The 138,880-nt window shown below is 53.3% G+C and overlaps 25 protein-coding genes across 26 annotated transcripts; 10 read left to right on the top strand and 15 right to left on the bottom strand.

Annotated features, from left to right (window-relative positions):
- Positions 1 to 21,248: 21,248 nt before the first annotated feature.
- On the bottom strand, positions 21,249 to 21,843 carry IUM83_06757 (uncharacterized protein; the record flags this gene model as incomplete). Its single annotated transcript, XM_067930988.1, has 2 exons — positions 21,249 to 21,255; positions 21,317 to 21,843. 2 exons carry the CDS (start codon positions 21,841 to 21,843, stop codon positions 21,249 to 21,251), a joined length of 534 nt encoding a protein of 177 aa, XP_067789765.1.
- A 17,709-nt stretch (positions 21,844 to 39,552) lies between these two features.
- IUM83_06756 (uncharacterized protein) lies at positions 39,553 to 41,286 on the top strand (the record flags this gene model as incomplete). The annotated part of the gene is made up of 2 exons (XM_067930987.1): positions 39,553 to 40,146; positions 40,246 to 41,286. 2 exons carry the CDS (start codon positions 39,553 to 39,555, stop codon positions 41,284 to 41,286), a joined length of 1,635 nt encoding a protein of 544 aa, XP_067789756.1.
- Positions 41,287 to 42,443: 1,157 nt separating this feature from the next.
- On the bottom strand, positions 42,444 to 42,941 carry IUM83_06755 (uncharacterized protein; the record flags this gene model as incomplete). The annotated part of the gene is made up of 1 exon (XM_067930986.1): positions 42,444 to 42,941. One exon carries the CDS (start codon positions 42,939 to 42,941, stop codon positions 42,444 to 42,446), a length of 498 nt encoding a protein of 165 aa, XP_067789625.1.
- Positions 42,942 to 45,425: 2,484 nt separating this feature from the next.
- On the top strand, positions 45,426 to 46,088 carry IUM83_06754 (ribonucleoside-diphosphate reductase small chain; the record flags this gene model as incomplete). Its single annotated transcript, XM_067930985.1, has 1 exon — positions 45,426 to 46,088. The coding sequence occupies one exon, from the start codon at positions 45,426 to 45,428 to the stop codon at positions 46,086 to 46,088; it is 663 nt and encodes a 220-aa protein (XP_067789755.1).
- A 25,928-nt stretch (positions 46,089 to 72,016) lies between these two features.
- Positions 72,017 to 72,725, bottom strand: IUM83_06753 (rab family protein; the record flags this gene model as incomplete). The annotated part of the gene is made up of 3 exons (XM_067930984.1): positions 72,017 to 72,166; positions 72,248 to 72,409; positions 72,474 to 72,725. 3 exons carry the CDS (start codon positions 72,723 to 72,725, stop codon positions 72,017 to 72,019), a joined length of 564 nt encoding a protein of 187 aa, XP_067789823.1.
- A 314-nt stretch (positions 72,726 to 73,039) lies between these two features.
- On the bottom strand, positions 73,040 to 73,399 carry IUM83_06752 (putative secreted RxLR effector protein; the record flags this gene model as incomplete). The annotated part of the gene is made up of 1 exon (XM_067930983.1): positions 73,040 to 73,399. One exon carries the CDS (start codon positions 73,397 to 73,399, stop codon positions 73,040 to 73,042), a length of 360 nt encoding a protein of 119 aa, XP_067789627.1.
- Positions 73,400 to 78,755: 5,356 nt separating this feature from the next.
- On the top strand, positions 78,756 to 79,463 carry IUM83_06751 (Ras-related protein RABB1b; the record flags this gene model as incomplete). Its single annotated transcript, XM_067930982.1, has 2 exons — positions 78,756 to 79,232; positions 79,314 to 79,463. The coding sequence occupies 2 exons, from the start codon at positions 78,756 to 78,758 to the stop codon at positions 79,461 to 79,463; spliced, it is 627 nt and encodes a 208-aa protein (XP_067789831.1).
- A 212-nt stretch (positions 79,464 to 79,675) lies between these two features.
- IUM83_06750 (DUF501 domain-containing protein) lies at positions 79,676 to 80,421 on the bottom strand (the record flags this gene model as incomplete). Its single annotated transcript, XM_067930981.1, has 2 exons — positions 79,676 to 79,933; positions 80,044 to 80,421. The coding sequence occupies 2 exons, from the start codon at positions 80,419 to 80,421 to the stop codon at positions 79,676 to 79,678; spliced, it is 636 nt and encodes a 211-aa protein (XP_067789626.1).
- A 333-nt stretch (positions 80,422 to 80,754) lies between these two features.
- Positions 80,755 to 83,678, top strand: IUM83_06749 (uncharacterized protein; the record flags this gene model as incomplete). The annotated part of the gene is made up of 5 exons (XM_067930980.1): positions 80,755 to 80,841; positions 80,898 to 80,954; positions 81,037 to 81,496; positions 81,562 to 82,328; positions 83,304 to 83,678. 5 exons carry the CDS (start codon positions 80,755 to 80,757, stop codon positions 83,676 to 83,678), a joined length of 1,746 nt encoding a protein of 581 aa, XP_067789721.1.
- Positions 83,679 to 83,769: 91 nt separating this feature from the next.
- IUM83_06748 (uncharacterized protein) lies at positions 83,770 to 85,271 on the bottom strand (the record flags this gene model as incomplete). Its single annotated transcript, XM_067930979.1, has 9 exons — positions 83,770 to 83,812; positions 83,894 to 83,952; positions 84,025 to 84,099; positions 84,163 to 84,240; positions 84,298 to 84,478; positions 84,564 to 84,679; positions 84,741 to 84,842; positions 84,908 to 85,166; positions 85,234 to 85,271. 9 exons carry the CDS (start codon positions 85,269 to 85,271, stop codon positions 83,770 to 83,772), a joined length of 951 nt encoding a protein of 316 aa, XP_067789795.1.
- A 439-nt stretch (positions 85,272 to 85,710) lies between these two features.
- Positions 85,711 to 87,354, top strand: IUM83_06747 (Tyrosine kinase; the record flags this gene model as incomplete). Its single annotated transcript, XM_067930978.1, has 1 exon — positions 85,711 to 87,354. The coding sequence occupies one exon, from the start codon at positions 85,711 to 85,713 to the stop codon at positions 87,352 to 87,354; it is 1,644 nt and encodes a 547-aa protein (XP_067789642.1).
- A 130-nt stretch (positions 87,355 to 87,484) lies between these two features.
- IUM83_06746 (60S ribosomal protein L22 1) lies at positions 87,485 to 88,503 on the bottom strand (the record flags this gene model as incomplete). The annotated part of the gene is made up of 2 exons (XM_067930977.1): positions 87,485 to 87,587; positions 87,683 to 88,503. The coding sequence occupies 2 exons, from the start codon at positions 88,501 to 88,503 to the stop codon at positions 87,485 to 87,487; spliced, it is 924 nt and encodes a 307-aa protein (XP_067789789.1).
- A 163-nt stretch (positions 88,504 to 88,666) lies between these two features.
- IUM83_06745 (WD repeat-containing protein 65) lies at positions 88,667 to 92,814 on the top strand (the record flags this gene model as incomplete). The annotated part of the gene is made up of 2 exons (XM_067930976.1): positions 88,667 to 89,670; positions 89,754 to 92,814. The coding sequence occupies 2 exons, from the start codon at positions 88,667 to 88,669 to the stop codon at positions 92,812 to 92,814; spliced, it is 4,065 nt and encodes a 1,354-aa protein (XP_067789790.1).
- A 217-nt stretch (positions 92,815 to 93,031) lies between these two features.
- IUM83_06744 (sporangia induced parkin coregulated protein) lies at positions 93,032 to 94,361 on the bottom strand (the record flags this gene model as incomplete). 2 transcript variants are annotated; one of them, XM_067930975.1, is made up of 7 exons in its annotated part: positions 93,032 to 93,192; positions 93,260 to 93,436; positions 93,504 to 93,660; positions 93,727 to 93,811; positions 93,879 to 93,973; positions 94,048 to 94,191; positions 94,260 to 94,361. In XM_067930975.1, the coding sequence occupies 7 exons, from the start codon at positions 94,359 to 94,361 to the stop codon at positions 93,032 to 93,034; spliced, it is 921 nt and encodes a 306-aa protein (XP_067789792.1). The 2 variants fall into 2 exon arrangements, with proteins under 2 accessions (XP_067789792.1, XP_067789791.1); XM_067930974.1 differs by lacking the exon at positions 93,879 to 93,973 and having other exon boundaries at positions 93,727 to 93,780; positions 94,024 to 94,191.
- A 268-nt stretch (positions 94,362 to 94,629) lies between these two features.
- IUM83_06743 (uncharacterized protein) lies at positions 94,630 to 96,181 on the bottom strand (the record flags this gene model as incomplete). The annotated part of the gene is made up of 3 exons (XM_067930973.1): positions 94,630 to 95,349; positions 95,413 to 95,940; positions 96,014 to 96,181. The coding sequence occupies 3 exons, from the start codon at positions 96,179 to 96,181 to the stop codon at positions 94,630 to 94,632; spliced, it is 1,416 nt and encodes a 471-aa protein (XP_067789719.1).
- A 119-nt stretch (positions 96,182 to 96,300) lies between these two features.
- Positions 96,301 to 97,485, top strand: IUM83_06742 (uncharacterized protein; the record flags this gene model as incomplete). The annotated part of the gene is made up of 1 exon (XM_067930972.1): positions 96,301 to 97,485. The coding sequence occupies one exon, from the start codon at positions 96,301 to 96,303 to the stop codon at positions 97,483 to 97,485; it is 1,185 nt and encodes a 394-aa protein (XP_067789694.1).
- A 103-nt stretch (positions 97,486 to 97,588) lies between these two features.
- On the bottom strand, positions 97,589 to 98,185 carry IUM83_06741 (FKBP-type peptidyl-prolyl cis-trans isomerase; the record flags this gene model as incomplete). Its single annotated transcript, XM_067930971.1, has 1 exon — positions 97,589 to 98,185. The coding sequence occupies one exon, from the start codon at positions 98,183 to 98,185 to the stop codon at positions 97,589 to 97,591; it is 597 nt and encodes a 198-aa protein (XP_067789793.1).
- Positions 98,186 to 101,425: 3,240 nt separating this feature from the next.
- On the top strand, positions 101,426 to 102,596 carry IUM83_06740 (Mitochondrial Carrier (MC) Family; the record flags this gene model as incomplete). Its single annotated transcript, XM_067930970.1, has 3 exons — positions 101,426 to 102,101; positions 102,205 to 102,380; positions 102,483 to 102,596. 3 exons carry the CDS (start codon positions 101,426 to 101,428, stop codon positions 102,594 to 102,596), a joined length of 966 nt encoding a protein of 321 aa, XP_067789794.1.
- Positions 102,597 to 102,815: 219 nt separating this feature from the next.
- IUM83_06739 (Regulator of nonsense transcripts 2) lies at positions 102,816 to 106,634 on the top strand (the record flags this gene model as incomplete). Its single annotated transcript, XM_067930969.1, has 1 exon — positions 102,816 to 106,634. One exon carries the CDS (start codon positions 102,816 to 102,818, stop codon positions 106,632 to 106,634), a length of 3,819 nt encoding a protein of 1,272 aa, XP_067789621.1.
- A 1,013-nt stretch (positions 106,635 to 107,647) lies between these two features.
- On the bottom strand, positions 107,648 to 108,193 carry IUM83_06738 (Elicitin-like protein; the record flags this gene model as incomplete). The annotated part of the gene is made up of 1 exon (XM_067930968.1): positions 107,648 to 108,193. The coding sequence occupies one exon, from the start codon at positions 108,191 to 108,193 to the stop codon at positions 107,648 to 107,650; it is 546 nt and encodes a 181-aa protein (XP_067789680.1).
- Positions 108,194 to 123,593: 15,400 nt separating this feature from the next.
- On the top strand, positions 123,594 to 124,799 carry IUM83_06737 (uncharacterized protein; the record flags this gene model as incomplete). The annotated part of the gene is made up of 1 exon (XM_067930967.1): positions 123,594 to 124,799. The coding sequence occupies one exon, from the start codon at positions 123,594 to 123,596 to the stop codon at positions 124,797 to 124,799; it is 1,206 nt and encodes a 401-aa protein (XP_067789620.1).
- A 112-nt stretch (positions 124,800 to 124,911) lies between these two features.
- Positions 124,912 to 126,321, bottom strand: IUM83_06736 (phosphatidylinositol glycan, class A; the record flags this gene model as incomplete). The annotated part of the gene is made up of 1 exon (XM_067930966.1): positions 124,912 to 126,321. One exon carries the CDS (start codon positions 126,319 to 126,321, stop codon positions 124,912 to 124,914), a length of 1,410 nt encoding a protein of 469 aa, XP_067789619.1.
- Positions 126,322 to 126,583: 262 nt separating this feature from the next.
- IUM83_06735 (uncharacterized protein) lies at positions 126,584 to 128,008 on the bottom strand (the record flags this gene model as incomplete). Its single annotated transcript, XM_067930965.1, has 1 exon — positions 126,584 to 128,008. The coding sequence occupies one exon, from the start codon at positions 128,006 to 128,008 to the stop codon at positions 126,584 to 126,586; it is 1,425 nt and encodes a 474-aa protein (XP_067789679.1).
- Positions 128,009 to 135,688: 7,680 nt separating this feature from the next.
- Positions 135,689 to 136,045, bottom strand: IUM83_06734 (elicitin; the record flags this gene model as incomplete). Its single annotated transcript, XM_067930964.1, has 1 exon — positions 135,689 to 136,045. One exon carries the CDS (start codon positions 136,043 to 136,045, stop codon positions 135,689 to 135,691), a length of 357 nt encoding a protein of 118 aa, XP_067789622.1.
- A 2,062-nt stretch (positions 136,046 to 138,107) lies between these two features.
- On the bottom strand, positions 138,108 to 138,461 carry IUM83_06733 (highly acidic elicitin; the record flags this gene model as incomplete). Its single annotated transcript, XM_067930963.1, has 1 exon — positions 138,108 to 138,461. One exon carries the CDS (start codon positions 138,459 to 138,461, stop codon positions 138,108 to 138,110), a length of 354 nt encoding a protein of 117 aa, XP_067789848.1.
- Between the last annotated feature and the right edge of the window lie 419 nt (positions 138,462 to 138,880).

The raw sequence follows: 138,880 nt of genomic DNA, 5'->3' as shown, positions 1-138,880 counted from the left end.
AGGAAGAGACACTCGGCAGACCAAGCTCTTGGGTAACTTCGTCGAACAAGGCAACAGCCTCCTCGTGCCCAGGCTCGCCAGGAAGGGGACAGACGTAAGGCTGAGGAGGCGGTACGTGCTCTTTCCGCCGGGGCCCCGCAGCAGTCAGCGACTTGGGATTCGCGAGTCTGCGAAGCCGCTCAGCTGGCGTCAAAGTGTCCAGCCGAGCTCGATGAAGCTGATCCACCGACTTACTCCGCCGGTGCCTCGGCGAGCGGGTAGACTGAGCTGACCCTGGGACCGACGCAGATGCAGGCGCCACGGAGAAACTCGGCGGACACACTGGTGAAGATGGACGAGTCGAGACGCCAAGAAACGACGAGCTCGACGAAACCACCGAAGTCGGCGGAGTCGCTGACGACCCATATTGGCGAGGATGAATGATCAACTCGACCGATCGAGTGTCTCCGGCGGGGATGTCCGTCACCTCCGGGAACCTCGCCGCCAACACCATACACAAGCGCGCATTCAGCTGCAGCTCGGCGGGGTCGAGCCCTGGTACATCCAGACCGGCACCAGCAGCTGCAGCCATGGGAGGGGCGTGCATGGGCAGAAACCCCTGGCGGGCGATGATCCTCTTCTGGTTCAGGATGACCCGGCGCTGGTCGGCGATGGTGGCCTGAGCGTGACGGAGAGGCTGAGAGTCCCCAGACGAGAGGAGCCGGGCTGACTCGGTGAGCTGCTCGAAGTGTTTTGCCGCCACCCCTTGCAAGGCAGCGTACTCAGCGTCCCGCGCCGAGATGGCGTTAACGAGACGCGCGACCTCGGCGTCGCGCTCCCAGACTTGTGACCGGAAGGCCTCGGCGTGGGCAAAAGCAGCAGCCACCTTCTTTGACTGGTCCTCGCGGGCAGTTTTGAGGGAGGCCTCGGTCGCATCCAGAGACTCACGGAGGGAAATCATAAATGGAGCCAACTTCTTAGCTTCCCGCTCCCAAAGAGCACGTTCGCGCTCGGCGACCTCCAGCTTGTCCCGGAGCTCGGCGTTCTCCACAGCCAGTGAGTCTAAACGCCGAGATAAATGGGTGTTGACGGACTCGGCGATGCTCAGCTCGACCCGGAGAGCGGCCACGTTCGCGGAACTCGGCGTAGGTTGCTGGCCCTGAAGAACGTTCGTGACCTCGGCAAGAGAAGAAGCGGAGAGGAGAACACGTCGCCCTGCCGGGTCTATGGCAGGAGGAGGATGAACGCCAGGAGTCGAGCGAGAGCAGCGTTCTCCTCCTGACGGTTAGCCGACTCGACCCGCACCAGCGCCTCAAGGGAGCTTAGGCTCGCTTGCTCCGCCGAGTTCGACCGGCCAACACCGGCGGCGCCCGAAGTAGTGTCGCCATGCGAACTCGGCGGACGAGGGGGAGAGGTGCGAGAAGCCTGACCAGACTCCCGGTCGAACTCCAGGGAGTTGGTCAGATCGATGAGCGAGCCATCTCGCTCACCGCTGACCCCTGAAGCCCGGGACGGCCGACCAAGCGACTCGGCGGACCTCACCACACCTAGAGGCGGCTGTGGATTTGGAACACTTGGTGATGAAGCCTGGGGAAAGAGGGAGCAAGCTGGTCAGTACCTGAGAACCGCCAAGTATTAAACGAGGAAGCAACTTACCGAGAAGGCAGTGGGCCCGTCGCGACTCGGCATGACGATGGAAGAATGACGAGGCCGTGGGGTTTGGAGCCGAAAAGAAAGGTTGACCCAGAGTGATGATCAAGTCCCTCACCACCTCGGCTCGGAACGTGACCACGGCAGTTGTGGTGTAGGGAACACCAGATTTCGTGGAGCACTCGAATTTAAGGCGGAAAAAGGTACCAGGACGGCCTGGAAAGCGGCGCCGACGGTATTACTCGGCTGGATGGTACACTGTGCCAGTCCGCCGAGCTCGCAGGCTTCACGAGCGCACCGCGGCCGACTGAGTGGGAATCAAGAGCACCGGAGATCAAGGACGGGTGGCGCTACGCAAGGAAAAGATGCACGTACGGCGGGCCGAGTGCGGGGACGCTTGGAGACGCTCAGCCGAGTTCAAGGCAGTTTCCAGGCCTTGAGCCCGGCTAAACAGAGCCGCCGTTCGCCCAGACGGCACGGTGCATGGCCAGAAGGCGCACAACAGGACCAAGCGTGAGCCCGGCGAGCTCAGCAGCACTCAGCCGAGTCGGCGAGACCTCCCCGTCGAGCTCGCCGGGTTATCCGGACAACTTATCAGGCTCCGCCGAGCTCGAAGCGTCGCTGAGAAGGTGAAGGGTCGGCCGAGATCCGAAACCACTCCATTTCACTTGATATTTGTATAGGACCTTAGGAATAGTGGAGGCGCCTTTTCAGGGCGCCCAGGAGACTTAATAACAAACAGAACAGAATTTTCTAGGCCCACAACACGTGCACACTTTCCGGTAAGTCCCTGCACGGGGTCGGATTATGCCTGCGGTCGGTACCCGAGAGGCATAGCTTGTAAGGTACTCGACTGGCAGCAACAAGAGATTAGGTCGGCCCGGGATTGGGCGTTGGGTGCTCGCCAAGTGCGAAGGACAAGTCTCGCTAACTCAGCGAGCCGGTACGCCGGACAGCCCGGGTGCCGTTACTCTTCAAGTCGGGTTGCTTCTGCCCCGGCGGCCTGTAAAAGCGCTAGCGCGCCGCCGTCCATCCTTTGGTGGAGGGCACAGGAGTTTGTGAACGGAGTCCGCTAGCTCGGCGGATCTCCGGAAGAGTGGACCCTGGTTGGCAGGTGTCGGCGAGAGGCGAGACACCCGCTGTCCCGGTTGGGCCGAACCGCGAGGGGACAACTCCTGCGCAGGCCAACAAGCGCCGACCTAACTCGGCGATTGTTGTGGTTTGTGCTGGAGACCCACATCTGACGATATTTGTGTTCTGCAACACCTCATTTGCTTAATACGATCACGGTAAGCACTCGGCCTCTTGTTGAAGTTTTCAACAAAGGCGTTCCAGCTTTGACAAAGTGCCTGCCATTCGGGCACTTTGCTGCGAGAAGAGGTCTTCTTGCTTTGAAACCATCGGAGCTCATGAAAGAGTCCGATGTAGTAATCGCGCCTTTGATGCGTTTCCGCATCAAAGTGCAGCTCGGCAGCCACAGCGTCATCTTTGATGGCGCTGCATACGTACAGCGGCACCTCATTCGGAGGTACCGAGTTCCCAAACCGGTCCGCGATCTCGAACGCGGACGGCATCCACGGATCGCGCGCAGCAGGCACAGCGCGCGGAGAGCCTTGAGCTTTAACATCACGCGCTGCAGCAGCAGCGCGCGGAGTACTGAGAGCCCCAGCGGAAGCGAGTGGGGTATCGCTCTCAGTACGCGAACGCTTCGAACTCGAAGCGTGCGATTCGTCCCCTTCACGCGGACGAACGATCTTGGCATGAGGGTCGAGCGATTCGCTCGACACTGAGTCTTTACGCTTTGAGGGCGAGTCCTCCTCGCCCTCCATGTCTTCATCGTCGTCGTCGAAGTCGACGACGTCGCCGTACTTCGCCTTCTGGCGTTCGAAGTAGTCGTCGATGGAGAGATGACTCCCCACCGACTTAGAAGACTTCTTCTGAGGCGCGCTCATCGTTGAATGAGCGCGGATTTCTCCTCCAAACGCGGAGAATTGACGAATGGTCAATTCCAAAAGATTGACGTGCGGGGACCCTGCGCGTCTAACCTTAAGGAGGGGGGGGTAACGGGGTTACACGCACAAGTGGCTGCAAGCCACTTGTGAATTTAACAGATAGGTTATCTGTTAAAAGTTTTAGATACTTCCTCACCTTGGTGTAAGACACACCAATGGATACATTGAAGTGGGCCACCACAATGAGTGGTCCACACATACCCAAAGATCCTATTGGTAGAAAGCAGCATCTTTCTACCAATCAGAGACGTGCATATTAGCGGGGCTCTGACAGCCAGCCGCTGCCAACCCTTTCATAGATGATAAACAGTTTTAGCAGATTTTAGAGGAAGATCAATTTACACACGATACAGTTCTGATTTTAGTTCTGATTTTACCTAATCCAAGTCACTTGGAATCCTTTCTTACTTAACTTATATTTGTGTATTCAAATATAATTAACCTAAGTAATTACTAAGTACTTACGCTTCCTCATACACGTTGCGCAACGTGTAAGCTAAAGTAGTGAGTCAAGTTAGACCCACTACACATAGAGAAGCGCTCTACAATTCAACTGAGACACGGGGAGCCATTCTAGCTCAGAGTAGCCCTTCCACTTTACCGGGTACTCCCGCACCCGTCTAGAGTCCCGGGTTCGTTTCACCCAGCGAACATCTCGGATGTTCTCAACTTCGTATTCATTCTGAGCCTCATCTGGACCATCCTCATCTTCAGGTAGGATTGCAGCGTCAAAATCATCTTCCTCAGCGACTTCCACATCTTCGGTCGGACGATCGGGGAACAGCGCTCTAGGCTTTAACCGGCTTATATGAACCCGGGAGTACAACTTGTAGCCTGAGCCCTCGATCTTAAGCTTGCAACGGAAGTCGTCCGAGGTCTCCACGATTCTGAACGGACCATGCCACAGATGAGCGAATTTCTTCGTCAATCCAGGTTGGACTCGGGCCTGGTATAACCAAACCGCGTCCCCGACCTCAAATCCTCTCTTGAGCCTCTCGGACAATTCCCGCCAAACTTTCGTTTGAGCTTCTGAGCGTTTCGGCTTAGTCTGAGCTTGGAGATCCTTAGCCCAAGTCTGAGCGTACTCGTACTGCCTCTGAACACCTCGACGCCACTCGTAAGCAGTTATCTGGTCAAGCCCGACTGGCTGAGGTCCAAGCATGGCGGATACTGTACTCTGAGGGTCCCAGCCATGCACCAAATAGAACGGAGTGTCCGGACGAGTAGCATCAAAGGATGTGTTCAAAGCCCACATCAACTTCTCAACTTGGTCGTCCCAGTCACTCTGATCTGGCTCAGCCACGTAAGCTCGGACAGCTCGGATCACAGTCTGAACGGATCGTTCCTGTTGGCCGTTAGCCTGAGGCCTGTACGCCAGCGTAGCTCTCTGTCGGCTTCCCAACATGTCTCTGAACCTTGCAAAAACCTCGCCCATGAATCTAGGGTCTCGGTCATGGCGTATCATCTCACTTGCGCCAAACCGCTGAAACACCCGATCCATGTAGGCTTCAGCCACTTCTTGAGCTGTGGTAGAACCCATCGGCTTACAGATCACATAACCCGAGAACAGACACTGGAATAGCAATAAAAACGTATTACCGCGATCAGACCTTGGTAGATTCGTAACAAAGTCCATGGAGACCATCTCAAACGGCTGAGTCGCCAGGATATTTCCTGGTGACGGCCCAGGGTTGGGTGGAGCTCCTTTGGCTGTGACGCAATCCACGCATTCTTTGACAAAGCGCTCTACATCAGCGTACATTCCAGGCCAGTAATACTCTTGGCGCAACCGCTCATACGTCCGGGTGATTCCCTGATGAGCACCCTGAAAGTCTTCATGACTCAGGTGTAGCAGGTCAGTCCGCAGCGAACTTGGCACCACTAGTCTCAGGTTATTCACCGGATTCCGTGGGCGTCTTGGCGTAGCTCTGCTCAGGTAATACAAGGCTCCACGAGAGTCCAGCACAAATTGATTAGCAATTTTGGCCACATCTTCAGCTTCAGCGGAGGACAGTTCCGTCAGATCCCCACTCAAGTAGTTTCGGAGCCTGTTGATCCACGGCTCAGCTTCCTGCTGGGCTAATATTCGTCGCGACGTCTCGGCAATCGCTAAAGTTGGTGTCGTAGCCTCGGGCGAAAAGCGATTAGAAGATTCCTCGGTTCCCATCCGTGAATTGCCTTCGGCATTTGAGTCCGGATCACCCCTTTTGGCTTCAGCTGAAGTTTCTTCAGCCCGGGCACGGCTTCTTGTGACAACAAATATCCTAGCTTCAGGCGACAAAGGTTCAGTTGCTTCAGCCAGCGTCGTAGGCTCCACTACCATATCCACCTTGACTCCGGATCCTTGCTCGAGATCTGGCTCGAGTTGTTCAGCCTCAGACCTCTGTTCTTTGACCAACTTCTCAGGAATACGATTCAGCTGTTTCAGCTGAGCCAATTCGACCGAGGCATCAATTGTTACAGAGTGTTGATGTAGTGGGTCTAACTTGACTCACTACTTTAACTTACACGTTGCGCAACGTGTATGAGGAAGCGTAAGTACTTAGTATTTACTTAGGTTAATTATATTTGAATACACAAATATAAGTTAACTTAGACAAGACTCCAAGTAGCTAGTTTAAGGTAAAATGAGAACTGTATCGTGTGTAAATTGATCTTCCTCTAAAATCTGCTAAAACTGTTTACCATCTATGAAAGGGTTGGCAGCGGCTGGCTGTCAGAGCCCCGCTAATATGCACGTCTCTGATTGGTAGAAAGATGCTGCTTTCTACCAATAGGATCTTTGGGTATGTGTGGACCACTCACTGTGGTGGTCCACTTCAATGTATCCATTGGTGTGTCTTACACCAAGGTGAGGAAGTATCCAAAACGTTTAACAGATAACCTATCTGTTAAATTCACAAGTGGCTTGCAGCCACTTGTGCGTGTAACCCCGTTACCCCCCCCCCCCCCTTAAGGTTAGACGCGCGGGGTCCCCGCACGTCAATCTTTTGGAATTGAGCATTCGTCAATTCTCCGCGTTTGGAGGAGAAATCCGCGCTCATTCAACGATGAGCGCGCCTCAGAAGAATTCTTCTAAGTCGATGGGGAGTCATCTCTCCATCGACGACTACTTCGAACGCCAGAAGGCGAAGTACGGCGACGTCGTCGACTTCGACGACGACGATGAAGACATGGAGGGCGAGGAGGACTCGCCCTCAAAGCGTAAAGACTCAGTGTCGAGCGAATCGCTCGACCCTGACGCCAAGATCGTTCGCCCGCGTGAAGGGGACGAATCGCACGCTTCGAGTTCGAAGCGTTCGCGTACTGAGAGTGATACCCCACTCGCTTCCGCTGGGGCTCTCAGTACTCCGCGCGCTGCTGCTGCAGCGCGTGATGTTAAAGCTCAAGGCTCTCCGCGCGCTGCGCCTGCAGCGCGCGATCTATGGATGCCGTCCGCGTCCGAGATCGCGGACCGGTTTGGGAACTCGGTACCTCCGAATGAGGTGCCGCTGTACGTATGCAGCGCCATCAAAGATGACGCTGTGGCTGCCGAGCTGCACTTTGATGCGGAAACGCATCAAAGGCGCGATTACTACATCGGACTCTTTCATGAGCTCCGATGGTTTCAAAGCAAGAAGACCTCTTCTCGCAGCAAAGTGCCCGAATGGCAGGCACTTTGTCAAAGCTGGAACGCCTTTGTTGAAAACTTCAACAAGAGGCCGAGTGCTTACCGTGATCGGATTAAGCAAGCGCGTGATCGCTTCGAGACGTACTCGAAGCGTGGAAAGCTGGAGCAACTTCATGTTGCTGCGGAGGGGGCTAAAGTGCCGTGCGCTGTGCCCGAGGGCTTACAGTGCACGAAGTGCTTTCCAGGCGCGGTCCGCTTGAGCGACCGCGATCTGAACGGGTACACGTCATTCCGTGTGCCCGAGAGTCTCAAAGGGCTCCGTGCTAAGTTCTTAGCACATGAGGGTTCGGGCGCTAGCGATGATCGCAGCGCTCGTGTTACTTCCGCTGCGCCAGCGCGTACTGCTCCTCGTGCGCCCTCACCATTTCCGGAACGTCCTCCAGCAAGACGTTCCGCGGCTCCCATGTATCTCGATGGGGAGGAAATCCTCTCCAACGAATACGAAAACGAGCACCTTGAGGGTTCGTTTTCGGGATACTATGGTCAACAATCCGCTCAACAATCCAGCGGGTTGAGCCGCGGGCGTCACGGATCGGCGGTGGCGGGGATAGGAACACGCCCCGGGTATGATCAGCCCCGGGCTGATCAGTATGCGCCTCTCCACGACCGGGTGACCGCCGTGGAGCGTCTGCTGGGCGCTGAGTTCGCCGCCCTGAAGCAGGACCTGGGGAACCATAAGGCTCAAGTCGCGGCGGTCTCGCAGACCGCCTCGAATATCCAGGTCGAGCTGGGGACCCGGATGAAGGAGGAGAGGCTGCTCGTCGCCGAGGCCAAGTCCTCCGCTTCTGCCTCGGCTCCTGCCGAGGCTTCGGGTCAGCCGAGCTAGATGGCTCGTGCTGCAGGTATGGCTTCAGCCGTCCGACGTAAAAGGTCGGATGGAGGCGCATGCTAGACGGTATGTCTAGCGTGTATGCGTTGCCGTGCCGTGCCAACACAGTGAACGGCCCGATGAAGCGCGGAGCAAGCTTCCTTGCTCCGAAATCCGAAACGGCATGTCTAGGCAGGTTTTGTGTAGCTAACAAAACTAATGAACCAACTTTAAATTCATTTGTGTTGCCTCTGCCCGCATTGTCTGCGTTCAGCTTCTGTTGATCAACAGAAGCTGCTATTGTGTCTTGGGCAAACCGAATTACGGCTTGGCTTTTGGTGGTGAAACCGATTGCATCCGAGCTGAAGTCATTCAGCTCGCTCTCCGCTAGAGGCCCCGCCTCTGCGTGGTTCTTTGCGGTGTCTGCGCCCTGCGCAGACCCGTGGTCGTTGTTCTTGTCGGTGGAGGAGTCTGCGCCCTGCGCAGACTCATGTGGTTTGTCCATTGTTGCAGCTGACAGTGTGCAAGCGTCAGCGGTTTGCTGCGGCTGCTGTATTGCAGTCGCAGATCCTCCCCCACTTAAAGTGGGAGCCATCACTCCGAGTAAACTCGGTAGACGTGGATGCCGCATGGCATTCATGTAGAACGGTGTATGCCCGGTCGAGGCATGCACTGAGTTGTTGATGACAAACTCTGCCATCGATAAGCACTCGCTCCAGTATTGGAACGAGTGAGCGTAGCTCTTCAACATATCGACGAGCACGCGATTCACGCGCTCGGTTTGACCGTCCGTCTGCGGATGATCCGCAGTCGACATGGAAAGCTGGCTCCCAAGAAGTGTAAACACTTCTTGCCACAGGTGCGCTGTGAAGCGCGGGTCTCTGTCCGACACGATGTCGGACGGCATGCCATGGTGTTTGAACACCATGTCGACGAGCAGACGGGCCGTCTGCTTCGCGGTCACCTCTGCTGGCACCGCAGCAAGATGCACCATCTTGCTGAAGCGGTCTACAAAGACCACAACACCGGTGTTCCCTCCGCTAGCCGGGGGAAGACCAAAGATGAAGTCCAAAGACATGGACTTCCAACACTCCGACGGAGTCGGTAGTGATTGCAGTGGAGCCTGCGCGAATGGCGCAGGCTTTACGCGTTGGCATACCTCGCAAGCACGGATGTACTTGCGCACCCACTTATACTGGTGGTGCCAGTAGAAATCGCGCGTGAGAAGGACGTATGTCTTCTCACGTCCGAGATGTCCCGCAGTCGGGGCATCATGATACTCGTACATGATCCTGAGTCGCAGGTCATGGTCATTTGGCACGACAACGCGATCCGCGTTGTCGTCGACTGCATTGTAAAGCAGTAGTCCGTTGTGCACACGGAAGCGGTGTGCACGCGCTCGAAGGTGCTTGGGCAGCTTCTGACGGGACTTGTCAGAAGGCGCTGTGCCATAGGCCAGCAAGAGCTTCGCGTCCGCGTCGTGCGCGGACGCGGCCTTCACATCATCCAACAGAGATGATGTGGGTTTGCTCGATCGCATGGCATCAATGGCATTGACGTCAACAGCTTCTGCATAGTCCGGCCGACGTAACGCGTCGGCCACCACGTTCAATCTTCCGGGTTTGTATTCGACCCGGAAGTTATACTCCACAAAGAATGAGAGCCATCTCGCCATTCTTTGTGATATGTGTGGCGACTTCACTGCGGTGCGCAGTGAAGCATGGTCGGTGTAGACCACAAATGGTCTACTCCCAAGCAAATACACTCGGAACTTTGCGAGTGCGTATTTCATGGCAAGGAGTTCCTTGTCATGTACCGGATAGTTGCGCTCAGCTGGCTTCAGCTGACGCGATTGGTAGTAGACGACACGATCACGGCCCTCGTGATCGGGCTGCATCAACGCGCATCCGATCGCGAAGTCGGATGCGTCACACACTACGAGAATTGGGTGATCTTGGTCAGCCACTGCCAATATCGGCGCCTCAGCCAAGCCCCGCTTGACTGCATCGAATGCCTTTTGACAATCGAGTGTCCAATTCCACACAGCTTCTTTCTTAAGAAGCTGTGACAGCGGGCGGATCTTGCCCGCGTAATCCTCCACGTACTTGCACAAGTACGTGGCCAAGCCAAGGAACTGCCTCAGTTCCTTGACACTTGAAGGCGTTGACCATTCATTGACCACTCTGGCATTTTCCCGGTCAGGGCGAACACCATTCTTTCCTACGAGACACCCGAGGACGGGTATCTCGCTTGCCCCGAAGATACACTTCTTTAGGTTCGCGTAGAGCTTATGTTTTCGCACAAGCTCAAGTAGCTTCCGGAGATGCACCCTGTGCATTTCCACATCGGTCTTCCCGTCCACAGCTCGGCTGTGGATGAATACATCATCGAAATAGCTCGGTGCGAAGTCGCGCACCGAGCGCAACAAGTGCGTCACGCACCTGTTGAAAGTCGCAGGGGCATTCTTAAGCCCCTGTGGCATTACTAGCCATTCCCAGAGCATGCCGCTTGGCGTGCTCACTGCCGTGAGAGCGATATCGCTCTCACGCATTAGGATTTGATAAAATCCATCTCGCAAGTCGAGAGCACTGTAAACGGTGCTCCCGGCCATCGAACCGATGATAACATCTTTTCGCGGTATCGGCGTCTGCGCCGGTACCGTCGCATCGTTCAGCTTGTTGTAGACATGAACGATGCGCCATCCGCCCTGTGGCTTTTTGACACAGAACGTCGGAGCACTGTGTGGGGACTTTGATTCCCGCACTTGTCCTCCTTTGCGACGACTTTCAAAGAAGTCGTCGATTGCTTTTACTTGCTCTCGCGGCAGTGGCCACTGCCGCGTGACACAGTACTTCGTGCCCGGCACGAGATCAATCTCGTGCTGAATGCCCTTATCCTGCGGAAGCTCCGCAGGAATCTCTTCCGGGAGTACGTCTTTGTACTCCCTCAACAGTTCGTAATAGGGACTCGATTTTAACGAGTCCCAACCTTGTTCCTCGAAGCGCTCTCGCTTCGTCTTCGCGCTGAGAGTGTCTTCACACTCAGTGGTACTTCCCATGAAGAGCTGCCTCAGCTCTTCGCTCTCGCTCTTTCGCTGTTCGAAAGAACGCAGACCTGCTCGATGCGTCCATCGTGCAAGTCGCGTGTGAAGCGCTTCCAGCTCATGACTGGAAGCGATGTCAACTCCGACGCCGTCGTCGGAGGACTAGCGAGTTCCATCTCACGATACTGGAATCCAGTATCGGTGCGCGTCAAGACGCTTAGCGTCTCGACATCCGGCGCCACCGCCCCAGTCTGCCCAGCAGACTGCTCTTGTTGCGTCTTGGTCCCGGACCGAGACTTGCGCAGCGTTCTCCGCTTGCGCCGTCTTCTTGTTGTGCGGAGTCCGGCTCCGCACAGTTGTTCGTCTGGTCCAGGCCCGGCCGTGGACAGTTGTTCGCCGGCGGACCCTGTCCGCGGGCGCGCGGTATCAAGCCCGGCTGCACGGTAATGTGTCCCTTCGCCGGCAGACCCTGTCTGCGGGCGCTTCGTCGTGCAGCCCGGCTGCACGACAGCATGCAAATTGCGTCAGTGCGGTACGTTTGCAACCGTCCGCACTGTTTGCAGCGTCAACTCCCGGAGTTGATACGCCTTCGTCACCTCGACGCCACTCATTGGCGGAGCCCCTCATGACCGAGGGTGCGTCGGCTCCCGGAGCCGACGCGTCGTTGTCGACCTGACCTTTTCGGGTCAGGGACTGTCCCTTACACGCTTGACCGTGGGTGTTGGTTCCCGGAACCAACACATCTTTTTCTTTCGACGTCGGCAGCATTGCCGACGTGGGTCTCACTTGTGCGCGCCGTCGCGCACGTCTTGGGCACTCCGGGACAGCAGCATTAAGCGCTGTCTCGACTGGTGAGCCGCGCGCACCTGCTGGTGCGTGCGCTGCGATAACAGGGCCATCGCTCTCTGTTCCGCTGTCGCGGCCGAAGCGCACGAGCGTGCGCCTCTTCCAGTCTATCACCAGATCATGCCGTGCAAGCCACGGCATGCCCATTACTACGTCGAACTTATCGTCCAGGTCCAGGACGATAAAGCGTTCGACAAACACTCGTTGTTTGTACGAGAAGCGCACGTTCACGACGCGCTTCTCGGTCTTCACGATGGCACCTGTTGCCAGTCGTACCTCCAGAAGACTTCGAGGTACATTTACTTCCTCGAAGTCAAGTCTCGACAGGCTTCGTAGTCGAACAAAGTTGTTCGACGCGCCTGAATCTACCAAAGCTCGAAGAGAGTCACTCGCTCTCTTCGAGTAAACCTTCAAGATGACTAGGTTCGACCTGTCATCTTGTTTCTTGCAGTGAGAGCTGGTCTCACTGGGGGCTGCAGTCCTTAGTGTCGCGTGCCCGATGTCGGCACGCGCGACTGCATTACCAGTAGGGCGCCCCGCGCCTACTGGATGTTCGCGTTTTTTGTTGGTCCGCGGCGATGCGTAGCATCGCCACGACGGCCACCTCCAGGGGGCATGGGAGCTGTGCACTCCCGTGCAAAGTGACCGATCCTTCCACAACAGAAGCATCGCACATTGCCTCCCTGCTGTTGGTAACCAGCAGTTGTTGCGTTCGAGAGGTCCATTGGCTCCGGACCTCCCGTCCTCGCTACCGGGCGCGGTTGCGGCCTTGGTACGTTTACATGGAGTTTAGCCTGCCGCAGGCTAAACTCTTCTTGCATGGCAAGGGTGATTGCAGCTTCGAGAGTACTCGGGTACTCTCGGAAGAGATAGATCTTCACGGGCCCATCTCTAAGTCCTTTCATGAACGTGACGACCTTGGTCGCCTCGTCAATCGGGTTAGTCACGATATTTGATACCAAATATCGTGCGCGCTGCGCGTAAGCATTGACGTCATGCTTACCCTGCTGAAGGTCGAGGAACTCCGTCCTCGACCGGAACACTCGTTTTGCGGGGGCTCAAACGCTTGTTTGAGCTCCTCTTTGAACACTTCGTACGTGCTGAAGCACGTAGGATCGGAGAGTCGGAGTCCATACGCCCAACTCCTTGCGCGTCCGCCAAGGCAGGACATGGCGAACGCGACCTTCGACAGCGGGTCGACGATGCGTCGAGCCGCTATGGCTGTGTCGAGCTCGACAAGCCATCGGAGGAGAGGCTCGCCCTCTCTTCCCACGTAATTGCTTACGCTCAACTTTAATGGTTGAGCACGCGGTGTCGTCCCTGACGACGCCGTCACTGAGGAAGCAGCATCACGCTGCTCCTTCATGATGAAGCCCAGAGCAACACCATGTTGCTCCGTCGGCGATAGCGTACGCAGCATCGTGGCTATCGCCGCTTCTCCAATGACTGTTGACAGTCGTTGGAGGGCCTCCCACTCTGGGTCAGACAGGTGGGGGCAGTCAGCGCGTGCAACATGCGTTGCAGGCGTGTTGGATCTCTCCATGGGCACCTCCGTGCTCATGTGGTTCTCGGCTCCGCGTTCGTACACCGCGTACGAACGTCAAGCAGTCGGTCGTTGGACGGACTATAAAGTGCTACCAGGTGTAGTGGATCTAACTTGACTCACTACTTTAGCTTACACGTTGCGCAACGTGTATGAAGAAGCGTAAGTACTTAGTAATTACTTAGGTTAATTATATTTGAATACACAAATATAAGTTAAGTAAGAAAGGATTCCAAGTGACTTGGATTAGGTAAAATCAGAACTGTATTGTTTGTAAATTGATCTTCCTCTAAAATCTGCTAAAAACTGTTTATCATCTATGAAAGGGTTGGCAGCGGCTGGCTGTCAGAGCCCCGCTAATATGCAAGTCTCTGATTGGTAGAAAGATGCTGCTTTCTACCAATAGGATCTTTGGGTATGTGTGGACCACTCATTGTGGTGGCCCACTTCAATGTATCCATTGGTGTGTCTTACACCAAGGTGAGGAAGCATCCAAAACTTTTAACAGATAACCTATCTGTTAAATTCACAAGTGGCTTGCAGCCACTTGTGCGTGTAACCCCGTTACAGTCGAGCAGCTAAAGTCTTCGTCGTCAGGTAATCTGCTGCCGCATTGAACTCGCGCTTGACATGAACCAGCTTGACTGATCTGAACTTTGGGCGCAGATTCTCAAATTCGTTGAGCAACATCTGAAGTCTCGGATTCAGACACTGGATGAGACCCTGAACCTGCTGTATTGCAATCCGAGAATCACGAACAATGACCTACTCTGAGATCCCTCTAACCAATGCCATCTTCACGCCTTCGATCAAGTCATGGTACTCAGCCTCATTCACCGTAGCATCCTCAAAATGAAAACCGCAAGGTTCGACCACATCCCAAGACGGTAATTTCCAGATAATACATCCTGCTGAGCCTCGACGATCTGATAGCTTAGCCGCTCCATCAAGCTGAGCAACCAGCCTTCAAAATCAGCTTCGAGCATCTCAAGACTAATAGGAGGAGCTCGGATGACTCGTCCCTTGGCCGGGATAAGGTTATCAGCTATTCGATCCAGCTGATCACTGGGGGTAATCCCAGCTCCCATAATCGCTACCAAGCCGTCCTCATCTCGTTGGATCTTGTGGATTTCCAAAGGCCAAGGTGCTAAGCGGGTCGCCCATTGCTCGCAGCGTCCCTCAAGTGATCGTGACGTGAATATCCACTTCAACACCGAATGTCGGGTATAGACTTTGATCAGTTTCGTCCCAGCCAGCATAGTGTAGAAAACGCTGAGAACTCTGATCAGCGCCACCACCTCCTTCTCAGCCGGATGGTATCTGAGCTCTTGGTCATGCAAGACACGTCCAGTGAAACGAACCGGAAGTATAACTCCATCATATTCTTGGCCCAGCACAGCGCAAGCTGCCCATGGGTTGGCATGCACGATGATCGCAAATGGTTTCTGAGAGTCCGGATACCTGAGCAGAGGTGTCGACACAATCTTATGCTTGAGAACCTCGAAAGCCTCTTTGGCTCGGCTGAGGACTCGGCCCGCTTGGATCTGCTCGTCCGTCAGCTCATACAGTACAGATGCTATAACCGGGAGGTCTTCAATAAACTTGTTGTAGTAATTGAGACTTCCCAGAAAAGATTGAGCACCTTTCAGAGTCGACGGGAACGGGAGATCCAGCACACCCTTGGCAATTTTCGGCTTGGCTCGAATTCCTTCGGCTCCAATTTCATGAGACAAATACGAAATCGTCATCTTGCCAAATTCGCTCTTGGGTAGGCTTACTGAGATCCCCCAATACCTCAGCCGGTACAGTAATCGGTCCAGATCCTCGCACATCTGCTCCCAGGTCTCGGCTCCATAAGCAATATCGTCAATGTATGAACTTCGGCCCAAAACAGGGTTCAGCTGAGGTGGCGCGGGGATGTTCCTTTGGAATACAGTCATATTCTCAGCCATATCGGTTAAGTCATGCCCAGCTGAGCTTTCGACATTAATTCCCAGAAACTCCAAGACTTCAGCGTCCACCTGAGACTCTTCTGAGGCCGGAAGACGTACGAAACCCCACAGACAATTGTCTAGCATCTGCTGGTAGATCAATGGAGCGTTTTTCAGGCCAAACGGCATCCTCGTCCACTGAAACTTCCCCAGCGGACAGATAAAAGCTGAGATGTGCTTCGCTCTGAAAGTCATCGGCACCGCCCAGAACCCGCTAGCCATGTCCAAGCTCAGGAACCACATTGCACTCTCGAACCCAATCAACAGATCGTCGATCAAAGGTAGAGGGTAATGCATGAGCTTGATTAGCTGGTTCACCAGTCGGTAATCGATACAGAGTCTGATATCGACTCCGTTCTTTTTCATCACGATGACAATTGGCGATGCCCACTCTGAGTCCGAATACTCGATCAGCTTAGTTTCCAAGAGCTTCTTGAGCAAATCATACACTTTCTGAAGGTGTTCCGGCCGAATTGGCCTGGACCGCTGAGCTACCGGATTAGCGTTACACACATCCAAGTCGCAGACTACGCCCCTGGCTGGAGTCGGCACAGCGTTTCCGTCCCCTAGAAAACTTGAGTGATGTCTTTCCAACATAGTTCTGACTTGGGATTCCATCTCAGCAGTCATTATCCCGGGTTCTCCAATATTTGCCGTGCTCAGATCCGCATTGGGGCTGAGATCTTTGAGTTCAGGAAGAGCAGCCAGCTGATTCCTCAGGTCACTCAAAAGCTCAGTGCCTTCATGAAAATACACAGTCGCTTCTTCTTCATCCGAGAAATCAATCTCCAACCGCATACACTGAGCCAAAGCATCATGCAGTCGCAGCGTCGGATCAGCAACAAAGCCCACCGGCCGCTCCTGAAATACGCCTTCCAGTTCCTGCTGACCCTGCTGAGACGATTTTTCACCTCCGTTCATCCTGATAGACTCCATATCGGGTTCGGAACCTTCGCCAACTGAGACACCTTCAGTCCGGCCGACCTCAGACCGAGAACCTTGAGCTTCCTCGGCATTTACTGACAGACTGGGTGACATTGTTGATGGGTCATTCGAGGGCGGTCGTGGTGGCTTTGACAACATACGTCCCTACCTCGGCTGAACTAGCGGGTTGGTATTTACCATGAACACCCCAGCGTCAAGCTCAGACTTGGCGGTACATGTGTGACGAGGTCCGAGCCAATTCTTGGCCAGGACCCATCAGTCAGAAGTCCAAACCCTACCACGTACCGGCCACATGTCACTTGAAACGTGGATATGTCTTGACCCAAGTCTGGTTTTTGTATATACTTCAAGTTGTGCTGGCTACATCTGGAAACTGAGCTCGGCGAACGTCGAGTTGCGGCGACCCCAGATCCCCAGGTCTGAGATTTGAATTCGGTCTGGAGTCTGAGGTCTGAGAATCGCTCTAGAGGCCACAGATCTGAGGTTCCACGCCTTGAATCGGACTCTGGGCGAAGAGCTGAGCCCTGGCCTTCTGGGTCTGCGATTTGAAGTCCCATGGTTGCTTAAGTCTCAGACCCCAGGTCTCAGATTGGTGACCTCACGGTTTGGAATGCCCGGAGTTCTGAGACCTGAGAGTGGTGACAAAAGTCTGAGACTTGGTGATTTGGAGTTCGGTCTGAGGTTTGCCTGTGGACCAAACCCTGAGATGTGCAGTCTGGGGTCTGGGAAGAAGGCGTGGCGTGCGGCGTCTGATTTCATCTCGGCTCTGGGGTGCCACAGCTGAGATATGGAGTCAACATCGTAATTTTGCCCCCAGCTCAGATTCCCAGCCTCAGAGTCCCAGAATTCGAGCCAGAATTGAGACATGTCAAATCGGTTGGACGGCCGGGATACGGAATCAACATCGTATTTTTGCTCCCAGCTCAGGTTTTCAGCCCGGCAGTCCCTCAACTTGTGCCAAAACTGAGACACGATGATTGTGGGCGCAAGTTGGTGTCTGGATGCACGATGTTCGTGAGGATAAGTGGAAACTGGTAAAAGACAGCTGACGCTCCGAGCCTAGGACGTGACTAAAAGCCTACGACGTGCCTGCACGGCCCGAAGTGCGGCTTCGTGGTCTCACATATGAAGTGGATACACAAGCGATGGCTACATTGCCGGTCTGGGAGCTGCGGTAGTTGCTCTTTGAAGTTGGCGGTTGCCGCTTGGAGGGTCACTCTGAAGGGTCGCCCCGTTGTGGCTTTTCGGCCCTTGGTGTCAGGCACACAAGATTCGGCCTGACCAGTCGCCTATGGATCTGGGCCAACGGGAGCCACAGGATTTGGGCGTCATCCTGATTACACCTGATTTGTACCCAGAGTAATCAGTGTAATCAGGTGATGACAGACCAAGTCCGGCCACAAGATCATGGCGTAATCAGGATATCACTGATTTGCACCCAGGTGTAATCAGTGTAATCAAGTGATGACTGACACAGACAGGCCAATGGAAGGGCCGACGCGCATTCACGGGCGCCGCCAAGCCAGTAGTTTAGTGGGTGTATCACCCTTGTTCAAGGTGTACCCAGGAGATGTTTGCACCCTTACTTGATAGGCACTTTGTATGTGCATGTGCATGATAATAATCAGAGTTTGTTTTGCCCCAAAGACCGCAAGCTGCGGAGTTCGTCTTGCGCCGACGGGCGTGTTGCTACACAGGGACCAAGTCCCTGCCCCCGGCGGCGCGCGCAAGGTCAAGTGGAGTCGCTACGAGTGTTCTACGGTCAAGCTCAGCTAACTCCAAATAAATTCAAGTTCAACAACCAAGCCTTTTCGTGTTTCGGCCCGGTTTGCCTTCGTTGTTGTATTTCCACACGCGGGACAGTGGTTTTGCTGGTTTTTCGTACTGGTTGGCTGGTTTCCTGGCGGTGCTTCATATTTGATAATAATCAGAGTTTGTTTTGCCCCAAAGACCGCAAGCTGCGGAGTTCGTCTTGCGCCGACGGGCGTGTTGTTCGGGCGGAAGGTGTTCCGCTCTGAGGTTTCGGCAGAGCAACACCTGGGATAGTGATTTCTGGGGTTGCTAGTGGTATCCGTGGGCGCGAATAGTCTGGGATAGTGGTTCCCAGCTTCGCTGTGTCGCCTACATCAAGGCGTGGTGCGCGGAAGTCCCAGGGTGCAGACCGAGAACCCTGGGTCAAGGCAGGCTCAGACCGAGCCAACTCTCGGGGCCACTCTGGTCTGAGGGGCGAGTGAAGACCATTGTGCGGCTCTCAGTCTGAGCCGCCGGAGGAAGTGTCGTGACTGGAAGCGACTCGAAGCCGGAGTCGCTGAGCAAGGAGGAGGCTTTTAAGGCCCAGCGTCCAAGGGCCTGAGAAGAGAAGTGGACTAAGTGCGTGTGGAGTGAACGTGTTTACATTCAAGAAAACGGGGCACAGCGAACTCAGCACGTGCGTACAAGGGCATTCCAAGCAAGGAGCAAGCTTCGTCTGGGGGCATCTGGGAACTGTCGAGCTCGGAGGCAGCTGGTGTGGCCGACGCAAGTCTGGGCCCACAGCGTAGCCATAGGAAGAACCAAGTCAAGGGATTGCAAGAGTGAGGAACACACGCCTCACCCAGCTTGGGATCTGGGATCTAATCTCAGATTCTGAGTTGAGTGGTCTGAGATCGAGGTCTGGCCGGGAGGCTATTCCCTGATTTTGGAGCCCGCATCGCCACACATGTGTTGTTCTGATCTGAGGGCTTCTTCCTCAGGAGTAGCTTCTTCGGCCATTGGTAAGTTGGCTTCTCGACGGCAGGAGGTCCAACAAGCTCAGCCTGCCTCGCAACCATTTCTTCCAGCTTTAGATATTCCGGGAAGAGCTCAGCTTCAGAAATCATTGCGCTCCATTCCCGGTACTTCTGAGCCTTGGGCCGGACAAAACGATCTCCCCGAGGTAAATGTCCCTTCTCAACCAGACATGCAACCACAGTGTGCTGAGTAATGCGCGCCACCTGGTCTGAGATGTTCACCACCTTGAGAGCCTTGGGTCTCCTGTCAGCGCCATAGATGAACTGAGTCACCCATTGATCACCACGCCCAGCCACTCAGTAACCTTGTCGGGCTCAGCTTGGTGATATTTGACCGGAAGAACCATGGACCGTCCCGGCTGAAGTCGTACAGTCTCAGCTAAGGATACACCGACCTCAAGCCCAACGTGATCGAACTCAGGTCCACCAACCAAGTACAAAGACTCTTCATCTGGGAGTCGGACAACACCTTCGCGAGGACAAAGTCGAACACCGGCAGCAATCATGAAGTCCATCCCTAAGAGACAGTCTATGCCTGCGCCGATATTCCCAACCCAGATATCCATAACGTAAACAACCCGTACACCGAGCGTCAGCTTAATCTTAGCCTGAGCTGTAGCATATGTCGGAACATCTCCAAACCCGGTAACCCGGAGCCTGTAACCACGTCTGAGCTTCAGCCTCAACCTGCGTGCAAGGTCTAAGCTCATAATACTCGTTGTGGCTCCAGTATCCATCAGTATTTGTATCCGACGGTTGAAAATTGCTCCATGCACCATAGTCATATCACGTCTGTCACCAACCAAGACATGGTCACTCCACCAGCCATATCGTTCTCCATAAGACAGAACGAACTCGAGGTGGTTCTCAAACTCAAGCTCAGAGCTCGGATCATCGATCTCAGCTAAACCAGAATAAACTCGGGCTTGGTCAGATGAATTTGTGCATTTGGGGTTATTACTGCGCCAACATGGAAGGGATGGACCCACATATGCAAATGCGCAGTATGCGTGGGACTTAGGCTCGTCACGCACTGGTTCCCGAACCAGCGAGCCTAGTGGGTTAACGGCGTCTCAGGGTCTGAGCTATCCAGCAATAGCTGAACAGTCTCAGGGCCAAGGCCCTCAACTGAGCCTCTGGTTCTGAGCTGGGCGTCTCTTTTGCTGATAGTCTCGATCCCTCCGATGATCTTCCTGCTGCAAAGCTTCGATACGCTTCAGAATTTCCTCCAATTCGCTCAGAGTATCAAACCGCTGACCTTGTAAAGTGGTCCGCAGCCGAAAATCTCCTAGCGCCTTGATGAACCGGCGAATATGGGCTTCGCGATCAGTTGTCGGCTTCTCAAAAGCAATCCCAGCCTTTTTGGCAGCTCGGTTGAGTCGATACAAAAACATCCGAGTGGTCTCAGAGTCACGCATCTCCATAGCGTAATACCGCTCAGCCCTACAACCAATACTGCGGCACCACTCCTTCTTGAATACGTGAGACAACCTCTTCCAGTCTGAGCGGGTCGAGTCCGGGAGCTGAGTGCACCAATCCTTCAGAGAACCTGAGAGTCGCATCCTCAGCTGAACTATCCGAGTCTTCTCATCCCATGGCGCCATAATCGCATAGTACATAAAACGTTCCCACCAATTGACGCGATCATCCAAAGATGCACGTTCATCAAACTTCTCCAGTGCGTCGTGGGGGACCAATGCTTGCACTACCACTCGGGTCTCAGACCCAGTACCAGCACTCTTAGCTTGGGCGGCGGCTCCGAACTGACCTTCGAGTTCATCTTGCGACGAATCGCTGGAACTCGAATCATCTGAGCCCCAGTCATCATCACCAGGCACCTTGGACTTGGATGCACGGGCTTTCCCGCTTGGCTTCGACGCTGAGGTCGATGTTCGGGATATTGACTTGGTCCGCGCACCTTGAGTTGAACTCTGAGACTTTTCTGTCGTACTACCCGCCGTCGTCGGCTCCGACTTAGCTTGGTTCGCCCGGACTAGTTGCTGCATAACATCCGTTAGCCGAGCGAGCTGAGCTAGGACTGGATCGCTTGGCGGAGGAGACCTTGGCGTCCCAGCTGAGACGCGGGTCTGAGCTGAGGGTAGAGCTGAGCCGGTCACTCTAGCGTTTGAATTAGCATGAGTGTTCAACTGCTCCTGAGCCATCTGGAACCTTTGGATCTTCTCCTCTTGTTCATCAATTGCTCGTTTGTGCTCAGCTTGGGCATGCTTCTCCTTCAGTTTCAGCAATTCCACTTCATACTCAGCTCGGATCTTCGAGGCACGGTCTTCATGAGCCTTCTGCAGTTCAGCTTGCCTGGCTCTGGCTTCAGCTTCTTGAAGTTCCTTCTGCACACCCAGGAGATACTGAGCCCGAGCTTCGTCTGCCTTGCGCCTCTCAGCTTCTTCGGCAGCACGTTGCTCAGCTAATTTCGCCAAGGCTTCCAACTGCCTCCGCTGTTCTATTTGAGCCCTTTGCTGAGTCTCGGACATCTGGGCATTTGCAACTTGCAACTTCTGATACTCCTCACGAAGTCTCAGCTGCTCAGCTTGGTTATCAGCTAAAGCAACGTTCAGCCGAGCTTCTAGCATGCGTCTCTGATCCCGCTCAACATTAATGCGAGTCCACGCATCAGCGTCGTGCTTAGCTAAGTCCCGCTGAAACTGTTCCTTCACCATCAATGCTTCCACTGAGACTCTCGTATCCTTGGACGGGGGTCCAAAGTTAAAGGCGGCAGGTCCAGGGACCCGCTGATCACCAAAACCAGTATGTCTCGCGTGAGTCAGTCTCCTCGACTCGGGAGTGCCAGGTAATGGTATCTGGGCTGGGTTCTCAGGTCTGAGCGTCCCAGTCTCAGTTCCAGCCGAAGCTGAGATAGCTCGGGGAGGTTGAGACGTGACCGATATCACCATCCCAGGGTAGGAACTTCTCGGCATTGCCGTTGTTGATCCTCGCATCACCGTAGCACTTGACATTGACATATGTGCCCCAGTCCCAACCATATAGTCAGTCACAGACATTAGGGACGACCCTGAGGAACTTAATCCAGACAGGTTCGCACCATCATCCGTGGCCATCATAGATAGGTCGGAACCAGCACCTGCACCGACCATGCTAGGCACGGGATCATTTCTGGCACCACGAGTCGCTCCAGAAGTGGCTTCACTTGAACTATGCCAGCTCGGAATCGAAATCCCAGCCTCAGACCTTGTCAGCAATGGTCGCTTTCGCGACGGCTCACCTTCATCACTTGAAACAGGGCTCCTAGGCCTGAGGCCAGTCAGCTGAAGTCGCATAACCACCTCAGGACCCAAGAACAGCTGGGTGTCTTCATCCATAATAGCGTCGCCGTCCCTGTCCAGCTGGGCACCAACTTGAGCTTCAGCAGTCTGGGCTGAAGCCAATAGCAGCGAATCTGAGACCGGTCGAACATAGTATGGGGTAGACCCAACTGCAATCTTCCAGGCGGTCAGCTCAGCTCCAATAAATCGTCCAATTCGCTCGATCTCAAGTCGGGTCTGTGACTCCGGCACTCCAGCCACCTCAGGTAGAGTGTGCCACACAGGGACTTGGTTCAGAAATTCATAACCAGCCTCATGCAGCATAGTCTGAAGTAAGGCGACACATGCGATAGGCGGCATCACTCTCAGCGAGACTTGGATGGCTTTCAGATCAGACACCACAGGGATCCGTCGACGCTCAGCGTGGAAAACATTCAGTCATCTCGCCGAGGGTGACCGAGTCACCGACATTAGGTGTCTGGCCGTAGCACTTGCAGCTCGGATGAACCCCCAAAGGTCATAACCATTATGACGCGGTGTATACGCCACATCAACAGAGTGCACGACTCCAGCAGGCACCGACATCCACATCTCCAGCTGAGATCGGCCATACGCGATCATCTCAGCCTCAGTCATCTCAGGTAGCTGAGCCAAGCTCAGCGTTCCAGCTTCCACACCTTCGGGGACTCCGCTCAGCCGTTGAAAGGGGCGTTGCTCCGGCCAAAGAGAACTTGACCAAGCTCCACCACCTCCTGAGCCAAAGGAACCAGTTCCAGGCGCATAACTGAACCGAGGTGGTCCCGTCCCAGCCTCCGCTGAGCCTTGCGTCCTCAAAGACATTTCACGACTTCAGTAGTTGAATTATACCACAAATGACCGCCCGTTTTTTTTCCAACGAATATATTACCACCTACAGGTAATATAACCGTCGAATACCAAAAGTAGTCAAAAAATGGGCAAGACCTCTCGATATCTTCTGATGCAAAGGAGCATTCTCTTATTTTTCAGACGCTACAATACTTCTAAATATTGTTTCAGCTAATGCACAAATGACTGCCAGTTTTTCAAATATAAAGAACGATCCATCCTGATAGATAAAATATAAAGATATAAATAATCATATATACGATCCAACGATCCAACCAACCATAACCATGAAAGGATACTTATATAAGATTTCGAATACCGACGATTCTATTGTCTTTATTGGAAGTTCAATTAAATCACAAGCATCCTATTGGAAGGAGGTTAAAAACCATTACAAATCCTGGCTGAAATCAAAAACATCTTTTAGAGAAATCTATGATTATTTCAAAAGGGATGGGATCGATAGCTTCGATATCAAACTGCTAAGTGAGCATGCGCTAACTAATAGTACTGATATATATGAACACAAGCAAGAGGCGATCAATAATACCGAATGCATCAACAACAGCAGCTTTAAAATAGGCATTGAAAAGATTTCAACCATAAATCCCAAGTTTGATCCGAAGAGGAAGCTTCTATGTGATTGTGGCTCAACATTTGCACGTTATAACGAAGGCAAACACCTTTCGACGAAGAAGCATCAGAAATGGTTAGCAAATCAATAAATTGTAAATATTTTTTTCATCGAACCTGATATAAAGTATTCAATAATATATAGATAATCATAGATAGAATGACTTATACTCCGGAATTCTACCAAGCTAACAAGGATCGCCTCAAAGAGAATATGAGGCGCTCATATCTAAAGAATAAGGAAGCTCGCGTCGCCAAGCAGAAGGAATATGATACTGCTAACAAAGACAAAATCAATGCTCGACGTCGTGAGAGGCGTAGAGCACTCAAGGAAGCGCAAACAGCAAACGAAACCAAGGAATCGAATTAATTAGTTTCATTTTTTTGTCATCAATCAGATATAAAGGTCTATCTTAAGCGAAGATCAAACTAATATAAAGACATTTTTACGCGACGAAATATAGCCACCCATATATAGCTATGTTTGGATACGAACTCGAAGGACTACGCCGACTCGATATTAAGCCCATCAAATGGGGAACCTCTTACCGTTTGAAGGTGCGTGGACGCACTGGTAGAATGGTTTTCATTGGAAAACCAAGCCTACCCAAGAATATGAAGCTCATTGCCAAGCAATACAATGTCTCGATCGATGAGCTCACGAAACAACTTTCACCCGACTACAAACTCGACACGCAATACATTTTCAAGAAGGAGAAATATGGTGAGAGACACTTCTATGAATACATCCCAACGAGTGAATTCTATGATAAACTCGAAAACGTGCTTCTAAATCAGCCTAAGGCTTATAAGATCAACATCGCACTGGGTTATACGCTTTATGACCCAGTCAATGATGAAGAATTTTACTTCTATCCAAACATTGCTAACACGGCGGTGTATGACAGGCCATTCACCGTCAATAGCCGTGCTGATGCTAGAAAAATTGTTTCGGATATTAGAACCCGTGAGCTGGCCGACGGACTTAAATATCCGAAGTCAGGTGTCAAGCTCAAAGCTATCTCGGGCTTTCTGATTCAAATCGATTACCGCGATCATGCTCTTGGAGACAGCGATGCTCTCGTACCTGAATTCATTAAGAAACATAAATATATCGTTAATTTCACGAAGACTAACAACAAGTGCGTATTCCATTGCCTTGCATATCATTTCTCGGATAAGAAGGACTCAAGAAAAATTCAGACCCAGGTCAAAGCTGCCTTCAAGAAATACTGTGAGTTCAAGGGTTTTGAATACTCTCTCAGTCTCTATAAGAACTTTAAGCCTATCGACCTCCTTGAGTTTGATAACCTTGAGAAGTGCTTCAATCTCAACATTAATGTGTATACATACGATGAAGAGACAGGAGCTGTTGAGAACTTTCGCCCTACTGACGGTAAGTTCGAAGATACGATCAATATCTTATCTCACGCTAATCACGCACACTATATTACAAGCCCAGACAAGGTCCAGTCTCGATATGTTTGTCCCGATTGTAAGATGACGTTTGATAACTGCATCAGATTGAGGGAGCACAGCAAGTGTAAGTGTGATAAGATCAATATCGGATCATTTGTTAAGGCTCCTAAGATCTATCAACCTAACGCTAACACCATTAAATCGATTCTGAAGTCTTATAACGTGAAGAATGTAGATCATTACATTGATCATTTCATCGTATTCGATCTTGAAGCCATTTTAGCACCTCAAGACTTCGATAAGGAAGCTAAAACTCAATTCTTCAATGAACACGTTCCTGTTTCAGCAAGCGTTTGCGACAGCTTGACACGGGAGGTTAAGTGCTTTGTCAATTCTGACCCGAAGCAGCTTGTTATTGATATGATGTGCTACATCAAAGTGGTTAGGGACAAAATATTTGCTTACAACGTCAGCAAGTATGAGAAACTGATTATCACTCTAATGGATTCGCTTGGCATGACTATGATTCCAGGCGAAGAACTTACCGACACATTCTTCAGTAAGGATCTGCACCGTTGGATCAAACCCGGAATGTTTTCGAATTTGGCCGAATTCGTTGATTGTTCCTGCGACTGCTTCATCAATAAGAAAGCTAAGCATCTATTGGGTATTCTTAAGAAAGTTCCAGTTCTCGGTTTCAACAGTGGGAGCTATGATATCAATATGATCAAAACCGATTTGTTTGAAGTCTTAGGCCGTATCGATAAGGTCATCAAAAATGGTGGCTACATGGCCATATCGACTGACGATTATAAGTTTCTCGATATCATCAACTATGTTCCAGCAGGAACATCTCTTGATAAGTATCTCACAACTTATCTCGGTAGCTGTAAATGTGTTGATAGCATTCGTTGTGTCTGTGGTATGACTAAAGGTGTTTTCCCATACGAATACATCACCAGTTATGATGTTCTCAATGAGACTGAGCTTCCACCTAAATCAGCTTTCTACAGCAAATTGCGCAAGATCAATATCAAGGATAAGGACTATGCCCGCCTACAGTTCGTTTGGAGGCATTATGGAATGAAGACCATCAAGGACCTTCTCATCTGGTATAACAACCTCGACGTTGCCCCATTCGTGATGGCAATCGAAAAGCATCGTGAGTTGTTCAAGCGTTTCGATTTGGATATGTTCTGTGATGGTGTCTCTCTGCCAGGCTTGAGCGAAAAGGTCATGTATCAGACTACAATGAGTGAGCTCAAATTTCCGCCTAAGAAGCCGGCTGAATCATTCGTCTTCCCTGCGAAGCGTTTCCGAGGCTATATCGCTCAAGACAAGGAAGCTAAACGTGAATTCGATATGACGAAAGATCACATCGCTAAGCTAATGAAGAAGCAGAGGTATCTCTGTGCCCTATGCTATTGCAAGCTAAATGAAGAGATTGTTTCAGTCGATCGTATCAATAATAAGCTCGGGCATATCGATGACAATGTCATGATTACTTGCATTGAATGCAACGTCGCACGCAAGGACATGGATATTAGGGCTTTCAGATACAAGAAGCTACTCGATTACAATGCCAATCGATTGGTATTCTCTATCGATAAGGAAGAGTCAGACATCTATTACAAAATGAAGGCCAATATCGCCGGCGGACCATCAATCATCTTCAATCGCTATGCAAAGCGTAATGAGACGAAACTTCGTGGTCCTGGTGGTAAAAAGTGTACGAAGGTTATTGGATACGACGCTAACGCTCTATACCTGTGGTGTCTAGGCAATGAGATGCCTTGCGGACGATTGACTACTATTGACGCCTACGAAACGATCATTGACGATATCAAAGACGATAAGATTTTTGGTTTTCTTGAATGCGATATAGAAACTCCAGACCACTTAAAAGACTATTTTAGTGAGATGACCCCCATTTTCAAAAATATTGAGATCGTGCCGACAGCTGAAGTCATTGGTCAGCATATGTTTGACTACAATCAGACTCGAGGTAAGCACATGGCTAAAGCAGGGCGCAAGCTTGTTGGGAGCTACTTTGGCAAGCAAATCCTCATCTATACACCTCTTCTCAAGTGGTATCTGGAGCATGGATTAGTTATTACTAAGACGTATAGCTTCATCAAGGCTCACAGTCATCGACCTTTCAAGTCATTCATGGAGCAGGTGTCTGCTGCACGGCGAGAAGGTGATGTTGATGATAGCAAAGCTATGATTGCTGATATGATGAAGCTTGTCGGTAATGCCGCTTTCGGTCGCTCTGGCATGGATATGAGCAAGCACAAGGAAATTAAATTCTTGAATGATGAGAAGCAAATTAAGCAGTCTATCGAGCATTTCACACACCTATCAAGAACGGAGTTTTCCAATGGGACTGTTGAGTTAGTTAAGCATAAACGACGAATCAAGCTTACCAATCCTATCCATATTTCTATTGCCATATATCAGTTAGCTAAGCTACGTATGCTACAATTTTACTACGATTGCATTGACTTTTACTTCGATAGATTTGACTTCCAGTATCAGGAGATGGATACCGATAGTGGATATATTGCCTTTAGTAATGATAATCCTTTCCCAAATCTCATCAAGCCTGAGCTTCTTGACCATTTCAACAAACATAAGTATGAATGGTTCCCAAGAGACGATACCAAGGAGAATGCTGCTTTCGATCGAAGAACGCCAGGTCTTTTCAAGGAGGAATTTCGTTGCAATGCTATGGTCAGTCTATCGTCCAAAACTACATCTGCTACCTGAGTGGACAAATCGATGATAAGACTGGTAAGGAGAAGATCAAGCTATCAGCTAAGGGTGTGCAAAAATCGAAGAATGCTAATGTTCTGTGCTCTGACAACTTTGAAGCCGTTGTCAAGGGACAACAATTCACTTTCGAGGGAAATAACACTGGATTCCGCATTCGCAAAGAGACTAATTCAATCATTACCTACTCTCAGACAAAGACAGCCCTTTCTTACTACTACGACAAGCGACAAGTACTGTCGGATGGTATTTCTACCGTTCCTTTAAATATCTAAGGGGAAACATTTGCCATTTTTTTAATCATATAATATAAAGCTATGGATGATCTACTTGAGGGGTTATACTATGATCCAGCCACTGGTTTCATATCGGCAAAAGCCTTATTTAGGAAAGCTAAGGAAAGAGATTCATCTATCCGCTTAAAAGATGTTGAGGAGTGGTATAAGGGCAAGCTCGACATCCAAAGACATGTATCGCAGAAGGATACCTACGACAAGTTTAGAATCACCTCTCACGACCCGAATTCATGGCAAATGGATCTTGCGTTTTGGCACAAGATTCCAATATTAGCAGCTATCAATATCAACTCTCGACTGGGTTTCGCGAAGATCCTCAAAAACAAAGGAGCAATCGCAGTATTAGGTGGAATCAAGCAATTTGTTAAGGAAGAGAGGGTTCATGTATTAACGTCGGATAATGGTAAGGAGTTCCTCAATCGTAAGCTTCAGGCATTCCTCAAAGAGCGAAAGATCACACACTACAATAACGATGCTGGCGATCACGCTAAAATGGGTAAGATTGAACGTTTCAATCGAACGTTGAAGATGCGATTACTTAAAATTAATCAGCCTATCACTGAGAAACTACTTAGCGACGTTGTAAGTGGATATAATAACACTTGGCATAGTTCTATCAAAATGACCCCAAATCAAGCCAAAGGCTCAACCATAGAAAAAGATCTTGATCATAATCGTGAGTTAATTGAAAAGGTAGAAGGAAATCTACCAATCAAATCTACAGTACTCTATCGTCTATCTAAAGGTGTATTTGATAAGGAAAACGCTCGATGGAGCAATACCATCTATGAGATCGTTGGTATCGATGGATATCGTGTTCAGATTCGATCCAAAAATGGGCATACCCTCTATAAGAGTCCCAATGATATCAAACTATTCAATTCAAAACCTACTGACGCACCATTCGAAAACGGACAGATCTATGAAGCTGAGCGACTATTGAAGCATAAAAAAATGCCATCTGGCAAGCTCAAGTACTTAGTCAAGTGGAAGGGATATGATGAACCTACCTGGGAGAGTCAAGACAACCTTAGATTGATCAATAAGAATCGAAGAAGTAAATTGGAACAGACTTATTTCACAAGGTAATCGAAGCTAGATCAGGCAAGCATGCTGGCATTGGCTTAGGCATCTCAATAATCCTCTGATCTATTTTTTTCTTAGACTTATGCTTACTAAGCTCCTCAGCCTCTTCAACGACCTTGCTATTATCATATATGTAAGCGGACAGCGGATCGTAGTCAATATACTCAATATCCATAATTTTCTTAACTATACTATATGTATACATAAGTTCAACATGCCTTGCATCGCGATCACCCTTTCCAATAAACCATGCTCAAGAGAGCCTCTCGCTTGTGGATTCTGTACTCAACACTCGAAAGATTACAAGATCCAAATGTATAAGAAGGAACTCAAGAAAATGCATCAGAGGATGCGTTTCTACGCAGAGAAACTCAATAAAATGAATACGATGCTCAGTGATATCCACCGCCTTGACTACATCAAGTATCGACTGCAGCAGTTAGACTCAACACGCCCATACCGCTACCTATGCTGCGATCCCGTTTATAAAGTCGAAGTCGAGGACATATTTGGGCTACCAATCGATGAATGTCAAGAAGCTTATATAAGGCTACTCGAGAAGCGCAACACAATTGTTCATAAGTTCACAATGCAACTTTGGGACACTCCAGACGAAGTACCTGAAACTATCGAATATAAGAAGCGATTTTATAAATAATATCGGTTGCCACATATAGAGCAGAGCTTAGAGATTTCAATTTCAGGTCTGCGACCCTTCGATTTTCAATCTACTAGCATTCGACATGTTTCCATCATTTACATCCCTTGCTCAACGCGAGCAAAAGCGTATCGATCTACTCGAGCGGACGAAGCTCCGTGTCAGACAGAAATATGCAGCTCTACAGATGTACGCGGAAGCATCATGGGCATCGGACGCAGGCAAAACCATCTCACTTGACAAGCGGGCCACTCAGGACTCGAATGATCAAGCTGGAGATGGTGATTTAAAAAAGCCTTCAGTAGCAACTGAAAATCAAGATGATTCACTAAAATCCTCCCAGAAAATACCTGAGTTATCATCGGTTGGAATCAATACTGATCCACTGAAAGTGCCTATTATGGTTGATGCTGAAACTACTGCCAGACCAGACATGGCTGACGCTGAAGCAGTTGCTAAACCAAATGTGATGGATAGATCGGCTGGTGTTAAACCTGATACCGCTGATGCATGGATCGAGACCTCAGCAACCGCGGTCATTCGAGATCATGAAGATCAAGTTGCATCAAGAAATTGGATTAAAGCATTCTACAAAGATAATCCAAACTGGGCGACCATTGGAATCAACCCAGTTAAGAAGGATGGTAAAGACGATAGAAAACGTGTCATTCGGGAAAATGGATCTCTTCGATCGGTAAAGAGTGGCAAAAAATTTAAAAGTTATGGCTCAATCGATTGGGTCGCTACCGAGGCTAAAATACGAGATATTCTCTACGATGGTGAAAGCAATTCGATTGATGAACTTGGTGCCATGCGCGCTGAAGATAAGAGAACGCTCGAAGAGCGTTCGATCGGCCAACAACGTCGGCCTCCCCAACCACGATCAGATAGAAAGAGAAGGGGCGAAGATGATATTGAAGATCTCGATAAAGCGCTAAAAGATCCACGGCTTACATTAAAATATTATAATAAATCGACTTCGACAAAACTCGATGATGATGAGGCTAAATACAAGCTGACATGGTTTATCATTGAGAATAAAGCTATGTTAGAGGCTAACAACCTACAAAAACGCATAACTCCTATTCTTAGAGATGGTAAGGTGTATTTGGGTGGATATCTATGGATTGACAGCCATTTTAGGATCTTCGTGTTTGGTATAGATTCTAACAAGCATCACCCCGCTGTGCAAAAAAATGTAAATTGGTCTGCTACGCTCGAACGATTCTTGACCATTGTCAAGGAGAAAGGACTTAGCTTAGTATCAAATACTGAGATGGCTAACGAGAAATTTGCTAAACCTTATGAATTAGCAGATGATCTCATCGATGAACGACCCGGTGTTAAAACCGGTAAAGATGACTACATGGACAAAGAGCTTGCTATCCCAGAACTTGAAGCTAAAACCATGCTCACGGATTATTACAGGAAGCTTGCTGATAATCAAGTGAAGATAATAGTAAGATTACGTCCGATTGTTAATTCGGATAAAGGTTCGAAGATCCACCCGACTTACTACCTAGGTGAGCCAACTCATAACAAGCCCCTATATTTTAGAAACGCTCAGCACAAGCCTGTGAAAGGCGACGCAATGTCGCATTTGATGAGAAATATTCGATGGATGGACACATTCCAATCCTTATTAACTGAGCTAGAAGACTGTGGGAAATATGTTGATGATACCGGAAATCGAAATATAGAAAAAAACCTCAATGATAATCTAAAGTTGCTACGAGAAGCCATCTTCAGCAACGCTGCTGATATCAAAACACCTCTTGGATATGAAGCTTATGGCGATGAGACCCTTCAAGAGCTACACGATGACGCAGAATCTGCTTTTCAAGAATATGGAGAAGCTCAAAGCCGCTTGGAGAAGAATATACACGATTCTAAGAAGTCGGAATCAAAGGCTGATAAAGACGCAGTAAGAGCGTTAAGGGCAGCGGTAAAAGCTACCAAAACAGCATATTCAATTAAATTTCGTGCTTACCAATCCAAGCTTCAGCAGCAGCGAGAAAATGATCAAATGGGCGATAATGATACGTTAATGTCAGCTTCAGCACTTGCTAAGGTTGAACGGGCAAATGGGCTGAAAGGTCGCGGACTACAAGGGGCAGGTGTCGTGCCATTGGAAGGTGTTGAGCGTAAAGGTAGGACTTACAACCTGAATGACATTCAAGGCAAAGCGACTCCATCAGCATATGTTTATCGCAAGCTTGGTTCTAAATTTATCAGATTGCCAGATCTTGACAAGAGGACGCTGACCATCGTTCAGCCAAATCGCAGAAAGGTTGGTCCGATGCGTGAGATCAGTGATTCTCTACAGACCATGATAAAGGATCTGGTATTTAGAAACGATATCAGTCAGGAGAAGTATGATCATCTATCTATTGATGATAAGAAGCTATTCAAAGAGATACTTGAGATGACCCATCTTCAATACAACTTTGATCAGCATCTTGAGGACCCGCTCGAGTCGCTTCGGATGGAATACGATAAGCTCAAGGGAGAACTGATGCTTGGCAATACAAATCCATCGATTCTAAAGCAACTCAAGGTAGTATGTGTGGATATGTACAGCAATCGATTGATTTCTGATTCTGAATTCAAATCGATTATCACGCGACTACTATAAGAGCAGAGCTTAGACGAAGTCAAGGTCTGCGACCCTAACAAGGTTATAGCTATGTTAGTACTCGACCCACGAAATATTTCCAAGAGCGGAGGGCTCTATAATCTAAATGCTGATCAAAATCTTGCTGAGCTTAAATCCATCATGAAGGATCTCCTCGTTAAGGAGGTTCCATCGCGTAATCGTCCGACAGTGTGGGCGACTGATTCTAAGCCATACTCGAAAAAGACTGTCTCAACACAAACGGATGCCTCTGGAGAACAGTGGGAGAAGCACAGTGATACTAGCGGATCAGGCGTATGGGCCTATAAAAAAAAGAAGCGATCGGTCAAGACCTTTGCACTATGAAGTCGTTGAAGCACCTTTTTTTTTTGGCGGGGGCTAACGCCCCGCCCGGAGCGACTTCACGATGGTGGGGAGAGGATAGAAGATCCCTCAGGGGAGAGAGCCCTGAAAGGGCTCGATCGACCAACTTCGTTGGTCTCTCATACGGGCACCCTCGCCTCGCGACTCCGCCAAGTGCGGAGAGAGCCCTGAAAGGGCTCGATCAACCAACTTCGTTGGTCTCTCCCTTAAGGCTCTTAGTCAGCTCTATTAACTCATCAAGACGTGCATATACATCGTCTCGATCCGCTTTGAGAATCTCCAACTCAGTCTGCTGTCTCAAAACCAGCTTATGAAGGAGACAGGAGACCTTGCCATAGTCAACAGTCATCTGAAGACCTTCCAGATCAACTGTTTCATCCTCGACGTGTAAATCTGGATTTGAAACGTAGTTGATACAATGGTAGAGGCCTGCCTTCAGCATTTCCTGAGCACAGTATCCGAGGTGCATAGGAGTGTCCTCCGAGTCGTTTTTGTATTTAAACATACAAGGCTCAATTTTCAGTAGACCATCGCACACAGAGTCCTCCACCGGTTCAAAACAATGCTTTAGACGTCGATCACTATATGTATAATAAGCAGTAGAGCTAAGCATTGAACCAGCACAAGCGATAGCTATTGGAACAGAGCTTATAGGACCAACTGTCGAGACAAGACCTCCAGATTGCTTGAAGTACGCTACACCAGTTGCTCCAGCGTCTATAGTGGTTGAAACGGTTATTCCCACGTACAATCCATATAGAGGCGAAGTACTACCAATACCTACCCTACCAGTAGTTGCTTGAATAGTAATATTAGTTTGATCATTGGTTCCTAATCTAAAATCATTGTTTGTAAAGGTTCCTATATACAAAGAATTGGTTGAAGTACTCTTGCTACCGTTATTAATTTCGATAACTCCTCGTACTGGTGTTGCGTTGCTGCCATACCAGTCTTGAACAATTGTGAAACTACCATCTAGCCATTGTAATCCATCGGACACAGTCGTAGCAAATGCGGATTGAGTCGCCGTTTGAGTAGGGTTGATTATTACGCCTGATACAGCTTGAGTTAGATTACACCAAATATCGCCGCCAACACCAACACCGCCTCCGACCACGAGCGAACCTGTACCTTGACTCGTAGCGGCAATAGCTCCACTCATATAAGTACTGCCCGAATTGATCCAGAGAGCATGTTTGTTGGTTAGACTGACATTGGTTCCGGCCGATGGAGCATCGGCTATATATACGCTGGCTGCTCTAGTAACAGTAACGCCAGTATTACTTGCAGCGATGGTGCAAGCAGCAAAACTATTCATTACAGCAGATGCAGCTGTGCCAGAAGCAGCAGTGCTTGAATTGGTATAAGTTTGCCCTAGCGTGGCTAATTGAGGACCTTGGATAGTCCAAGAAGCTAGAGTTGTCGAAAGCCCGACGAAGAGGTTCCTAGCCCCAATACCACCGCTAGCTACTAAACAACCAAAATTAGGACTTGTTGAAAAAGTTGTATTCGATAAGGTTACAATGCCAGATGCTGCAATAGTGGTTGCTCCAGCAATGAATCCCGATAAATTGAATGATCCGCTTATTCCAAGACCACCAGAAATAACTAGAGCTCCAGTAGTGGTGCTACTCGAAGCTGTTGTATCTCCAAGTAGTACTTTCCCAGCATTAATCCATAAGCTGTATGCATTAGTAATCGTCATACTAGTACCAGGAGCGGGGCTATTATCGATATATACAGTGGCAGCATTTGTAACGGTTGTTGATGAAAAACCACCAATAGTAGGCTGTGCATAGCTCGTAACTACAGAGCTCGGGAAGGTGCCTGACGAATTGATGTTATAGGTCGTTGATATTGAATTGTGCTGGATACCATTGATTCCCCAGGACGGATAATATGCTGCAGCTGTGCCTCCAATCGTGATATTTTTAGAAATTCCAAGTGAGGTAAGAGTACCAAGAGCCGTAATATTAGGCTGACTAGTAGTTGTTAAGGTTCCGCTAATGTTACCAGAGCAACTTATTCCAGTTAGAGTGCCAAGAGACGTAATATTAGGCTGAGATGATGTACTCAGAGTACCACTGATATTGCCACTCACGGTAAGACCCGTTAAAGTACCAAGCGATGTAATATTAGGCTGAGATGATGTACTCAGAGTACCACTGATATTTCCACTCACCGTAAGACCAGTTAGCGCACCAACGGAAGTGATATTAGGTTGAGCCGATGTATTTAAAGTACCATTAATGTTTCCACTCACCGTAAGACCGGTTAGCGTACCAACGGAAGTGATATTAGGCTGAGATGATGTACTCAGAGTACCACCAATGTTTCCACTCACCGTAAGACCGGTTAGCGTACCTAACGACGTGATATTAGGCTGGACTGCGGTTTGGATGGTTCCCGTAAGGTTTACAGATGATAGCGAATTGATACCAGTGATATTGCCCGATGCATCAAGTACCAGTGATTTCGATAAAGCTGCAGTGCCAGGTGTAATACCGATTACGTAGCTTGGCGCCGATGATACTGCTGCACCGTTAACAGTTAGACTTGAGCAACTTAGTGCTCCTAATCCGCTGAGTGATCCATCTGGGGCAACGACAAGAGCTACTCCAGGAGTTGCTGTTCCAGCTGTTATGCCCGTAATGTAGCTCAGTCGGTAATCATTAATACCGAGATATAGTGTTTGGGCGTATGCATATGTCAAGTATCCCGTCTGATCAAGCGAGAGGTAGAATGCTGGGTTATAGCAATTAGAAATGAATAATGGTGGTGGATAACTAAATCCTGTCATTTTTAGCCTCTCTTATATACGTCGAACGATTTTCTTAATCATGAGCTCTATTAGACTGAAGTCAAGTGGCGCGAGCCACGAGACAAAGTCTCTAATCCCGCTTATTCCTGACTATGGAGGTTCTCTGCCTAAGAAATACAAGGCTGAGTCGGTAGGTGATATCAAAGAGCTTGGAATCAAAAAGCTATTTAGAATGGTTATCCTTGGCCCATCGTTCTCAGGCAAGAACAACCTGGTTTTTCATATTCTAAAGCATTCACCTCATGTTTTCAGCCATCTTCACATCATCGCGAGGAATCCTCATCAAGAGCTGTACGACTATCTCAAGGACAAATTGGAAGGATTCATCACGTTTCATGAGACTCCTCCGCAAGTCGATGCCATCAGACACTCTCCAGGCAGCAAACCCGAACTTGTCATCATCGATGATTATTCAAACGATAAGAGTCTACAGAAGAACGTTTTCAGTCATTATTTCACGAGAGGTCGCCATCATAAGTTGAGTACGATATTTCTGAGCCACAGCTGGTTTGGTACTGACAAGATGATTCGTTTGAATACTGAGTATGTAGCGATACTGAGAGCTAACTCTCGTCGCGATCTAAAGCTACTAATAACCGATTTCAACATTCCTGGTCTCACGGAGGAAGGCATTCTGCATTATTATAATCGAGCTGTCGGGCGCGGAAAGGGCCAGATGCTGTTTTTCGATAGCGTTAGAGGTCAAATCCGTTATAACTTCGATACTGTCATTCACATCGAGGATAAAAAAAATTGGAACGATTAATCGCTTTGTTGTTCCATTAGTCGCTGATGCTTTTGTGAGCGACGATGCTGTGCCATATTACGCGATGATACACTTGATCCACACTCACAGATTTTCTGTACGCTCTTACGCTGATCAATTATTTCTCGGTTAGCCTGATAATAGGTGCGATACTGATTCCGAATGTGATCGCGATTATTAGCACGACGCTGGCGCTCATATTCACGTCTTTGCTCATTGGTTCTGTAAGCCCGCTGAGTATTGATAGAGTTTGGCGTCTGATCGAGTACCAGTTGCTCGAACTCAAATAGCTGATTTTGATTATCGATTTCATGCTCGCTTATCAAATGAATAGAAAATGCATCAACGCCATGTTGCTGAAATTGATAGAAGATAGAACATCCACCTCCATTTCCGTCGATCATTCGCCTAAAGTTGGTTTTGTGAGCACTCCAACGTTTTGATAACGACATCGTAGTGCTACCGATATAAATGATGCTTTCATCAGCATTGGTGATCTTATAAACGCGCCCAATCATTGTTGCCCCTGCACTTGTCCCTGATATATATTATATCAATATCATTTATCTATCAGAATTAAAATCAGTTGGTACATATAGCAATCATGAGCAATTTCGTCAAAATCGATAATACCTGCTTGGTTCAGAATAATTTGAACAATACTTGGAAGTACTCCTTCCCCGGTAGTAGCTGTAATTTCGATAATATTGAGGCTTCGATTCAATCGATTTCACTGTACAACTCCGAGTTCAACATCGATTCAGGGCAATTCGCTAACACCAGTTTCGCGATTGAAGTGCCTACTGCTGCTACCACTTCTACTATTAGTGTCAATCTCCAAGACGGATACTACTTGTACTCCGATATCAACCGAAACATACAAACGGCGCTGGTCGCAGCTGGAGCGTATCTGATTGATAGTAATGGAAACAATGTTTTCTACATTCAGATCGAAGAGAATTCAACCTATTATGCGTGCCAGCTTGATTGCTCAGCTACGCCCACATCGCTTCCAACTGGATACACGCGACCAGCAACGGGTCTGTATTCGACAACGGGAACTGGTCTCCCAACGACGACACGAGTTCCGCGTTTGATCATCAATAATGCCAATTTTGGTTCGATTCTTGGCTTTACAACAGGAACATATCCAAGTGCATCTCAGACGACTTCTACGAGTCTTCTGAGCAATACCATTCCAGCTATCAGCCCTTCTACGAGCTACATAGTTCGGTGTGACCTTATCAGGAATGACTTCGTGATTTCGGGAGATACGATGGCCTGTTTTGATAAAGGAAATGCTGGTATAGGTCAGCAGATTCAGTACTTCCCATCGCATGAAACTTGGTGCCAGACGCATGACGGCCCTCGGGCGAGTATTACCCTCTCGATATGGAACCAGAACAATCAACCAGTGAAATTTCGTGATAACAGCGTTAATATCATGCTTCTACTGCGTAAGAAACGAAGCTAAAAAAAATAAGTTTTTTTCTTCTTAGTACGATCACATAGTGAAAGATCCCCCGGTCTTGTTTTTACGCATAGAACGAAGTTTAGCCATATGAGCCTTAGCTTCAGGGGAACCCTTCGAAAACTTGGCTTTTCGCTTAGGTGCTAGACCTACTCCAAAGCGATGCTTGATACCCTTGCGGACACTGCTGATGAGCTCGTGATGTTCAGGCTTGGTTGCCTTAGAGTGTAGGAAACGCTCGCCCTCATCGATGACGTCAGTGATGATCCCCTTTGTCTTAGCATATCGGAGGGCATTGCCCGCATGTCGCTTGACATCTGCGAAACTAACGCGACCTCCTTCCTCATCACTATCATAATTGTCTACACCGATTCCGGTAAGAGACTTTAGACCTGCTCTAACAGGCACAGAAGCTTCAGGAGCACCAACTGCGGTAGCAAGAGCTGGAATGGCAGCATCAGCAGCCTTACTTAGTAGTCCTGAGTCTTTGGCGAATTTGAAACCAGACTTGATTCCCGACCAAATCTTACTCCAGATAGAGCCTCCCCGAGCCTCCTTGTACCCTTTCTTAATTTCATGCTTCGTGATGTGAAGCCGGACGCCACGACCGCCCTTTTTGGCTTTTAACGCCTTCTCATGAGATTCAGGGTGCAAGTGTAATTTGGCACCTGTTCCAGCCAGCTCGGCTGCTGTAAGCGATAGCTTGCCAGATTTGACAGCTTTACGTAGCTTATGTGCGGGGACACCGCTTGAGATGATAAGTTCACGGTACATGATCGTAGTATATTTAACTCAGATTTTTAAAGCACAACGATATTTAAATTATAAAATCGTTTGAATATGTCCATTCTATTTTTTGCTTGCAATATAGATAGAGGAGCGACCATATGCCGCAATAAGAACCATGAGCTGATTGAGTTTGAATTTCGTTGTATCTCATTGAGCCCAAGTTTATAGGAGGACCTTCCCCCATACTATCGAAATACGTTCCATCAACAACGCAGACCCAATGACCTATTGATTGGTTTGGCTTGCGTAGTAGAATCAGAAATGATCCTTTCCTTGGGAGAGCCGACTTGATCTCATTCGACTCGTAGATGTGATCAAGATGGATATCCAGCTGCTTCGCTAAAGATATTAAATCGTGATCAGAGGAGACTGGTTTGACTAAGTTCATTTAATTATTTTTCGTAGATCCTATATCGAGAGCTATATAAGTGCTCTCAACAAGTATGTCGGAAACTCAACTCGCCGATCAATTTCTATATCAGTCTTCGCTGAAGAGCGACCCGGCCGTCAAGGTCAGTTCACGCAAGCGCGTTCCGTATGTGATCGATCTAAATCAGGGTTCATACGCGAATGGCGTTATTACAATCGATGCTACTGCTCAGCTCAATGGGGCGGAGGGTTTCGCATGCCTTCGCGATGCGTACGTTGTAATCCCTTACAAAGTTAGCATGAAGAACACCCACGCAAGTACTACACTTGCATCTGTAGCCAACCGTCTATCTGTTGGTCTTAAATGTGGTGTTTGGAATGTTATCGATGGTATGTCTCTCGAGCTCAATGGTAAGTCTGTCATTAGCATGAGTGAGTACAAATTATTTGCTAACAACCTACGAGCTCAGGCGGAGACTTCGCTCGACTATGTAAATAAGCATGGTGCAGAAGATTTCCTTTTCCCTGATAGCTCGGGCTCGTTGTTATTCACATCTGGTGCCAGTAGTCTCTATGGTGATGGCTACAGCGCTACTGCTGCGGATATTACTCCAGCTCTTGGGACGTCTTCTACCGGCGCTGCTTCGTACCCTGTAAATGATGGATTCGTCAAGCGTCTTCTAAGCAACCCTCCAGTAGCTGGTGGTCAGAACACGAACGGATGGGCTACTATCGCATCGGGTGCTGCTAATACGATCGCTAACCAGTTTGGACGTGGTGCTTTTGTACCTGGTTCAACTGCTGCAGGTGCTGTTGCAGGAACGTGGAACTATATGCTTAAGATCAAACTCGTCGATCTTCACCCGATTTTCAAGGAGTTGGACCTCATGGCTAACCCCCAGATCAAGCTTCGTTTCCGAGTGAATCAGGGTGCGTCCGTCATCACACTTGGTGCGACTAAGTCAATGACTCTATCATCAACTACACTTGTTTCGGGTCAGAGCTGTCCTATTATGGTAGCATCTGCTGCTGGCTCTGCTCCGAACTCAGGTGTGTTTAATGCTACGACCGCAGGCCAAATCTCGGTTGCGTGGGGTGCGATTACAAACTCCCTGGAGCCTACTATTGATTCTACATACTTCCCATTCACGACTACCCGTCTCTATGTTCCGTTCCTTGATCTTGAGAACCCCCAAGCTATCATCAGTAAGCCTAACAAGACTATCAGATATATGGACTACTACGCGCAGTGGTTTTACCAGCGAGCTGGCACTGGTGTATCTTCTACTCAGCTAAATACTGCGTTTGACCTACAGCTGTCGGCAAGCCTGAAAAACGCTAAGGTAGTTGCTCTACTTCCATTCGCAGAGACCTCTTCAGGCAACTTCAATGCCTCTACCATTCAGCAATTCCAAAGTTGCTTCGATAGCGCTCCTTGGACCGTCCAGCCTGGTTCGTCGATTCGTAATTTCAATGTACGTATTGGTAGTCAGCAAGTGTTTGATATCAGTTATGACTATGATTTCCAAGATTTCATTAATGAGTTCTCTAAGCTCGGCTCGATCAATGGTGACCAAACAAAGGAGTTATCGAACGGCCTTATTGACTACCAAACCTGGCAGCAGACTAACCGTGTCCTCGTAGCCGATGTGTCACGTTTGACCGAGAAGGATGTTCCTCAGAGTATCCAGGTAATGGGGACGAACGCCTCGACACAAGGCTGCAACATGTTAGTTCTTGTTGGATTCGAGAACGAGATGACGTTTAATAGACTCACAGGTGAAGTGATCGAATATTCTGCTAACTAAGTTCTCGTTTGTAGGATCGAACGATTATATAATCGCCTTTCTTGAACATAATTCTATCATCATTAGTCTTGACTAATAGGAGCGTCTTACCTGACCCACGAGCGATTTGCTTAACTTTTATATCGATACTAACCTGGGACACGAGTAAGTGTAAGACTCCTCTATCTGTGAAGTTATTCATAGTTATGCTAATGATTGATTTGCTTTTACTAAGATCATGAATGCCCATAATTAAATATTATTTTTCAAATATTTCCTGATGCCTATCTATATAGATAGACTGGATAATAATCATGAGTTCATTAACGTTTGATAAGCATAAAGGAAAGGTTATTGAAGATGTATATGCTTCTGATCCAGGCTACTGTCGTTGGCTGCTGAATCAAAAGATTCTAATTGATTCGAACCCTGCGATTGCTGAGTTTATTAAGAGCAAATTCACTAATGATGACGGGTCGTTCCTAATGACGTGGGGAAAGCACAAAGGGAAGACTATCCAACAGATCTATTCATTCGATTGTGGATACATCGATTGGCTAAAGAAGAATGACTTTGTTAATGAGAAGATGCCCAAGTTGTTAGCTGCTCTAAATGAGCTCTAAGCTAATGGTATTTTTTTTTAAAAATAGAGCCTTGTTAGCTTGATAAAAAAATATTTACAATTTATGTGTGCTTCAATAGCCACGCTCTATCCATTGCTGATAGGTGTCTTCTTTCCCTAAAGGGGTCAATACCATGCTTCGGGATATGATATTCAGTTGTAAATGATTTATAATCCGGATGATGGCTCTCAATATGACAAAATGGCTTATTAGGTGCCTTTTTACATTTCCTGCCTGAACTTGGAATAATATATTCACACATAATTATGGTTGGATCGTTGGATCGTATATATGATTATTTATATCTTTATATTTTATCTATCAGGATGGATCGTTCTTTATATTTGAAAAACTGGCAGTCATTTGTGCATTAGCTGAAACAATATTTAGAAGTATTGTAGCGTCTGAAAAATAAGAGAATGCTCCTTCGCATCAGAAGATATCGAGAGGTCTTGCCCATTTTTTGACTACTTTTGGTATTCGACGGTTATATTACCTGTAGGTGGTAATATATTCGTTGAAAAAAAACGGGCGGTCATTTGTGGTATAATTCAACTACTGACTTCCCAACAAGCTCAGCGCACCACCCTCGACTTGGCTACTGCGACGAATCGCAGCAGTTGGCTCCGGATGAGCACTTGGCAGCTGAGAGTCCTTGGTCTGAGCCTTCGATTCACTCAGGGAAGCTTCAGTTTTGCTCTCCGCGGGCACACCTTGACTCAGACCTTCATCAACACGAGCGCTCGGCTGAGTGCCCGCTCCACCACCTTGATCCGTCCCAGACCTCTTCGTCTCAGGTGAATCCGGCGGCGGCACAACATTTCCCGGCTTCGGTGGGGTCTCAGATTCAGCGCTTGGCTCAGCTTCTCTTGACGCTTCCGCTTCAGCGCTGAGGTCCGGGGCTTCAGAAGTCGATCGTTTCGACTTGGACTTCTCAGCCTCCTGCGACACCACCTCGGCCGGCAATCCAGCAACTCTCAGACTCCGCCTCAGCGAAGTCTCGCTCTTCTCACCACTTGTGTTGCAGACACTTGAACTAGCTTCAGTCGACATAGCTGACGTCGTCCGTCCAAAGTCGTTTCCTGATCCGGGCACGCGCACCAGTTATGGCGAGGTGCGGGCCAATTCCCGGCTTTCCAGATCGAACCTAGAATAAACGTAGACCGCCGAACGTCGGACTAGAACTCAGAAGGCTGAGAGTCTTGGGGTCTCAGCTGAAATACCTCAGCTGAGCCCAACAACGGCTCGGATGAAACTTCCCAGCTCCGGTCCTTGGTCAGGCGCGGCGTGTGCACCTCCCTTGCGATCCCCTTGACGGTTCTTCCTAGGGCTACGCTTTGGGCCCAGACGTCAACCAGCCACAGCAACCTTGTTCCCACTTCGGATGTCTCCAGCGCTCTCCAAACGAAACCTGCTCCCCACTCAACAGGTCTCAGCTCGCACGTGTCCAATCCAATCTGCCCCGGGTTTTCTCCAATACAAAACACGACACTCCACACGTAACTTGTCCACCTCTTCCGAGACCTTGGACCTGGTCTCCGTAGCTTCTTCACTTCCTCCGGTGGCTCCAGCTGAGAGCCGCTTCCACAGGTCTTCACTCGCCCCTCAGACCTAGAGTGGCCCCGAGAAAATTGGCTCGGTTTGAGCCTGTCCGTAGTCTGGGTTCTCGCTCTGCACCCAGGGACGCCCGCGCACCACGCTCCAAAATGAGCGAAATTCAGCAACCGCACTGAGGACTTGAGCCTATCTCAGCCCCCGCGTAGTCGCTCCGCCGAAACCTCAGGAGAGTCACTTACTCCCCGAAAATACGAAATACGTGTCGGTAATGTCGTCCAGATCACGTAATAATATAAAATAGCTAATTAAGCTCCTCCTCACACCGAGGCGCACCCAAAAAGACCATATGGGGTTGAGTTTTGATGGAACCGGTCCTCGGCACCCTTTTACACAAGGAAACACTCCCAATTGCGTCCTTCGGGCAAATTCGACCCTGATTCAATTATTACACACACAAACAAAGACCTATCAAGTGGGGGCACACAGCGCCGTTCAGAGAGCACCCACAAAGGGTGCTAAGACCATCCTGAGAGCTGCCAGTGTGCCTAAGGCATTCGGCGCTTCAACCTGAGTTTTAGCCAATAATGGACCGAGCTCAGCAAAATCCAGCGTGGTCAGGCGTGGGTTCAGCAGATCTTCAACGAAGCTTCAGTGATGAGTGGCTGATCCCCGGTGACTCATTGGTCGAAAGTGTGTCGTACCCGGGTACAGCTGGTCCCATCCCGGCTGAGATCTGGGCGAGCCTCGTCACAGATTTATTGCAGATTCTTGTGAAACATCGCGGGAACATCTGAATAAATTGCGCTCGGTTTTTAACAAGTTTCGCAAACTGGCGAGTTTGCGGACTCACAGCAGAACAGCCGACGGCGGAGCATTGGCTCACTATCCGGTGTTTAGTAGCCCTATTAAAGCCTTTGCGGATGCTACGGACGGGCTTGGTGGGCAAAAGTATCCCACCCTCGTTATTTCTGTTGCTGTACTTCGGTCTGTCCAGAGATCACTACAGAACGACAAGTTTTCGAGCCAATTATTCGATCTATCGGTGATGAAGAATATAAGCATCGTGTCGAGACGCTGATGCAGACAATCCGGTGAACTGGCATCAATCTCTTCTCCGATAAATTGAAAGACAAGCTACTTGAGCTACTCTGGATTTCGGCGTTGGACCCACGATCAGCGGAGTTCAAACATCTCAGCCGGGACGAAGCATCTCTTGCACGAACGCACCTGAAAATGGCTGCTTTTCAGATGGCTAAGGACATGAGTGAGGCCAAAGAAAACGAAAGTAGGCATGGACAGCATTCAAATCGGTCGACACCTCACTCAAGCGCCAAAAAGGAGAACCTAGCTTGGCTGGTATATGTGTTTTCAGGCGGGATGGAGGAATGTAATACAGAAGAGCTCACCGCTGCCGATGAAAAGCTGCAAGAGAAGTGCGAGTCCGAGTTAACGCTCTATTTGAGCGATGCACACGGCACTCCTGTCACAACGAACCCATTGGAGTGGTGGACAAAGGATCGGAGAAGTAAGTATCCCATTCTAGCTTCACTCGCACGAAAGTGGGTAGGATGTATTGCAACATCTGTGCCATCTGAGCGTGCTTTCTGAAAAATCGGGAACGTGGTCACTACAAAACGCTGTTCACTAGATCCTGAAACTGTTCGCGACATTTTGTTTGTCTGCGAAAACTATGAGGAGGTATATGACAATTTATCTAGCGAGGACAGTGTCGATGGAGATGATGCATAGGTTCATAGCAAGAACCGGTAGTTATTGCATCTGAGTCTTGATGACGAGATGCAGTCAGACTAGCTTTGCTAATCAATGTTTATCTGGCGTTGCTGCTAATCCTAATTACGGTACCTCTATTATATTTGTATCGGTGGTAAGTGGCCAAGTCGCCGGAGCAGCCGGAGCAGGAGCTGAGTGCGCAGTTCGTGGAGAACTTCGCCAAGAACACCATCGTCAAGGACGACCAGAATGAGGAGCAGCCGAAGTTCGAGATGTCCGAGTACAAGCAAGGAGGTTAACGGCGAGCTGCAGCCGGAGCCGTTCCTAGTCGCGAACCCGAACCGGTTCGTGCTGTTCCTGATTCAAGAGCACGACGTGTGGCAGATGTACAAGAAGACCGAGGCCTCGTTCTGGACGGCCGAGGAGCTGGGCCAGGTGCACGACCTCAAGGACTGGGCCAACCTGACGGACAACGAGCGGTTCTTCATCCAGCACGTGCTGGCCTTCTTCGCCGCCAGCGACGGCATCGTGAACGAGAACCTTGTCATGAACTTCAGCAACGAAGTGCAGGTGCCCGAGGTCCGCTGCTTGTACGGCTTCCAGATCGCCATCGAGAACATCCACGCCGAGGTGTACTCGCTGCTCATTGTTACCTACATCAAGGACGCGATGGAGAAGAACCACCTGCTGCGTGCCATCGAGACGATCCCGAGCGTCAAGAAAAAAGCGCACTGGGCGCTCAAGTGGTGCGACCCGCGAGTGTCATCGTACCGGGAGCGTCTGCTGGCGTTCGCTGTCGTGGAGGGCATCTTCTTCTCGGGCTCCTTCTGCTCCATCTTCTGGCTCAAGAAGCGCGGCCTCATGCCTGGTCTGAGCTTCTCCCGAGCGGATCCGGCCGACGCCATTCAATGAAACAACTCCAAATGTTTAACCAATGAATACAGTTTTCGTTATCGTACGTAACGTTTACGTAAAATGACATTCTAACCAAACGTGAGGCGAATGTAGCACTTCTTGGACTTGTTGCTCGACTTCGTTGACACCGACATGGAGGTTTTTGATGAATGACCGCGACGGTGCCTCGGCGAAGCAACGATGCCATAATTCATCTCCATGATGAGCCTTTCATTTGCTCTTGCAAATAGCAACTTGCACATGCAAGGTGCTTCCCGCGCGGCGACATTTTCCCTTCTCTTTACATTTAACGCAGTACATATCAGAGCTCGTAATCGGGTACCCGAGCCCGGGTAAAATGCTTACCCGGCCGGGTATACCCGAACTTCGGGTAGGGTGAGGGTACCCGAAATTATCCTCGGCTACCCGTGCACTCGTCATGATACCTACTGAGCTGGAGGAGAAGTTTGTGCAGGCGTGCACGGAAGGTAACTTCGAGGTGTGCCGATCCAGCGCGGTAGATCTGCAGACTCGGTACGCGGTTTTCAGTGAACCTGTTCAAGAGCTGTTTGGATACGCCTTCTCTTGTGCGCCGCACATTTATCAAAATCTGGAACAAATCGGTCAACATTTATCAGAACCTGGAACAAAAAGCTGATTGGTTAAAAATGAGTGGTACGACAGCTCACCCATGACACGCTCACTACAACAGCCACACCACAAGAAGGCCGTACGCCTGTACTCGAAGCTGACTACAAAAGGCGCGGGGCCGGGGACGGAGCCCTCCGATGGTGTGTGCGTGACGCAGAAGCCGCCCAGGATAGGTCCGTGACAAGGCCCGTCGAGGAGAATTCCGTAGGGAAGCCCTCATCGACCAAAGATGACCTTGGGTGAGCCAGCGACGACGAAGGCCCTCGGCGTGAGTGCAATGGTGTAGATCGGCGTGGATGTGTTTGACGACATGGTGAGCGCCGCGCTGGATACTGCGGAGCATGATGCCATGGAGGGCCTCGTTGAGCAGGAGTCCTGAACCGTAGGCCGCTGGAATAGGAAGGATTCCAATCCCGCGATCGGAATCGAGATGACCTGAATTCCAGGTGACTGTGCCATGCAGGGGGCTTTGTATTAAGCAACGAAGCAGGTTAAAGTACAGTGTGTCATGATGTAAGAGAAGTCAGTGTTGAAGTAAACGTAGCTAATAGATAATTAATTCAGTTAGATCTAGTATGTATTCAATGGCTAAACTAATCTGATGCAGCGTCTTTTGTAGCCTTCGCGTCATGCAACTATCTTTGTTAGCTGTAGTACAGGTGAGCTACGTTGCAGGCAGCAGAAGGACTACCCCCGAAAACGTATTGACCTCCGACGATTGCCGTATTATTATGAAATATGGTATAACCACATCGCAAGCCAGCTCCGATGTACCGCGCGCACCTCGCGAGCTATCGGTCCGCTGCGTGGGCCTACGGACAGCGTGTCATTGTAGTTGGCCGGTATGAGCACATATACAAATAGCCCAAGTCCGAGTCGCTAAGGTACGTACTGACGAGCAAGCTATCACTTACATGTAAATGGCGCCGCAGTTGGTAGTTGAGCAAATGATGACTGCCGCGACGCGCGAGCACGTGACCTTTCGATTATAATACTCCATGGCTCCGTATGTAGCAACAGAAGCAATGTCCCCTAGTGTCCATTTAGCGGATTAGAGGTTTGATATTTGGGAGTTCCTCAAACACTTCCAACGGATCGAAAAAAACTGCGGAATGCCTAGTTCAAATGGATAGTCGATCCGCTGTTTGCAAATAGAGGTACGCGGTTCTGGCCCTAAGTTTCCTTACCGTGCTACCATAACTTAAACTCTGTCGCCCTACCGTATTTTTACGTTTTTTGTATATGAAAACCCGATCTGTCGTATCACTCATTTTTAACCAATCAGCTTTTTGTTCCAGGTTCTGATAAATGTTGACCGATTCGTTCCAGGTTTTGATAAATATCCTACAACCGCTTTGCCTTTGTTATAGATATAGCCAGCTTCTCCGTGTTATTTTCATCCCAAGAAACGACAACGATTGTACAAGACGCTGGGAGAGCACCAGTTCTTTCAGTGCTTCACCAACCCGATCGACTGTATCATCTACTAAACCGTGTGCAGGCCGTACTCGCTCGCACAAAAAGCAGAAAACAAGTTCCGCTTCATTCATTGTGGGTGCTGCAGACTTGTGCTCTTCGGACGAGAGCGATGACGAAAATGCACCATGCGTAGATCTTGATGAGCAAAAGGAGTTCGACAAATATATGAGCTGCTCCCTAGGTAAAGACGGCAAAACCAACCTCGACATATTGGAATGGTAGAACTCCACAGGTAAACCAGCATATCCGAAGCTTGCGATGGTGGCAAGGGCGATACTGTGCATTCCGGCGTCAAGCGCCGTTTCGGAAAGCAATTTCTCCACTGCGGGAACCGTAATGTGTAAATCGCGGAATTCCCTCAATCCATCGATGCTAGATGATATTCTCGTAGTGAGATCTAATAGCGATCTCATCGACTGGGACTAAAGATGAACTCACCATATTTTGCACATTTTGTTTTGAATGGCTCTGTTTGTATATAACGGGCCGGGTAAAGTTCGGGTACCCGAACGGTGCTGTCGGGCGGGTGCGGGTACCAGGAGTGAACAAGAGGAGCGATCGGGCGGGTGCGGGTAACCCGAAAATCGCCATTTGCGAGCTCTGGTACATATCCCGATAAGGCATGAGCAAATCTCTTTTGGATCTGCTCGTTCTCAGCGAGGTATATCGCGTGACGCAGGTCCAAATTAGGCGGGACACATGTAGGACTTCCTGATTGTTGCAGGATTCGAGCCGAAATCTCCAGCTCGTCAATTGTGAACCGCAACCTTTTCCTGCGAAGATACCGGTGCAGGTGAGGAATTTCCATAAATCAACATTAAGAGCTGAGATATTTTTTAAGATGGTGATAATTGTATTTTACCGCCTCAAACCAGTAGACGATACTAGTACTAAGATAAGAGCAATATTAAGTTCAATGTGATATGATGTCGACATTACTATATGTAGTAAAGAGCAGATGCTGAGGTAGCCTTCTTCGTTACAGTTCAGGACGTATACGTTGGAAAGCTCCATTTACTGGCTACCAATGTGAGTTACCGGCGAAAGCCCCGAACATTCTGGGGATATGCTACGTCATAACCTGCGTACACTCGTTTGTCAATTTGAACAAAATTGCCTCAGCTTCTGCAGCATCACCATCACCTGCATTACACAGGCTGCATTGCAATGGAGGTATGCGTCATATCGTGGTACGGGTACTGCCTGTTGTAGATCCACAACTTGGTAGTCATCCACTCGTACCACAAAATCATCGCGACGTACCCCAGCGACAGTTTTGCCCTACACAGCTATATTCACGCAGTCGTGTATACAAATAAAAGTTGATTCTGCAAAGTCCTTGCAAACAAAATGCAGCCTACAGAAATCTGAATCCCTCGCTTTTTATATTCAGTTTCAAGAAGACTGCTTCATTGTCGTGAGCCAATACATTAATTAAGTGACAGCAATGCACCTTATTTGAAAATGAATTGTATCCGGCGCATCGTTTAGAATACCAAATAGGTTGATGACTATCCCTAGAATGAATACATTTTAACATCCACGAAGCTCCCTACTAAAGCGTTGTTCAATTTTTGAAGAGGTTTATCGACTATGGCGGACATGTCCGCGGAGTTGTAAATTCGAACTGAGAAATTGGATGTCGAAATGGTGAAGCGTTTGAAGGATACAATCGGGCACATCCCCTCCGCGGGTGTTTTCTATACAGGCAACGTCACTGAGGGCAACACGGCCTCCGTTTCCCTGTGTAGGTACTACAGGCGCGTGTCCAGGCGATGAAGACCGGTGTCACACAAACCGATGCGAAGTCCCGAAGCTTGAGGGCGCAGTGGCGGGCGCCCGTCGAACACTTGAGAGGAAGATTGGAAGTTGAAAAGTGATTAATTGAATCGTTAGTTTGGCGTCGGCTCATTGCCGCCGCACAACCAGCAGTTCTTGGCGACCTGGACACGCAAACAAGTATCCAGGTCCCATCCTAAAGTCTATCAGTCTCAGATCCTAATTCTATCCTGATCTACCAATGAGAATCTACTAATCCAAAACGTAGCTTGATCCAAATATGCGACTCGCGTCCCATAATCAAAAGTTCGGCTCGAAAACTTGACTCTTGCACATCTCAAGGATTTTTAGCCAGTGAGATCGCATGAAACTCCATGTTTATGCGTCCCATAATCATGATTATTCTTGATATTGACCAGTAGGATAGCATGTAACGAATATAAACCATGCAATGTTTTATTACGCTGTACAGCGTAAACAGAAAGGTATGCATTAGCAATTGACGTGGGAGTCCTCTGCCATCTCATTGGCAGACGGACGTCCACGTCACATGACCTCCCTTCCAAGAACACCCCGCTATTTCGAAGCTGGCTTTCTCTTCTTCGTTTCCCAGTACTTGTCAATGAGACCTGGAATCTGATTCAGGTTCTCTACTGGTTCCCACGTTGCTTCTTCGCGTGATTCACCAAGCCACCAAATCCGGCATTGGTGTTTCTTCTTCTTGTTACGATGACCAATGACTTCGCGCACAAGTTGACCTTCCGTACCGTCCTTCAAAATCACTTTGTTCACACTTTGGCTCCGTGATTCATCACTGCGATACGGCTTGAGTAATCAGGTGTGAAATACGGGATGCAACTTGAGACCCTTCGATAACTTCAGCTCGTATGAGTCACGATGAATTTGTTTCACAACCGGGTAAGGTCCAATAAACCGCGGTGCGAGCTTCTTTGACTGTGCGAAGCCTTTATGACGAATGTCCAAGTTTCATCCATCTAGGAGTACCATATCTCCAAGTTTGAAGTCTTGAGCAAGCCTGTTCTTGTCGTAGTAAGACTTCATACGAGTTTGGGCTTTACTCATTGCATCTTGTGCCATCTTCAAAATTGCATCTTGCTTGAGCAGAAATTCTTGCGCCGATTTGTGCAACTGTTCAAATTCCGGGTCCCTAGCCGCATCATCTGGCATATAGGGCACATAACCCAGATCAGCCTCAAACGGTGACATACCGATTGAGGAATGAACACGTCTATTGTACGCGAATTCAGCGAGATGCAAATATTCATCCCAGTCATTTTGGAATGGGTTCACAACACCCCGAAGATAGTCTTCAATAAACCGATTAGTGCGTTCGGTCTGACCATCAGTCTGTAGGCGAAAGGCAGACGACAGATTGTGGGTCGTCTCCAAAGTCTTGATCACATCTTGCCAGAACTTGGACGTAAATTTGGAGTCTCTGTCTGAAATGATCGATTTCGGCACGCCATGGTCTTTCACATAATTGACCATGAATAGCACAGCAGTTTCTTCTGCTGTCGCATTCGTATTGGTTGCGATGAACTTCGCACGCTTCGTCAACCGGTCCACAATAACCATAATGGCATCTTTTCCGGTTTCCGTGCTCGGCAGTGCAATCATAAAGTCCATCGACACATCAACCCATCTACCTCCTGGAATCTCCAAAGGCTGTAGTAGTCCGGGCGGCTTCGTTTGGCGTGCCTTATTCCGCTGACAACGTTCACACGTGTTGACATAGCGTTGAATGTATTTCGACATCTTGGGCCAGTAATACTTTTTCTGGACACCCAAGTATGTCTTAAAGTATCCGGGGTGACCTGCCGTGACCACATCGTGGTTTTCACAAATAACACGGTTCTTCAGATCTTCATTATCGGGAATTACCAGTCGAGCATTTTCATCATCTCTCGTTTGGTAAAATAACAATCCATTCTTCACAGAGTAGCGTGGTACCTCTTTACCACTAGAAATACTCTGCAACAACTCCTGAACTCTCCGGTCGGTAGAGTACAGTTGTTTGGCCGAGTGCGTCACAGTCGCACTTGACGTTTGGATACTAGTAACAATGTCACGGTTTCGAGCAGCTTCGATGAGCTCACTGAGACTAACCTGAGCGGCTTTATGCTCAAAGAGTGGGTTTCGGGACATTGCATCCGACACTTGGTTACTTTCTCCTGGAATCCACTTGAACTGCGGTTGGAATTCAGCTAGCTCGTTAAACCAGCGCGCAACACGACGATTGGTTGTCTTTTGCGTCAATATAGTCTCGATGCTCTTGTGGTCTGTCTCCACGGTAAATGGGCGATCGAGAAGGTAAACTCTCCACACACGAAGGGCATGCATGATAGCCAGTAACTCCTGCTCACGAACAGGGTAGTTGAGTTCCGCTGGTTTCATTTTGCGTCCTGTGTATGCAATCGGATGCTCCAACCCTCCCTCGTTTTGAAACAAGACTCCCCTATGGCAAAATTCGAGGCATCCATACGAATACCGAACGGTTTGTCGAAATCAGGAAGTTGTAGTACAGGAGGGGTGGAGAGACGGCGTTTGAGTTCATGGAAGCATTCCAACTGATGCTCAGACAAGTGTAACGTTTCCTTTGGGCGTAAACCCTTAGTACTTTCGTGCAGTGGGCCTGCAAATTGTGCGAAGTCGGCGCAAAAACGCGAGACGAAGACCGTCGTACCTAAGAAGCTTTCCATTTGTTTCTTGGTACGTGGAATCGGCCAGTCGCTGATTACGCGCACTTTGTCAGGGTCCATTCCAACACCATGACGACCCACAAAGTCACCGAGACAGGGGATTTCTTCGACGCAGAACTGACACTTCGACAATTTTACGTACAATTGCTGTGCTTGACACCGTTGAAGCACTCTGTCCAACGCGTCGACATGCACCTGCACGTCCTTGTCTTGCGTAAAAACGTAGATGTCGTCAAAATAGATGTGCATCACATCGCGCAAGTCACTGAACACTCGCTGTAACAGCCTGTTAAATGTGCCCGGACTACCGATCAAACCCATCGGGGTTACAAGATACTCAAACAGCCCATCGGGCGTCGAAAAAGCAGTAAATGGAATATCAGCTTCACGAAGTTTAACCTGATAGTATCCCCACAAGAGGTCCATGCAGGAGAACCAGTAACTACCCCCATCGCATCAAATGTGTCCTCCTTTCTCGGCATCGGTATCGCTGGCAAAATGGTGACACTATTGAGTTGACGATAATCGTGCACAATACGCCAACGCACGGGCTTCTTGACGCAGAACGTCGGAGCGCTGAATGCAGAGGTGCTAGGTCGAATAGTACCTGCCTGCGCCATCTCTTTCGTCCAATCCTGGATCACCGTTCGCTGCTCCGGGCTTTGGCGCCATTGTTTCACCGAAATCGGTTGTGTTCCCGGCTGAAGTTGAATTTCGTGTTCAATCCCTTCGCGGACAGGGGGTGTGGTACTTGGCAGCTCAGTGCGAAACACAGTATCGCGATACTTGAGCAAGACTTCATATGCGGGGTTGTTCACCAGTGCCTCCCATCCTTGTTGTTTAAAACGCTCAGCCTTTTCTGAGCCGTGTGGATTGACAACAAACACAGCTTCGATATCCTTCTCTTTGCGGAGTTCCTTCAGAAATTGCTTCGTTGTGATCAGTTTCGTTTCACCGAACGCACCCTTGTGACCATGCCGACGGTAGTAATGGAAGATTTCGCGGTTCTGGTTTGCGTTCTTGAAACGACGGCCTCCGATCATACGCGTTCGAGGTCTGTTAGGTCCCACCAATTGAAGAGCCTGGGGTTCCTCAGTCCTTGTACGCGGGCGCAATAGTAAACGTTCCCAATCGATGTCCGGGTTATTCTCCCGAAGCCACTTCACTCCGAGATGCACATCCTTATCCTCAGGGACAGGCATGACCGTAAACGTTTCACACGTCACCGGGAAATCCGGAATCTGCAACATCATTTCGACGGTACGTCTTGGTCTTTGCACTGTTTGGTTGTATCCTAGACGAATTGTCATCATGTCGTCAGGATGCTCCTTGATGTCCAGCTGAAGTCGTACAGCTAGATCTTCAGTGACACCGTTGAGGCTGCTTCCATTGTCAACGAATATTGAGACGTCAGTCGCTGCCTCCTCCTGATTGTAGGCTAAAGCTTTCACTTCCAAAATGGCGTAGAATGATCCGCCAACATAGTGATTGCTTTCCTTGGTGGACTTGCATTGCGGCTTGATATGACCGACTTGTCCACAATTATGACAAGTGGCTGACTTTCGCCAACCCTCTTTTGGTCCACTCTTCGGTGACAGCTTTCGCTCCGGCGACTTGCTTGTATTGTTAGCCGCTGGTTTCACTGGTGATGCCGCTTTCGAAGAAGGCTGGTGATTCGCCGTGGTCTTTGCCGAGGGTCCTCCATAGTGAGCAAACTCGAAATTCGTTGCAATCTCAGTTACTTCATGCAAGAATCTTGGACTGAGCTCCTTCACCTTTTTCGCTGTCTCCGGCCGAAGTCCGTTCTGAAAGTAGAACCGCTTCTCCATCTCCGAAATCTCCAACTCGGATTGAGACATCAGATCCTGAAACGATGACACATATTCATGGATGGTCCCGTGTTGTTTCAGCTGAAACAATCGCTCACGTAGATTGTATTCAAAGTCTTTGGGACGAATGCGTTCACGTAGCTTCGCCTTAGACAATTGCCATGTTTTGGGAACTCCTGCCGCTTCACAATCTGACGAAAAAGCGCGATACCAGTTTAGCACAGATTTACCTAAACTGCTGGATATCATGGCCACAAAATCGGACGTATCGGCCTCCATCAATCCGCGCTTGTTAGCGTAATATTCCTCCATGGCAAAGATCCATAGTTCCAAATCTTCACCGAATTTCCCTCCATACATGGGAGGATCCTTCTTCCGTCGTTCACCTTGCGACGCGAGCAAGTGTTCAAAACGGTTATTGGCTTGCTGCATTTGCATCTGAAATTGCGTTTGCATCTGCGTCTGATACATTTGCTGTTGTTGCGTTAACCAGGTCATTAATTGTTGCATTGACATTGCGTCAGGTGCAACGTTTGCCGTTCCGGCGTGTGGGACTTCGTGGTGAGCTTCCTGCGGCGTTGCCGCCTCCGTTTGAGCTGTCCGTGGCACTTGGCGTTGCCGCGGGTTAGGCGATTCACTCTCAGCTGCCCTACTCCTTGTCATAGTCATTAGGGGTAGGACAGATGGACTTTTCGGTGAGTGATCCGTAAAATACGGCGAAATAAAACGGAAAAGGAATTAAAAGCTCAAAACGTGTTTTACAACTTAGTGTTGCTGCGGTTTCTGGCGAATAAGGCTGTTAAGCTTCGCAGCAAGGTTGTCTTGGCACTCCAAAAGGTTCAGAAACGCCAGGTTAAGTTGGCGATCAACCTGGGCCTCGATGCTCTCGTCCTTGATCCATAAAGTCTCTTTGCGAAACTTGCCCAAAACCCGCTTAGCCGTTTTGACCTGGCGGAGGAGATCCACTTGAAGTTTAGCGAAACTCTCCGCCTCGGCTGGCGAGAAGAAAAAATTGGTGTCAATCGCCGTAACAGGTGGAGGAGCAGGAGTGGACGTCGATGATACTTTGACGTCACTCGCTTTCTGATGCTTCCTCTTACTGCTTTGGTTGTGACCCTTCTTGTAGCGGGCCATAGACCGACTCCAAAGATCGAAAAAGAGGCAAGGGACTACCACCGGGTAACCAAGGACCGTTATACTTCTACAAAGTTCCGCTTTCGCAGACAAAATGCAGGCGCCCTGGTGCTAAACCGGCTTCTAGTGAAAGCCCAGCACAAAGCGAAGGTTAGGTACAATCCGATATAGGCGGAGGCAAAGCCCCTACGTGGTATTTCCACCGGCCACACGGAGTGATAAGGTACCCACTTCTTCGAAGTGTGCTCCTCAAAAGCTGCACGTTCGCAACCTAGAACTTCCCCACGATGTGGCTGGCTCCAATAGTCACAGGTAAAACTCGCTTCCCACGATGTGGCCACGAGTAAACCTTTCTTGAACTTGAACCGAAGCTTGACACGGCAAGTGCTACTATGTCACACAAGCCGATGCGAAGACCCGAAGCTTGAGGGCGCAGTGGCGGGCGCCCGTTGAACACTTGAGAGGAAGATTGGAAGTTGAAAAGTGATTGATTGAATCGTTAGTTTGGCGTCGGCTCATTGCCGCCGCACAACCAGTAGTTCTTGGCGACCTGGACACGCAAACAAGTATCCAGGTCCCATCCTAAAGTCTATCAGTCTCAGATCCTAATTCTATCCTGATCTACCAATGAGAATCTACTAATCCAAAACGTAGCTTGATCCAAATATGCGACTCGCGTCCCATAATCAAAAGTTCGGCTCGAAAACTTGACTCTTGCACATCTCAAGGATTTTTAGCCAATGAGATCGCACGAAACTCCATGTTTATGCGTCCCATAATCATGATTATTCTTGATATTGACCAGTAAGATAGCATGTAACGAATATAAACCATGCAATGTTTTATTACGCTGTGCAGCGTAAACAGAAAGGTATGCATTAGCAATTGACGTGGGAGTCCTCTGCCATCTCATTGGCAGACGGACGTCCACGTCACAACCGGTATGTCAGCACGTGGTGCTCGAGCTAGTGCGCGCGGTGTACACGGTAGAATCTCATTGTGATCATATACTGAACTGATCAGATCTATGAACAGGCTTTTTGCATAAGGCAATTGGCATCCTTGAGTATAGCTAGCGAGCTTAAAGTGCATGCACATGTAGCGTCTGAACATGTCATGCTCAGCGAATAAGTGGCAGGCAAAAAAAGGTTTTATCAGGTATATGGTTGCGGTACGCTACTGTAGCCTTATGAAAGTGGTCAAGCCGCTGGGGGCCACGGATAATTCCTCCTTCGCCACCGACCCTCCTCCGCCCCCACGCCAACGTAAACGACACTTCCGGCAGTAGTAGTAGTTGTAGTAGCAGCAGCAGCACTACCACCACTACCGCCAGCAGCAGCAGCAGTGGTAGTAGCAGTAGTAGTAGTTGTTGTTGTTGTTGTAGCGGCGCTGGCTCCGAGACCGTCGACGTGAGTATCCTGAGCACGGCCAACAGCGATGCCACGACTGTGGGGGACGCGGCCAAAAGCGTTGAGCTCCAACACTGGTAACTCGAACGTAGATAGCTAGTACTCGCGGCCGCGCACGTGCTTGGGCTGCCGGAACGTGCTGCTGTCCTCGGACGAGTGTGCCGTGGACCCGAGCTGGCTCCTGCGTGAGCATGAGCCAGTACGAGAGCTTCCTGGTCACCGCTACTACTACACGACACTGCTCCCCGTCCGGCCAGAACTCGTACTGCAGCACCAACGCCTCGGTCTGCGCAACGTGCTCGCAACGGTGGAACGCCACCTTCGTAGACGCTGTGTCATTTCCTGCGACTTGTACGTGCTCCGGGTTGACAACAGTCAACACGTCGATGATGTTACGAGTCTGGCATCCGAAGTCACAGGTTGAGGAGCTCCTGCCGGTCACGCGACATCTCTAACAGCCTGCGTATCAGCCCGTGTATCAACGTTCATGTCCCCCTCGGCATTAGCGTGCCCGCTAGCGGCAAGCGTGTTTCAGCACGTATCGTCCGAATCATCGTAGTCGTCGTCTTAATGTCCAAGCGCAACAATGTGCGGACGCGTAGCCTACGAAGTCCATAATACCCGAGTCGAAACTTAGAACAATGGAACGTGACGATGCAAACGAGCGATGTACTTGTACTACAGACGGTAGTCTTAGCAGTAGCACGTCATGAGCGGGCTCCGACACCGCAGTACCGCCATTTGCCATCGCCGACTGCACACGTAAGGTGTCGACACCTGGGTTCACTAACACATGCCTCACGTCGAAGCTGCCAGCACCTGTGTCTGCATTTGCCTGTTGCGTAGTGAATTCCCCGCCGACAGGCATTCACGTCGGCCCGACACTAAGAGTCACCTCTACTGGTCATTTCCCATCCTACTGAAATGTCAAGGTCTGTTCATAATAGTGATGGGGACGTAAACCCAGTTTACGTGAATTGGCGTTGTTCCCGTTCCCGTCGACTTGTTCCCGTTCCCGTTAGCGTTTACGTGAGTTCCCGTTTCGTACTTAATAAAGTTTAGGAGGCATACTATTTATGTTCATCACACGTAATATCGAATTTGCAAACATATTAAAAATGTTATCGTGTACCCACTTTGAAGGCGCGTGGCGCCTGACGTCGCGCTCGACGGCAGGTACGCTGGCGTTGCGCTCGGCCGCAGAAGTGCTGAAACATGCCGTATCGTAATTATACTGACCAATGCATTTGTATTTATTGTTATTTAGACAGCTACCTACTCTCGAAGTTGAGGTTGGGAACAGATAGTGGTTTAAAAACTATACTACTATCGGAAATGTTTTTTTTGTTTTATGGGACCGGAGTTTTAGCTGCTCGGGGCATCACTCTCATCATCCTCCGTATCACTTGCTTGATTATTGTGAAGAAAAATGATGTCTCGTACGTTGTCGCCAGTCAGCTTTTTACGGTGAGAGGTGATGGCATTACCAGCACTTGAAAAACAGCGCTCAGATGGGACCGATGTGGCAACAACTCCAAAATATTTTCTTACTACAGGGGGCAACAGCGGATAATCACCTGTATTGGACTTCCACCACTTCAGAGGGTTTTCGAGCTTCGTTGGCTTTGTCTTTTCACGTGCTCTGATCTGACTCTTGGTTTTTTCAAGGAGCTCGCATTTGTCGACGTAGATCTTTAGCTCAGTTTTCACTTTGTCACGCAGTCTCACATCCTCCACAGACTCATGCTCCTGGTCTGATGCTTTGAGGGTTAAGCCAAGTAGCTCGCTTGTAAAATCATCCTCATCCTCACTACTCATATCCACTGTCATGCTAAGATCCACATCAACGACAACAGCACCAGCAAGACGCAAGGCTTCGTTTTCTACAAACAACTCCGCCGCAGCTTTTTCGTCATCGCGGTAGTATTTTCCATGAGCAAACTGAGGGTCTAATAGACAACAGGACTTTACGTCCGCGGGTAATTTGCTAAAACGCTTACGGAGAAGAACCAGAAAAAATCGAAGAACCAAGTGCTTCCGCTTAAGCGTAGGTCCATAGTATGGCTCACCTTCGTGCCCACTGGTAACTTTTGCGAACAGTTTTTTGTTTTGCAAGCGCATCTCAAGTAGTCTGAGACTGGGTAGTATAAGCGGCATAGTTGCATAGGTTTCACCAGATAGAAGTTTGGTCATGCCATCAAAGCTGACAAGGAGCCTATCAGGCATTGGATATGGAACCACATCTCCCCAGTAGGCCGCGCTATCTTGACATCACTAAACTCTTCCTTTCCTACTGAGGTTTGTATGTACTCCAGAAAATCGTGTAGTGCTGGTCGAAACTCTAGAAGTCTTCCAAGCATATGATGAGTGCTGTTCCACCGAGTTGTCACATCTGCAATCACAGTAAGAGACAGAAGAGTCTTCTGCAGAGCCTTTAACCTGGACTTCCCTTGCGTACTCTTGTTGAAAAAGGTTACAATCTTGCGGAAACTCGTTACATGTTTTCTCGTTTCAGACGCGGCTAACTTCATTTCGTTCATGATTTGAGCCACAGCTCGAGCACTAAGACAACCATCAAGTAACCCTTCATCAAGAGAGCCATCAGTCAGCACATCCACCGATTCTTCGTATGGAGACGCAACAGACGAAGACGTAGCTTCCAACTCCAGTAGCTCAATTTGATTTTCCAACTCTTCAATTGTATGCATTTCAACTTCTGGGTCTTCTATCCATCGCTCTTCACCAGGTTCGGGCTCTGCAAGATCATCAAAACGGACCCCTTGCGCCTGTCCGAGCGATGTTTCTTCAACTTCATCTCTTGTCTTCGATAGGGTGCCTGATACAACAAGATGCAATGAGTGTGTCACGCAACCGAAGTGGTCAACGCCCAGTTTGTCACATGCTTTAACTACATTGGAACCATTATCACGGACAATTTTGGTGAGCTTCAACGGGTCTAATCCCCACTTGAGCATCAAGCTCCTTATCATATTTGCGATCTGAACGCCAGTGTGTTTCCCCGGGAAACTAACGATTTCCAGCGTATGACTTTTGATTTTGAAGACGGCAGTCACGAAATGAATTGGCAGGGCCAAGAAACTTTCAGTTGTGTGAGACGTCCAGATGTCGATGGTGAGGCAGTAGAACACGGCGCTTGCAACGATTCCCACTTTCAAGTCATTTCGTTTTTGCTGCGCGTAAGTCTGTAGCTGCTCGGTAATTGTACGACGAGATGGCATCTCATAGATGCCGTTGATAGCTTGTATCAATGTTGAAAAAAAGCGGAGCTCCTTATCTTCTATGATACCCAGCGGCTGCAAGTTGTTACTGATCCAGTTAACGAGGACACGCGTAACCATCTCTTCTTCGGCTGGCGAGGCCTTCTTAGAACGCTTTGTTGGTGACAGAAACGGCATCGAAGACTTCCTTTTAGAAGCTATTGCCTCATACACCAGCTTGGCCGCAGAATTTCGTGGCATCACTCCCCTCGCTTTAATCAAAATCTCAGGGTGCTTTTCACTTAAATTCTTTCTAATATCAGCACTGTTTCCTGATTTAAAGGAAAACCAAACTTTACACTCGGTACAGTACGCAGAAGACGCATCCGACGACGACCACTTAACTTTTCCTGGAGGGAGATGTGCGCTTGAAGCTACAAGCTTTACGAACGGCCAATATGATACCTTATGAACGCGCGGCATATCGAACAAATGCAGTTGTACTGGCGAGTCCTGCTGCGAGTTGTCCGTCATGGTGTTACACAGCACAATCAATGTAATGCGCCTACTCAAACGAAAATTCCACAAAACAGCTCCACAGAAACTTGAGTTCAATCCACCTCGATGCAAAAGAATCTCCACAACTCGTGTCACTAATACCAATTGAGCTGACACCGAAACGTAATAGGGCACAAATAATGGGCCCTGGCACTTGCGGTGATTTCGTCACGGGCAGCTCCTCGGACGCGGACGTGATTGCACGTCCGACCAACGGCATAAATGGGGGGCACAGGCGTGAACTAGAGCACGAGCTTGAGAGCGGACTTGGGCACTGACTTGGGCGTAAAGTTGGTCACGGGCTTTGACTCGAATAGGGTCAGCAAACAAACGCTTGGGCTGGCGGGTAAACCACGAGAAGTAGCTCAAGCTCGGACTACGTGTCGAGGTGAGACCCCCGGCAGCACGGTGAGCACGGTCGTGTGAGCAAGAGCAGAAAGCAAGCTCGACTCAGGGAGGGGGAGGGGGATCGCAGACTGAAGCTGTTGTGTAGGATACACAGTAAATATTGACGTAAACTTACATTACCTTGACGTTTAGATTCAGCGCCTTTTTCCCCTTAAGGCAAGTTCCCGTCGTTTACGTCCCCATCACTAGTTCATAAACCTGATCAGTTCTGTATATGATCACATTGAGAGCTAACCGTGTACACAGCTGAATCAACTTCAATTTCATGTAGAACAGGATTGGGCCGCCGCCGCGGGATCACCGGAGAGGTGATCTCTTATGCAGTGCTGCAGATGTGTGCGGCACTGAGCGTTGGCGGCCGACACAACCGCAAAAATTCAAATACAAATTCATGTAGAACAGGAAGATCCTCCGGGCAGAACATGCAAAACACACAAAAATATGGTTCGACACACAGAACATGTCAAATCACATATATCGTGCGCGGAGCACATCATCCGTACGGAGCATCACACCAAACCGACGCGTGTGTGGAGCCATGGGCTCGACACTTGCGCAGGTGAGAAGAAGGTAGAGAGGCGAAGACTCAGGAGAAAGGAAGTTGGAAAGCGAGGTGTACTTCGGTTAGAGACAGAGAAGGAAGCAAGCCAGGCAACAGCCTGGAGGCGTGGACGCGTGGCCAACCATCTAGACCCTGTTACACCAGAACGGGTCTAGAGGGGGATAATTACGCATGAGTTTTTACACAGTTTGATGTGCAACTGGTGTGCAGATGCAATCCTTAACACTCCCCCTGCAGCGAAACTACCAGTTGTTCGTGAAGTTCCAGTTCTGGTTAAGGCTTCGTTCTAAATTTAGAACTGTATCAGCACCTTGAACACTAGCGGTACTGACTGGGCCTTCTTACTCTGTAAAGGTCCGGCGGCGTTGGTTTAGAGATCAGATACCGTTCTAGATTTGGAAGTGTCCTGAATAGGAACATGGTGAAGTTCAAGCGGCTGCCGTTGTACGAGTCGCCCCTGTCGTCTTCTGAAGAGCTTTCGGATGATGAGTATGTAGGCAGCGACGATGTCTGCAGTGACGACCTCAGTGATACTGGCTCTGCGGGAGAGGGCATGTATGATGACTTGTTTTCTTCGGACGAGGAGCCCGAGGAGCCTTACTGGGACCCAGATCCCACGCTGCGCGGGGATGTTTGGCAGATCGATGATTTTATCGTCTCGGAGAAGACCGACGAGAAAACTGGCGTGACGACGAGTGCATACTTCGTCGGTGTGCTTTGGGACTGGTGTCCCAAGCCTGCTAGCAAACGATACCGCTCGATGGAGCCTCTAGAGGCCATGTTGGAGACGCACCGCGAAGAATGCTGGTTGGCAATGCGCTTCAAGGCAAGCGAGATGAAGCATTTCCGCGAGTTCTGCAAGACGGACTGGTACGGCCAGATCATGATTGCTGCGGGCGAGGATTACTCGTGCATATTTCAAGGAATGAAGGTAGCAGCCGAGCTCCTTACGCGCCCTAACTTGGTTCCACAGAAGGTGATTGATGACTTCTTCGCCGAGGCTCTGAGTAAGTTTAACGTGGACATGAACCAAGGCTGCAATTGGAAGCAGTTCACAGCTTTTCTGCGCATGTTGCGCCAACATGGAAGTGCTCTCAAAATCAACGAGATGATTAAGAACAACTACGTCCAAGGAGGGCGCCGCGGGCCACGTGTGTTGAGCGAGTTGACTCCGGACAAGGGCGTCACGGATGGGCTGTACATCGTGGCTGCTTACAACGTTCGATTCGTGGGGCATGCTGTTGTGCTTCGCGTAGCTAACGGGGGCCAGCGCAAGACCGTGATTGACAGAGTCCAGGAGAAGCCTGTGGAGGAGTGTCGCTGGATGAACTTCTTCGCGTTTGTGCGTCCATTTAGGGTCTGGTAATCGAGATGGACATGTCGGGAGAGGATTTCACGGTGGGTTTTAAATCTCCAGACAATAAACTAAAATGCTCTCACCAACATTTTCTTTTTTAATTTAATTTTATTTATTATCACACGCAAAGTCTTATATAAACTGTTTCGCGTTATGTGGCGGGGAAACACGTAATATCTCTCTCATTTTCTCAAATAGTGGCTTCGCTAACGGTTTAGTGAAGATGCCAGCGCACATTTGATTCGTGCTGCAGTAGTTGGTCGTGAATTCTTTTCTGACTACCTTCTCTTGTACGAAGAAGTATTTTAAATCAACGCACTTGCTTCTTCCGTGGTGTTGGGGGTTGTTGCAGATGTTAATGCAGCTTTGGTTGTCCTCCAAGATCAACGTTGGTTTGGAGCTGTCATAGCCTATTTCTCGTAGCAGAAGCTTGATGCAGATAAGCTCTTGCATACAGTAACAAAGGGCAATGTACTCCGCTTCTGTCGTAGACAGCACAACAGTGTGGTGTCTGCGTGAGACCCAGCTGATCGGGCTATTGCAAAACATCGTGATGTATCCACCGATGCAACGCCTAGTGTCCTCGCACTGGGCATAGTCCGAGTCCGTATACGCCATAAGGTACTCGTCAGACTGTAGGAGCTCTAAGTTTTCATTGCCTCCTAGAGTGATGCCATGATCTATAGTACCATTGAGGTAGTGCATGCCCTGCTTGACGGCGTTCCAGTGCGGCTTGCCTGGGTTAGCCAGGAATTGGCTGACTTCACGGATGAAGTAGGCGAGGTCAGGCCGTGTGCCTGTCATGAGGTACGTGAAACTACCTACCGCTTCTCGGTATGGTTTGCTAGCCATGTGAGCCTTCGTTTCATCATCCGAAGGGCAGTCTTTCACACTCAGTTGTTGTGCGATAGGGATTCTCTTGGGATTACTGTCCAGCATGGAGAAGCGATCAAGTATTTTAGTGGCATAGCTCTTTTGATGGATGAAAATCGAGCGGTTTGATCTGTTTCTCTCGGTGGTCCTGCCAAGGAGGTACGATACTCTCCCTAAGTCGGTTATGTGGAACGCTGAGCTCAGGGCCGATTTGACACTAGCAACGACTTGCTTGGACGGGGAGATGATCAAGAGAACATCAACATAAACGGAGATGTAACACGGGGCATTGAAAATGACTTTAAAGAACACGCACTGGTCCTTAACTAGCCGACGAAAACCGAGGCGTTCGAGGTACTGCGCGAAGGTGTGGTACCAGACTCGGGGTGCCTGCTTGAGGCCATAAAAACTCTTATCAAGACGGCACACGAGGTCTGGTCCATCATTCGATTTGAATCCTTCGGGCTGCTCCATATAGATTTCAACGTCAAGGGCGCCATTTAGGAAGGCAGTTTTAACGTCCATTTGCTCGATTTCGTGGTCAAGGATAGCTGCTAATGTGAGCAGCAGTCTGAGGACTTCCATCCGCATGACAGGCGAGAAGATCTCGGTGTAGTCTATGCCGTACTTCTGCTGGAAACCTTTGATGACAAGGCGTGCCTTAAAGCGGACAACACGACCGGTTTCATCGCGCTTACGCACGAACACCCATCGGCATTGGAGAACCTTGCGGTTGCGGGGCCGGGGAACTAGGGTCCATGTTTTATTGTGCATGAGAGATTCGTACTCAGGCAGAGCAGCTTTATGCCAGTCAGACGAATAGAACGAGCGCATGGCGTCTTGGTAGGACTTAGGCCCTGGGTCACAGCGGGCAGCTAAGAGACCGATGATGGTATAATGCCGGGTATGCTCCTCTTCCAAGTCAATAGGCTCATTGAGTAGTAGCGCCTTCGAATATACTGCAGCTGCCTCTTGGCGTTTGGCTTTCTTACAGGAAGGGGCGCATACGGCGGCGTCAGTGGCCAACAGAGAGGTTTGATTGCGTGTGAGAAGTGCACTGAGGGAAGGTAGGAGTTCTTTTTGGATAGGTAAGGCAGTACTGAGTGGGTTGGGCGTGGCACGTTCGAGGAACGTCAAGTTAGGAAACGTATCCTCCTTAAACGTGACGTCTCGGCTGTAAATGATCATGTTTTCTGTCGTGTTCAGAAGTCGATAGCCCTTTTTGTTTTGTGGCAGACCGACATACATGCATAGTTTAGCGCGTGCTTCGAGTTTGTTGGGGTGTGGCTCTGGGATAAGAGCAAAGGCGGCACAGCCAAATACTTTTGCGTAGGCTAGGGACGGTTTCTTGCCGTGCCACAGTTCATAGGGGGTGACGCCTTGGGGCAGAACACTGCTCGTAGTCACATTAATAAGATGGGTGACGTACTGGCAGCACTCCCCCCAAAGCTGACGAGGCAAGTCACCATCAATGAGAAGAGCGCGCACCCGCTCAAGGATAGTGCGCATTCGACGTTCCGCTATACCGTTTTGTTGGGGCGTATATGCATTGGTAAACTGGGCGTGAGTACCGTAGCGTTCAAAAATGATTTGGCCGAGTTTCTCATATTCTTTGCCGTTGTCGCTTTGGAGTCGTTGAACCTCCGGGTCATACTGATTGAACTGGGGTTCGAGTGTACCAACTTCGGCGTTGAAGCGGTTCTTAGCTGCCGTGCGAAACCGCTCATAACAGGCGTACAAATCGGACTTCCGCTCAACTACATAAAGGTGCATGAAGCGCGAGTAGTCGTCAATGAAGGTGATGAAGTAGTGAGCGCCACTAAGGCTGGGGTAAGGCAAGGGGCCATTAATGTCAGAATGAACTTTCTCGAGAGGAACTTTTGTGCGATCAACGTTGCTATTGAATGGAGCACGATGGGCTTTAGCAAAAATGCACGAGGGGCAAAAGTGCTTGGGGATCGCCGATGCTTGAGTGAACGCCAGTTCAGGTACCGCTTGGGTCCTAGACATGGTCTGCATCACACGAAAGGTAGGGTGACCGAGACGTTTGTGCCATAATAAGACAGTAGGATTCATACCTGATTGGGCGGCGAGGGCAGTGGCGGGTTTGTCTTCCGCAGTAGCCGGAGCCACGAGCGCGTTAAGGAGCGGTTGGTGTGGCGTTTTGGCCTTAAGTTGGAACAGGTCCATGTTGGCAGCGAGCTCAGCGTGAATCTTGTAGTCCTTGTTCACGAAGAACGTGCACCTGGTGCGGCTGAAGACCAGGCGAATGCCCGTCTTCAGCACCTGAGCAATGGAGAGTAGATTGAACTTCATCTATGGCACGAAGGCACATCGCGGAACTCGAGCTGACGAGAAGTGCCAGTGGTGTCCATCACTTCAATGATGACGTCGCCGATGCCCCGAATGGGTAGCTGCTGCTTGCCGCCTACCATGATAGCGCCGGCATAGGGCCTGATCTCCTTGAACCAGGACTCTTGGTAGGCAGCATGGCGGGTACAACCCGAGTCAACGGTCCACGTGGGATCATGCGGGTCAGTGCCGGTAGCAGAGAGGCCGATGTCAGGCATGATGATGGCCGCATAGGCAATGAGTCCTGCCTCGCGTCCTCTCGAGCTGAACTTGTGTTGGAGGTCGTGAAAGTTGACCGGGTTGCCAAAGCGATCGTAGATGTCCGGGCCCTTGAACCCAATCTCACGCGAGAGGGCGGGCGCTGTCGGTCATCAGAGCGTTGAGTGCGCTGCTGCTTGGCCGGGAATGGGTTGTGGTCATCTCTCGGCTTTCGGTCGATAATGGCATGTGGCGAGGCGGGTGAGCGCCTTTTGCCGCCCAGGTGTATAGCACGATGTCAAGGGGCCGCCCGTCCGGAGAATTACTCCTCCTTCCGGATTTCCCAATGGGGTCAGACTCCGAGAGCAGCACTAGATGCTTCAAACGGAGGTGGCGTGTGACCTTGTGAATCCCTGTAGGTGTCGTTTATCTTCGATAGAACGAGCTTCACCTGGTGAGTTGTCTTCACAATGATAAGGTCTTGGGTGTAGAGCGCTTACGTTACTTCAAACGTAGGTCTCCATGACTGGGGTTGAGATCACAAGCAGATCCTTCCAGCCAAACCTTCAAAATCAGAGAGTTAATATGCAAATATACAAATATATAGCCGCTACTTATTCTTTGGAGGGCCCTTGAGCGGGGGGCCCGTACACCGGTCTACTGGAGTTTCTTCCGGACCACCGGTCGAGCCCGAAAGCACCCTTCACTCACGCGCACCAGCTCCCGCAAGGAGATAATTAGCTCCATGCAGAAGACTTTCCAAACGTTCAACTCCAAAAAAGGAGAACAACATCCGGTCAGACAATATACAATCCTATCACACAGTAGTCAATCGATCGGATCTAGGGGTGACTACACACAACCTCCTAGAAACGCAGTTAATATGAAATAGGACCTCCGAACGAAGGACCAACTACTGGAATATGAAATAGGACAGGTCACTTCGGAGCGCGCGCCGCCCGATCACCGCCTAACTTGGTCTTAGCCTTTGGGAGAGTTCCACGGCGGTATTCGCGGTCACGACGCGGCCAAACGCAGGTCTAGTAGCTTAGGGCCGCCGGCAGGGTTAATCCCTCCGGTCGAGGCTTGTTCCTCTCGCTTACTTGACAGCACACCTCGTCCCTGGGGACGGGGAAGCACTTGCGCCCTTCTTGGCAAATTGAACTCTCTGGTTATCTTTTCTTAGGCTTCTGTATCTACTGTTCTCTCTGGGATTAGCTCTTTTATCTTGGTTTCACTATAGTCGGGGCGTGGCGTAATTACGTCGAGCGTCGAGCATGTCATGGATAGGGCAGGAATCTGGTCGGTGCATAACATATCATGGTCGGTCGTCTTGGTCGGTCGTTAACATCTTGGTCGGTCGTTAACATCTTGGTCGGAGTATACTTGAAACTTGGCAGGTCTTTCTGGGTACAAATCAGGCTGGGACAGGGCGCGACCGGTCGCCCATAGAAGATCTTCGTCTGGAGCCTGGTGTCTGGAATCCTGCATCCGGAGTCCGGAGACCAATGAGTCTGGAGTTTGACTTGACTTCACTATGGCGGGAGTCTGGACGATCTTGAGCAACCTTCTTCGGCTCTCTGTCTGGACTTGCTTGCGCCTTCTTTCTCGCTTGTGTCTTCGCTCTTCTCTTGTGCTCTTCCGTCGCATGTCTTACGGGCCTGTCGCTGGCCGGGCCACTGAGCAGAGACTTGGGCAATTTTTCTGGAGCCGCTTCGTGTCAGGCAAAGTTTGCCGACAGCACTGTGCCCTCCTTGACAGTGCCAGTGCTGCAGTACACGGCACTCACGGATGGCGTGGTTGGGACGCTGACAGTAGGTGCAGCCTTGGGCACTACGAGACGGGTCGTCGCGGCCTTGGGGCGGGTTCGCGGTGACCTGGAGTGCGGTTTCACTGGCCGTCGCGTGGGTCTCGGGACTGCCTTTCTCAATTACGTACTTGCGCTTGGCGTAGTCGTCCAGCACCTTACGCTCAATGTTGGTCTTGAGGTCAGCAGTGTAGGGGATGAACTTCTTGCTGCCCTTCCAGATCGCAAGGTCAGGCTTTCAGGTACTATGCATGGTAGAGATAGAGCGACTTCTGTTCGTCGGTCATCACAATGCCAGTAGCTTCGGCGGCCGCCTTCAATGCGCGCTCGAAGGTCAGGAAGAATGCCATGAGATCTGTACCCTCCTCGTACTTGATGGTCATCAAGTAGTGGTTGATGTAATACGGGTCGCCGTGGGCAGTCGAGCCCTCATAGCGGTCACGTAGCTTTTGGTAGATCGAGTAGGCAGAGGTACAACCCTCGACGAGGAGCACGTGGGCATCATCGATGGTTGAGATCAGGAACGATCGAGTTTTGCGCTCCATACGGCGTCTTTCGTGCGGGCTCGGCTTGCGAGCCGCACGCTTCTTGGCCGCTCGGAGCTTCGCTCGAGCCTTCTTGGCCTGTGCGCGGAGCAATGCTCGGCGTCTTTCCTTGTCGCGCTTGGTCTTGGTGAAGGACTTGATCACCGGGGGCGACGGGTTGGGCTTCGCCGAGCGGGACGACTGAGGGTCCGTTGCCATCGCCTCAGAGGAGTTGTCCGACGAAGAATCCGACGACGTGCCTGCCGAGGAGCCAGACTTCGGTTGGGCCGCGCCGTCGTCGCGCTTGCCGTCGTCGTCGTCCAGGCTGCCGTCCGGAGGCAGGGACCGGTGTCAGAGAGCAGGTCATCCGACTTGGCAGGCGAAGGTGGGTGGGAATGCTTGAGGTCTTAGTCATCGTTAGAGTCGACAATAGACGAGTCCGAGACGCCGTCATTGTCCTCCTGGTCGATGAAGCCTAGCAGGCCTTGACGTCGAGAGCTGCGCGGATGCGAGCGTTCCACACCGGGAAATTGGAGCCGTTCAGTCGTGGGACGTCTTCACCGCTTCTCCCTATCGTTGGGCTTATAACCTGTGGAGCCATGGGCTCGACACTTGCGCAGGTAGAGAGGCGAAGACTCAGGAGAAAGAAAGTTGGAAAGTGAGGTGTACTTCGGTTAGAGACAGAGAAGGAAGCAAGCCAGGCAACAGCCTGGAGGCGTGGACGCGTGGCCAAGTATCTAGACCCTGTTACACCAGAACGGGTCTAGAGGGGGGTAATTACGCATGAGTTTTTACACAGTTTGGTGTGCAACTGGTGTGCAGATGCAATCCTTCACAGCGTGGCACACCTCAGTTAGCGCAATCTCGGCGAATCCACAGTGGACTCAGACATGGGGGCGCGGCGTACGCGCGGGTGGCTCGGCGGCGCCCACGCCCGGCACGGAGGACTTGGACATGAACTCGGACGTGGGGGGGCGCGGCGTGCCACGGCTGGCGCGCGGTCAGCTCGCTGACAAGAGGACCCGCGCGAAGCTGCCACGTGTCAAGTCACTTCAGCCACGAGGCCATGCTGCCCCATGAGCCATGCTGCTCTACTTAGCCATACTGCCCCCCTTGCGCCAGCCACTGAGCTGCAGCGCCGCACGAGTCACACATATACCGTGCTAGCCGGCTACTGCCGAGCTGTGAGGCCACGTTGTCCACTGCGCCAGCCACCGTGCTGCTGCGCTGCGTTGAGCAGGGCGTCTGCCACGCTATGCATAAGAGCCAGTAGAAATTCCCTGGCCTCCGCGCCAAACGCGTAGCATGCTGTGCCGGCCCCAGGCTGAGCCCCTACGAGCTGTAAGACCGCCTGACAAGGCAGGCAAGCCTTTCGTACTCATGTATTAGTGCTTCAAAGCGAGATATAATATCGCTGCATCCACTTTTCATGTGAAAGCTACCGAAGAGAGCTTCCATCCGCGAGAGACTTGCACAACACCGCAAAGTCACAGGCCTTTAGCACGAATATAGTAGTGGACATGCCACTACTAAAAGCCATCAAAACTGATCATCGATTAATACTTTCACAACTCTCAGTGCTTAAGGTTATTTTAAGGAAATGCCCCTGTCCATCTATACTGCTGCTACCTGAAAATGAACGACAAGCTCGCATACACGAAGCCTCTGTCAATAAATTGAATTGCCTACATGACATGCTACACAATGCCTCTGTCAAAATAACATTTCACATGAATATGAACGACAAGCAAACCAAATACAAAATATATGCTGCTGTCGATAACTAGAGTGACAAGCAAACCAAAAAGAACAAAAAAACAAATCCAAGAAGCCTCTGTCGCTGAACTAAAACTAAGATCTACCCACTTGCAATGAGCGACAAGCAACACACAGCCTCTGTCGATAGTGTACGATTTCAATAGCATGCACGACAAGCACACAAAGCCTCTGTCAATGTACCTACTGGATAAAATGAAATGAAATACTTCGAAGTACATCACAGTAAAAGGAAAGTAAGTATGCATTGCTCTCGTCAAGTAAACAAAAAACGAGTGGATTGAACTAGACCTTGACTGTTGTTTTGGTAGCATGAATCTTTACAACATACGTGACTTGAGGTCAATCTCTCAAGATTCATGGATTGCCAATATCTCTCGATCAAAACGTGCGACTCAGGTTTCGAAAGTGCAACGATTTGGGTGTAGAATAATACTATCTGACGAATAACCCGGACAATTTTGGTTTATCGTACGGTCCGCGTGAGCCAACACGTCCGAATCATTGACATAGTTCCGTACCTTGTACAACCCATATGCATCTTATCTAGTACTTGAAGAAGTAAGACAGTGTCAGTTTCAAGCAGTGCTCTCTCGGACTATGATTGGTAAAAAGTGAAGGCGAACTTCCCACTGCTGTACGACTGGTAGATCCGATTAGGGTAGTAGGGTGGTGGAAGCAACAACTAAACTTCCTATTTCCTGTTATAAAAGAAAGTTGAAGCAGTACGACAGCAAGAATCTACCCATTGTTGCATGCTGATCGGTCCGCAAGTTAAAATCCAAAGCTGTTCCGGGTTAAGCGCGGCTTTGTTTAAAGTCCAGAGAACTATTAGGGGGTGTCAGAATTAACACTGCTATTTCGTGTGAAATCGCACTGCTATTTGAGCTTCAAATAACATGGTTTTAGGGTGCGCGCGTTTGGAGGCATTCGCTAAGGAACTATAGGAAAAACTGTTTTGTAGGCATCGTTTCTGGGCCTGAATTCATGATGCGCATCATGGCGGCAGTGCCTGGGCGGGGTCTTCACTTGGGGCCATGGCCCTTTGCTACTTCTGGCATCCTTCGTACAGCCATTCTTCGATTTGCCGTTTAGACACAGACCTTCTCGATCGAGCCGCGTACTGGTTTCGAAGTCCCTTCGAATTCATGATCTCCAGAAAAGCTCCTCTACCAGGGTCGCAATACGCTCGGCTTCAACATCGCCGCATATAAGCAACACAAGCCCTGCAGCAGTAAGCCCGTATCAACGAGCATCTCGAGCGCCACATGTGATTCAGCCTCGGCAACGAACATCGTCGTCATCCTCCAGTCTAGCCGCTGCCGCAGCACTCGGACTTGTTGCTCTGCGTCCGCTCCGCAGGGGCGTCTATGGACACCCGACTGGCGCCCGAGGCCTTGCGCATCTGGTGGTTGGAGTAGTCGAAGTTGCGCAGGATCGTCGTCGCCGTGAGCGCGAAGGCCTAGCAGCAACAGCAACACCAGCGTCAGTCAGTCAGTCTCCGCCTCAAGCAGCAGCAGCGCTCCTCTGTCTCTTGGCCGACCTGCTCGACGTTGAGCGCCGTCTTGGCCGACGCCTCGATGAAGTAGAGTCCGTGCGCGGCGGCCCAGCTGCGGCCCTCGTCCTCGGGCACCTCGCGCTGGCGCTCGTCCACGTCGCACTTCATGCCCACGACCATGATCTCCACCTCGTCGTTGTGGCAGTTCTGGTGGCACTCCTGCAGCCAGCGGCCCAGGTGCTCGAAGCTCTCGCGCCGGCTCACGTCGTACACGAGCAGCGCGCCGTCCGCGCCCCGGTAGTAGCTGCGCGTGATGGAGAGGAAGGTCTCCCTGGCCGGCCGTGTCCCAGATCTCCAGCTTCACCTTGCGGCCGTCCACCTCCAGCAGCTTGGCGCCGAACTCGACGCCGATGGTCAGGTCGTGGATGGGCTGGAAGTGCTGCTCCGTGAACTGCAGCAGCAGCGACGACTTGCCCACCTCCGAGTCGCCGATGATGATGTACTTGAGCGTCACGAACACCATGCTCGCGCGCTGGCCTGCGTGGTCCGGGCCCCTGCTGCTTTCTGCCAGGCTGCTGCTCTTCCGCGCGGCGCTTGAAGCGGCGGGATCCGAAAATGGTTCTACGGAGGACGCAGTGTAAGGCCTCAGCGTTAGACGTGGAGCGTTTGATTGGAGCAAGGGGCGTTATATATGGGACAAAAGACATTTCCGCGTCGATTTGTGGTGGCCACCGTGCGCATATTGATTGACGTTTATAGAAGTTGTGCTACGTGCGCTGTCTGTAGACAATCTCATGGGGTGGGGTCGCACGAATGCGGACGCTTCACTCCGCGCAGTTACGGATACCTGCCAGATTCCTTGTGGAGCTTAGCGTACTCATCATAGAGGTCGCGGTACTTTTCGTACTTTTTGTGCTGGTCTAGCATGAAGAAATCGTAGGCATACATGGACGAGTGGTTTTTGCCGAGCCATGTCTGGAAGATCTCGTTGCGATACACCTCATCCTCCAGCATTTTGCTTCTGCTAATACCAGAGGCTCGCAGAGACCTTTTCTCGTCGGACGGAGAAACAACCACCCGGAGCGGGCCTGGCGACTGCACTCTTGAGATCGTGGTCTGAGCAGCAGCGAGAGCTTCGCCGCTGACGAGGAAAGTGGTCGTAGTCGCTGTCAATAGGAGGAAGGCGTATAGATTCATGGTTGGCGTTTCTTGCTTCTTGAGCAGGAGCAGGACTTGAGTGGCTCTATGGACTGCGGAGCGAAATTGGGAGTGAGCTTAGTTGTAAACGCGTTGCGCTGCTGGTCGGGCCAATTGCGAGTAAAATTAGGCTAGCCGACGGTATCTTGTCGGCGTCGCAGCGCTCCGTCACGCACTATGTACGTCTAATCTTGAAATCTTGAAATCTTGAATAAACACTGTTTGCCATCTGGCGACAGTAAACTGTTTCCCCCGTTTACACCCTTCGCATGCCATGACTATAATAATTGTGGTTTACGCGTTTTGTGGACGAAAACCAAACACTCGAAAAAAAAGAAACAAGGTTTGTACTGAGTCATTTAGTGTTTTAGCTCCTCATGTCAAGCTTAAATTTCCAGGAAGTTGGTCACTCATTATCAAAGCGATTATACTAGGCATGCATATAAAACGAGTACAAGGAGATGAGCAAAGCCTTCCTCTTTACAGTGTTGATCTACTGGTTTGCTAAACTCATTCTATTAATAAGAGGTATAGCATCGTGCTCATCAAAGCCACCCAACCTGTCCTACTGCGGGCGAACTGTACTTAGTCAAAACATGTCGTGACATCGTATGCTGAAAACCTGATCATAACGCTGTGATCTAACCGTATCTCGTAGCCGACGGTACAGTGCGACCCCCCGTTTTCGCGGCTGCTGACCTCTAATAAACTGTTAGAAATAATACTCCGCACATTCGGAGGCACTCAGATGATAGCTTTTGGGATAGGACTGGATTGCGCAAGTGGCGTGCGCATCTCCGTTTTCAAAGGTTTTCCCTGTATCAAGGGACGGATGACACGTTCTCCGAGATTGACTTAAACTCGGGTGCATAGACCTTTTCATACCCTTGCTCTCATTAAACATTTCTGTGTCGTACAAACGTTGCGTCGCCCCTCCTGGTACACTACGCTGACACTAACTCAGAAACACGAACTTTGTCTTAGCGCCAACATGGTATAAGACTGTGGATCTCTTCTCCGCAATGAAGTGTTGCTCTGAGGACTTTAAAAGATCTCCGATGAACTATTCGCAACTACTGGTGCCGCACGGGCTTCATTTATAAGGCCCGGATTAAGTGAAATACAGTATCAAATAGCAAATCATTTTAATGTCCATGGCATAGTTTATTACCCTCTCGTTTCTTTTATGGTCCACCCTCCGCGAAAACGGGGGATCGCACTGTATCTTGTCGGCGTCGCAGCGCTCCGTCACGCACTATGTACGTCTAATCTTGAAATCTTGAAATCTTGAATAAACACTGTTTGCCATCTGGCGACAGTAAACTGTTTCCCCCGTTTACACCCTTCGCATGCCATGACTATAATAATTGTGGTTTATGCGTTTTGTGGACGAAAACCAAACACTCGAAAAAAAAGAAACAAGGTTTGTACTGAGTCATTTAGTGTTTTAGCTCCTCATGTCAAGCTTAAATTTCCAGGAAGTTGGTCACTCATTATCAAAGCGATTATACTAGGCATGCATATAAAACGAGTACAAGGAGATGAGCAAAGCCTTCCTCTTTACAGTGTTGATCTACTGGTTTGCTAAACTCATTCTATTAATAAGAGGTATAGCATCGTGCTCATCAAAGCCACCCAACCTGTCCTACTGCGGGCGAACTGTACTTAGTCAAAACATGTCGTGACATCGTATGCTGAAAACCTGATCATAACGCTGTGATCTAACCGTATCTCGTAGCCGACGGTACAGTGCGACCCCCGTTTTCGCGGCTGCTGACCTCTAATAAACTGTTAGAAATAATACTCCGCACATTCGGAGGCACTCAGATGATAGCTTTTGGGATAGGACTGGATTGCGCAAGTGGCGTGCGCATCTCCGTTTTCAAAGGTTTTCCCTGTATCAAGGGACGGATGACACGTTCTCCGAGATTGACTTAAACTCGGGTGCATAGACCTTTTCATACCCTTGCTCTCATTAAACATTTCTGTGTCGTACAAACGTTGCGTCGCCCCTCCTGGTACACTACGCTGACACTAACTCAGAAACACGAACTTTGTCTTAGCGCCAACATGGTATAAGACTGTGGATCTCTTCTCCGCAATGAAGTGTTGCTCTGAGGACTTTAAAAGATCTCCGATGAACTATTCGCAACTACTGGTGCCGCACGGGCTTCATTTATAAGGCCCGGATTAAGTGAAATACAGTATCAAATAGCAAATCATTTTAATGTCCATGGCATAGTTTATTACCCTCTCGTTTCTTTTATGGTCCACCCTCCGCGAAAACGGGGGATCGCACTGTATCTTGTCGGCGTCGCAGCGCTCCGTCACGCACTATGTACGTCTAATCTTGAAATCTTGAAATCTTGAATAAACACTGTTTGCCATCTGGCGACAGTAAACTGTTTCCCCCGTTTACACCCTTCGCATGCCATGACTATAATAATTGTGGTTTATGCGTTTTGTGGACGAAAACCAAACACTCGAAAAAAAAGAAACAAGGTTTGTACTGAGTCATTTAGTGTTTTAGCTCCTCATGTCAAGCTTAAATTTCCAGGAAGTTGGTCACTCATTATCAAAGCGATTATACTAGGCATGCATATAAAACGAGTACAAGGAGATGAGCAAAGCCTTCCTCTTTACAGTGTTGATCTACTGGTTTGCTAAACTCATTCTATTAATAAGAGGTATAGCATCGTGCTCATCAAAGCCACCCAACCTGTCCTACTGCGGGCGAACTGTACTTAGTCAAAACATGTCGTGACATCGTATGCTGAAAACCTGATCATAACGCTGTGATCTAACCGTATCTCGTAGCCGACGGTACAGTGCGACCCCCCGTTTTCGCGGCTGCTGACCTCTAATAAACTGTTAGAAATAATACTCCGCACATTCGGAGGCACTCAGATGATAGCTTTTGGGATAGGACTGGATTGCGCAAGTGGCGTGCGCATCTCCGTTTTCAAAGGTTTTCCCTGTATCAAGGGACGGATGACACGTTCTCCGAGATTGACTTAAACTCGGGTGCATAGACCTTTTCATACCCTTGCTCTCATTAAACATTTCTGTGTCGTACAAACGTTGCGTCGCCCCTCCTGGTACACTACGCTGACACTAACTCAGAAACACGAACTTTGTCTTAGCGCCAACATGGTATAAGACTGTGGATCTCTTCTCCGCAATGAAGTGTTGCTCTGAGGACTTTAAAAGATCTCCGATGAACTATTCGCAACTACTGGTGCCGCACGGGCTTCATTTATAAGGCCCGGATTAAGTGAAATACAGTATCAAATAGCAAATCATTTTAATGTCCATGGCATAGTTTATTACCCTCTCGTTTCTTTTATGGTCCACCCTCCGCGAAAACGGGGGATCGCACTGTATCTTGTCGGCGTCGCAGCGCGTCACGGCGTCTAATGAAATCTTGAAATCTTGAATAAACACTGTTTGCCATCTGGCGACAGTAAACTCGCATGCCATGACTATAATAATTGTGGTTTATGCGTTTTGTGGACGAAAACCAAACACTTTGTACTGAGTCATTTACTCCTCCAGGAAGTTGGTCACTCATTATCAAAGCGATTATACTAGGCATGCATATAAAACGAGTACAAGGAGATGAGCAAAGCCTTCCTCTTTACAGTGTTGATCTACTGGTTTGCTAAACTCATTCTATTAATAAGAGGTATAGCATCGTGCTCATCAAAGCCACCCAACCTGTCCTACTGCGGGCGAACTGTACTTAGTCAAAAATTACCTAGGTTTAGGTAATTGTTTACCTAGATTTAGGTTAGGTTTAGGTAATTGTTTACCTAGATTTAGGTTATGTTTTGTCACTGTGCTATGGCCACTAATTACCAGCTGTCATTTTACACAGTGACAAAAATTAAACCTCGAATTGCTCACAGTCACATTCCACATAGAATACTCATGACCTTCTCACTGCTACATGAGGTCACAAGCGAAATGTAATATTTCATGGATTTGTGACAGTACAGGTAGTACAACTCTCTATTGCGAGTGTTTGTACATTCGGTACGAGATACGGTTAGATCACAGCGTTATGATCAGGTTTTCAGCATACGATGTCACGACATGTTTTGACTAAGTACAGTTCGCCCGCAGTAGGACAGGTTGGGTGGCACGATGCCATACCTCTTATTAATAGAATGAGTTTAGCAAACCAGTAGATCAACACTGTAAAGAGGAAGGCTTTGCTCATCTCCTTGTACTCGTTTTATATGCATGCCTAGTATAATCGCTTTGATAATGAGTGACCAACTTCCTGGAAATTTAAGCTTGACATGAGGAGCTAAAACACTAAATGACTCAGTACAAACCTTGTTTCTTTTTTTTCGAGTGTTTGGTTTTCGTCCACAAAACGCGTAAACCACAATTATTATAGTCATGGCATGCGAAGGGTGTAAACGGGGGAAACAGTTTACTGTCGCCAGATGGCAAACAGTGTTTATTCAAGATTTCAAGATTTCAAGATTAGACGTACATAGTGCGTGACGGAGCGCTGCGACGCCGACAAGATACCGTCGGCTAGCCTAATTTTACTCGCAATTGGCCCGACCAGCAGCGCAACGCGTTTACAACTAAGCTCACTCCCAATTTCGCTCCGCAGTCCATAGAGCCACTCAAGTCCTGCTCCTGCTCAAGAAGCAAGAAACGCCAACCATGAATCTATACGCCTTCCTCCTATTGACAGCGACTACGACCACTTTCCTCGTCAGCGGCGAAGCTCTCGCTGCTGCTCAGACCACGATCTCAAGAGTGCAGTCGCCAGGCCCGCTCCGGGTGGTTGTTTCTCCGTCCGACGAGAAAAGGTCTCTGCGAGCCTCTGGTATTAGCAGAAGCAAAATGCTGGAGGATGAGGTGTATCGCAACGAGATCTTCCAGACATGGCTCGGCAAAACCACTCGTCCATGTATGCCTACGATTTCTTCATGCTAGACCAGCACAAAAAGTACGAAAAGTACCGCGACCTCTATGATGAGTACGCTAAGCTCCACAAGGAATCTGGCAGGTATCCGTAACTGCGCGGAGTGAAGCGTCCGCATTCGTGCGACCCCACCCCATGAGATTGTCTACAGACAGCGCACGTAGCACAACTTCTATAAACGTCAATCAATATGCGCACGGTGGCCACCACAAATCGACGCGGAAATGTCTTTTGTCCCATATATAACGCCCCTTGCTCCAATCAAACGCTCCACGTCTAACGCTGAGGCCTTACACTGCGTCCTCCGTAGAACCATTTTCGGATCCCGCCGCTTCAAGCGCCGCGCGGAAGAGCAGCAGCCTGGCAGAAAGCAGCAGGGGCCCGGACCACGCAGGCCAGCGCGCGAGCATGGTGTTCGTGACGCTCAAGTACATCATCATCGGCGACTCGGAGGTGGGCAAGTCGTCGCTGCTGCTGCAGTTCACGGAGCAGCACTTCCAGCCCATCCACGACCTGACCATCGGCGTCGAGTTCGGCGCCAAGCTGCTGGAGGTGGACGGCCGCAAGGTGAAGCTGGAGATCTGGGACACGGCCGGCCAGGAGACCTTCCTCTCCATCACGCGCAGCTACTACCGGGGCGCGGACGGCGCGCTGCTCGTGTACGACGTGAGCCGGCGCGAGAGCTTCGAGCACCTGGGCCGCTGGCTGCAGGAGTGCCACCAGAACTGCCACAACGACGAGGTGGAGATCATGGTCGTGGGCATGAAGTGCGACGTGGACGAGCGCCAGCGCGAGGTGCCCGAGGACGAGGGCCGCAGCTGGGCCGCCGCGCACGGACTCTACTTCATCGAGGCGTCGGCCAAGACGGCGCTCAACGTCGAGCAGGTCGGCCAAGAGACAGAGGAGCGCTGCTGCTGCTTGAGGCGGAGACTGACTGACTGACGCTGGTGTTGCTGTTGCTGCTAGGCCTTCGCGCTCACGGCGACGACGATCCTGCGCAACTTCGACTACTCCAACCACCAGATGCGCAAGGCCTCGGGCGCCAGTCGGGTGTCCGTAGACACCCCAGCAGAGCGGACGCAGGCCAACAAGTCCGACTGCTGCGGCAGCGGCTAGACTGGAGGATGGAGGCGTCGACGCTCTCCTTCTGCAGCCAGAGAGCGAGCGTGTGTGAGTGAGTGAGTACCTCTATCGCTATGAGCTGACGCCGAGCGGCAGACGCAACAACAAGAGGGGAAGCTGTTATGCAATGGGATTGAAACTGTTGGTGGGTTATGGCGTCGCCACAGGCCGCAGGGCAGGGCTGTGCAGCGAACCCGGTCGAGAGACTAGAGCACTTCCGTCCGCTCGGCCGCTGCTTCGTCCAGCAGCTGCTGCACCCACTCGCCCACGGGGTTGTCGCCCGTGGCCAGGTAGTGCGCGTAGTGCGTGTGCAGGCACTTGACGTTCGTGTACTCGCGGATGCCGGCGATGCCCACGTCGCGCAGGAAGAACTCCCAGCGCCGGCGCTTGACCAGCTCCAGGTCGTGCGGCGTCATCATGCGCCAGCGCTGCTCCGCGTACTCTCGGTGGCTCTGCTTCATCCGCTGCATTGGCCACAGAGAGAGAGAGACAAGAGACACAAGAGACACAAGAGACACACGTCCGTTAGCTGCTGCTACCAGGCCAGACGTCCGTCCGTCGCTTGAGGCCGCACCTGCTTGGCCGCGTCGTCTCCGTCCAGGCGCCGCTGCAGCGCCAGCACGAGCTGCTGGTCCTCGAGCGAGGACACGCGCGCCTTGAGCTCCGCCGAGGCCAGCCAGTAGATGGTCGGGAAGGGCTCCACCTTGGCGCGCTGCTTCTTCTTGTACGCGTCCTCGGCGCTGCGCAGCGGGTAGAGCAGCAGCACGGCCGGCCGCTGCTCGGGCGACTCGCGCGCGCGCGACGTGCGGCCGCTGCCGTCGCCGGCCACGAAGGCGGCCACGCGCACCAGGTTGTTGGGCACGTAGCCCAGCGCCTCGCGCACCTGGGCCACGTCGGCGGCCGGCGCCTCGCAGGGCACGCCCTCGTGCGCCAGCTCCTCCTCCGTCGCCATGCTGACCAGCGATTGGGCCTTAATAAAACACCAAAATTTCCAATGTCATTTTTTATCAGTCAGAAATAGGCTCGAAGTGCGAGATAAAAAATAACACTGGCCCGGGAAAAGAGGTGCAGAGACGCACCTCTTTTTCCGGGACGGAGTGACCGACCTGTCGAAACTAATTAAGTACGCACAAGCACCTCTTATAACCTATCGTCATGAAAAGGATAGAATATCAAAGGTATTGGTGCGCACTTAACCAGTTAAAGAGCGACTTTCCACACGAAGGGACGCGATCCGTGGACATGGCTACACTTTGCAATTAGGACAAGAAGAGCGCTGGCAACGATGGACCCGGTCACGGCGCTGGACATGGAGCGCCGCTCGGGCATCTCGCAGCAGGAAGTGGACGACTTCGCGGAGCGCATGGACCTGGTACGCCTCGGCTGCTTTGACTGGGGGTTGCGCCGCCGTCTGACGCGCCGTTGCAGATCGCCCAGGCCATGGAGGACGTCAAGAACGGCACGTTCGACCCGCTCCAGTGCAACGTACGTGGCCTCTGCCGTTGCTACGGTGCTGTGTTGTGTTCTGTGCTGATGCTGATGCTGCGGACGCCGCTGGTGCTGGCAGATCCCGGGCTACAAGACGCCGGAGCAGGCGGAGCTGCAGCGCCAGGAGCGCGCCAAGCGAGAGGAGGAGCGACGCCGGCGCGACGAGGAGCGCAGACACAGGGAGAAGATGGAGGAGCGCGACAACTGGTGGCACAAGGCGGAGCTGCGCTACTCGATGAGAGACGCCGAGGAGAAGGACGAGGTGGATGGAGACAGGGCCAACATGAGCAAGAGCGAACGCTGGGCCAACCGCATCCTCGCGGCCTACAAGGCGCGCGACGCCAACGACTACTCGCTGTGGGACCAGTGGGTACCCGAAGACCCCGTGTCGCTGCAGGAGAAGGCGGAGAGAGAGGCCGAGCTCGAGAAGCTGCGCAACCGCGAGTTCGAGACCAACAACCCCGAGTTCTGCAACCAGTTCAAGAAGGACATGGAGCAGCGCCAGCGCTCCCAGGAGGAAAAGGCTCGCACTGCTGAGCGTGAGCGGCCGGTGACTTGTGTGTTTTGCATATCTAGATTGACGTGGATTTTGTTGTGTGTGCAGGTCTGAAGCAGAAGGGCAACCGCTTGTACAAGAAGCAGCAGTACCCGGACGCCATCAAGAGCTACATGGAGGCTCTGTCAGCCTCTCCTTTCAATGTGGCGGTTCTCGCCAATATCGCGCAGTGCTACTTGCGGCTGGACCAGCTGGACGACTGCATCGAGTTCTGCACGCGCACCTTGTGCGTTGATGAGAACTACGTGAAAGCGTTGTCACGACGAGCAACGGCTTGGCACCGACAGAAGAAACTGAAAGAAGCCGCTGAGGACATGAAAAAAGCGTTTGAGCTGGACGGCGACAACGCTGACATCGTGGAGCAGCACTCGATCATCGTCGGAGACTACGAGGATTCGGTCGCCAACAGTGAATTGGAAGTGGCTTTAAATTCCAAGCGCAAAACGGGGGAAGCAAACCCCGGGAAATTATCGCTTGGGCCATCCTCTGTCGAGGAGCTGCGATTCGCGATAGAATTACTCAAAAAGATGGACGAGCAAGCACCTGCGGGCAATGCAACCGCAGAAGGGCCCTTGCAAGATGCATGGATAGCTTACGACCTCCTACTGCCTTTCGTGGAGAGGAATGAGCACGTCCGCGCGAAGTTCCGGACGTCTGGCGAGATGGAAAAACTCTGCAATCGTATTGTAGCTGCGCTGGATTCACGAGATCCTGAAGCTGAGGCCGATAGCTCCCGGCAACAAACGGAGGAAGTGACCATCAGCGCAATGATGAACTGCGCAGCGGCAGCTGTGGCCGACACACCCCGGAACCAAGTGGTTATGTTTCGTCATGTGGATTTCCGAAAGCTGGTATTGGCCTCATTCGGGGAAATGCCTTCCAGACCAACTTCATGGATAGTCCAAGCTAGTATCATCCGCTTTCTGGAGCAGGCTGTTGATTCAAAGAGCTGGCGGAACGCGATGATTTCATCGGAACAAGTACTCGCATCACTTTTTGCAGCTTTGGGCCTTCGCATCGACGAAGTGGGCGATGAAAGGGCTTCGAAAACAACAATTACCCTGGCAGCATCGAGTATTTGTTTTACGTTGAGCAGTGAGAATGCTGGCATTCAGGCGTTCAGTGGTCGTGGTGGCGAATGCCTTGCGGCTGTCGCTGATGCACTAGAAGCGAGTGGTCGTACCAAGTCTAGTGCTACGACGCAAAATGTATTGGGCTTTCTGAGCAATTTGTCCACCGATAGCGCAATTCGTAAGACCATCGAGGGCAATAACTGCGAGGACACTCGCCGAAAACTCGTGCAGGTCTCGCTTCAGATCGCACAGGAAACATACAGCGAAGAGCAATCGGCATCTTCAACTTCGAGGAATTATACAAGCTCTGAACGAGCTCTCGGAGCACTACTAAACCTATCGTTTGCTGAAGTCTCGCAAGTACGGACTCACGACCTCCTTGAATTCGGGGCTGTTGATGCCATCGAGAGTATTCTTACCCCGACAAGATCATCAAGCTTTGCAGAGTCGATTCTCGTCTTGTCACGAGTTGCAAGTCTCCTTTGCCGTCTGCACTCTTCCTGCAGAGGCGAGAACACATCAAAAGAAGACGTGCTTTGTCGTATTACCGGGCAAAGCTTTCTGTCGAAGCTCTACACGGTGTGTGAACTCGCTAACGCGAGCTTCAGTGGCAAGGCGTCTGCGATTCCGAATGAGCTTTGGCAGCTTTGTGCTCAGATTTGGTGCCACATGGGCTGGTGCGCTCACGTCACAAGTGTTCGTGCTTTATTGCGCCAGAAAAATGCCGTGCCGCTGCTGACTCAAGTGATTGCACTTGCAAACGCGCAGAAGAGTTATCATCGACCGACTGGCGAGACAACTGCGTGCGAGCGACTCGTAGGAAATGTCGTCAAGGTGCTGATTGCGATGCAGTCGGATCATGATCTGGACGATAGTAAGACATTCAGGAAGAAGAGCACGCTTGCTGTGCTGGTGAAAGCTCTGCAAGAGCTATCAGACGGGCTCGCTCGCAAAAACGTTGCTATTCTACTTGCGAAGCTGTGCCAGTCCGACTCGCAGGTGAAGGACACAGTTCGCGAGCTGCGAGGAATCGAGATGATGCTGTCGGTCAGTCAATCGCTAAAGCAACGTCCTGCGGTCTTGTCACGCTAGACGTTAAGAGCAGTTGCCAGTTTGTACTCTTCGAGCGGGACACTTCGTGAAAGCTTAGCTGTATTTTGCAGCGATCTTACTGTAAGCATTATTATTCTAGCAGATGTGCTTCAACCCCGACCGCGATACAGCAGCTAACCAAGTACAATAGCATTCCCATCAACAGTTAGTTTTCTAACCCGCGTTGCATGACAACAACAAAGTAGCCTCATCACCTGAGGAAGAGCGAGAATGGGCGCATGTACGAGATGACGTACTTCTGCATGCCAGTTTCCTGTTAAAAATGCACCAAAATGTTAGCGAAGAGGATCGAGGTTTGCATGAGCATTCGCGGCAAAACACTTACGCCCTCCTTCTCAATCTTGAATAGAGTGTAGTTGGTTTTTGAACAGCGGACGTCTGCCATGGGGTTGATGAATTTCTGCAGAAACGGGTGCTGTCAGCGAATTCACCTCGTTAAGTGGGAAAAGCGTTCAACCCCCACCTGAATGTTGGAGCGGTAGACCTCGCTCTTGCTGTCCACGGACGTTGAACGAGCCCGAAAAAAGTGAAATCGAGTCGCCTACATCGTTGAAGGTTAGAAATTCAACAACCAACACATACAAGAAGACAACCGTACCGGAGTATTTAAACGAACGCTGAGCTCCTGCTTTCTCGCTTCCTGCTTGATGTCGAAATGAACTCGACCCGTTGCCTTCGTGGCCAGCAGTCGAAAGCGCTTCGTGTCCGCGGATGGAGTCATCAAAACTTTCCCTCCGTAGCAAGAGTCCGTCCAGCTAGTCGTAAAGCTCTCGTCTAAGCTGCGAGATACAAACCGCACCGGTGAGTGGGCAGCAAAATACATCATAATCCCACGATTTATTTTTTAAGCGTGCACTTCCTCACCTGAATCGAAACTTGTACTTGTTGAGTCGCTTCCGCGCGAACAAACAAAAGTCCGTCTGGCTGTCGTGAACTTGCGGGATGTAAATCCGGAAAAACTTGGTCCCATAGCGAGGAACCTGCCGCCAAAACAAATATCTAAGCACTAGACAACATTTTACTGTCCAATATTTGCATTACCTCAACTCCAGTGGTTAGCTCCATTACGAGGATCGAGAACGACGGAGGTGTGTGGTGCAAGAATGCCATCGGGCCCGTGACATTGTCGCACTCGTCGTGTTCCTGCCATCGCCAATAACGAAAACCAGGTCAACTACTGCACAAGACCCCAAATTCAATGCACTCGCCTCGTCGGTAATTGTCTTGGTGTCAGAAGGTGAAGTTTTAGTCGCTGGTTGTGCGGGACTACTGACAGATCGAGTCGTTCTTGTAGCTGGTGATGCTGCTGGAGGAACCGTTGCTCCCCTCGTGCCGTCCCGCTTGGGAGATGGTTCCTCGTCCATCGGTGCCACCGATTCGTGCTTGGGCGAGTCATTCACAAACCAGTCTTGACACTCGTCTCCGTCGCTGGCATTGGAGTCTCGGTCCTCGAACTCCTGCTTGAGCCTACAGCAGAACCAGCAGTCCACTCAGTCGAATCCACCCAAACGCATTATAAACTAGCAATACTCACCTATTGGCGAAGTCGCCCATGGCGCTTTCCTCCATCATGGTGGATGTCAGGCGAATTACTCAGTGCGGAGCCACACGCTCTGCCTGGTTCTGGGCGAAACGGAGAATAACGCTCTAGTCTCGGACAATGACAAGCGCCAAATTCAGCAGGTTTGGCTGAAATAGACCGTGTATCACCTCCGCCATGGACGCGCATGGGCTTTGAATTTCTAGTTGATGCATCTGGACATGGATTCCTGCCATGGATGCCTTTCATGCTGACTATCCGGCAACTTTTCTCTCAAGTGATGCATTGACCTAGTTCGTTTCTTCGTCTTTGGCTTCCACCTCGCTAGTGCTCTCCATCGATCTTATCGTCGATTCCGGCAGCTAAATGTACCATGCTAGTCAAACATGTCGATCAACCTTATCGCTCCACTAAAAATATTGGCGCCGAGCTAGTCTGGCATGCCTCAACACTGCTCTGGTCATCACGGAGATGTCTCGAGAGGCATCGGCAGTCTCCGAGACGCACTACGAGCTCATTCGAGACGCTATCTTCGACAATGACCGAGCTCGCGTAGCCGAGCTGTTAGCCGTGCCTGGTGTCGATGTCGACCACTTCGATGCTGGCGGCCAAACGCTGCTGCATCTCGCCTGCTTCTGGGGCCGAATGGAACTAACGAAGCTGCTGCTGGCAGCAGGGGCGAGTCTCAAGACAAAAAATGCTGCCGGGTGCACAGCGTTAGACCTCGCAACGCACTGGGGGCACTCGTCAGTAGCGGAGGTCATTCGACTGCGAGGAGGCAGTAGTGTTTGGGAGGACAAGCTCGGAGCTCTGCAAGTTGAGCTCGAAGACCTCACGCTTCGCGCCGAGCACCTCGAGACGCAGAACAACGACAAACGTCGTCGCCTCGACGCAATGGCGATGGAATTGCAGTCGGTGCAGACACAACTTGCAGAGGAGAAGAGTGCCCACGCACTCACGATGGAGATGTTTCAACGAGCGCAGCAGCAGCTTCGCAGCCAAGTCGACACCAACCAGCAGCTCGAACAGGAGAGAGCGAGTCTCACCGAGCAGTTGATGGAGTTGAGGGTGGCGCTTGCCAACGCTGAGAGAGCGAAGGAACGAGCCCACGAAGACATGGCGGCGTTGAAAGCGCATCGAGACGATGTCCTGGCACAAATGCAGGCAAGTGTCAAGCAGCAGGAGCAGGCGGCTCACAACTGGCAGCGAGCCGAAGTGGCTGCAGCGATGTCGGACTCGCAGCGCAACTTCGCGTTGGCAGAGCGCGACCAGTTCCACCGAGCGCAACTAGCCTCGCTAGCTGAGCTACTTGTGACGACCGAGCGGCTGGGGGCAGCCGAAGACGAGCTCATGAAGCTCAAGACGGACTTGGCCGAGCACATCTTCGACATGAAGCGGAAGCACCGCAACCAAAAGCTCGCGGCCAAAGCCATGGCCTCGAGTCACGGGAACAACCGCACTCAGGGCGGTCGCCGGCCGAACACCACACCTATCGAGATGGCGACGGTAAGCGAGAAGAAAACACGAAAGCCCGAGGACGTGCAGCAACTACTGCAGGTAGCGAGGGCGACACCTAAGAAAATGTTTTCGCTTGCGGCTCGCGAGCACGGAGATCGAGTGTGTTGTGAAGAGCAGCAGAAGCTTCGAGAGCGGAAGTGTCGACAGCAACGAGTAGAGAATCAGTATCGCGCGCACGGATTCCGAGCTCCTGTAGTGGACGCGGAGGTTTTCCAGGAGGAATTCGTGTCCACCGTGCGAGCTTTTGCGTCGTCGCGGAGTGAGAAGTGGCAAAATCTCAAACGCGATAGAGATCGTCAGGCACGTTTTGCTACCACAACACTCGCTCGGCCGATTTCCACGGCGCCGCTGCCACTTGAGTCGCCGTCAGGCTCGGACGGAACGCTGAACTACAGTCTCTACAGGAAGTACGCGCTACCATTGCCGCAGAATTCAGGATCGACTAACTTAAGGCAAGTCACCTCCTGCACGGAGCTGCGCATGCACGCAGACTTCTTGGCCGAGACTAAGAAGAAAGTTGCAGACTACCCACAGCTTCAGGAGGAGCCGACTAGCAGAGAAGGAGAGAAGCCCGGAGGGTTCTTGCCGATGGTCTAACCGTAATGCGATCTACTTGCGTGGAGAGGGTCGAAAGAGTTTACTACTTGATGGACGTGGGGTCTTGTCCCCACCACTTGAAGCGCTTGAAAGCAGTCTTCTACCTGCTGGGGTGGCAGACTTGGGTCGCTCAAGTCTTTTTGGTGACGTTGCGAGGACCGGAGAGCTTGATCGTCGAGGAGAAGTGCTGGACGGAAAAGAACCTTGTGGCTTCTGTGGAGTTGCGAGGGGAGCTAAGTGCACGATCATGCATCCCGACAACGGATCGAATCTCTCTAGTTGTTGTTGACGTCTCGGGTCTGCCCCCTTCTCACTAGCTTTTCGTGACGCCTCCAGGACCTGATGAACCTGCGCGTGACTGAGCTGTAGCATCGCTGCTAGCTGTCTGGTCTCCTTGTCGTGCATCGCGCGCGTCAATGCTAAGGCCTTCTGAACGTCGAGTAGCTGCGTCTTCACTCTGTCGAGCTCTCGTCGATGCTTCACACGCTCCTCCGCAGCCTCTTCAAGGTCCACCGAGAGCTGATGATGATTGACCACAAGTTGATGCAGCCTGCTGCGCAGTTTGTTGCACATGATGGCATCGCCTCCAGCGTTCGGAGTGTTCTCGAACACTTCCAGACGAGCTTCGAGGTCCCCGTTGACGCCTTTCAACTCCTGATACGCTTTAGCAAGACGCTGGTTCTCCTCTTTCATACCCTTCACGACGTTTGCGTGGATAATACGCTGCTCTTCCAGTCTAGCAGCGACGATATCGTCCACCAACCCAGCGAGATCGTCCGCAAAGGCGTCAAGAAGAGCGTCCGTGTCCTGCCACGTTCGGTCGAGAAACACTCGCGTCAAGTCGAAGAGATGTTCCGCTGCTCGTTCATGGTCCTCGATCGCCTCCATGTGGCTGTCCACGGACGGCGAGCCTGCTTTATCCAGCGATTCGAGTGTGCGGTGCAGTGACCGCTCCTTCCAAAGCTGCACGCTCGAGAAGAACTCGTGTCGCGGATGTGGTGCAGTCGTTCCGGTAGATGTTGAAGACTTTCTCGCATGACCATCGGAGACGTCGCCACAGACCTTGTGGCACTGCTGTTTGAGCGTATCGAGCCGCGAGCGGATCGTCGAGTGGAGTGAAGACACCGTCGTGTTCGTGGGGCTCGCCATTCGGGTTGAGCTGTGGCGAGAACCACCAGGAAGGTGATCGATGGGATGGAGCAGCGGACCATGCTACCGACACTACCCCGTATTTATAGGGGATGACAACGCCCTCAATGCCCGGCACATGGAGACCAGAGCTCTCCTCCACGCCGGGTGAGTGCTATCGACCATGCGTGATGTCGGTTCTCTCTCCGGTGAGGCCCCAGCACCACCGACGCTGGTGCCGGTGAATGGAAATGGTCTGGACATGTCCTTCCGAGACGTCTTACTGCCTCTGAGTCGCCACGAACTCGTGCTGGTCATCGGCAAGTACGTCGTGCTGCAGAACACGCAGACGCAGGAGTTGAGCTTCGTCACGGGACAGGAGCAATCGTCGGCCTCTCTCGGCGAGATCACCGCAATGGCGTTGTGTGGAAAGCGTCGCCACCTCTCAGTTTGTCGTGCTGCAGTGAAAGCCGACGACGGAGTGGCGGACAACATCAGTTCGCCAGCCTCCATCTCCGTCTACAGCATCCCCGCAAGAAGCGAGAAGGCTGAATCGACTACCAACTGCAAAAGTGGAGGCACTCGCCGCATTGTGCTGCTCAAGACGCTGACCGTGGCCTGGACGGACAAGTTCGTCGGCACCGCGTTGTCTCCTGATGGTAAGCTGGTGAGTGCTCAGGCCGCGAACGCGAGTTGGAGTCTCGGCGTCTGGGATTGGGGTCGCGGACGACAGATTGCTCTCTCGGACGTGCACTGCCGAGTGTCCCGAGTCCGCTTCAACGTCATCGATATGGCGCAATTGTCCACGAGCGGCGGCAGTTTACTGCGGATCTGGACGCTCTGCGAGTACACGCTCAAGCCGCTGGCGAGTTTCAAGTCTGGTGACGAGACGAGAGTGAAAAACGTGGTGAGCTACGCAGACCACGCGTGGCTGCCCGACGACGTGCTGGTAGGTTTGCTCGAAGACGGCGACGTGCAGTTGATAGTGAACGCCGAACTGGTTCAGACGCTTCGTGCAGTGCACAAAGGTTTGGGGAGGATGCTGTGCATGAGTCCGCTAACCAGCGGCGAAGGCGTCGTGGTTGGTGGCACCCATGGGCTGGTGTCGGTCGTGCGAGTGGCATCGAAAATGCTGAAGGCAAACGAGAAGGAGCTGCATCTCCAGCGTCGCATGCGAATTCCACACACGTACGTGATGCACATTGTGGAGTGCTGCTTCATGAGCGACTCACGAATTGAATGTACTGTTGTGGTTCTTATGGTACTCGCAGCGAGCGCGTTGCAAGCGTGACAGCGGATCCGGCAGCGTCCATGCTGCTTTGCTGCACTGAAAACGGCTACGGCGCGTACGACCTCAGCAACATGTGCCTCCTTCGCGGCGACGATGAAACAATTGCGCTGAGCTTGTTGTCGTCCACGCCGCTCTCGCAGCAAATGGAGCGACTGTGTGCAGCTTCGAGACGACCGTGTTTTGCTGCAGCCTGTCGAGCGCCGGACGGAGACGCAGCAGTTCACGTGTGGAACCAAACGGATTGCCACGAGTGCTTCATCTCTCACCCGCTGGAGCAGCAGGCGCCGCTGAGTATCGACATGCACCCCGCGGGTTCCGAATTGTTGATCACGTTCTCGTCTAAGCTTCAGGTCTTCTTCGTTCTGCACGATTCGCTGCGTTTGGCCTTCGAGATGCCGCAGAAGCAGCTCTCGCTCGCACAATACAGTCCGAGTGGTGCCTTGTTCGCAGCAGTTCACGCAACCAACAAGGCTGTGTTTGTGTATCGAAGTTTATCGCGCGTACAGCGCGAGCCGCAGCTTGTCGGGGTGTTTCGAGAATTTCGCGACACGGTCGAGGTATTCCGCTGGGCTGTGCATGACAGCAGCTTCTTCGCTGTCGATGCAGCTGGAGAGCTGCGTCACTGTCAGTTGCGGTGGCAATCTGGGGGAGAAGTGGAAGACCTTGTGGTATCGCACGCAGTAGCACAGACACTTGCACCGGGCAATGCTATTGTGGCGTTCGCTACCAGCTACGTGGACCGTGAAAGCCACGACTACGCAGTCTTCGTGGTTGAAAAGCGGGTCACCGCAGCTCCGCACAAGCGAACCAGCAGTCACTGCGTTATTCGCGCGTGGGTGAATGGAGAGCTAGCATCGGACGCTCTTCATAACTCCAGTGGTTCATCTGTCGGCGAGAATATGTCATTCGAGGTCACATCTCTCGAGGCAGGACCAGGTTTGGGCGCTAGCACGGGTAGCGATGGCACGGTGTACTCGAATTTGCTATTCGCTGGTACAGCACAGGGTGCTGTTGTGCTTTTCAGCTGGAAGCGCGGTCCTCGAAAAAACGAAAGTCATCCGACGATTCTCCTTAGCCAAGCAATTAAGCGTGTCGACTTGCATACAGCTCCGATAGTGGGTTTGTTCTACGCGTCTCGTTCGCGGTTGCTGCTCTCCAATGCGCGAAATGGCGTTGTGCTAGCGAGTAAACTGTGTCGGGAGATTTTGGGGGATGGAGAGAGCTCCTCGGCCTTGGCGACGGCAATTCGAGACGACCAAAACCTCCACGACTTGTCCATCAACTCTTTTACCGGCATTTGCCAGCCAGAGGAGCTAGCAGTGTACGATCGCAACAAGGTAGAGCTGACTCGCCTGAAGCTGATGGATCTGGACAGCGAGCTCCAGCAGTTCAAGATGGAGAATGAAATGCTCATTCGGCAGGCGAGTGAACAGCGGAACAGATTCGAGAACACAATGCAGAACCAGTTAGCTGCACACGCCAGGACAGCTGAGGAGGAACAAAAGGCGCTTCGAGCAGAACTTGATGTGCGATTCGACGGGGCCATTCATGAAAGGGAGGCCAAGCTGCGCTCGTTGTCCGAAGACGCGCGGTCTGCACAAGATCACTACTTGGTAACGCTAGAAAAGCTTCAAACAGAACGCGACTCGCTCCGCGAACAACTTCATGCGGCGAAACTTGATTTGGAAGATGAGCAGAAGCGAGCGCAAGAACGTGAGCTCCAGCTCGAGTATGACAGCAGGAAGAAGCTTCGAGAGGCCAAAGCTCAGTACGACGCAACGCAGAAGAAGTTGACTGACGAGCTTGAGATCACGCACAAGAAGCTGCAAGAAGTGCTGCGACAGCAAGACCAAGACCAACTCGTGCAAATGGGGCTGCTCGCTGCCTCGATCGATTGCGAAAAGCAAAAGGGGGCGATGCAGCTTGCTGAGCAGCATGGGAAGGCTGCCGCGTTGAACCAAGAAGTTAAAATGCTGCTCAGTGCGCTGAACCATAAGGACGGCGAGTTGCAGCAAATGTGCTGCGACTACGACGAACGCGTACACGAAATCGAAATGCTCCGTGAAAAGCTGGCGGACGAGAAAGCGCTTACCAAGAAGGTAATGAGCGAGAAAGATGAGACTGCAGCGCACCTCGCGGAGCAGCGGCGGCTGTTTGAGAACCTGCAGCGCTTAGACGGCGTGCACCGTTCACAGCTTGAGCTTTTACAGAAGCACATCTTGCCAAAAGACCGTGAATTGGCGCACATGCAAGAGCACCTCAATCAGCTGCACGACGCCAACCAAGAGGTTGTGGTGCAGGCAAACATCAGCGATCGACTGCGTGTTGAAACTTCCTCACTTGCTCGAAAACACGAACGCGAGTTGGAAACAGCACTCAAGCGTCTGGAGCACGTCCGACACTCGATTGTGGTGCTGCAAGAAGAACTTGGTGAGCTTGTCCGACGTAGCGCGGTGCAGGAGAAAAGCACTCTCGTCACGGAGATCGGCCGCCTGCATAAGCGAATGACTCGCCAATTGGACGCGCTTCAGGCTCGTGGTGACTCTGCAGATGAGGTGAACGCCGAGCTTCATCGTCAAAACCGCTTTTTATTGCAGAATAAGCATTCGCTGCGTCGTCAAGTAGAAGCTGGGAACCGAGAGAAGCACAAACTCGCAGCAGCGCTGTCCTACCAAAATGCGTCACTGGTGACTGAGCTCAACACGTATCGGAAGGCCAACAAAGAGCTCGAGCGGAGACTCCAACGACATGAAGAGCTCGGGGCGAAATTCAGTGGATCTGCACGAAGTACAGTCTCATCAAGTCGAATTGAGACGAACCGGAGCCAGAACCAGGAGGTTCCTGAGACCAACGAGGAATCTGCTGAGGTGGACGGACGGAAGTTGGTGTTACCGACGCAGACGTCAGCGACGGCAGAGTTGGTGGCCAGTCGAAGTAGTAGCAATGCACAGTCGTTGACAGGAAGGCGAGAGCCTTCAAGACTAAAGCCACGCCCCAAATCAGCGGCAGCTTCAAGTACAAGAAGGAGTCGTTTGCTCTAATTACTCTTAACAAGTGCAGCAGCATTGTCAGTGCAATTGGCATGTGTAGGATGCCGACAGTCTATCCATGTACGGCAGACTGTGTCAATGTACGAGTGTCATAGATGTTCTGGTTGCTAAACTTTCGTGGATTTTAATGGGATGTTACTCCGCGTGTTTTTCTACGCTCCTACGCTTGCCTTGGTCCTGTTTGCCGTGAAGAGACTAGCACTGCAAACTATCCAACGCACACGCTCTGGTAGGTGGGTACGAGATACTTGATGTTGATGAAGGCATCATCTCCACCGTGAGACTCCATGATCTCCAGAGTCTGCTGGATGAGATCGCCCAAATTCAGCTGCTTGCGCTGACCGTAGTCGATAGCGTCGCCGATGTTGTCTGGCATGTGACGTTGTGTCAGTGATCGTGAAGCAGAACTCATGTCAGCATTAGTAGGGGAGCCTACCATTCTTGCGGATGAAGATGTTGAGCACGGGGAGAATTTGCCGGTAGTACGGCACGAGTGCCTGGCCGATTAGTCCTGGGCCACTACCTGGTTGTGCCGCCGACTCGCAGGTCACCATGAGCTGCAGAATGTGCAGTGTCTTGACGATAATGCCCGCGTTGCGCGTGTTGAGAGCGTCTACCAACAGAAGAGCCCATGTAAATCGAGTGTCTAGGATGTCAAGTATGTTATCGCCACAACTTACTTTTAATGGGGATGATAAGCTGCGGGATCACCGGTAGCACTTTATTGCTGGCGTTGATGAGCATATCCTTGATGCCTTGCTCCGACAGGAAAGCGTAGGGCTCCTCCACCTCACGGAGTCCGTCGAAGAAAATCGGGAGGTAGTGGTGGAAGTCAAGCTGCAGAATTCATGGATAAAGCGTTTTAGAATTAAGAAAATGTTGCAACCTGGTAGCACGGCATACCTTGGTGATGTCCACTTTCCACGCGACCATGTTGCGCACACCGCCGTGGTCGATCTGGATCGGTAGGTCGCCACGCTCGTAGAACCTGTAACTCAACCGTGTTGTCAGAAGCACACAAGAAGCATTTTCACTAAACATCTTCGGTCGTTCACCTTCTGAACGACGTGTCTGGCGGGTTGGAGCGTTCCCTAAATGCTACCGGCTGCTGGTGCCGCGAGCGTGGAGATACGTTGTCATGTTTGTCCGCCTGTGTGTTCAATAACAAGGGGCATGTGAGCTTTTCGAGCAAGAACAAACAATGATTCTACCGTCGCTACATACCTTGAGTGTTTTCTCCAGATCGACTGATCCTCCTGTACCTTGGCCCTTGCGAAGGAACGAGTCGGTGGTGTGCGGCTTGGACGGCTTCGACAAGGAGAAGGCGCTGATGTGCTCGGTGTCGTTCACTTTCTCGTGGGTGCGTCGCTGTTTTTCCAGCACAAAAGCTCAATAGCTGACTACTAAAGTCCACGCAACGCCAGCTACTCTCCTACCTTGGGGATCACCGATGTCGTGTCGAAACAACTTCCGGTCTCGGGCAGCGCGATGTTCTTTGGCACGATCCGTGTGCTAACGTTGGGAATGCGGCCCGACATGCTTCTCGACTTGAACCGCTCGCACTTCTCACTGCACTCGCCCACGCTCTTTTCTCGAAGTGCCCGACACGCAGAACAAAACGCCCTGCGCAGATAAATAAAGACGGAGGACGCAGGACGAGCACTTCGCGTGCGTGTGCAGGTGTTCAGGACGCTTATAGCTGCGACCGCGCTGTCTTATGCACAAGTCTCACGTTGTGTATTTCAGATAAGGTAGATATGCATAGTTGTTACTCTACACAGAGCGTCTAGGACGCCGGTCGGCAGCTCAGACCCAGTGGATTCGGCACCGAGGGAACTTGTGCTTGACGGTGGAGAAGTACGCCGCCGTGGTCTCCATGTCGGCGCACGCGCCGATGTACAGCGTTTCTAGTGGGGCCTTGCGCCGGGCCAATGTGCGGAAGGCTGCGATGGTGAGTTGGTTGCAAGCCTTGACGTTCAGGTGCAGCAACTGCTGACAGCGCGAGACGACAGCAGCGAATCCCTCGTCGGTGATGTTATAGCAGAACTCAAGCGACAGTCGCTGCAGATTTGTAGCTCTCGGTGCCATCGCCTCGAGGCCGACGTCGTCGAGAGCCACGCAGCCCTGCAGTAACAAGGTCGAAAGCTGTGCGCACCCCGACGTGATAGCCACGAGGTCGTCGTTCTGCAAAGTCCTGCAAAGCGACAGATTGAGCGACTCGAGCTCTGCGCACTTGGCGATGGCTGCAAACGTGGCGCGGCCCAGAGTTTGCAGCGCTCCAAGGTTCAGCGAGCGCAAGGTGTGCCGGTTGACAGCGACTAGCTCCGCCACACCACGATCATCCAAACCTGCACACCCACTCAAGTCCAGCGCTGTGAGCTCGCAGACGCGCATGACCGCTTTCGTCTGGACGATCTGCGTGAAGTTGTAGAAGTCGACGCCTTGCACCTTCGGACAGCGCGCGAACGACAGCGACCGGAGGTTCCGCTGCAATCTCACGAGGAAGCGAATGGCTGGGCCAGACACCTGGAGGAGAGAGGAGATCAGTCAAGTGCCCGGGATCGAGCGCATTTCAACTTCAACACGTACCTTTAGGCAGCGGTCGAGCACAACCTCCTCAAGCGTGAGCGACGCATGCTGCGCCAACGCCACGACGGACCTGTCAGTGATGCGGCGGCACATGGTGAGGTCGACCGTCTCGAGCCTGGGGCAGTTGGCCGCGATGGCCAAGACGCCGTCGTCCCCCACGCGCGAGCAGCCCGACAGATCGACCTTAGTGAGCTTGGGGCAGGCGCGCGAGATGGCCACCAGCGCCTCGTCCGTGAGCTTGATGCAGTGCAGCGCCAGCGTCTGCAGACTCACGCAGCGGCAGAGCTGCTCCAGCGCCGTGTCGGAGATCTGCTTGGACTCGACGTCCACGTGCCGCAGTTGCTCGGAGTCGAGGCCCTCGACCAGGTGCGACAGCAGCGGCGACGTGACGCGCGGGCCGTAGAGCGCCACGCTCTGCAGCGGCGACGTGTCCACGGACAGGTTGCGGCCGCTGCTGCTGCGCCGCGGCCGGCGGTCCAGCAGCACGGCGGCGGCCGCCTCCAGCTCGTGCTCGCCGGTGCACCACGTCTGCAGACACGACAAGAGCCACGTGAGTCAGGCCGATCGCTAGCAGCTACCGTCGCGGCCGGCCGCAACGCACCAGGTCGACGTGCTGCTCGCGGCGCACGGACGCGAGCGCGAGGCGGCGCCAGCGCTTGGAGACCCGCGCGAGTCCGTGCCAGCGGTCCTGCAGGTGCACGAAGCCGCACACGTGCGCCGAGAGGACGTGGTCGGGCAGGCGCTCGATGGCCGGCGTCGTGGCGGCCATGGCCAAGTCTGGAAGTGCCCGCTCCAGGCCGTCGAAGAGGCGTAACCACTTCAACGTGCAGCGCTACACCTCGCGCACACCAGCGCGTGTACAGAACATCTGCAGATCTCCACATCATCATGGCGCCGGACCTGCTGGCCGACTGCCGCGAGCTGCGGCGCCGCGGCCTGCTGTCCGCGCAGCAGCTGCAGGAGCTCGAGTCGGCCGCGAGCGGAGACGAAGGCGCCCTGCGCGCGCGCGTGTCGGCGCTGCTCGTGCAGGAGGCGGAGGCCGTCGTGGAGCGCGTGCGGCTGCAGTGCAACCAGCAGGAGCAGGAGGCGCTGGGCGGCTCGGAGCTGGCCGCCGCGGCCGTGGGCGGCGCGCTGGGCGCGCTCAACGCCTGGCTGCGGCCGGCCCCGGCCCCGACGGCCGCGGCCACCGCCCAGGCGCCGACGCCGACGCTCTGGGCCAGCGCGTACGACGGCGCCGTGGCCACCCTCAACGTGGCCAAGCGCAAGCGCCGCGTGCAGCAGCTGCAGCTCAAGCTGCTGAGCGGCGACGTGGCCGCCTGCAGCCACGTGGTGCTCTGCATCAACGGCTTCATGACGCAGAGCGACGACCCGACGCACAACTGGCGCGCGTGGACGCAGGGCGACGAACGCGCCGCCGTGTTCGCCGTGCAGTGGGAGGCCGGCGACGCGGCCGCCTGGAACGACTTCTGCGCGCACGTGAACGACCACCTCGGCAGCGCGTCCGTGTCGGCCATGGTCGCGCACTTCACGGGCAACCCGTGGCACAGCGCGCAGGGCAAGGCCGAGCAGGTGGGCGTGCTGCTCGCGCAGGTGCTGGCCGAGCGGCCGGCGCTGCTGCGCGGGCGCCAGATCTCGCTGCTCGGCCACTCGCTGGGCGGCGCCGTCATCTACAGCACCTTCCAGGAGCTGGCCAAGCTGCGCGCGGACAAGAGGGGCGACGGCCTGCCGCTCGTCGCCAACGCCGTGAGCTTCGCGGGCGCCTTCCTCCCCGACGCGCAGGGCCTGGCCAACGTCGCCAGCGCCCTGGACCCGGACGGAGGCAGGTTCGTCAACGTCTTCTCGGTGCGCGACGGCGTGCTGTCCAAGCTCTTCTGGGCGCTGCAGCTCCCGGGCCCGAACGGCCCGGAGGCCGCCGGCTGCCACGCCGTCGCCTTCGCGGCCGCGGCCTCCTGCGTGAACGTGGAGGTGTCGGACCTCGTGATCCCGCGCGTGGAGAACCACTTCGGCCACAGCTACGGCCAGGTCATGGAGGCCATCAAGTCTCGCGTGCTGCCGCACCTCTTCCGGTCCTAGACACACAGCAGCAGCAGCAGCAGCAACAACAACCAACAACGAGTGCATCTGACCCCACAGAACCCCCTGCCATTTCGACGCAGCAGCTCGTCCCCTCCTCTCTCTACTTGAACATGTTGCCGAACGCGCTCTTCTCCTTGGCGCGGGCCTCGGCGTCGTACGCGCGCTTCTTGGCCTGCAGCGCGCGCATCTCGGCGCGCACGGCCGCGTTCTTGGGCTCCTCCTCCAGCAGCTCGGCCAGCAGCGCGTGCGCGCGCTCGTAGTGGGCCAGCTGCGCCATGGCCTGCGCCTTGCGGAAGCGCGCCTTGCCGTGCCGCGGCTCCAGCGCCAGCACCTGGTCGCAGCAGGCCAGCGCGCGCTCGGGCTGCGCGCCGAGCTTGAGGTGGCACAGCGCCATGTTGGCCCAGGCGGCCACCTTCACGGCCTGGATCTGCGCGCCCTGCGCCTGCGTGGCCGTCATGCCCGCCGCGCCCTGCGCGTACTGCGCCATGGCGTCGCCCGCCACCGACAGGCCGTTCACGTACGCGAACACCTTGGCGTACGACGCGAGCGCGCGCTTCAGGTCCCCGCGCTGGACCCGCAGGTTGCCCTGGCGCTTCAGCAGCTCCGCCTGCGCCAGCTTCTCGCCCACGGACAGCGCGCCCATGCGCGGCTTCCACGCGCCCAGCAGCTCCTCGTCGCTCACCTCCTGCACGTCCATCGGGTATCTAGGTTACTCGAGTGTAACCCGGTTACGCCAACTTCAACCCGAATATTCACGATTGGATGACACATTGGTGGGCAACAGAATTGCAACTTCATTTGGTGCTACCGGATAGATTGTGGATGCATGCGATCGAAGCAGTGTGGTATGTTAGGCTACGAGCTGTGCGTCGTTTAGATTGATGCGAGCAAACTTACGAGCATGAGCGCGGCAGCGGTGGTGGACAAGGGCAAGCTGTCCGACGGAGCTGACGACGCCTTCGGTGCAGCGGTCGTAGCGGCGGGGGATTTCGTCGACTTGGATGAAGGAGCGGTCGTAGCGGCGGGGGATTTCGTCGACTTGGATGAAGGAGCCGTCGTCGCTGGGGTAGCAGTCGTCGTAGTCGGAACCGCGGTTACTGTCGAGTTCGTGGTGCTGGTCGATGAGCTAGTTGAGTTGGTCGACGAGTTGGTCGATAGCGACGAGCACTTGGTCGAGAAGCCGTTCGCCAGCTCGTATACGTTCACCTTCAGACCGCTCGTGGGTACCGTCATGGTGCAATCGGGCGGGTTCAGCGACACGATCGACTTGATCAGCGACGTGCAGTTGCTCGACGCACACATCTTCGCGTACTCGGCGCTCGAGGGCAGCGAGGTGGAGTACATGAGGCTGTAGCCCGAGTCCGTCGCGCATCCCGAGAACGAGCTCAGCGACAACAGGCTGGCGAGCGTGACGTATGCGGATGACTGCTGCGAGGTGGAGCAGGCGTTGCCACTGGACGAACCGGAGGCGCCAGTCGAGCCCACAAAAGCAATGGCGGCAGCGGCGATCATGGTCAGAACGTTCATAGTGATGGGTTGGTGACTTGCAGAGGAGTGGTCCGCGTTGGTGGAGTTGTGCAAATTGGAGAATAAGCTAGCGGACGCCACTTGTTCGTGTGTGCATGAAATCCGCCTTGTGTTGCCATACTGCTAGTGGGGTAAGTAGCGATTCCTGGAAACGTGAATACACGTAGTGGTGTTCGATAGACACTGCCATCGATTACAGGACAAAGTTGGTCATGCTGAAGAGTCCTGTAATCGTTCCCAAAGTATCGGGATCCTCATAGTCGGAACCTGCTACAACGTACGTGTAGGGGACCGCGCCGATGAGCAGTGTCGATCACCAGACTTGATGTATCTTGTACCCTGTGCACCCTGTCTCGAGTTGAGAATATCAGCGCCAGGCTTTATATTGACAGAGGGCTGCAGTGAACAATAGCAAACGAATAAGTAAGTAAATGAGTGAGTAAAAGCTGGTATCGCACCACCTTCACCACGAGCGCGATCAATGTTTGTCATCATACATGTGTTTATTGAGTACCGTGTTTGCATACGAACTACGCGTAAGTTTGGTGGCAGGTTCGTATAAAAAAACTAGGACAAGTTCCTGCGACTCGAAGTGGGTCGACTGCGCTGATTATCCAGTCGATTACAGGACTGTGCTCGTTGATTTTTGCACCCGTCCTGCAATCGCTGGATCCGGGGATAACTATGCACTGGTCCAGCGGGTTCCTTGGAACTGTTTTTGGAAGTGATTGTAGTTGAACCACGAACACTCACAGCCATCGTTAGCTATCCTGTTTGCATGGGTTGTTTGTGGGCACCGGTAAGAGCGCCAGGCTTTCGAGATGACTCATCATGGTTTTCACATAGAGTAGACTTTAATACCATAAAACGAATACATATGTCTTACTCGCGAAAAGGGAGCGATGATACTGGTGCACATCAGCTTAATTAACAAGCGAAATCTACAATTACTTATTTGTCCTTTTAATTAAGGAAGTTTGCCAGAAAACCATGGCACGTGATGCTTCTGTCAGTTTTTAAATCAGCGCCTGGATTGACGCTGATCGTCTCAGCTCGAGACAGGGTGCACAGGGTACAAGATACATCAAGTCTGGTGATCGACACTGCTCATCGGCGCGGTCCCCTACACGTACGTTGTAGCAGGTTCCGACTATGAGGATCCCGATACTTTGGGAACGATTACAGGACTCTTCAGCATGACCAACTTTGTCCTGTAATCGATGGCAGTGTCTATCGAACACCACTACGTGTATTCACGTTTCCAGGAATCGCTACTTACCCCACTAGCAGTATGGCAACACAAGGCGGATTTCATGCACACACGAACAAGTGGCGTCCGCTAGCTTATTCTCCAATTTGCACAACTCCACCAACGCGGACCACTCCTCTGCAAGTCACCAACCCATCACTATGAACGTTCTGACCATGATCGCCGCTGCCGCCATTGCTTTTGTGGGCTCGACTGGCGCCTCCGGTTCGTCCAGTGGCAACGCCTGCTCCACCTCGCAGCAGTCGTCCGCATACGTCACGCTCGCCAGCCTGTTGTCGCTGAGCTCGTTCTCGGGATGCGCGACGGACTCGGGCTACAGCCTCATGTACTCCACCTCGCTGCCCTCGAGCGCCGAGTACGCGAAGATGTGTGCGTCGAGCAACTGCACGTCGCTGATCAAGTCGATCGTGTCGTGAACCCGCCCGACTGCACCATGACTGTACCCACGAGCGGTCTGAAGGTGAATGTATACGAGCTGGCGAACGGCTTCTCGACCAAGTGCTCGTCGCTATCGACCAACTCGTCGACCAACTCGTCGACTAGCTCATCGACCAGCACCACGAACTCGACAGTAACCGCGGTTCCGACTACGACGACTGCTACCCCAGCGACGACGGCTCCTGCATCCTATTCGAATGCGTCGACGAAATCCCCCGCCGCCATGACTGCCGCACCGAAGGCGACAGTGGGGACGTCGCCGTCTACCACGACCGCGGCGCGTGCTTACTAGAGACTTTCAGTCTTTCGCAACGATTCGGCCTCTCCGACGAAAACTTTTCTGTGTGAATCGATGGCTTGGGCATAGTTACATGTAAATCGAATCTCGGTCTTCAACTTCTGCATTTTTGTAAGCCGGGCGAAAATCTGACTTTCGCGGAAACGTACCGTGTGCGCTCGTAATTGTACACACCTTGCATACATTATCGCAGGTTTTTCCACCACACAAACTGTGCTGACATATTCACCTGCCCTTTCGATAGTTTTACAAAATGCTTCATTACCAACACATCCCTTTATAACCACTCCACAATCGCATACCCCGTGGGTTTGGCGTTTAACAGCGCCTTTGCCCCACATTTCGCGTCAGCAGCGACTTGCGGCGGGCGGGCACACTCAACTACGCATACATCGCCGGCAGCCATGAGCGGGGTGGCCACCCTGTCCGAGGACGAGTACGCGCTGGAGGACATCTCGTGGGACGAGATCGACAAGCTCAAGTACTACGTGGTGGGCCCCACCATGTTCCTGGCCGTGCGCGCCGCCGTGTACCCGAGCAACCTGGTGAAGACGCGGCTGCAGGTGCAGTCCAAGCACAAGCCGCTCTACTCGGGCACGGCCAACGCCTTCGCCACGATCCTGCGCCAGGAGGGCGCGCGCGGGCTCTACAAGGGCTTCGGGGCCAGCACGGCCAACGTGCTGACGGGCAACCTCTACATCTCGGTCTACGAGAAGTCGCGCAAGGTCTTCAAGGACCACTCGGGCCTGGGCGACAAGTGGGCCAACTTCGCGGGCGGCGCCTGCGCCTCGCTCGTCTCGCAGACGGTCGTCGTGCCGCTGGACATCGTGTCGCAGCGCATGATGCTCAGCGGCCAGGGCCAGGACGTGCGCAAGACGCGCGAGCGCGCCAAGGGCTTCCTGGCCGTCACCAAGCAGGTCTTCCGCGCCGAGGGCCTACGCGGCTTCTACCGGGGCTACGTGCCGTCCATCGCCACGTACGCGCCGTCCTCCTCCATCTGGTGGGGCTCCTACGGCCTGCTCGTGCCCGTGTACTATAACCTGATGAGGAGCTGGCAGACGGATCCCTTCTGGAAACAAGGTGCGTCGGGCGCTGGCACTCAGTAGTTGGGGACTGGTTGACGCAGGTACTGATGAGACTTTGTGCTGCTGTGCTTTTCTGTGTGTGCTTGTTGCCATTGCAGTGGTGGCGCAGGGGCTGAGTGGGGCCAGCGCCGGCATTATCACGGGCGTGCTGACGAACCCCATGGACATCGTACGGACAAAGGCGCAGGTGTACACGCAGTACGGCGCCATGGACACCCTCAAGTATATTTTAAAGACCGAAGGGCCGATGGGCCTCATGACGGGCCTCTCCGCGGTACGTTCTGCTGCCAGCCAGCACCAGTGTTGGACGTGGCGGATTCGAGTCAACATTTAAACTAACTGCTCACTATGTTGTTGTTGCTGCTGCTGCATGCAGCGGCTGCTGGCTATGGGGCCGTCGGGCATCCTCATGGTCACGTCCTACGAGTTCGTCAAGCGCGTGTGCAGGAAACCGCAAGCCGCCGACGCCGACACGGACGCGGACGCGTAACTCGCCCGCTATACAGTATCCACACTAGTTTTTTGCCGACCACGCCACCTCGAGAGAGACCCCGTCCGTCAATAGACAGTTAGCTTTTCGTTCGTGTCCTAGTGTGTCCACCGCACGTCCACCTCCTGCTTACGTCAGTCACCTCCCATTCCCGATATTCCCCCCACAACCGAATACACCCAAGAGGCATCCATCCGTCACCTACCGGAGGAGCGAGCGATGGCGCGCGACGAGGAGGAGGACGACGCGCAGCTGCAGGCGCTGGCGCAGCTCCAGGAGCTCACGCGCGCGAGCGAGGCGCGCCAGGCGCTGCGCGCCGCCAACTGCGCGGAGGGCGTGGCGGCCGCGCGCGCGCAGCTGGGCGGGCTCAAGCTCAAGTCGGACATCAAGCGCTCGTCCGCCTTCGTCAAGAAGCTGCGCGTGCTGTCGGAGGGCAACGCGGAGTCGCTGCTGCGCGACGCGGCGGAGCTCAACCTCACGCGCTACGTGAGCGAGTGCGTGGCCGCGCTGGCCGACGCGCCGCTCAAGGCGGCCGACCTGGCCGCCGCCGTCAAGGTGGCGTCGCTGCTGCACCAGCGCTACGAGGACTTCGCGCCCGGCATGGAGCGCGCGCTCGTGGGCGCCTTCGAGGGCTCCTACGCCTCGGACGACAGGGGCAAGATGCTGCGCCGCCGGCTCCTCCTGCGCCTGCTGTGCGAGCTGGTGCTGGCCGGCGTGCTGGCCGACGTGCAGGTCGTCGCGCACATCATCCAGCGCGTCGCGCGGCGCGAGCAGCCCGGGGCCGCCAAGAGGGGGCCCAAGGGCAACATGTCCTTGGGCGCCTCGGGCGCGTCGTCGCAGCAGCTGGAGGTGCCGCTGCTCGTGAGCTTCGCCAAGTCCGTGGGCGTCGACTTCCTCGGCGTGCAGCCCAAGAAGTACAAGGAGATGGAGAAGCTGCTGGCGGGCCACGACGAGTTCCAAGCCTTCGTGGCCGCCCAGACGCCCGTGGTGCCCCGGGCCGTGCAGCAGCAGTGCCTGGCCTGCTACCTGGAGGCGTACGAGATGATCTGCAAGTTCTACTTGGCGCAGCACGCCACGTTCCTCAAGCTGGACGCGCGCAACGAGAAGGAGGAGGTCAACCGCGGAGAAGTCACGGAGGAGCACGTGCAGGAGCTCAAGAACGCCAAGCTGCTGTTCGAGAAGCTGCAGACCAGCGTCAACTCGCTGGCCGACGCGCTGGACCGAGAGGTGCCGCCGCTGCCTGTCGAGGAAAAGGACGACGGAACGGGCCGCGGAGGCATCCTCGTCTGGGAAGGCGGAGAAGGCGGCGGCCGCGAGCTCAGCCGCGACGGCCCGTTCGATGATGAAGCCACGCGCTCTTTTTACGAAGACCTCCCAGATCTGCTGGAGCTGGTGCCTGCGGTTGTGCTGGGACTTACAGAGGCCGATGTGGCGGAGCTGAAGAAAAAGAAAGAGGCCGCTGCAAACGGAGAAGAAGAGGCCGAGGCTGAGATGGAGGACGAAGCTGAGGGCAACCCTGATGACGACGGGAAGGAAGGTGGAGATGCCGATGACGTGACTCTGGAAGATATCGAGGCAGACGCAGCGAAGGACTCTAACGTGGCTGATGCAGATGATATGGAGAGCAAGAGCAAGGATGACGCGGATGAAGCGAGCGTGGCTACACCAGTAACGTCGAGTGGTGCAACCAACAGCTACCACCACCAACTGGATGCGTATTTCGCTTCCTTGGAGGATCTGGTGAATCGGGACCGCTGCGATAAGGCGGCTGTGGAGTTTTGCTACCGCAACTCCAAGGCGACACGAAACCGCCTTGTGAAGACGCTGTATGCTGTGCCACGGACTCACTTGGAACTGCTAGCTCATTATGCGCGTCTGGTTGCTACGTTACAGAGCGTGCTAAAGGAGGACATTGGCGGAGAGCTTGTGAGCATGCTTGTGGGCGAGTTCCACGGACTGATTAAAAGACGCAACCAATTCCGACTTGAATCGAAGATCAAGAATATCCGCTTTCTGGCGGAGCTGGTCAAGTTCCGCATCTGCCCACCTAATACAGGCTTTCGTTGCCTTCAGAAGTGCTTTCAGGACTTCCAGGGACACAACGTGCACGTGGCAACGACGTTTCTCGAGAATTGCGGGCGGTTCCTGTATTGCTCGAAGCACACTCACGTGCGCACGGTAAACTGCTTGAATGTCATGATGAAGCTGAAGGCCGCCAAGCATTTGGATCCGCAGCTGGAAACACTCGTGGAAAACGCGTACTACATGTGCAAGCCCCCGGAGCGTGTGGAGCGTCAGGTGAAGCAGTACGACCCGATGTATTTGTACCTGATTAAGGTTTTGTACCAAGATCTCAACGGATCAAACGTGAACAAGGCTGTAAAGACTCTCCGCCGGCTTCCATGGCAGGAGAGCTCTACCTGTGCTGTGGTTCTTAAGGCGCTGTTGAAGGTGACGAAAGGCAAGGTGATGCAAATGAAATGGATCTGTGAGGTGGTTAAGGGATTATCTCGATACCACGATGAAGTGCTGGTGCTGCTAGTGGACGATGTGCTGGAGTACATTCGATACGGTCTGGAAGTCAACGACTATCGCGACCATCAGCGCAGTCTGGGATACGTCAAGCTCCTGGGAGAGATTTACAATTGCGGTCTTGTGAGCATGAACGTGGTGGTTGAAACCCTGTACCTCCTAATTAATCACTCGCACGACTTGCTGACGCTGCCACAGTACAGCAGTGATAAAATCCCCCCTGCCCAACTGTTGGAGATGAAGAAGCGGTTCTTGTTAGTGCCTGATATGCGCTACGATCCTCGCGTGCCAAGCGAAGTGGACGGTCCGAGTGAAGTGTTCCGTATTCGTCTCGTGAGCGCCTTGATTGAGACCTGCAACGGCAGCGGAAGCGCAAGTGTGTCTGGAAACAGTGGCAACTCAAACGAGCGAGGTATTTCGAGGCCTCGTCTCGGTCGATTCATGACCTTCTTCCAACGCTACCTCTTTTCCAAGACGGACGTGCCCATGGAAACCGACTTCGTTGTGTTTGATCTTTTCGAGATGCTTTCTAACAGTTTGAAGGACCACTTCAAGAAGTTTGAAGCGTGGGAGGAGGTTGATCTGGCTGTCCGGGGGATTCTACGCGGCGACTTGGAAGAGGCGGAACGCCGGTTGTCGAAGAAGAACGCAGCACTGCTCATGGCTACAAACGGTCTTGAAAGCGTAGCGGAGGAGGGGTCTCTGTCGCAGCCGGGTGACGAAGACGACGAGCTCCTCGAAGACGAGGAGGAAGATACCGATGACGACGATGACGAGGACGATGATGATGAACACGACGACGACGATCAAGCTGAAGGCGATGACGACGATGATGACGAAGATGATGACGATAATGACGACGACGAAGACGATGAAGATGACGATGATGAAGAGGAAGAAGATGAAGATGAGGAGGAACATCTTATTATTCATGATCGCATTCAGAAGAGTGAGGAGGACGAGGAATTCGAGAAGGCCTTCAAGTCGATGATGCACGGGAGTACCGACACGCGCAAGCCTGCTGCGCGCGTCAATGTGGACAAGATGGCCATTCCTACAGTGGTGAAGACCTCCGCTTTACTTACGCCAGCAGGCCCGCGTGGAGTACTGTCACTTGATTCAAACGGGTCCCCCGATGGCGTGGTCTTTCGAATGCTGCGCCGCGGCAACAAGGGCAAGGTGGAGGCACGTCAATTGGTGGTGCCCGAGGCGTCCTCCCTGGCGCAGCACAGTCATCGCCAGGAGAACGCTGGGAAGAAGGAGCAATCCGAGCTGAAGCGCCTTGTGCTGCAGAACATGGAGCGCGACGACTTTATGAATGATGGACCCCCCGTGGACGGCATTCCGAACTTTGGTCCTCCTCCTCCGCGCCCCAATGTTAACTACGGTAACCAGTCGGGCGGACAGCAGGCGAGCGAGACCCGGATGGGATTTGGAGGCGGCAGCGAGTGGAACAACGCTGAGTTCGGGCTTCGCCGTGGCAAAGGGTATCGCGGCGCGAAGTAGGGACCTCGTGTGGAGCAGTTAGGTGGCGATTGCCAGAGAAGACAGGACCCGGCTTTGAATTGTGCCAGTGAAGCGACGATCACGTATGTGTTGGAGGACTGCAGCCCGCACAAGTGAACGAGAGGAATGGCGACGGACCACCGCGCGTGACAGTGTAAGCGCTTGGAAAGCTTCAAACGGAGCAGTCGCTTGGTCGATGGTGACTTCGAGTGGATCTACCGTGAAGCCGAGGCGCCAGTAAGCGCAAGCGCGAGGTGAAGTGGGTCCTCATCGGTTCTTAAGTCGCCGACGACGGGGTAGCGAGAACCTAGAGAGGAAGCGCAGTTGAGTGACCTTAGGAGCGTAGGTAGAGCCCTTGGACGCGAAGAGGGTAAGAGCAGCAAGCGCCCGATGGCGTGAGGGGCCACATCCCCCCTTCTGGCTCAGATCAAAGAGGTGACATTTGTTTCGTTTCGTTTTAAGGTGAGGTCCATTACAGTCCTTTAGTCTAAGAAAATGCCCGTTCTTCCGATGCTTCAAGATCATCGAGGGGGTTGCTGTCTACTGTGATTGAGTGGCAGCAGATGCACACTTGCTAAGGCGTGCCTATGGTCGTGGTGGAGGTCCGGCCGACATCCTCCCTATCCGGATTGTGTCAAAGAGGTGACATTGCTCATTCAATTGTTTTTTTTCTTTGTGTTATTGTGTTAGGCTGACAGGTTTGGCCAGGCAGATGATATGATTCGGTTCCCGCCGGGATCTCCGCTTTTGCTGTTCGAGCTCGATCGGCGGTACATGAGGATGAGGATTCTGTGGTAAGTTTGCCATTTTTAAATGCTAACTTGCCACCTTTTATTAAAACATGCAGCAATGATGCAGCACGCGCAGACAGCGAAAACAGAGGCGAGTTATAACACAAAGTGGCCCGAGGGCTCTCTTATTAACGGCGGGTCGCAGTACGACGTATCGTTGCTGGGTCCTAGCAAGCTAGTACTTGCCAGGCGCCAAGTGCTCGAGGCAATTTAGCGAAGCGCTTAGCACGCGGTAGGGGAAGCGGCAGTGGTGGCAGCGGGGGTGACGGCGGGCGTCGACTGCTGCTCAGGGGTCTGCTGCTGCTCAGGGGCAGGCGTGGCAGCGGCGGGGGCAGTAGTGGCAGCGGGGGCAGTGGTGGCCGCGGGGGCAGTCGTAGCAGCCGGGACCGGGGCGGCCGTGGTGGCGGCCGGCGTCGAGGACGAGCAGCCGGGCTCGAAGTTGTCGGCCAGGCTCTTGACGTTCATGACGGCGCCGCTCGTGGGGATGGTCAGGTCGCAGTCGGGCGGGTTGGTGGCCTGCACGTTCTTGATGAGCTCGTGGCACGCGTCCACCTTGCACATAGCGGCGGTCTGCTCGGCCGTCGGCAGCGACGTGGCGTACAGCATGTTGTAGCCCGAGTCCGTGGCGCACGTGTTGAGCGCCGTGCCCTGCAGCAGGCCCACCATGGACGTGTAGGCGGAGGCCTGCTGCGTGGCCGAGCAGGCCTCTCCGTTCACGGAGGCGACGAAGGCCAGGGCGGCGGCGGCGACGGCGAAGTACGTGTTCATCTTGAGTGGAGGAGGGGTGAGCTGAGCTGCAGAAGGCGAATTGCAAAGTGAGCAGGTCTCGAGGCGGCACGGCGCATTGTAGGTGAACGTGCCTGCCCCGTTCGAACAGCGCGAGGCTGCGGCACAGCATCAACCTGAGCCTGCGCTGCTGCGCCGGACAAGAGCCGCTGCGTCGTGATGACTCGATTACTGCTGTAACCTGCAGGCCGTGGCAAAGCCAAGAGTGGATGCCAAAGCCCCCGGTTATGGTCGCGGAAGCACCTTGGGCGCACCATGAACGGACTTGTCCGTTCCGGCTTTGCAGTTCTGAGTGAGCCGGCCGGTGTTGCAACCAGTGCGCACAGTGAAAAAAGGTGAATCCTCGCGCCCAGGCTCTCGTGAGCCGCGGTCAACCGAGTTCCAAGAGCCCGGACGGGTGTATCCTCTTGCAACGTGTCCCAAAGCGGAGCGGAGCGGCGTCTGCAGGTGAGTAACGAGCCTCGCGTCAACGCAGACTCGACGAGCTGGCTGCTGCAGATGTCCGCAGTTTCGTGGCGAATGTCGGAGACTGTGGCTTACTGCACGGTACTGTTGCCTACTGTACAGTCTCCGACATTCGCCACGAAAAATGCGGACGCTGCTATCAGTAGCGCTCGTCGATGAGGGAGACTCTCCGGACACCAGAGCCATCTCGTGAGCCTTCACCTGGCGAGGTTCCTCTACATGTATTAATACATGTACTACAACAAGTTGTACTAGATGGCATTCAGTGGATGCTGCACTTCAAACTTCAGTTGAGGATACAGACAGCGTAGATTGACTCTGTTGCCTCTGTTGCCCCCGCTTGCCTCCGTTACGTGGGATAACGAATCTTATAAATTCCGCTCAGTACGCAAGCTTCGTACAGAATTTACAAGATTCGTTATCCCACGTAACCCGAAATTCGAGCAGAAACCTGGTTGTAGTGCAAGACCTTCGCAACGAACGTAGCTTCAAACTCAATAATGAAATGTCATTTACCTTACAGTAAAAAACAAACCTGTCGGCTGTGCCGACTTAGCAAGCCGTCGGGGTCGTCTGGGTCACCGACGTCGTTGTGTTCGACTCCGGCGAGGGCGTCGTCGCGGCCGGCGTGGCAGCGGGGGCCTCCGTAGCAGTCGTCGTCGTGCTCTCCGTGGCAGGGGCCGTGGTCGTCGTGCTCTCCGTCGAAGGGGCAGCGGTCGTCGCGGCGGGCGCCTCCGTGGCCGTCGACGTCGAGGACAGCGACGAGCACTTGGTCGAGAAGCCGCTCGTCAGGTCCACCACGTTCAGCACCAGACCGCTCGTGGGCACCGTCAGGTCGCAGTCAGGCGGGTTCAACGCAGCCACCGACTCAATCAGCGACTTGCAGTTGCTCGACGCGCACATCTTCACGTACTGGGCGTCGTCCGGCAGCGACGTCGAGTACAGCAGGCTGAAGCCAGAGTCGTCCGCGCAGCCCTGGAACGAGCTCAGCGTCAGCACGCTCGCCAGCGACGAGTACGCGCTGGTCTGCTCCGACGACGAGCACGTCGCGGCAGCGGCGGGGCCGACGAAGGCGGCGGCGGCAACGGCGAGGATGGTCTTCGTGTTCATGGTACCTAGATGGCGGGTGGGCTGTGTGTCTGGAAGAGCGCAAGTTGGGGAATGAGCTTTCGCGAGGTGCAGCTGCAGGTCGCGTCCGCGAGGTGCTTGGTGTCCGAAGAGCGTTCGAACAGGAAGGATATGCCGGGATTCCTTGTGATCTCCACCGTCATCTTCGTGACGCTTGCACACTTTCCGGGCTGCCGGAGCCATTGTTGTAAAAAAAATCCTTTGCTAAGCCCGACCTGTTTCTATTGATATGAATTGAGCAGCGCACGCTCAGATAAACTGGTTCTTTAGTTTTGGCAAGGTATGCCCTCACCGCTTCACCTGCTACTCTCAATGCGAGATAGCACGAGAGCATCTGGGGATATGAAATGCATGATACGTACTGGTCTCGACAGTGCAAAGCGCGACGCTAATCAAGCAGAAGACAGAGCGGAGGGTTTCGACTGGCAACTGCAAAGGCTCACGAGGATCCCTTCAAGCGCATGTCCCAGCGCAGTTTCGCTGGATGAAACTCGGCCAGAACCGCCCGAGAAGGTACTTCAGCGCTGCCACAGCGCATGCGACCTACGTGCAAAAATTACTAGCGGATCGCCACGCGTACTGCAGTGCTGTGGCAACGAATCCCTGCCAGAACCACGTCTTGAGGCTACCGATTCCATCAAGCCGAGCTGGACAAGCAGGCGCAGAGATGACTGAGCAACTTGTGCACCGCTAGGCAGGCCTCAGCCCGTTCAGCTGCGACTGGTATGAATCCGTTCTGATCTCGTGTCCATTTCATAACGCCAGGATCCGCGTCCCTTTTGCCCAGTTTCGCCAGCGACGACTTGACAGGCGCCCAAAATACCAAGTTGAAGTGTCTGGCCAATCCCATCCAATCCACTACCCAAACTAGTGTAGTTTAGGACGCGCTGTGAGTCTACTTTGGGCAATGTATCCTCTCAGGCCATGTGTAACGGCAGTTCGTCCCACCTCCTGACAAATGTGCAACACCAGTCGTCCCCCAAAGATACGCTTCAGCTTTACGCCTGGTTAGGACCCCGCAGTGCAAGGCGAGGCTGGCATCAGGCCTGGAGAGACTGCACCTGCCAGTCTCACGGTGGCCTGTGGACCACGCCAGTTGCACCCGCCCGCACCTGAGCAAGGCTTTGCCGTTCGAAGCGGACATGGACTGAAGCTGCCCTTTTCGGACACCAAGCACCTCGCGGACGCGACCTGTTCGCAAGCATCTCGCGAAAGCTCATTCCCCAACTTGCGCTCTTCCAGACACACAGCCCACCCGCCATCTAGGTACCATGAACACGAAGACCATCCTCGCCGTTGCCGCCGCCGCCTTCGTCGGCCCCGCCGCTGCCGCGACGTGCTCGTCGTCGGAGCAGACCAGCGCGTACTCGTCGCTGGCGAGCGTGCTGACGCTGAGCTCGTTCCAGGGCTGCGCGGACGACTCTGGCTTCAGCCTGCTGTACTCGACGTCGCTGCCGGACGACGCCCAGTACGTGAAGATGTGCGCGTCGAGCAACTGCAAGTCGCTGATTGAGTCGGTGGCTGCGTTGAACCCGCCTGACTGCGACCTGACGGTGCCCACGAGCGGTCTGGTGCTGAACGTGGTGGACCTGACGAGCGGCTTCTCGACCAAGTGCTCGTCGCTGTCCTCGACGTCGACGGCCACGGAGGCGCCCGCCGCGACGACCGCTGCCCCTTCGACGGAGAGCACGACGACCACGGCCCCTGCCACGGAGAGCACGACGACGACTGCTACGGAGGCCCCCGCTGCCACGCCGGCCGCGACGACGCCCTCGCCGGAGTCGAACACGACGACGTCGGTGACCCAGACGACCCCGACGGCTTGCTAAGCCAGTTGTCGTTTTGGGCTAAAGCTTGTCGGTCGGATGTTGTTTGCTTCAGTTGCTCGAGCAAAGGAGTGAAGGTGCTGGCTTGCGGGCTGAAGGCCTCCCTCGTATATATCGTTTGGGTGTCGGTCGATACTCGACTGTCCCCGTAATAAACTTTTTGATACCATAGTTGCCACCTGCTCCTGTTTCGTGGCTCGGTGTGACGGTGTTTGTTCACGGTTGATATTGACACTGGTTGTTTCGTTTGTGTGAGGACTGTGGGGAACTAACTACCGACTACATCAAGCTACAAACGAATGTGCAAGCCTAGCCAGGCAAGCCAACCTAGCTGGTTTTCACTACTACTAGTCCGATCGAGCTAGTTGCCGCCAGGATCCAACATTCCAATTAATCCCGTTCGCTGTGCAGTACAACAGGCGCGCATCGACGCGTGGCGTTGCTACATTAGCAGGCCGTGGCCGTAGTGGTGGTGGTGGTGGAGTCCGAACTGGCGGATGCCGTCGTTGTCGCCGTTGCAGTCTCCGTCGAGTTCGACGCAGCAGTTGTCGTAGACGTGGTGGTATTGTCGCTCGTGGTGGACGCAGCAGTCGACGAGGCCGTCGTGGTCGTGGTCGTGTCCGTGCCAGTGCTGGCAGCCGTCGACGTGGTCAATGTCGTGGTAGAGGTGGTCGAGCTGGTGCCCGTGCTGGTGCTGGCCGATGAGTCACTCGACAGCGAAGCACACTCAGCCGAGAAGCCGTTCGCCAGCTCGTACACGTTTACCTCGAGGCCGCTCGTGGGAACCGTCAGCGTGCAGTCAGGCGGATCCAGCTCGATGATGGACTCGATGAGCGACTGGCAGTTGCTCGACGCGCACATGAGCTCGTACTCGGCGTCCGTGGGCAGCGAGGTCGAGTACAGCAGGCTGTAGCCGGAGTCGTCGACGCAGCCCTGAAACGAGTCGAGCGTCAGCAGGCTGGCCAGCGTCGTGTAGGCAGAAGTTTGTTGCGACGAGGAGCAGGCGTCGGAGCTGGAAGAGCTGGAAGCGGCAGCCGAGCCGATGATGGCGGCAGCAGCGACGGCGAGGACGGTCTTGGCGTTCATGGTGGTGTACGGGGAGTTGTTGGTTGGTGTTGGCGCTAGGAGGCGCTGGTAATCCACAGGGGTTGTTTAGCGTTGCGGGAGGCAAATTGCAGACTGAGAAGAATCGGAGACTCTCCGGCGCTAGCTATGCTGCCTGTTGGGGAGGAGGCGCGTGCCTGCCTGCTTGCCTACGTGTGTGTGTGGCGTGTGACAGCATAGTTAAACGATTAAGTGCCTGAGAGAGGCTGTGCATTAGAGCCTATGAGGCACTGCAGACGCGTCTCGTGCAGACGTAGTGAACGACCAGAGCTCATGATCGTGTGCGAAGACTGTATCCTGTCGCGCCGAAGCAGTCACCGGCCGCGGTGGCATCTCGATGAATTGCCGAGCACACCAGTGTCCCATGGCCCAGCATCGCTGCGTGTTGATGGGGTGTAGGCCCCGATGTTAAAGTGACTTGATTGGCCAAAGATGTTGAAGTTGTCAATAAGTTGACTTTTGCTCGTCGTGATATCTATCACCCCACCAACCAGGCCAGGATGTTCCATCACGTGCAGTAAACCGCTATTCCTTAGAACAAACTCGATCGAAGAACTAAGTGTCATTGTCTTATACATGGTCTTTGCACTGCCAACTCGGTGACGCTGATCCAAAGTCCGTCAAAACTACCGACGCGTCCAGCTTCGAGCTACGGTACCGACCCAGAAAACAATCGCAACACGAATATAAAGTCCGTTGTCACGGCATACGAGGACAAGAACGGGCCTCTTAGCAGGCCGTGGCCGTCGAAGTGGTCGTCGTCGTGGCGGTGGTGGAGTCCGCGCTCGACGCCGTGGCCGTCTCCGTCGAGTTGGACGAAGCCGTCGTGGCGTCGCTGGTGGTTGAGGCAGCCGTCGTGGTCGTCGTCGTGGTCGAGGTCGTGCCCGTGCTGGTGCTGGCAGCCGTCGACGTCGTCGAGGTCGACGTCGTGCTGGTGCTGGCGGACGAATCGCTCGACAGCGAAGCACATTCAGCCGAGAAGCCGTTCGCCAGCTCGTACACGTTCACCTCGAGGCCACTCGTGGGCACGTCCAACGTGCAGTCAGGCGGGTTGAGCGAGATGATAGACTCAATGAGAGATTGGCAGTTGCTCGACGCGCACATCTTGACGTACTCGGCGTCCGTGGGCAGCGAGGTCGAGTACAGGAGGCTGTAGCCGGAGTCGTCGACGCAGCCCTGGAACGAGTCGAGGGTCAGCAGGCTGGCCAGCGTCGTGTAGGCGGAGGTCTGCTGCGACGAGGAGCAGGCGTCGGAGCTGGAGGAGCTGGAGGCGGCGGCGGAGCCTGCGAGCGCGATGGCGGCAACGGCGAGGATGGTCTGAGCGTTCATGGTGAGTACCTGGAGCGGCGTTGTCTAGTAGTCGTCTGCGTGGAGCGGAGGAAGTTGTAGAATGAAGGAACTGGTTGGAATCGCCCCAGCTCTTTGCTCCTCGCATTGGGACCACCTGGCGCTGGGACTACTCTTGCTGACGAAGGACTCGAAGGGTCAGCCTGAAGCTATGCTTTGGTGATATCGATGGAGAGGTCTGATCCGGTATCACGCCTAACGCTCAGGGCCGAGTGTGAAGGAAACTGTTCGGTGCCGAAAACTTGCTGCGATCGCATGGGCACCATTTTCCAGCGTTGGAAGTTCCGAGCATATCTCCGGATCCCTACGAGTGCTGATACTGGCAAACCCAGTTTGCCAACTGTACTCATTGACAGTAGCTCGCGCATAACTATCTGCGTTGATGTAAAGCCTCAACGCCGTGACGGCTTCGCCTTTAGCGCGCTCTGTGCCCTTGGTACAAGCCGGTCACTAGGCTCGATGTCGTGAACACAACATTTGGATCAAGAGAATGTCAAACGTTGTATTAATACACGACATCGAGAAACACTACCGAGGAGATCTAGGTGTTCGTCAAGCACCATCGGGTCTCGAGTCTGGCTGCGCTCGCATACCCTGATATATAGAGGGCAAGGTAGAACTGCTCTGGGACATGGTGTACAAGGCTCCATTACCCCTTCCGTACCGAGCATTTGAAGGCCCAGACGCACTCCTGCACTATCGGGATATGGAATTGAGCTAGGTACCCAGGATACATTCTCCCAGATTTCCGTGCTGACCCGAAGCCGTGTGCCGTACTGCATCGTACGAATACGAACATCACGTGATCTACAGTAGCAACGGCGTGGTGCTCTTCGGATGTAATGCAGCTGCCAAATGTGCTAGAACCAACGAATCCAGGTCCTGTATTCACCATTCTACAACTTCCTCCGCTCCACGCAGACGACTACTAGACAACGCCGCTCCAGGTACTCACCATGAACGCTCAGACCATCCTCGCCGTTGCCGCCATCGCGCTCGCAGGCTCCGCCGCCGCCTCCAGCTCCTCCAGCTCCGACGCCTGCTCCTCGTCGCAGCAGACCTCCGCCTACACGACGCTGGCCAGCCTGCTGACCCTCGACTCGTTCCAGGGCTGCGTCGACGACTCCGGCTACAGCCTCCTGTACTCGACCTCGCTGCCCACGGACGCCGAGTACGTCAAGATGTGCGCGTCGAGCAACTGCCAATCTCTCATTGAGTCTATCATCTCGCTCAACCCGCCTGACTGCACGTTGGACGTGCCCACGAGTGGCCTCGAGGTGAACGTGTACGAGCTGGCGAACGGCTTCTCGGCTGAATGTGCTTCGCTGTCGAGCGATTCGTCCGCCAGCACCAGCACGACGTCGACCTCGACGACGTCGACGGCTGCCAGCACCAGCACGGGCACGACCTCGACCACGTCTGCTGCGACGTCGACGGCTGCCTCAACCACCAGCGACGCCACGACGGCTTCGTCCAACTCGACGGAGACGGCCACGGCGTCGAGCGCGGACTCCACCACCGCCACGACGACGACCACTTCGACGGCCACGGCCTGCTAAGAGGCCGGTTCTTGTCCTCGTATGCCGTGACAACGGACTTTATATTCATGTTGCGATTGTTTTCTGGCTCGGTACCGTAGCTCGAAGCTGGACGCGTCGGTAGTTTTGACGGACTTTGGATCAGCGTCACCGAGTTGGCAGTGCAAAGACCATGTATAAGACAATGACACTTAGTTCTTCGATCGAGTTTGTTCTAAGGAATAGCGGTTTACTGCACGTGATGGAACATCCTGGCCTGGTTGGTGGGGTGATAGATATCACGACGAGCAAAAGTCAACTTATTGACAACTTCAACATCTTTGGCCAATCAAGTCACTTCAACATCGGCCTGATACAGGAGAACCCGGGGCCTACACCCCATCAACACGCAGCGATGCTGGGCCATGGGACACTGGTGTGCTCGGCAATTCATCGAGGTGCCACCGCGGCCGGTGACTGCCTCGGCGCGACAGGATACAGTCTTCGCACACGATCATGAGCTCTGGTCGTTCACTACGTCTGCACGAGACGCGTCTGCAGTGCCTCATAGGCTCTAATGCACAGCCTCTCTCAGGCACTTAATCGTTTAACTATGCTGTCACACGCCACACACACACGTAGGCAAGCAGGCAGGCACGCGCCTCCTCCCCAACAGGCAGCATAGCTAGCGCCGGAGAGTCTCCGATTCTTCTCAATCTGCAATTTGCCTCCCGCAACGCTAAACAACCCCTGTGGATTACCAGCGCTTCCTAGCGCCAACACCAACCAACAACTCCCCGTACACCACCGTGAACGCCAAGACCGTCCTCGCCGTCGCTGCCGCCGCCATCATCGGCTCGGCTGCCGCTTCCAGCTCTTCCAGCTCCGACGCCTGCTCCTCGTCGCAACAAACTTCTGCCTACACGACGTTGGCCAGCCTGCTGACGCTCGACTCGTTTCAGGGCTGCGTCGACGACTCCGGCTACAGCCTCCTGTACTCGACCTCGCTGCCCACGGACGCCGAGTACGTCAAGATGTGCGCGTCGAGCAACTGCCAGTCGCTCATCGAGTCCATCATCGAGCTGGATCCGCCTGACTGCACACGACGGTTCCCACGAGCGGCCTCGAGGTAAACGTGTACGAGCTGGCGAACGGCTTCTCGGCTGAGTGTGCTTCGCTGTCGAGTGACTCATCGGCCAGCACCAGCACGGGCACCAGCTCGACCACCTCCACCACGACATCGACCACGTCGACGGCTGCCAGCACTGGCACGGACACGACCTCGACCACGACCTCGACCACGACCTCGACCACGACCTCGACAACGACGGCCTCGTCGACTGCTGCGTCCACCACGAGCGACAATACCACCACGTCTACGACAACTGCTGCGTCGAACTCGATGGAGACTGCAACGGCGACAACGACGGCATCCGCCAGTTCGGACTCCACCACCACCACCACTACGGCCACGGCCTACTAATGTAGCAACGCCACGCGTCGATGCGCCCCTGTTGTACTGCACAGCGAACGGGATCAATCGGACTGTCGGATCCAGGCGGCAACCATCTCGATCGGACTTGTAGTAGTGAAAACCAGCTAGGTTGGCTTGCCTGGCTAGGTTTGCATGATCACATTCGTTTGTAGCTTGATGTAGTCGGTAGTTAGTTCCCCACAGTCCTCACACAAACGAAAACAACCAGTGTCAATATCAACCGTGAACAAACAACCGTCACACCGAGCCACGAAACAGGAGCAGGTGGCAACTATGGTATCAAAAAGTTTATTACGGGGACAGTCGAGTATCGACCGACACCCAAACGATATATACGAGGGAGGCCTTCAGCCCGCAAGCCAGTACCACTCCTTTGCTCGAGCAACAGAAGCAAACAACATCCGACCGACAAGCTTTAGCCCAAAACGACAACTGGCTTAGCAAGCCGTCGGGGTCGTCTGGGTCACCGACGTCGTTGTGTTCGACTCCGGCGAGGGCGTCGTCGCGGCCGGCGTGGCAGCGGGGGCCTCCGTAGCAGTCGTCGTCGTGCTCTCCGTGGCAGGGGCCGTGGTCGTCGTGCTCTCCGTCGAAGGGGCAGCGGTCGTCGCGGCGGGCGCCTCCGTGGCCGTCGACGTCGAGGACAGCGACGAGCACTTGGTCGAGAAGCCGCTCGTCAGGTCCACCACGTTCAGCACCAGACCGCTCGTGGGCACCGTCAGGTCGCAGTCAGGCGGGTTCAACGCAGCCACCGACTCAATCAGCGACTTGCAGTTGCTCGACGCGCACATCTTCACGTACTGGGCGTCGTCCGGCAGCGACGTCGAGTACAGCAGGCTGAAGCCAGAGTCGTCCGCGCAGCCCTGGAACGAGCTCAGCGTCAGCACGCTCGCCAGCGACGAGTACGCGCTGGTCTGCTCCGACGACGAGCACGTCGCGGCAGCGGCGGGACCGACGAAGGCGGCGGCGGCAACGGCGAGGATGGTCTTCGTGTTCATGGTACCTAGATGGCGGGTGGGATGTGTGTCTGGAAGAGCGCAAGTTGGGGAATGGTGAGGTGCAGCTGCAGGTCGCGTCCGCGAGGTGCTTGGTGTCCGAAAAGGGCAGCTTCCGTCCATGTCCGCTTCGAACGGCAAAGCCTTGCTCAGGTGGGGCGGGTGCAACTGGCGTGGTCCACAGGCAGAGACGTCCGACGTGTCCTCGACGGTCGAGTCGACCTGATGCCACCGTGGTCCGACTGCGAACCAGGCGTGCTGAAGCGTATCTTTGGGGGACGACTGGTGTTGCACATTGCAGAAGGTGCCACAACTCTGCCGTTACACCAGGCCTGAGAGGATACATTGCCCAAAGTAGACTCATGGATGGCGTCCTCAAACTATGTACAACTTTTGGGTAGTATACATGGACTGGGACTTCAGGGCCACCCCATGACATTCAACTTGGTATTTTGGGCGCCTGTCAAGTCGTCGCTGGCGAAACTGGCAAAAGGGACGTGGATCCATGAGATCTGATCAGGTTTGTGGCTGGAAGTTTCAGCCTGTACCTCTTCAATGGTACACTCAAGGGTCATGGTTACTAACCATCGGTTAGTGCTGTCGATGTCACCGTTCTTAACGTCGGCCCTCTTAAGCCGCGTAGATGCCAGATTCAGGTGCTGCCTGTCGCAAAATGACCTTACTATATTTACTGAAATAGCCCCTGATCGCGGTGTTATCCCATCGTTATGAAATTACGTCAACATGGGTTTAGCACCTCGTTAACGTTATTTCCGGTAACACCCCAAGTCATGGTTGGTCCATGCATGGGGTGGCCTGCTGATGGTAGTACAGTATGTATACTTCAAAAGTTGTACATATTTTTGAGGACGCCATCCATGATAAGAATGTCCATTTTACAGTTAATGTGGAAGTTATCACCGTCTCGTGAGCTGGATTGTATCAGTGTCCGCCGAGAGTGTGTAATGGCCCTTCTGCACGATGTGCAACACCAGTCGTCCTCCAAAGATACGCTTCTGGACACGAAAAACTGGTTCGCAGTGATCGGACCACGGTGCCAGCATCAGGTCGACTCGACCGTCGAGGGACACGTCCCGGACGTCGTCCGCTGCCTGTGGACCACGCCAGTTGCACCCGCCCCCACCTGAGCAAGGCTTTGCCGTTCGAAGCGGACATGGACTGAAGCTGCCCTTTTCGGACACCAAGTGCCTGGCTGTTCGCAAGCATCTCGCGAAAGCTCATTCCCCAACTTGCGCTCTTCCAGACACACAGCCCACCCGCCATCTAGGTACCATGAACACGAAGACCATCCTCGCCGTTGCCGCCGCCGCCTTCGTCGGCCCCGCCGCTGCCGCGACGTGCTCGTCGTCGGAGCAGACCAGCGCGTACTCGTCGCTGGCGAGCGTGCTGACGCTGAGCTCGTTCCAGGGCTGCGCGGACGACTCTGGCTTCAGCCTGCTGTACTCGACGTCGCTGCCGGACGACGCCCAGTACGTGAAGATGTGCGCGTCGAGCAACTGCAAGTCGCTGATTGAGTCGGTGGCTGCGTTGAACCCGCCTGACTGCGACCTGACGGTGCCCACGAGCGGTCTGGTGCTGAACGTGGTGGACCTGACGAGCGGCTTCTCGACCAAGTGCTCGTCGCTGTCCTCGACGTCGACGGCCACGGAGGCGCCCGCCGCGACGACCGCTGCCCCTTCGACGGAGAGCACGACGACCACGGCCCCTGCCACGGAGAGCACGACGACGACTGCTACGGAGGCCCCCGCTGCCACGCCGGCCGCGACGACGCCCTCGCCGGAGTCGAACACAACGACGTCGGTGACCCAGACGACCCCGACGGCTTGCTAAGCCAGTTGTCGTTTTGGGCTAAAGCTTGTCGGTCGGATGTTGTTTGCTTCTGTTGCTCGAGCAAAGGAGTGGTACTGGCTTGCGGGCTGAAGGCCTCCCTCGTATATAGTTTGGGTGTCGGTCGATACTCGACTGTCCCCGTAATAAACTTTTTGATACCATAGTTTGCCACCTGTTCCCACACTTCAAGTAACGTTAGATCTCGAGGTGGTCTGCTTAAATTCCCGTTCGACGGAGCAAACCCGCTACGCCACGCTGTCTAGTGTGGTAAATGCAACTGCCCATTACACCTCCAACCAAGGATGCACCCGAAAAAAAAACACACACACTTTTGTCTGTCGAAACATACCAAGACAGAGATTGAAGGTGATGCCACTACACCCGTTACAACACGAACAATACCAGCCAATTCAAAAGACAGAAGCAGTTGATCATTCTGTTACCATAGTACCCCACTATACTAGCACCAACAATACCCGTGGAAAACCCACTTCAACGTTAGAAGTTCCAAAGCCACAACAAAAGACACGAACCACGAAACAGGAGCAGGTGGCAACTATGGTATCAAAAAGTTTATTACGGGGACAGTCGAGTATCGACCGACACCCAAACGATATATACGAGGGAGGCCTTCAGCCCGCAAGCCAGTACCACTCCTTTGCTCGAGCAACAGAAGCAAACAACATCCGACCGACAAGCTTTAGCCCAAAACGACAACTGGCTTAGCAAGCCGTCGGGGTCGTCTGGGTCACCGACGTCGTCGTGTTCGACTCCGGCGAGGGCGTCGTCGCGGCCGGCGTGGCAGCGGGGGCCTCCGTAGCAGTCGTCGTCGTGCTCTCCGTGGCAGGGGCCGTGGTCGTCGTGCTCTCCGTCGAAGGGGCAGCGGTCGTCGCGGCGGGCGCCTCCGTGGCCGTCGACGTCGAGGACAGCGACGAGCACTTGGTCGAGAAGCCGCTCGTCAGGTCCACCACGTTCAGCACCAGACCGCTCGTGGGCACCGTCAGGTCGCAGTCAGGCGGGTTCAACGCAGCCACCGACTCAATCAGCGACTTGCAGTTGCTCGACGCGCACATCTTCACGTACTGGGCGTCGTCCGGCAGCGACGTCGAGTACAGCAGGCTGAAGCCAGAGTCGTCCGCGCAGCCCTGGAACGAGCTCAGCGTCAGCACGCTCGCCAGCGACGAGTACGCGCTGGTCTGCTCCGACGACGAGCACGTCGCGGCAGCGGCGGGGCCGACGAAGGCGGCGGCGGCAACGGCGAGGATGGTCTTCGTGTTCATGGTACCTAGATGGCGGGTGGGCTGTGTGTCTGGAAGAGCGCAAGTTGGGGAATGAGCTTTCGCGAGGTGCAGCTGCAGGTCGCGTCCGCGAGGTGCTTGGTGTCCGAAAAGGGCAGCTTCAGTCCGTGTCCGCTCCGAACGGCAAAGCCTTGCTCAGGTGGGGGCGGGTGCAACTGGCGTGGTCCACAGGCAGCGGACGACGTCCGGGACGTGTCCCTCGACGGTCGAGTCGACCTGATGCTGGCACCGTGGTCCGATCACTGCGAACCAGTTTTTCGTGTCCAGAAGCGTATCTTTGGAGGACGACTGGTGTTGCACATCGTGCAGAAGGGCTCTGGGCGGATACCAGCTCACGAGCCCAAATTAAGCTAGTTTTGGCTCTCTCGCTGATTGGCCACGAAGTTGAAGACCTTGTGTATTGAGAGGAGTGCCCTTCAGTCATAACGTTACACATGCTAGGATGCTTTCAGAAGCCCGCGCAGTCGTCCGATGTATTTCACACCTGCTGAACACGGCCAAGATGCTGCTGCTGCGGAGCTGTGAAGCTGGCCGCAATAACAACCATATAGCAGCACGTTGCTCGCCGCAGAGTGCAGTACACGACTACGACTTGGCTGATACGCGGTGAGCGAATGAACCTGCTTGGTGAGGGTATCCTCCTGTGTGTAACTTATCATGATAAATTCTACGGCTTGTGCAGGTCAGTCAAAATTGCGACTGCATCAACGCTCAGAAAATAGATCGCAAAAGGGAAACGCTACCGTTGCATGATTTGGATAGGAGCGCTCCGCTGACGGTTGGATATTGTGGCGGCCTTTTCAATGTAGCTGCGGAGTTGTCCAAAGGCATACGCATGTGGCCATCTACGCGATGTTGATGGCAGGAGACTCTCGATGCGAACCTGTACAAACTGGTAACCTGATACCGCAAAAATCTGATAGATTTGGCACCCTGAAAAATTTGGAGTGCTGTCCTAATATTAGGACTGATCCAGCGTTCAAGTATTTAGACACCGTGTTTTGGAACAATGTGGTCACACCAATTATGTACCTTCGCAACCCTGGTCTAAGTAAAAGTTCTGAAACTCGTTCTGAACGAACTTGCGTTTTCATTGGCTAATATCGCATGCGGCACTCAGAACGAGTTTCGGTTTTGGACCCGTTCTGTATGGCGTTCTCAGAACGAGTTTTGGCGTGGCCATATGCTAATTCTGCCCACATCACTACCGATGCATTTCGCTGCGGCAGAAGCCCCAGTGAGGCAAACTCACGTTGTCTCTTGCTGTAGGACTGCGCACGGAGGTAGACAAGGTCAGCGTTGGTCCCTGTGTGACGGAGCTCACTTTATGTGGCTTGCAGGACGACCACGAGCCTCTCACCGGCTTGCAGTGTGTGAACTGCTATTACACGCGCAGAACTCGTTCTGACCACGCTTGTGTTTGGGAACCAATTTCGGAACGCGTCTACATCGACCAGAACGTCGCGTTCAGCTAACCCAACACCTACTTGGAATCTCAGTACGGTTTTACTTAGACCAGGGCCTCAGAGAGCTAGGCTGGAAAGAATGGACCGGCCTACACGAACGATTGCAGCCGCAATAGTTCCTAGCGCGTGCATGGAGCGCGGTGACCGATGTGAGTATAACGCAGTGAAGCGAGCTTGTAGGTTGTTTTTCATCAAGAGGCTGAGCCACCCAGATGTATAGCCAGCAGGAACGTAGACAGCAGGATATAGGTGAATAATTCAGCAAGCCGTTGGCACACAGCATCGCATTTGTGTATTTTGAGTCAATGTAAGATGAGGACACCGGGGCTGCTCACATCATACTGCCAAACTTTCTCAATCCACTCGAGCATGACGTGTTCAACAAGCTACGCTTTGATTCGCACCAAGTACGTGGCGACGCCCGGCTCGCAGTAGGGTTTGACTTCGTTGTACACATCATTGTCGGGCAAATTCAAAGTACGGCGGCAGCTAGCAGCGCGGCAGTTGCGACAAAAGAGTCTACCCTGTTTTGGAATGCACTCACATCCAACCACCTCAATACACAAATCCGATTGGCCAATCAGCGACCACCTTCAATTTCTGAAAGATTTGGCACGCTGCAAAACTGCTTTAGGGAGGGGTGCTACTGGTAAAATCTTTGCGGGGGGTAGAGCACGTTGAGTGTCAGTCAACGCGCTAAAGCCTGCGAGCCGCAGCAACGGTGGCAGCGTGCTCCAATGCAAGAGAGACCGCTGCACAAGCCTTCACACAGGGACGGCCCGTATCGTTAGTACGAGAGAGGTGGGTGCTGGGCGCTTGTGCATTTCCATTGGGGCTAAGTTGCCCGTTAATCGAAAAAAAAACTTCTGCGTCACCTTTCCCTGCAACTCAAGATGCCGTCGCTCTTGACGCTGCTGCTCTTCTGCGACTTCCTCGAGAACCGTCTGCACACGTCGAACCTGCTGCTGCTGCGTCGCATGCTCAGCGATTTCTACGTCGGCAACGAGCACACGCTGCAGGATTTCGTGCGTCTAGGCGCGAGCATCGTGACTGTGATGCCCATTGAGAGGACGGGTCGACGCTACCAGGAGGAAGCGGCTCGGCTGCTGTCGCAACAACAGCACATGAGGGAGACTCCCGACCCGCGGCACGCGCAGCTCTGCGTCTTCCGCTACCTGTCGGGGCGCGTGGCCACCAAGAACATTGCAACATTGCGGGGCATGTTCCACGAGTTCTGCGATGGGGGAGACTCACTACTGCAAGCGTTCGTGAGTCGCGGCAACGAGGTCGTCAGCGTGATCCCCGTGGACATCCAAGCTCTGCTACAAGCCCGGTCAATGCCGACGACGTCTCTGGTAGTGGAAATTCGGTCGTCACTACTGGAGTACGAGCAGCAGCGAGAGACGTTCAGTGGCTCGGAAGAGGAGGAGCAGGACGATGAGATCACCACTGTAGCCGAGTTAGCTTCGGTTGCGGCGATGCCGCCATCTCTGGATGATCTGCGCACTTGCATCATGGGGGTGCTGGAGCGCATCGAGGAGCAGGAGCCTTGGAACCAGGTCTTCAACCCGGACAGGCTGCCCCTGCCATTTTCTGGGACGAAGCGCGTCAGGTTGGCTGCGGTATTGAGGCAATTTTGGACGCGGCATGCTCGTGCAGTCTGGGAGCGGCCATTCTGGGCGCCGCTAGTGAACATGAACGATGGACGCCGCCATTCAGCGAGGAAGAACCGCCAGGCATCAGCGCGCAGGGACTTCGAGGATGTGATGATGATCATCCACGAAAAGCTTGGAGCGAAGTTTTTCGTCCAGCTGGACCAACGCACGAAGCCTCACAAAGGCTGGTGGTATGTTGAACCCGTTCAGGATCTTCTCGTCATCGCACAGCGCGTGGGTTTGGCCGCATGCCTCAGTTACATCGAGTCGCAAGCGCTCCAGCGATTCCCCGCTCTGCCTGGGAGAAAAGTTCGCATCGCTAAACCGAATAACGGCAAAAGTAAGAGCATGTGGTCGATCACCAACGCGATGGAGCCCATTTTGCGTGAGATTTGTGCCCTCAAAAACCGGAACACCGGATCGAAACGCAAGTGCAAGAAGTGAACGCTCAAGTGATGACAACACGCTCGTCAAGTCGAGTCCAGCACGGCTCACACCTGGTATTCATGTATGCATAATTGAGTCTACATTAGTAAATGGTGACGACACATCCGCTTCATTCATCTGCGTCCACTTGGCCACTTTCATCTCCATCGCTTTGCCGAAATGTCGGTGTCCACTCAAGTGCTCGTTCAATATCATCAGCAGGCTGCCACCACTCTAGAAACACCACGTACACATGCAAAACCGCAGCGATAACGCAAGCCAAGAGCCCCGCGACCAGCCCAATTCCATGATAGAGCTGCAATCGGTGGAGCAGCGAGCTGTCGGGCAGCGCGCATACCTTTTCGTACACTTTCTCGGTCCGCACAGCCACCGCGTCCCAGTTGTACATTTCCCCCACGCGATCATGGAACTCCTGTCGATCCACCCCCTCCAATTTAGGCACCGCAGCCAGCACCGCCTCCGCGAGCGCCTCGGGCGTGATATCGGCAGCGAACTGCACCATGTCCGGCGGCAGCACCTCCGGGACGCCCCCCACGCGCGTACTCACGACGAAAAGTCCACACGCCGCAGCTTCCAGTATCGCGATGCAGAAGCTCTCAGTCAGCGAGCTGTTGAGGAAAATATGACCTTGGCACAGCACGTCGCGCACTTGCGAGTGGGGCACCGCTCCGTAGAGCGTCACGCGGTCGTGCAGCCTGTACTTCTCCCTCATCTCCTCTAGCAACAGCCTCTTGGCGCCGTCGCCGCCGATCAGGAACCTCACTCGTGGCTCGTGCGCGCACACGATCGGGATGGCCCGGGCCACCAGGTCGATGCCCTTGCGGTAGACCAGCCGCGAGATGATGACGACCGTGATGGGGTCATCGGGCCCGAGCCGCGCGGCGGCGGGCACGGGCGGCGTGAACTTGGTGGCGTCCACGGCGTTGGGGATGGTGGCCACCCGGTCGGGCCGCAGCGAGGCGCGCAGCACGAGGTTCTCGCGGCACGTGTGCGAGACGGCGATGGCCGCGTCCACCGTGGACATGGAGAACTTCATGACCTTGTTGAGGTGGACACTGGCGGCGTCCGCGAAGCCGAAGAGCGAGTGGTCCGTGTACACGGTCTTGACGCCCAGGCCCAGCGCCTTGGCCTGCAGCAGGCACTCGTGCATGAAGGTGGACGTGGCCTGGTGGCCGTGCACGACCTGCACCTGCTCGCGGACGCAGATGGCGCGGAACAGCGCCAGGTGGTTGACGAACGTCGGGTACGTGACGTTGTCCACCACGGGCGTCACCGGCAGGTAGTAGACCTTGAGCCCGTGCGTCATGTAGCGCACGCCCGCGCGCTGCGACGGCGTCTTGGCGCCGTCGCTGGAGCTCCTGGGCCCGGGCACGGCGTGCGTGAGCACGATGACCTTGTGGCCGCGGCGCAGCAGGCACTGCGACAGCGACCACATGTGCATCTCCACGCCGCCCAGGCGCGGGAAGAAGAAGTCGCAGCACATGGCCACGCACAGCCGCGGACGCCGCTCGGAGGACATCGCCATGGCCTTGGTGGCGTCGTGTAGTGGCTACGTTATGCGGTGTGGTGGGGCGGCGGTGGGCGGTATGACGGAGGAGAGGTGAGCCAATCGCCGGCCTCGAACGCTGCTCGCTTCAACTGGCCTTGACCATTGCAAGAGCAGTAGACAACTTTGTTGGCTTTGGTCGAAGCTACTCGCGCATGCACAATACAAAACGCTTGTACATGCGACTTTTTCTCCAGCATTTTGCTTAGAGCTAGCCCCCCCTCTTGGAAACGCTTCAAACGTCGACAGATCGCCTCTGTGCCCTGGACTTGGCCTTCAGGGCGACGATTTCGTCCAACATCGGCCTCAGGGCCGGGGATGACGACCACATGCTGATACTTTTGCCGTTGGCTCGCAAGAAGAAGCTGCGAGTGACGCCGGGGGTGACTGGGAACCGCTTGAACGACTCCGACTCGATGTACTCCAGGCAGGTCTGCAAGCCGTAACGCTGCGCCAAGGTGAACAAGTCCACTACTTGGTCGAGATAGTACCAACTGTAATGCTGTTCCGCACGCTGATCTAGTTCGGCGAAGAAAGCAGCCCCGAATTCCTTGTAGAAGCAAGGAATCACGGTCCTCTCAAAACCGTTCTGCGCTCTGCTCTGCCGACCTCTCCGAAGGGTGTGCAGCTCATGGGAACGATCGCGAGACAGCGGCGCCCAAAACTGGCGCTCCCACACCGCTTGAGCGCACGTATCCCAAAACTCCTGCAACGCCGCAGCCAGCTTCGGGTGCTTCTCGACCGAATCGAACGGCATCGGCATGTCGGCAAAGTTGAAGACCTGTTTCCACGGCTCCTTGTCCTCAACACGCCCCAGCGCGCTCATAATGGCCGCGCGTACTTCCTCAGCTGAGGGCAATGCCGACATCGACGGGCCCACCATCGACTCAGCCGTAACTGCGCTCGCATCAGTCGTGTCCGGCGCGGTATCCGACCCCGTCCGAGTTTGCTTCCTAGTCCGGCTTTCACCGGCATCAGCAGCCGTAACAGCCTCTCCACCCGCACCACAGTTCTGCTGCTCTTGTGCCGACTCTCTCGCTCTTTTTCTCTGCGGAGACGGCGTCGATGACGGCGCCTGACGAGGTGTCTGCGTCCGCGCATTTGTCTCGACCACTGCAGCGTTTGGCGCGGTCTCGGTCAGTAACGGCGGCGGCGGCAGTGGGGCCTTGCACAAGGCCTGGATGTCCACGGGGACCACACTGATGGACTCGTTGCCGCGCCGCACGAACTCCCGGAGCAGGGCGTCTTCCCCCTGGCAGAACTCTTGGAACATGTCCCGCAGCCACAAAATGTTCTTGGTGGCCACGCGCGCCGACAGGTAGCGGAACACGCAGAGCCCCGACGGTTGAGGCGGAGGAGGGTCCATCTGAGCAGTGTCCACCTGATTCGGCGTCTCTTGGTGGACGTTCTCCGTCTCCGTCTGTTTCTGCTGCGCCAGCAGCTGCGTAGCTTCCTGCCGCCGCCGAGCGCTCGTCCTCTCCACGGGCATCACCGCCACGACGCTCGCGCCCAGGCGCATGAAGTCCAGCAGCGTGTGCTCGTTGCCGGCGAAGAAGTCGGCGAGGAAGCGGCGCAGCATGGCCACGCTTGACGTGTGCAGGCGGCACTCGAGGTAGTCGCAGAAGCGTAGCAGCATTGGCAGCGACTGCATCTCCGCCATCTCTCGGCTCGAAGGCAGCTTGTCAAAGTCGCAGTGAGGATTTCTGCCAATAACAATCGCGCCGCATGGTCTTTGCACACGTAGTGGAGACCGAGCGAGCAGCACTACAACATGTACAGTACAAGTTGTGCTTTCACCTGAAGTTTGACACGAATTCGTGGAGACTAGGATACGTGCATATGCAAGTGCCGAGGAGGAATATGGCGGGGAAGCAGTTTTTATTGCATGTTATGCTGCTCGGTGGCGCGCCGAACTGGTAAACTGTGCTGCTTAGCAGGCCGTGGCTGTGGTGGTGGAAGTAGTGGTGCTGGTAGTGGAGTCCGCGCTCGACGCCGTGGCCGTCTCCGTCGAGTTGGACGAAGCCGTTGTGGCGTCGCTGGCGGTTGAGGCAGCCGTCGACGTCGCGGCCGACGTGGTGGCAGCCGTCGTGGTGGTCGTCGAGGTCGAGGTCGTTCCCGTGCTGGTGCTGGCAGCCGTCGACGTGGTCGAGGTCGACGTCGTGCTGGTGCTGGCGGACGAGTCGCTCGACAGCGAAGCACACTCAGCCGAGAAGCCGTTCGCCAGCTCGTACACGTTCACCTCGAGGCCACTCGTGGGCACGTCCAGCGTGCAGTCAGGCGGGTTGAGCGAGATGATAGACTCAATGAGAGATTGGCAGTTGCTCGACGCGCACATCTTGACGTACTCGGCGTCCGTGGGCAGCGAGGTCGAGTACAGGAGGCTGTAGCCGGAGTCGTCGACGCAGCCCTGGAACGAGTCGAGGGTCAGCAGGCTGGCAAGAGTCGTATAGGCGGAGGTCTGCTGGGACGAGGAGCAGGCGTCGGAGCTGGACGAGCTGGAGGCGGCTGCCGAGCCGATGATGGCAGTGGCGGCGATGGCGAGGACGGTCTTGGCGTTCATGGTGGTACTCGGGTGGTGTTGGTGGAGATTGGTAATCCTCTGGGGTTGGTTTGTGTTGCTGAGAGCAAATTCAGGAATGAGGTGGAGCTGGAACGGCGTTGATGTCGCTGGTTATGATCATGACGACTGAGAATGGAGTTTTTGTATTCTGGAAGCAAGCACTAGGATACAGCAGCTGCGCTCGCGACTGCCAAGATAGGTGCCGCAGCGCTCGATGGCCGACTCCGTTGTCTGCCAGGGGCGTGGCTCGCTAGGATACACTGTCAACGGGTGTGATCACTTCAACTTGCTTTGGCCGCTCTCAACGGATCGCTCGCGCATAAATGGCTCGAGAATGTTATCCGCTGTCTGCTCCCTGCACGGATGCCAGCATAGTGAGTAGTCTGGCGCTGCAGCAGCTTCCTCGCTGTCGTAGAGTCCAGCAAGGTCTTGTCACGATCACCATTCTTGGCAGCCGATGCTTGCTTCCATGAGGTCATCAGTACATACTACAAATTGGAGTACGAACTCCCTCGCCACAAAAGTCTACACGTATTGCTACAAATTCGTACGCACTACACCGCGCACTGTAAATAGCAGCACTATCCCCATTTGAGCTAAGCTTAATCGAAACTGGTTGGTGTAACGCATTGATAGTCTCGATTGCACCATTTGCATGTCGACTGCCAAGATACACCCATGCTTGTCCTATCAAGTTAGGCTCCGCCTCCCACCGTAGTCACAGAGTGGCTGTAGCGCTGCACCGGCGCATACAGCTACTCTATCCGAAGGACGCCGCTGTACATGTACATATCCTCGCACAAGACCCGACAACGCCGTTCCAGCTTCACCTCATTCCTGAATTTGCTCTCAGCAACACAAACCAACCCCAGAGGATTACCAATCTCCACCAACACCACCCGAGTACCACCATGAACGCCAAGACCGTCCTCGCCATCGCCGCCACTGCCATCATCGGCTCGGCAGCCGCCTCCAGCTCGTCCAGCTCCGACGCCTGCTCCTCGTCCCAGCAGACCTCCGCCTATACGACTCTTGCCAGCCTGCTGACCCTCGACTCGTTCCAGGGCTGCGTCGACGACTCCGGCTACAGCCTCCTGTACTCGACCTCGCTGCCCACGGACGCCGAGTACGTCAAGATGTGCGCGTCGAGCAACTGCCAATCTCTCATTGAGTCCATCATCTCGCTCAACCCGCCTGACTGCACGCTGGACGTGCCCACGAGCGGCCTCGAGGTGAACGTGTACGAGTTGGCCAACGGCTTCTCGGCTGAGTGTGCTTCGCTGTCGAGCGACTCGTCCGCCAGCACCAGCACGACCTCAACCACCTCGACGACGTCGACTGCTGCCAGCACCAGCACGGGCACGACCTCGACCACCTCGACGACCACCACGACGGCTGCCACCACGTCTGCTGCGACGTCGACGGCTGCCTCAACCGCCAGCGACGCCACAACGGCTTCGTCCAACTCGACGGAGACGGCCACGGCGTCGAGCGCGGACTCCACTACCAGCACCACTACTTCCACCACCACAGCCACGGCCTGCTAAGCAGCACAGTTTACCAGTTCGGCGCGCCACCGAGCAGCATAACATGCAATAAAAACTGCTTCCCCGCCATATTCCTCCTCGGCACTTGCATATGCACGTATCCTAGTCTCCACGAATTCGTGTCAAACTTCAGGTGAAAGCACAACTTGTACTGTACATGTTGTAGTGCTGCTCGCTCGGTCTCCACTACGTGTGCAAAGACCATGCGGCGCGATTGTTATTGGCAGAAATCCTCACTGCGACTTTGACAAGATGCCTTCGAGCCGAGAGATGGCGGAGATGCAGTCGCTGCCAATGCTGCTGCGCTTCTGCGACTACCTCGAGTGCCGCCTGCACACGTCGAGCGTGGTTGGCAGCGAATCACTGCTCGGTCGGGGGTTGATTAAACGAGAAACACGAAGTCATTCAAAGGATACTCAAAAATGAAGGTGTTTTCATTAGTCGTATTCTTCACAGCACTAAACGTGCCTGGAGGAATGAACAGATCCCTGCGATAGCTTAGCAGGCGGTGGCAGTCGACGTGGTGGTGGTGGTCGTGGTAGTCGTCGAGTTGGTGGACGCAGCAGTCGTGGAAGCAGGGGCCGTGGTGGCGGTGGTGGTGGAGCTGTCCGAACTGGAAGCCGTCGACGTGGTAGCCGTAGTCGTCGTCGTGGCCGTCGTGGCAGTAGGGGCTGTCGTCGTCGTTTCCGTGCTCGTGCTGGAGGTGGTGGACGTGGTCGACGAGGACGACACCGAAGCACACTCAGCCGAGAAGCCGTTGGCCAGCTCGTACACGTTCACCTCGAGGCCGCTTGTGGGCACCGTCAGCGTGCAGTCAGGCGGGTTGAGCGAGATGATGGACTCAATGAGAGATTGGCAGTTGCTCGACGCGCACATCTTGACGTACTCGGCGTCCGTGGGCAGCGAGGTCGAGTACAGGAGGCTGTAACCGGAGTCGTCGACGCAGCCCTGGAACGAGTCGAGGGTCAGCAGGCTAGCCAGCGTCGTGTAGGCGGAGGTCTGCTGCGACGAGGAGCACGTGTCGGCGGCGGCAGAGCCAATGAAGGTGGCGGCGGCAAAGGCGAGGACGGTCTTGGCGTTCATGGTGTTGTTAGTTGGCTGTGGGGGCCAGAGCGAATTGCAGAATGAGCGGAGGCAACGCGCGTTCCAGGCGAAGCGAGGAAGCCCTCGACACCAGCCTGAGCAAGGTCTTGCTGCAGCCGGCGGTGTCCGAAGAGAGGTGGTGCCTAGCAGCTCTTTGCTGCTCGAGGGGCCTGCACCATCGCGGTGTTCGGCCTCGTCGGAGCACGCGAAGGAGCCTCTATGAGCAGGACGCAAGCCTGTTCTCAAGTGACGTACGGTGAAGATAGGGCGAGAGCAATGAATCCTGAGATACCGAGGCAGTCGGCAGCCAAACTTCTCCTCGCGCGTGCCGGAGGCGTTGAAGCGGCCGATCAAGCGCTCTTGGCGCCGTTATTGCCATTTTGCAGCACAGAGATGGCCATCGCGTTCACTTTGGCGGAAGTGATCTGCAGTACTCAGCAGCACTCACCGACTTCTCCATTCGACTAGCGGCACTTGGGCTCGACTGGCGATGTGTGCGCGGCGTTCAAGATGTTGGTCATCGCAGACGACGGGATCCACCAGCATAGACGCGGCGTAGTACGTGGCGGATACACTCGTCCCACCGCAGTCACACAGCAAGATACGCGTTGCATTGTCGACGAGAGCAGTTTCGGCATACAAGTTGGCCAGGGGATCCGGACAAGCCAGCGGCGCTGGAAAGTAATGCGCCAGGCGACCTTGTCCTGCTTGGCACCGAGATGTACAGCTCGGCCGTTGGCAGTTGAGTCGACTGCCGCAGCCACAATTGCGAACGAGCCGGGTCCGAAGTTCGGACTCCGAACCAGAGCAGCTCGCTGCCGGCGAAAGTGGTGTCCGCCCAGGCGAGGGCAGTATAGTGGCTATGGGGCTGAGCGCCTGTGAGCAAGGCTGCCGAACGTTCAGAGAGGCGTAGGACTGCTTGCGCCTTCAATGGTTGTAGGCTGCTATTAGGCTTCGCACGAAGCCATCACAGCGACTTCAATTCTCCTAGTCGTCGTCCTCATCGTTTCGTGAATTCACTGCCTGTTAAGCACGACAGACAGCAAGGCGCAGATGTACATGTATACGGATGACCATGTACTACGGTGGTGAACGAAGTGCCTAGAGCGCTCATGTCGATTCAAAGAGACCTGTGCTCGCCGGCGGAACTGCTCGAATTGAAGCAGCTCTATGGCATCGTGAATCCCGAGTGTACCACGCGGATCCGCACTTCACACAACAACTGCGCTCTCTGACAAGAGCTTATTATGCAGTAACAGGGGCTTGCACAGCCCTCGACGGCGGCAACGAGTTCGAATTCAAGGGAGTCCAGCATAGACCAGACGTGTATCAGTACATGCACGCATTTGCCGCTGTTCGAATGAGAGGCATCGAACAGCAAAGGCAACGAGATCAACAAGATGCCGTCTCGCAGTCTCTGTCATTCTCCGATTTGCTCCCTGCAACTCCAGCCCCTTCAACCAACCACTTCCTTCGTAAGCCATGAACACGTATTTTGCTCTCGCCGCTGCCGCTGCTTTCGCCGGGTACGCAGACGCCACGGCCTGCACTAGCACACAGCAGCAGAGTGCGTACCTGGGCATGATCGGCCTGCTGACGGGCTCGTCGCTCACCACCTGCGCGACGAACTCGGGCTACAACATGCTGTACGCCACGGCCCTGCCGACGAACTCGGAGATGGTCTCGATGTGCGGCGTGCAGGCGTGCCACGACCTGATTGTGGCTGTGCTCGCGACCAACCCTCCTGACTGTGACCTTACCATCCCCACGAGTGGCGCCGTCATGAACGTGTACCAGCTCGCTACCAACTTCGAGTCGGACTGTGACGCCTTGACCAGCACGACGGCTCCACCCACGGACGCCCCCACCTCTGCTCCGACCGAAGCTCCTACGACGGCCCCCACTGAAGCTCCCACTTCCGCGCCTACGGAAGCCCCCACCTCTGCTCCGACTGAAGCCCCTACCAGTGCTCCGACTGAAGCCCCCACCAGCGCTCCCACGAGCGCCCCTACCACTGCTCCCACGACGGAGCCTGTGGTGCCCGGCGGTGCCTGCTAATTTTCTTATGTAGGCCGTGCAATCATGCTCGCCACGGTGACGCGACCTGCTAATAATCCGTCCACTGCTACCTCTGCGTTGTTAACGAAATCCACTCGCTTGTAGTGAGGCTGCGGTAATGCATGTACATCATCGTAACCATGAAGATAACTTGTTGGAACACTTACAGTGACAGTTGCGATGTGTGCCGGACCCCCAACTTTTATTCAATACACAGCACTACCGATAGCCTTCATGCGTGAAACGAAGGCACGCGCCACCTCCAACTCCACATGCGGATGTCCGAATACTAGTATAGATAGACACAATCCTCACTCAAGGCTTCATGGAAGGGCATGAAGTCTGTTTGTCTGGGTAGAACCGTTGCCTACCTGCTTTACTATCGACTAACATGCACGCCTACATGTATTGCGCTCTACCTCAAAACTGTCTGCAAGCGCAGCTTCAACTTGGCGCGACTATCCAAATATTTTTCGGTGGACGATTTCACTGGTCGAAACTCAGCGCGATCTTCATCTTGGAAGCACATGTATGTACGCATACATTGGTAAGGGATGACACCCTACACGCCGCACAGTGCTGTGCATGACGCTACAACAATGCGCCGTGCTGGCACGCAACACAGTTTTCAAGATGTGAAGCTCCAGTTTCATCTGAGTCCACACGCAGACGCTCGCTAATGGCGTTGAAGTCCACCATGTTGACGATGCGACTTGGGAGCAGTGTAATACGAAAAGATGCTAGTGCTCGGGTCTGTGAGTCCTACAAATCGAGCCCTGTACCCCACAATCGCGTGTGTACATGTAGTACAGTCAGTCTCAGGATTTACGCATTTACTCTTAGCAACGCATGCCGAGCAAAAAAAATAACACATCAGAGATATTTAAAAATGAAACGTAGTCATTAGCGTTCATATAAGCTCGCCTTACCGGGTAAGTCTTTTGCAATGAAGCATTTGTAGCTTCGGTCTGAGTAAGGAGCCCCTTGAACTCGAGAAACTCGAGAATAGCAGCACAGCGCACTTCGCTAGCCACAGGGGGCACGCCCATTAAAGCTTAGGCCGACGACGACGACAGCGACGCGCACGTCAACGTAAAGCTGTTCGCGTACGTGTACACGTCCAGCACGAGGCCACTCGTCGGCACCGTCAGGTCGCAGTCAGGCGGGCTCAACGAGACGATCTCAGTGATCATCTCCTGGCACGCGGTCGACGCGCACATGAGCTTGTACTGGGCCGTCGTGGGAAGTGCCGTGGCCGTCAGCATGGAGTAGCCCGAGTCGCTGGCGCACGTTGAGAAGTACGACTCCGAGAGGATGGTCACGAGCGCGACGTAGGCGGTGGTCTGCTGGGTGGAAGTGCAGGCCGTGGCGTTGACGGATCCGACGAGGGCCGCGGCGGCGGCGAGGACAGCAGTGAACTTCATCTTGGAGGGTGGGTGAAGAGGTTTGTGCAGTGTAAACTTGTGATCGGCAAAGCAAATTGCAGAATGAAGAGGACTGAAGATGGAGAAGCGGTGACGATATGTGCCATGGGTCTATAGATTCTCTGTCCATGGAGTATCTCTGGTCGCACCGAGGAGCCTCTTGATCGATGCTGATTTCGAACCAGACGCATTGGATCGATCGCCATGCTGAGGATATCCGATTCTGCTCTTGCCCCACGGTGTCAGAAGCAGTCACCACGGAGGCAGGATAGGACGAGAAGCAGTGATGCAAACCCTGTCAGGACGAGCAACATCCAACGTGGTGCTATTGCTGTTCGTGCACAGAGCTGTATCACGTCTCGAGGTTTGGAGCCCGTAGTCATATACTTACTGTACGTACCCGTGGCAGCGAACAAGTGGATCGATATTGAAAAAGAAAATGATACAGGTAGTGGAGTTTAAGATGCAAAACCGATAGCACGTGAAGAAAGTATGACAAAAATCTTCATTCAAAAGCTTTACAAACGCTCGAGCGACAGCCAACTTACGCCGAAACTATCTGCTCAAGCTGCGTACTTGACCCAAAGACAAGTCAGCATGCCACACGCATCGGCACCTTATAGATGAAACGCTGGACGCAGTGTGGCGACTCACACGAACGAAGCTGCTTACAGCGACGCGCACGTGGCCGAGAAGCCGTTCGCGTACGAGTACACGTTGAGCACCAGGCCGCTGGTGGGCACCGTCAGCTCGCAGTCAGGAGGGTTCAGCGTCACGATCTTCTTGATCATGGTGTTGCACGCCGTCGACGCGCACATGAGCTTGTACTGCGCCGTCGTGGGCAGCGAGGTGGCCGTCAGCATCGAGTAGCCCGAGTCCGTCGCGCACTGGCTGAACGACGAGTCCGAGAGGATGCTCACCAGAGCCACGTACGCGGCGGTCTGCTGCGTCGACGTGCACGTGGTGGCCGAGGTGGAGCCGACGAGCGCGGCGACGGTGGCGGCGAACAAAGCGCGGAAGTTCATCGTGGAGGTGGTGGGGAGGAAGGGTGCTGGTGGGGTGTGGGCGACAGAGCAAATTGCACAATGCCAGCAGCGGTGGCGGTGGCAGGTCGTGTCATGTTATCTTGACTCGGCGGCGTTGGTGCGAGGGTGAATTAACGCCGATGACTCTGGGTAAGGCGTTGCCGTGGCTTGCGCGCGCAGTGCGAACGGTAAAGCTTTCCGCTGTCGGCGACTGCCGAGACGAGCAGAGCGGACCGTCGAGCAGCATCATGCTGCCAGCGTGAATCACGCCGTGATCGAGCGTGATCAATTTTGGCTGGATCCGCCGTAGGACGAGAGAGGGGCGCGCATCTGGTCCTGGGCTCTCGCGGGATCCGCTCGGCCTGGCTGTGAAAGAGTCCACCTGCGCAGAGATGCCGGCCGGCAGACATCTTTCGTGCTCATGAAATCGCCAGGATGTCTTTCAGCCTGAAAGTTTCAGGGACCGACACTACAAATTCAGCGAACCGTGCGTTGGGTGCAGTGCAGCCTCGATACAGCAGTATGCTAAGGTTGCATGCAACATGCACTGCGTACGTACTTTAGAGCAGTGTATCGCAAGATAGGCAGGCATCAGCGTCCTGGGAACGAGGGCCGTGGCCGTTGACGAGGATGTCACGCGCTGCCCGGACGAACGGCTGTCCCAGAGCAGTTTCTCGCGTCTTCCGCAGCCGCAGCGCAGCATTTGTAGCCTATGGACTCACGCAGTGAACCGCTTGGCTGCACCGCGCGCTTGCCCCGCTTTGTTTGAGGATCTGTTGGCAGCGGTGCCGCCGACTGACAGGATACATGCCACTCTACGGACATGAAGCCGAACTTCGGCTGCCGAAGACAAGATGGGGGGTCCTGCACTTTGGATCAACACCTGATAACCACACACACACGCACACCACGCTGTCTCGCCACGATGCATGGATGCTGCTTGAAGGGATCCGTTGCCTAACGGGTCGAGATCCACTCCTGGTCGCCAGCTCGCACTGCCTCGGGAGGCCCCAGTGAGGTCACATCGACTGCGAGTGAAAAGATGGATGCAGCGAACCCAGTCAGCCTACGTTACGCGTCTGTCAACTTGGCACTGCCAAGCAAGTCGCAGCCGACAATAGTTTGGCTCACCTGATGCCAGCCGCTCTCGACCACTTGGTAAGCAACCTGCTTGAAGCAGAAAGAGATAAATAAGCTAATCGGGTGGACGCAGTTGATGCACAGCCTGTGGGTGGAAGTTCCACTTGAACGGGGACCGAAAACGTTTGTCCCGACGTGCGTTGAGTTTGTGGTGGCAGCTGGTCACAGTACAATCCCGTTCTTCTGGTTTCAGCGCGGGGGCGACAACCTAGCGTTCGCTAGTGCCTTCCAGTCACAGTGTGTGGTGGACCGAAGGGCGGATGATGTGCACAGCGATTCATGGCCCACCACTTCATCGTGCTTTACTGTCGATTCTCCGTTCAGTGCTCTCTTACGCGACAGATAGATCTTGTAGCTACGAGAACAGCAGCGGAACCGGTATATTGTGGTATCATGTAAGAGCAACAGGCCGAATCGCGAGCAAGTTGGTCTAGCAACATCAAACATTTGCAGACCCCGCCTCATTTGACGTGACGTCCACCGAAAAAAACATGCAACTCGCACTGTAGCGTAGACTCGATCTGATTGGCTGTGCCACTTCAATATGAACAGATTCGTATCTTTTCGGTGATCGAGACTGATGCGATTGCAGAATGTAAGGTTTTCATTGAAAGCTCACGCTTCACCCTTTTGACGTGATTTAGCAAGTGATGTGATGACGAAGGCAGAGGTGAAGACCAACACACAGGCTCGTATCAAATGCACCAACAACGGGTTAACAGAGTCAAGCGTCAATTCATTCGATCGTTACTGTGCATTCATAAAGCTCGCCCTCATAACCAAGCGGGCGGGCCATTCCGTAAGAAGCGCCTGAAACTTCAGTCTGGACATCGTGGCGCTACCAAAAGCGACAACCCTTGAACATTCGTTCAGTCCAGTGACGTCACGGCCGGTGAAGCGACCGCCACCAGCGCTTCAGCGCTTAAGACGACGCCGAGGACGACAGCGACGCGCACGTCGACACAAAGTCGTTCGAGTACTCGTACACGTTGATCACCAAACCGCTCGTCGGCACCGTCAGGTCGCAGTCGGGCGGGTCCAGCGCGATGATCTCCGTGATCATCTCCTGGCACGCGGTCGACGCGCACATGAGCTTGTACTGAGCCGTCGTGGGAAGCGCCGTGGCCGTCAGCATGGAGTAGCCCGAGTCGCTGGCGCACGTTGAGAAGGACGACTCCGAGAGGATGGTCACGAGCGCGACGTAGGCGGCGGTCTGCTCGGGTGGAAGTGCAGGCCGTGGCGGAGACGGATCCGACGAGGGCGGCGGCGGTGGCAGCGAGGAGGGTGGCGAAGTTCATCTTGGGGAGCGGAAGTGGGGCTTCGAGTGGTGGGTGTGGTGGAGGCTTGTGGTTGGCAAGGCAAATTTCAAGTTGTGAGTGCGAGGCAATGGACGGCTATGTTGTGATGCACCTGCAGGAGGCGGTCGTTGGGCTCTGCTGCCTGGGGAACAGCCACCAGCAGCGACCAGGTTACAAGGACCCGTTACTTCTAGCAGGCATCGTAGGCGCAGGCAAGGATGTATCCGTGAGCGGATCGGTAGCTCACAAAGACGTCATATACAATAGCACGCAATGACTGGAGCTGTGGACAAGCTGTCGCAGCGGACGCATGCCGAGCATATCCCCCTCCTTCATCAGGCTCAGCGAGTCCGTTCCCTGTTGCTCTCAGGTGATCCTGGAGTTGCGCAGTCTCGTT

This window comes from Phytophthora cinnamomi (genome assembly GCF_018691715.1).
Source record: "Phytophthora cinnamomi strain GKB4 chromosome Unknown Contig50, whole genome shotgun sequence".
In the NCBI taxonomy this organism is placed as follows: Eukaryota; Oomycota; class Peronosporomycetes; order Peronosporales; family Peronosporaceae; genus Phytophthora; species Phytophthora cinnamomi.
This window is presented reverse-complemented; position numbering and strand designations above follow the sequence as displayed.